Source organism: Xenopus laevis, chromosome 1L (assembly GCF_017654675.1).
Source record: "Xenopus laevis strain J_2021 chromosome 1L, Xenopus_laevis_v10.1, whole genome shotgun sequence".
In the NCBI taxonomy this organism is placed as follows: Eukaryota; Metazoa; Chordata; class Amphibia; order Anura; family Pipidae; genus Xenopus; species Xenopus laevis.
The window spans coordinates 182,292,925-182,437,103 of record NC_054371.1 but is presented as its reverse complement, the minus strand read 5'-3'; the positions used below and the strand labels follow the sequence as shown (position 1 = coordinate 182,437,103).

The window sequence follows — 144,179 nt, the reverse complement described above, 5'->3', positions numbered from 1 at the left end:
GCTTGCTGAGTGGGGTGCACCGCATGTTCTGATGAATTACTAACAATGTATACTCCCGCTAAACATTTATCCAAGATGCAATACTTTGTAGCAAACAATTACAGAGAAGTATATTGAGCACACTCTTAATATTCCGAGGGTGGGGATGCCTATGGACATTGCTTACAGCTGATAATTAGGAATAAATTGAGGGAACAGTAAAGCAAAGGGACACATGTATGGTTAGATACTTATGGATGTTATCCAACCACTGTAGCACTTTGATCAAATATCACATAAAATCACCTGCGCAGCAATCAAATATATTTCATGAGCAGTTGTATGTGGACTGAATGAATTTCACCATTTCTAAGATTCTAAGAAATTGTTTTGTAAGGAAACAACTAAAAGCAGCTCTGGAGAATGTTAAAGGTGTCCACATGGAATTTCAAAGGGAATGTCATAGACTTCAAAATGTGCTCTTCGTACTGAAAGAACTGTGATAATTCTCCAGCCATAAGGAATATAGAAACATAGTAAGCACAAACTTCCCTGAACCTAGCTATTGTAAGTAGAAGCTACAACTGAAAATATATGGTCAACATAAAAGTTTTAGCCGTAAAAGAACATGGAAAGCCCAGGGACCATCTGCAACTATTGAAACGTTAGATTTGGCTTGTTCCAAAATGCTTACTCTTCTTATAATGTCATTGCAAAACTGCTGCTCTTTTTACCTTTGCTGTGGTATTTTGTTTCTGCTGTTGTCATCTACACCAATGTCAGACTATGTTTTATTGGCACCCAAGGCACAGTGCCCCCCCACTGCCAGGCTACCCCCCCCACCTAAAAGCTTGATCAGTAGCCCACTACCCTTGCTGGAAGTCATCCCTGCCCCCACATTGCTGCACCCAAAGCACAATCCTCTGTTGCCTTCCAGTCTTGACAGACGCATGCATGTAGGTGCTGTTGCATCTACCTCAGGCAGTGTCATTTTTATAATTATCAGCATGCACTCACTCACTTGTTCTATGCATCGTTCTGTGCATGCGCTGCCCACAAATCTCAAGAGTCTACAGTGTAAGGAAGTGACGTCCTCCATCTGTTAGGTTTCAAAAGCTTTAACTGATGCAGTCCAAGCATACTTCAATTTAAAATGCAGGGTTTCCAATTTCTTTAAGCAGTTATTAACCTGGATGTATCATGCTTTAAACAGTTATTTTTAGTACAAGTGTAGATTTCAGTGCATCTCTGTTCGCTTATCGAGGCCTTGATCCCTTCAGGCGGCAGCATCCAACACCATTTCTACCTTGTCAGATTGCATTACAACTTGATCAATAAAAAGCCAGAATAGCTGCCTCTTTTTCCTTTGCAAGGTCATATTCAGCTTGTATCTAGAAAACATCAACATCATCTCCTCATCCGATCTATTCCTAAATCTATTCCTAAAGGGTAGGTGAAAAGTTCGTAGTATCGATATGCCATACTCTTTGTCTCCAGTTGTGTTGGGGTGTAAGAGGGGCTATTGCTTGTGCATTTCCAGGGTCTGTTATGTTGACTTATGGTTTACCAGAGTTTTCAGTGGGTACTTGAACAGATGGTTCCATAATTACAGTGTTTTTTCATCCTGGGAAATCAGTATCATGTTGACATGTGCATATTGTCTATAATTTGAGATGTCCTTGAGTGAAATAATAGTTTCCTCTAAAGATCAATTCCCTTTTCCTTTGTTTAAATAAATCAGCTTTCAATTAGTCTGCACAATTTTGTATCTTGTTCAAACTTTTAGGTTTCTTAAAAAGTTTCTTTATTAATTTGTCTGGGTTGATACGTCCATCAAACAGGTCATCTACATCATAAATATTTACGACTAAAAACTTTACCACAACCTCTATTATTACAAAATACATGCAGGGTATGGGATTACAGCAAAGCAAGAGATTTTACTACCACCGGGCTCATTTGGTCCTGTGCAGTAATCCATATCAACAAGTGATTTACTTTCTTAGTTTTATGAGTAGTAAACTGGTATAGCTGATTACTGTGTCTTACTGCACTGGACCCAATGTGCCCAGTGTTCATAAAAAAGAGCTTTATTATACCAAACCCTACAAATATAGAAACCAAAAATGAAACAGAAATACAGAGTAGATAAAAAATTTAATTGTTATTATGATTACTACTATACCCCACAATCACAATTCATTCTAAAATTTGTGTTTTATTAAATTAATCAAAATTTAACAATATGTTGAAAAACGCAGCCATCATTATTATGCTCCACTTGCCTTCTACATCAACAAACGGAATTGGAGGCTGATTTGAAGAATTTCTGCTTGAGCAACTGGGAGCAAGGAAGAATGGATATCTAGCTGTTATGATATTGATGGCAAATTCATTGCCAAGAAATCGGCAAGGAGTCTTTTTTTTTTTCTATGACAAATAGTTTACACATAGTGGAAAGGAGCTTCTTTAAGTCAACTTCAGTGGTCTAATGCTTGTGTCCAGGGCATATGTAACTGAGGCCCATAATGTTTTATTAAAAGTATTTTAGCCACCTGTTCTAAATGTACATATTTCAAATTTAAATTTGCAAGTGCTAGAACCTTTAAGTTTGAACCTATCATTCTCAATCAAATCAGCAACTAGTTTAGTAAATCACAATCATGTTCTTCATACTGAAGTTGTGTGAGAATGGCAGAATTTTAACCACACTGTGCTAATCTAGGCTCGAAGATTAAGGGAAGGTCTTCCTATGTATTTTTTTCAGAAATTTTGCCTGTGCCGCGTGCAAGTTTAGGAAGACAGCAGAAGCTCAGGGAGTTAAATCTGTGGCTAAAGTCTTGGTGTAGGAAAAAAGGGTTTGGGTTCCTAGAGCACTGGGCTGAATTTTCCTTGGTGTACAATATATATAGTGGTGACGGATTGTACCTCAATGGAAAGGCGTCCACTGTGCTAGGGGAAGGAATGGCTAAGAGCGTGGAGAAGTGTTTAAATTAGGCAAGGGGGGTGGGTGAGCTAAAGTATTATGGGGAAGCTAGGGTACACTGGGCAGTGGGATAAGTAAGGGGTCATGGGGGAGGAGTGAGGAGGACATACAGTTTACCAGCTAGGGAGCTGTTATAAACAGATTAATAGTTACTTTAAATATAATTCTCCATTAAATAATATAAATACCAGAGGCAAAAGTCGTTTTCTTAGGTAAAGTGGGAGAGTTTGAGTTAATTGTATGCGCTAACTATGATATCATTGGTATCACTGAGCCCTGATGGGATAAAACCTGTGACTGGGCTGTCAATTTAAATGGCTACATCCTTTTTAGGAGGGACAAAGGGATTTTATGTAAAATTTAATTAAAGATGTGCTCTAAATAAATAACCATGGATGGCACTGGGGAGGGTGTGGAATCCCCTTGGGTTGAGATTTTGAATGGGCTAAAAAGCTACAAAGAAAATTATCATTGGTGTATTCTACAAACCACCTTTAATAAATGACGAGATTGAAGCCAAATTACTACTACAAATGGAGGCTGCTTCACAACTAGATCAAGTTATTACTATGGGTGACTTCAATTATCCAGACATTGACTGGGGTAATGGGGTTGCCAAGTCAGAAAAAGCTAATGGGTTTGTAAATAGGCTGAATGACAACTTTTCATGGGTGAGCATTTAGGGAATAGTGATCATAACAACTCTATAAGGGAGAAACTAAAACACTAAACTTTATATGTGCAAACTTTACTAGTATAAGGGCATCTCTGCAACATATTAACTGGTAAAGGCTTTTCACAGGGTTAAACAAAAATTAAAAATGTGAAGTCTTTAAAATGCTGCTTAATAAATATACCTCATGTCGCAAAGCAAAACCTTTATGGTTTGCCAGAATGTTGGTTTCAAAGTTGGTAAGAAAAGTGCTTTTAAAATATGTAAGAAAAAAAAGGAAACAAATGAAGCAGGATGAGGTGGACCATTGTTGTCAATTGATTAATGAGAACAGAGATAAAGTAGAGATTCTGAACTGTCTAAGTAATATAGTATATATAGTTTCAGTGGGTATGTGTAGGTATATGTGCTTGGATTCATTAGGAGGGGTTGAACTTGACGGACTGTTGTCTTTTTTCAACCCAACTTAACGATGAAAAAAAACATGCCATTCACTAGATGCAAGCCAGTTGCGTGTGCAGCAATAACAGGCTGAAAAATCATAATATTATGAACATGGGCATTGTGCCTAGCATGTGAGGGTGTCAGGGAGCCGGGAAGCTCCCTCCAGGGAGGTAGTCAGGATCAAGGAGGAAGCCCTCTTGAGGGAACAAGGTCGCGGTGTCCAAAGGGTTTAAACGAAGAATAGTCAGGATCCAGGCAAGAGTTCACAGGCAGGCAGAATACAACAAAGTCCAAAGTCCAGGCAAAGGGTCAGGATACAAATCAGGAACAAGAATTAGCAGAAAAGCTCACAGGAAACCCAGGATATGCTTAAGAAAAGTTATCCTATACTTGGGCGCCATTCTGGCGTCTTGGTAAGGTTTTTATATTTGAATTTGGCGCCATTCTGATGTCATCGGCGTCCTTGCGCCGACGTCGACGCGCTGATGTCATCGCGCCGGCGCCGCTACCCACGTGGCGGCCATGGGCGCCGCCATTTTGGAAGCGACGCCGGCAGGGAAGGACGCGCCGCCCGGAGCTCCTGGACCTGCTCCGGGGGGCGATCGTGACAGTACCCCCCCCTCACGGGGGGCCTCCGGACCACCAGGACTTGGCTTCTGGGGAAATTTGGAGTGGAACTCCCTCACCAGACGAGGAGCATGGACATCAGAGCGTCCTTCCCAGGAGCATTCTTCAGGTCCAAAGCCTTTCCACTTGATGAGGTACTGAAGAGAGCCCCTGGAGATTCTGGAGTCAAGGATCTTCTCCACCTCATATTCTTGTTGACCATCCACAGAGATAGTAGGAGGGGGTGGCTGGACAACGGAAAAGCGGTTGGAGGTAGCGGGTTTCACCAAGGAGACATGAAACACGTTGGGAATACGCATCTCAGGGGGAAGCTGAAGTCTGACAGCCACAGGGTTGATCACCTCCGAGATGGAGAATGGACCTACGAACCTCGGACCCAATTTAGGAGATGGTACCTTCAACCGAATGTTCCTGGAAGACAACCAAACTTTATCACCAACCTTGTAGGGAGGAGAGGGTCTACGTCTACGATCAGCAAACGTCTTATGAACCAGAGCACTCTTCTCCAGGTTTGACTTGGTTGCAGCCCAAACAGCAGACATGTGGGCTGCATGGTCATCAGCGGCCGGAACATCAGACAACACAAAGTCTTGTGGGAAGGCTTGAGGATGTTGACCATACACCGACATAAATGGGGACCTTCCAGTGGAAGTGTGGCAGGCATTGTTATGAGCAAATTCCGCCCACGGGAGGAGATCAGACCAATCATCTTGACAAAGGGAAACGTGGTTTCTCAAGAACTGTTCCAAGGCTTGGTTCACTCGCTCAGCCGCTCCATTCGTCTGGGGATGATAAGCTGAGGAGAACTGAAGACTAATACCCAGATCTTTGCACAGGGAACGCCAGAACTTTGCGGTGAATTGAGACCCTCTGTCAGAAACGATCTCGGCCGGGAAGCCATGCAGGCGAAAAATGAACTGGATGAACAACTGTGACAACTCCACTGCAGACGGAAGCTTCCGTAGAGGGATGAAGTGGGCCATCTTACTGAAGCGGTCAATGACAACCCAGATCACAGTGTTCCCACTGGAGGGAGGAAGTTCAACAATGAAGTCCATAGCCAAGTGCGTCCAAGGACGAGAGGGAACCGGCAACGGTTGTAGTAACCCACTGGGGCGAGAATGACTGGACTTGGAAGTGGCACAAACGGTACAGGCAGAAACAAAGTCTTTGACATCTTTACGGATTGTCGGCCACCAAACTAGACGACGTAAAAGTTCAAGAGTTTTAACAGGACCAGGATGTCCAGCTTGTTTGGAACTATGAGTCTGTTGCAGGATAGGTAGCCGAACTTCAGGAGGTACAAAAGCTATTCCAATTGGGGTATCGGGGGGGGCAGAAGATTGACCAGCCAGGATTTGATCAGCGAACTGAGGATACAATGAAGCGATGATCTTGACAGGAGGAATAATAGGCTCTAGTCTTTCAGGAGTACGATCCACCGGAGTGAAACTTCGAGACAGAGCATCGGCTTTCTGATTCTTGGAGCCGGGGCGAAAAGTCAAGACAAAGTTAAATCGAGAGAAGAAGAGAGACCACCTTGCTTGTCTGGGATTCAGCCTCTTGAGAGATTGAATGAACTCAAGATTTTTATGATCCGTGTAGATCGTGACTGGAATCAAGGAACCTTCAAGGAGGAGACGCCACTCTTCTAAGGCAAGCTTAACAGCCAGGAGTTCTCGATTTCCAACATCATAATTCTGTTCTGCAGGAGAGAACTTCTTAGAGAAATACGCACATGGGTGCAGCTTCCCATCAGAGGGATGTCTTTGGGACAGGATAGCTCCAGCTCCAACTTCAGAAGCATCCACCTCGATGAAGAAGGGTAACTCCGGATCAGGATGGCGGAGAACTGATGCAGAAGTGAAGGCATCCTTCAAGGATTGAAAAGCTTCTATAGCAGGTGGGGGCCATGAGCTGTGTTTACCCCCTTTTCGGATGAGGGCCAGGATAGGAGCAATACAAGAAGAGAACCCCTTAATGAATTGCCGGTAGTAATTGGCAAAACCAATGAATCTCTGGATCGCCTTGGTGCTCAACGGGAGGGGCCACTCTTGGATTGCGGACACTTTAACGGGATCCATCTCGAAACCCTCTGGGGAGATGATATAGCCCAGAAAAGGAATCTTGGACACTTCAAATACACATTTCTCCAACTTGGCAAAGAGAGAGTTATTCCTCAAACGAGAGAGTACTTCCTTCACCAGGGAGCGATGGCTTGCAAGGTCCTTGGAGAAAATCAGGATGTCGTCTAGGTATACGACCACAAACTTTCCCAAGAGATCCCGGAAAATGTCGTTCACGAATTCCTGAAAGACAGCGGGGGCATTGCAGAGACCAAAGGGCATTACGAGGTACTCATAGTGCCCATCCCGAGTGTTGAATGCTGTCTTCCATTCGTCACCTTCCCGGATGCGGATAAGGTTATATGCCCCACGGAGATCCAACTTAGTGAAGATCTTAGCCCCCTTCAGTTGGTCAAAGAGTTCGGCAATCAGAGGCAAGGGATACCGGTTCTTAACGGTAATTTTATTAAGACCCCGGTAGTCAATACAAGGACGTAGGCCTCCATCCTTCTTTTCCACGAAGAAGAATCCAGCCCCGGCGGGAGAAGTAGAAGGGCGAATAAACCCCCGCTGGAGATTTTCTTGGATATACTGCTTCATGGCAGAGGTCTCTGCTGGAGAGAGAGGATAAGTGCGACCTCTAGGGGGCATGGTTCCAGGCAGGAGATCAACTGGACAATCGTAGGGACGATGAGGAGGGAGAAATTCTGCAGATCTTTTACAGAAGACATCAGCGAATTCCTTGTAGAAGGAGGGAAGCGTCTTCAAATCAGACGAAGAAATATTCACCCTCTGGATGGGTTCAGCAGGAAGGCAGTGCTGTAGGCAGTATGGACTCCAACGAGAAATCTGCCCCGAGGACCAATCAATAATAGGGTTGTGCAGGCGTAACCAAGGAAGCCCCAAGACGACTGGAACAGAAGGACAGGAAATAATCAGGAACGATAACTTTTCTTTGTGTAAAGTCCCAACCTGTACAGGCAATTCCCCAGTCGTCATAGAGATAAACTCGGATTCAAGGGGTCGATCATCAATGGCGGTTACACTAAGTGGAGGAGTCAATGGAAACAGAGGAACATTCATATGCTTGGCAAAGAGAGCGTCCATGAAATTACCGGCAGCTCCAGAGTCAATAAAAGCTGAGCCAACAATGGTCTTAGAGGGCAGACGAATCTGTAAAGGCAGAAGAAACCTATGAGAGTTTTCTTGTGACTTGGGAGTAACACCCCCTACATGAGTCTTTGCAAGGTTACCTTGAAGAGGGGAACTCTGAGGCTTCACAGGACAGGAGTTGGCAAAGTGAGATTGACCCCCACAGTAGAGACAAAGTCCAGCCGTACGTCTCCGGAGTTTCTCCTGTTCAGAGAGACGAGCTCTTCCGATTTGCATAGGTTCCTCCGGAGGAATAACAGAAGGCTGCTGGGAGGTAGGCGGTAACAGAGGTCTTTGAAAGCGAGGAGCCAACATGGGTTGAAATTTCTTGACTCTGTCTCTATCAGCTTGATGTTCTCTCTGACGAGTGTCCACCTTGACCGACAAAGCAATGAGGTCTTCAACCTGTGTGGGTAATTCACGGGAGACCAGGTCATCCTTGAGGCGGATAGAGAGTCCATTGTAGAAGGCAGCATGATAGGCATCATTGTTCCAGCAAGTCTCTGCAGCGAGGGTACGGAACTCAATGGCATATTCCGCTACACTGCGATTTCCTTGGCGGATTTGGAACAGACGAGAAGCAGCGGTCGCCACCCGACCGGGAGCATCGAACACCGTCCGGAATTCATGAAGGAAGGCTTTGGAATCGACAATTAAGGGAGACTCCTTCTCCCAGTGCAGAGATGCCCACTCGAGTGCTTTCCCTGCCAGACGAGTAATTACGAAACCAACCTTTGCTCGTTCAGAGTTAAATTCCGCAGGTTGCAGGGCGAACCGAATCTGGCACTGGTTCACAAAACCACGACAGGCTTGAGGGTCGCCACTGTAGAGAGGCGGTGCAGGAATTCGCGGACCAGAAGTGGAGGATTGTGTAGCCATATCGGCAGCAGCTAGCGTGGGCGTTGTCGGCGTTGGAGTAGTCGGCGTGAGCATGGATAACTTTTCCAAGATCGACTCCAGTGTGCGTCCAACGTAATTTTGCCGAGCTTCGTACGCCTCCATGCGGGTATGCAGACCTCGAAAGACCCTGCCGAAATCTGGCTGAGCTTCCTCAGTGGGATCCATGGCCCAAGTATAATGTCAGGGAGCCGGGAAGCTCCCTCCAGGGAGGTAGTCAGGATCAAGGAGGAAGCCCTCTTGAGGCAACAAGGTCGCGGTGTCCAAAGGGTTTAAACGAAGAATAGTCAGGATCCAGGCAAGAGTTCACAGGCAGGCAGAATACAACAAAGTCCAAAGTCCAGGCAAAGGGTCAGGATACAAATCAGGAACAAGAATTAGCAGAAAAGCTCACAGGAAACCCAGGATATGCTTAAGGAAAGTTATCCTATACTTGGGCGCCATTCTGGCGTCTTGTTAAGGTTTTTATATTTGAATTTGGCGCCATTCTGACGTCATCGGCGTCCTTGCGCCGACGTCGACGCGCTGACGTCATCGCGCCGGCGCCGCTACCCACGTGGCGGCCATGGGCGCCGCCATTTTGGAAGCGACGCCGGCAGGGAAGGACGCGCCGCCCGGAGCTCCTGGACCTGCTCCGGGCGGCGATCGTGACAGAGGGAACCTGAGTATGCAAATAAATACTGAAAAAAAGCTAAACTGTGATTACCTTTGTAAGCAAAGTCAGAACTGGTCTTTCCTTCTGGGTTAAGGAAACTCTCTTTATCATGAAAAATCTGGAAGATCTGCAGCAGTCAGAGCAAGTAAACAAAGGGAAAATTTCACTGCATACGGTCAGGTTTCTGATAAAAACAGTACACATTTTTTAATTAAAGTATATTGGTTTCTTTTTAATTAAAGAAAGTAAAAATGGGATTGTATTTTTTTGGCTTTACATCCCCTTTAAGGTATGAAGATCCAAATTATGGAAAGATCTGTTATCTGGAAAACCCGAGCAATCTGGATAACAGGCCCCATACTTGTACGTGCTTCAAGATTAGCCGAAATGCACAGCAAAGTAACTTTTCAATACCACAATGTTGTCAGATAGGAAAAAAGACCTGTACCCAGCCCTGTTTGGTTAGAGCCCATAACCAAACTCAGCATCCTTGAAAACCCTTTGCCATAGTGCACTGCTGAGCAGCTCTCCAATACTATGCAATGGAAATGCTGACGATGCACCACCGGTCAGTTCATGGTGAACTGGCAGATGAGGAAGAAAAGAGGAACCCACAGCTCCTCTTCACTTGTTACTGTTCTGCAGAATAATGGCATCTGTATTGCGTGTGGCCTCTAGTACACCTGCCATTTGTTCAGCCGATTCTCAGATTCCTATTATCAGTGGTGGAGAAAATACATCCTGATAAAGATCCTACCTTTTGAACACATCTGTTTTATGTGGGTATATCATATGGCCATGTTGTCCCATAACCATCACTTCCATATTAAGTCCTAGCAACAACAAGCCAAATTCACGATGTTTTAAACACGTATGTATTGATTAAAGAGTTCACTTTATGAAAACTGTGCCCACTGACTGCAGTTTTTATACATGCGCAATAATACATTAGCCTTTTTTACACAGCCCAATAATTTGTACATCTTTCCCCTCATAACCCATGTTTGAAAATGAGATATTTTCTCCTCGTCTCAGTGTTTCTACATGAAGGCAGTAGAAGAGATGAAACATTTGCCATTTTTCTGCTTCGAGCAGTATTAAACTTAGTACAAAATTGTGAGCGCTGTTGCAGGACTAGGCTTTTAATGATTCAAAACCTGCTGCTTTGTTAGGACAGACCAAGAGACGGCAGAATGTTAGAGTACAAAAGCACGCCGCTTATTAAAGATAAAGGAGTCGATTCAAGTATATTTGGGGGATTGGCACATGGAGAGAGGAGGCTTAGAAATGGCTGACGACAACAACAACCTTGAAATGAAGGTGAATTAGTGTCAAATCTGGATCAAGGCAAAGTGCCAGCTCTGCAGAACCTGGACACACAATGATCCTTTCATGGGTATTCATGGTCCAAGTGTTATTATACTGACAATATTCTATTTATAGCATATACCTGGAGTTTCTTTTACAACTCATAATGGTGTCAGTTTGGGCTTGGTACATTGCACCACGGCATACATCACCAGAATTGTAGTCTTTGGAATGAGAATATATGCAAACAGCATAATTATTTTATCCAATGCTTTGTATTGCATATTTTCTAAGGATAAAGAGCAACTTGTAGACTTAATATTTTTTAATCCTCTGGTGAATCAAAAGCTTCTTGGCTTTGCAGATGGAGAGGCTGGTTCTGATCTCTGCTGCCCTGTGTCTTGTGCCATAAGGGCACCATTTAGAAGGGGCAACGGGCAGACTGAGGAACTGTAGCTTTGCAATTGGGCAAATTCTTTATTTGTATGCGAGTATCAAACATGGAAGTAGGGTGTAGCAGTAATAGCTGTCACATTGGAGCTTGTAAAGCCAGTGCAATATGGGGTTCCAAAAGGGAGCACCTCCCAGAAATCTAATTGGCACTGATATACCCAAATCCGGATCAGATCTGACTAGTCCTGCTTGTGCACTTCTGTTTCATGCCCCTGAATGTAATAGGCACATGTGAATGTTCATTCTTATCACTATTGGTTTAGGGCTGGCAAAATTTTTGTAAGCGTTAACGGTGTTGTTCACCTTTAAATTAACTTTAAGTACGATGTAGAGAGTGCTATTCTGAGACTATTTGTAGTTTGGTTTCCAATTTTTATGGTTTTTGAGTTATTTAGCTTTTTATTTGGTAGCTGTACAGTTTGCAGTTTAAGCATTCTAGTTGCTATGGTCCAAATTACCCTAGCAACCATGCATGACTTAACTTTGAAAAGGAGAGGGTCTGAATAGAATGTTGAGTAATAAAAAGTAGCACTAACAATACATCTGTAGCCTTACAAAGCATTTGTTTTTTAGATGAGGTCAGTGACCTTGAAAGTTGGAAAAAGTGAGAAGAAAAAAGAAATAATAAAGGCCAATTGAAAAGTTGCTCAGAATTAGCCATTCTATAACATACTAAAACTTAACATAAAGGTGAACCACCCCTATAAATTCAATGCTGAAAACCACCCGAGGGGCCTAACTAAACGTGTTGTAATGGGAAGGAGACAATTTAAGAGAAGGCACACTCGCACTGTCATTTCTCACAGAAAATATTCTCTTCTAATTTGGCTTGGGGATTAGGACAGAACACTAGTCTGAGTGCTTAGTTGATTAACACTGCCTTTCTGGACATATCTTCTGAACTGACCAGATAATGTAGATGAGATGTAAATGAAAACATTCTAAATGTAATTTAATGCACATCTTAAACATCCAATTAACCCAGGGTTTCACCCGCAACACTGCAAAATTGGATTTGTAGGATTTTTTTTACAGTAACAATCAATCATTGCATGAGTCTGGATGAGGTTCACCTTGCATTTATTATACACTAAATATTAGCATATACACTATATTTAGAGAATTAAAACCCCACAAGTAGCATCACACAATGGAGTTGTCTCACTTTATGCAGTTTTTTCAAGCAAAACCAACAAAACATTAACCCCCACTACTTGTGTGTCTTGATACTGCCAGTGTGGTACAGATACTGGGTCCTATTCAGTGCCCTGGTTTTCAGGTGAATCCAAAAACAGGACAGGGGGGGACACACAAACCTTTCCTAAATCTGGCATACTGTTGAAGTTCCCTTCTTCTTCTGCCCTGGAACAGAGGGGAAGCAGAGAAGGCAACTAACTTGTCAGGCAGAGTTTCTTACATATGTTCCGCTATGGATTGATTGGGCTTGGGTCAGAAGATAGAATAAGAAGTTTAAAGGATACATTATATGTAAAAAACAAGAATGTACCAGGGCATTTTCATCTTTTACAGTAGATATAGAAGGAATGTGCTTGAAAAAAATTTTTATTGAAAATTTCTGCAAAATCTCTGCCTTTCTGTTCCACTTCCTGCTGCCTCCTTTTCCAGGCTGTGCAGGGTTGCCACAGCACTGCGCAAACCGCGCTGCAGGACAGAAACCTATCAAAAGCTAGACTGACCTGATAGGGAACTGAAGCCTGTCTTTGCATTTGTAACTGTGGGGCTGTGATTGGCTGCTCCCCTTCTACTGTGCTTCTGGCACGGACTGTTAGTACATGCCCACCCTTCATTTTAAACAGGGACCAATAAACGTCTATAAAAAGCTTAAAAAGGGGCCATTTTTAAAGATAACATATAATGCATGGCTAAAAATATTGCTTTATGATACTGTTTTTGGGGGTAACACCAGTGTCATTATGGTAGGTCATATTTCATATAAATTGATATGCACTGCCAAATAAGAGGGATGTGCCTGGGATTATATCCATGGGTGTGCAATATGTCGGCCAAGCTGACATGGTGCAATATAGACAAAGGCAGTGATTGGCAAACTGTGGGGTAAGTTTTCACTTGGGGTGCCCAGCCTAAAGACCAATAAGAATAAGGTTAGGAAAGAATCAGTATAGATGCTGAATACGGCTGAATATCCAAATTGCCTGTATGACTATGTTTTAAACTCATTATGGGCCCCCTTTATCAAGGGCTAATACTACAAATGTCACTTGCCTAAGATATTATTTTTAATCTGTTTACAGAAAATAGCAGAAAATCGGGGGCAACCCTCAGTCCTGTATACAATGCACCTGCTTTTCTCTACTCTACATATGAAGCAATATCAAGGTTCTCTTCTCTTTGCAGTGTGCATACAGTATTTAATAATCCACCCAGGTGTATTTGATTCTTTATATAGGAATATGTTGTTCTGCACATCCACTAGGGAAAGGGTCCCCAACATTTTTTACCCGTGAGCCACATTCAAATTTAAAAAAGAGTTGGGGAGCAACACAAGCATGAAAAAGTCCCTTGGGGTGCCAAATAAGGGTTGTGATTGGCTATTTGGTAGCCCCTTTGTGGACTGGCAGCCTACAGGAGGCTCTGCTTGGCACTATACTTAGTTTTTATACAATTGGAATTCAAAAATTAGCACCTGGTTCAAGGAGATGGAGAGCAACATCCAAGGGGTTGAAGAGCGACATGTTGCTCACGAGCTACTGGTTGGGGATCACTGCACTAGGGTAATACAGCTGATATTCACAAAGACACTAAAGCCAGCAAAACTCAGTGGAATTCCCTGGGGAATTAAGTACGAAGGAAAAGGATGACAGATGCAGAGGTACATTGTATGCACTGCTTTTTATCACTCAAATATCACAGCAGCTGTCTGGGACACTTATAAGAGTGAGAATTGTAGTTTGTATATGATCTGAAACACAACACAGAGCAGGAGAGTGTTGTGTACAGCTGGGAGTACCTCTGCATTCTTCTTATTCTGTATGATTCACTTACAGGTATGAAATATCTAATGCCACCAATACTCAAACTACAGCAGTTGATGGTCAACTACAGGACTGTGGGCTGCCAGGCAGCCTCCATATCAATAGGTTCACAGCAGCTGAAGGGTCTGGTTACATTTAAGAAGCTTGAGACTTTCACAATACTTTCCAGCTGTTACAGTTCCAGTGTCCTTAGCCAGCCTAGAGACAATGCTTCCTATTGTCAACCCCAGTGTATTCAGCCTAAAACTAGATTGTCACAGTGATCCACCTGCTTTAATACTGAACAGTCACTTCATGCCAGTGTCTTACAACAGATGTGCATGTGTCACAAAAAAACAAATATGTTATACAACAGAAAGGGATATTCAACTGGCAGCCCAACAGCTGCTAATGAACTACAACTCCCACACTCCCTGACAACCTTCATAAGCGATAGTGGGCTGGGAATTGTAGTGCGATATTCGAGGGAGGGACACATGTTGTAGAGCCTTCTCAGGAGACACCATAATGTTGGGCTTATGCTTCAGAATTAGACAACTTTTAGGGGGTTATTTATAAAAGGTCAAGTTTGTGAGGATGAGGGTATTGAACATTCAAATTGATTGAGTTATTGGTGAAAAAAACCCCGTAAATACATCAAATTGATTGAGTTTTCGAGCGCTAACCACCTAAAAAAACAAAAAACAAATCATGAAGGCTAAAAACATCTTTAAATGGTTCAAGGGACCTCGCCCATTGACTTCTACATGACCTCGACAGGTTTAAGCTGGAGTATTTTCAGATTCAGAGCATAATAAATCTCAAAGAACTCAACTACCCTAGAAAAACATGAATTTGTTTGGAAAAATACAAACCCCCCATAAATGTTCAATATAACACTGATAACAGGATTAGGTTATGTTGAAATAACATTATATGGATATCGACTGATGGTTAAGTACTGGAATACCATGCACATGAAAGGGACACATACAAACATGAGCTGGTCCCAAAGCTGCCAGGTCTCTACATATATCCTGGATGGTACATTTGGCCTGGAAGTGGTCTGGGAAGTGAATGCACTCTAGAGAAACAAATAGGCGGTGTGCTGCAGGAAAAAATTACTGTTGGAACCAATTATTAACCCACTGGCCAACGAGGCACTAGATGGAGTGCCCAAGTACAATGGGACATGATAGTGCCTCAGATCATGCACTATTACGCCATGATGGGCAATACTGGGCCAGTTTAATTGTTTGGCCCTCAAGTCAACTGATCGGATCACAACTACAGGAATGCAGGTTGCTGGGATGAGGACTGCATCAGCAAGTTGATTATAAAGTGATTTTCAGTCAGATATCGATCAGGCAGGCCCACTGGAGGGCCTCATTCACAGGCCAATAAGCTTCTGACTCTGTGCAAAAGGGCAGATTTTATTGGCCCATGTATGGCAAGCAGATAATGACTGTGTGGCTGTTGGTCAAGCACTTGGCCCAGCAGGGCATTTAACTACAAGACTCCTGAGGGTTCATAGGTTTATATTACATAAGCAGAAGCCCAGAAGTATAGGTAATAGTAATATTATGCTATAGAAGGTGGGGACGTGTCCTCTGATTTCAACCTACAATATGCAGCTAATAAGACTCTCTGTTCACTTGCTGTATCACCAGCCCCCACTGCACATGTTTAGGGAAACGATTATTAAACAGAAAAGCTACCATTCCTGTGTAATCACCTACCCCCTCCCTGCAGGTTTTTCCACCTGAATGCTACGCACATGGCAATGCGGCTCTGTGCAGCTACAATTACACTACATCATCTACTGATAGGAACAAAGCCAATTATAGTGCTAACATGGAGCTAAACAGTCCCTTGTGTTGGATAGTTATACGCAGAGTCCGTGCTGCTCACATAACCATACTAAATACACAGCGCTTATAACTTCACCCACCAGGGTTATCAAGTCTAAATTTCAACACCAGCCAAAATCAGTTTCAAAACCAGCCCAAAACTAGCCAAGAGGCACATCAAATGTAGCCCAAAAATAGCCCAATATGTGCAGTGGAAAAAAAAGTCTATAAAAAATGAATATATGTGAAAATACACCTTTTTCACATTTTCACTGGTTTGCAAATTTTTCCATGAAGTAAAATGAGGCAGATTCTCCCATCACCAGGGGCATAACTACAGGGGGGTATAGGGACTCCATAAGGCCCTAATACATATACAATTTCAATTTATATTGGTAAACCAGGTCAACCTCTAGACATTTTGGTGGCCAGCAGATTTTTAACCACAAAATTGTCTGAAATTGAGTCACCAGAAAACACGAGAATGCTTAAGAAGGATGGGAGACTGGGGTACAGAGCCCAAAATCTAGTACCCCCTGACTTCTGCACAACTCACACATGCACAACCCAGTGCATGCTGGGTATTGTAGTTTTACATTAAACTTGGTCAGCAAACACTATTCAACACTATTCAACATGCATTGGGAGACACAGGCTTGGCACATAAGGGCAAGAAAAAACTTTGGCTGGTTTCCAAAGTACAAACAAGCCAAAGACCCAAAAGTAGCCCAAATCTGTACCTTGGCTAGTTTGTACTTTTAAAGCCTGCCTGGGCTTTAAATTAGTAGCCCAATTTAGCTGGAAACCGCCAACCTGGCAACCCTGTCACCCACCCTGTTTCCCAGTTGCCACTGCGCCAACGCCAAGTGTATCAGAAGTCATGTTCAGGCCACTTCCTTTTGTTCCTATAATCATTGCCAGTCTGACCTCTAGTGTCAAAAGGAGCACAGTACAATTTACAGCCACCAAAACAAATATCGTTCATTCTTTCTTGTTGCAACTGGTTTACCTAAGGGAATTATTCAAAATATATTTGCAAATAAATACCTGCAAATAAAGGCATTTTTGAAAGAAAGAATTACAAAATGGCAGACTGTTAATAATGAGCACATTTCACCACTATGAGAAGCCCTGGCATTGGTATACAATGTGACTGTAACATCCCTGGAGTGGTCCCTAGTGATCCAATGGGAATGGCTCATTATTGCTCCCACCCACAAGGAGCCCTAGTGATCCAGAAGCTAGGAAGTATTAGTAAGGGCCCAACAATAGTCCACAGCTGCAACAGTGTATTTGATGTGCAATTACTCCTGCATGTATTTCCCTTTGTACATTACTGCAGTAACAACAGCTTCAAAGTCACCCTCTGGTGTTTGTGTGGTCCTCAATAACGTCCATTTCCTCTCCTGAATAGGGGATAAAGGTCAGTAAAGAATCTGATGCAGCACAGATTCCTGGCATAGTCTCTTGGGATCATTCAGACATGCTGCTAAATCCTTTGCTGTTACATTTAAAATATTATCCTCTAATATCATAGCCTTTATATATCAGTCTCTGCCATAGACTTCACCCATACAAAGATTAAAGGGCTTGTTCACCTTTGATTTAACTTTTAGTATGATGTAGAGAGTGATTTCCTAAGAAAATTTGCAATTGTTCTTCATTTTTTATGTTTTTTGAGGTTTTTTTTCATATTCAGCTGCTATACAAGCATAGTGCTCCCTCATACAATTGTGCAGCAAAATGTAAATGAAAGTAAAAAGCAATTGTTGTGATGGACAACCAAATAACTCCTAACATTCCACCACCAGTCAAAGGCTGTCAGGGGTGGTGGGAATTGTAGTTTAGCAACATTTTAATGCCAAACCTGCACTGACAGGAAACTATTACACAAACTGTATATCTCTCAATAATGTACATCGTGCTGATCACTTAATCATTCCTTATTATGACAGCAAATTAAAAGGCAAATTATTGATTAGTTTGTATTTGTCAGCTTAGTAAAAGAATCAATTTACAACAAGCAGTTCCTTAATTAAACATGCCTACCGGTATATTGTAATTATGTTTAATAAGAAATTAGCTCAAGTCATTATGGAGTAGGATTTAAAAACAAACACAACATTAATTATTCATCGGAAGAGCATTTTGCTTATTGCAGCAATAACAATACAATACAAACGCGTGTATTAGCTGGAATAGCTTGGCAGCAACATAGTCGGAGATACTGTCTGATACCAACTGCTTATTCTCATCCTTCTGCCGTGCCATGTTCATTTGCCTATAATTAGGATTGTTCCAAATCCAGGTTTTGGTTAGGGTTTTGGACAAATCCAAGCCATTTTTTTTTTTTTTGCAAAATTCGGATTCAGACCTTAGTGCTTAGTCAAATTTAATCAGAACCCTTAAAGTCATATCAACAACATTTTTTTTTAACACTGCATAATATATTTGTCCATCTTGTAAAATTTGAACATGCAAATAAGGGTTGACATTCAGACTTGAGGCAGAAAACCTTTTTAATAAAAGTCTCTTGGGGTCATTTACAATGTGCACATCAGGATGCAAAGTTCTTAAAAACAGACTCACAGGTCCCACAGGTCTCTGCATTCCAAAATGGACAGCAGAGACCTGTCCACCCCCCCCACCCCAGCAATTACCTAACATGCATGAGTGGTAGGTAGGTATGGGTGGACCTGCGTGTTGAAGGGAAAATACTGGTGCTGCAGAATAAGATTCTTCCAGTCCTGCAGTACATGGCCGAGGCATGGCCTCCTCTGGCTACTGTCTGCAGGGCAATCACACAGACAGTGTTTCACTTCATCTGGGGCTCCAAGATGGACAGACTAAAGTGGTCAGTTATGTACAAGGAGCCCTGCAAAGGTGGGAAGGGCATTCCCGATATCCCCACCCTGCTGAGGAGTTTCTTCATCTGTAACTGTATCCACCAGATATTACATGCAAAGATAAGGACTCTGTTGGCAACTCCATGTCCGTGTTTTTCCTGTTGCCACTCTGGCGCTAGTTAGGGTGGGACAAATGGGACAGCTCCTACCCTTACAACTGGTACACCCATTGGTTTTACTTGGATGTTACAAAGTTTGTAACGCCAACTGGAGGGAGTCAAGTCCGACTTGTGGAAACCAAAGACAATCCGCAAAAAGAGCAAAAGACGAGATGGAGTCTATTCCAGGGCTCCCTGCTGACAACGTAAAGACTGTCTGGAAGAATGTCTCTTCAGATAGTCTGACCAACAAGTATAAGGACATTGCATGGATGACTATTCAGGGGGGTCTGCCTTTCAGGACCTTCATGCATGCCTGTAACCTGTGTAGATACCGCCACTGCCCATGGTGCATCCACTCATCCCCTCCCTGTAAGCTTTATTGTTGTACAGAATTGTACATTGACAAAGACTTTATGTACAGTTTGCTTTTCATATATTTATATTATATATTTTTCAATAAAAATGGGTGGACCTGGGTGAAGGATGCACACTGCATTGCATTTTGTTGACCTCCGGACATGCACACTGAAGCATTTTCCCTGCACTACTATCTACAATATAACTTATTGTGGCTCTGTTTGGCCCCAAGGGTGTGTGGGTCTGTTCTGGGACAGTTCTGCTAGCCCATCTAAAGATTTTTTTTTTGTTGGGAGGGGCCTGGTATGCTCTTGTTACGCTTCTGGACGGGACTGCCTTGTGCCTGCTGGCACAGAGCTCTGCACTGAATTTTCTTTCTGGCACTAGGTGCAGAGCACACCAGAAACAAGTGCTTTTCAGGGCCAGAACAAGGGGTAGGCAGAAGAGACAGGTGCGCAACAGTGGGGTGGTACCACCTCTGAATGACTACCCCCAGTTCATAGCTACTGGAGGATCGTGACACTGCTCACTCAAATGCATGCCATTCTCCCGCTCCCCACACTGTTTTGACTCTAAAGGTGGCCATACACGGCAGATAAAGCTGCCGATATCGATCTTTCAGACCAATTAGGCAGTTTATCTGCCCGTCTATGGGTGTTTCCTATGGGTCTTTCAGATCTATATCTGGCCACGAAATTGATCGGGAAGGTTTAATTTTTCCAGTGACCGACCCGTCGGAGCCCATTGCTCCTCGTTGTAATCCGATCGTTTGGCCCTAAGGCCGAATGTTCTGATTACCCCGATATAGCCCTGCCGTTGGTGGGCATATCGGGGAAAGATCCACTTGTTTGGCGATGTCGCCAGATGAGTGGATCTCTTCGTGTATGGCCAGCTTTAAACTTGCACATAATTTTCCTTGAAATCATAGTCCCTTGACTACTTTATCATTGCTTGTTTTTTTTTTGTAGTCGGTGTTAGCTCCAGGGCACTGTCTATTTGCAAACTTACAATTCTTATCAAGTTATATAGCTGAATGCTTTACAGAACTTGAGTGGGTGCTGAGATATGAAATGGTTTGGACTGACACCTGCTGGTGAGACAATTATTACTTCTATGTCACTGACATGCTTCCCAAGTGAGAAACTCTGGCATATTGGTATACAGAATACAGTATATGTGTATGGTGCCATCTGATCATATTTTTAGGGAATAGTGGTGAAGCACCATCTTAATAGATAAGCCATGTTACTTGGCTATGTGCAAAAAAAAAAAAAAGATGGTCACATAAGCAAGGTCACAAATGAGGATAAAAGTTAAATATTTTGGGGTTAATAAACTCAGTGTCAGACAGAGAATACTGATGTTCTTAGCATTCAGTAAATAAGTTCAGGCATCTGGCTGCTTTTTAAACACAGGTCTTAATATAATATAATAATGATATATATAAGTAATATAAAGTAAAATAAAATAACATTACACTGATAGTCTACACCTTGGAAAGGGAATGAGGCAAGGACCTGTGTCATATCTTTAAGGATATTGGCAACCATGGCATTGAAATCACTTTTGAATTCGTTTCTCGATGTGATGAGATTTTTTTTTCTTTTACTTAAACACATGATGGCCTTTACTGATTATGTGACAGATACACAGATTCATGTTGCAATACATGGACAACAGAGGGAGCTGTTCAGTCAAAAACATTAACTCAAGGCTTAAATATGTGTGTGTGAAATTGATTTGCTTCTAGTCTGTTATTACAGTACAGAGTGGAGCTTTACACAAGTATACTGTCTATAGCTTTCAATTCATTATTCGTTCTATGGTTGCTTTAATTGTTACAGAAAGAGAAATCTACAGCGCTGCACAATATGTTGGTGCTCTAGAAATATATGTTAATAATAAATTTGAATTAGTTGGTTAGTAGAAGGTATAACGATAAACATATGCAGTGATATAACTAGATGGTATCCAACAATGTATATGCAGATCAGCGCCTACGGCAACAGAAAAAGAAACAGAAAAAAATAGAGCAATATGTTTCAATATCACACCAACACCCAGGGGCAGATTTATCAAGGGTCGAATTTCGAAGTGGAAAATACTTCGAAATTCGACCATCGAATTGAATACTATGAAATTCGAAGTCAAATTTGTAGGATTTTTTGCATGGTACGATCGTATTCCGATCATACGATCGTACTCCAAACGTACTTCGAAATGTATGATTCGAACGATTTTATCGTATGATTCGAACGATTTGATCGTACGATCGTACGATTTTCCTACTAATACAAAAAACTTAGAAATATGATCTAGAAGGTCCCCATAGGCTAACATAGCACTTCGGCAGGTTTAAGTTGGCGAAGAGGAAGTTTAAGTTTTTTTAAAGAGACAGTACTTCTATTATCGAATGGTCGAATAGTCGAACGACTTTACTTCGAATCGACGGTCGAAGTCGAAGTAGCCTATTCGATGGTCGAAGTATCCAAAAATTACTTTGAATTTCAAATTTTTTTACTTCGAAAATTCCCTCGATTTCACTTTGACCCTTGATAAATCTACTTACCTACTTACATAATATAATATATGGCTCCCTCCTTCTCCTGTCAGCTCCTCATGTTCCCATAGAGAGATATAAAGCCTGGATAGTGTAACATCGTTTATTAAAAAGTATAAAAAAGTATAAAACAATTTAGTGTGAAGAATGAGCGCACATAGGAAAAAATATTTGCACAGGTTGCACTCTCGATCTTGGGGCCCTGCCGGCGTGTGTATTCCCCTCGTGGCTCTTCCTGTGTTCCCTGTGTGACGTCACTTCCTGCCTGACGCGTTTCACCAATAAGCTGGCTTCCCAGGCATCTATAACTAGATGGTACTGGTCCTCACAGCAAAATCAATGTAGGCCCCCCAAACATGTTTGAATAGACATTTTTTACAACATACAGTATATTTAAGCTGGTTAGCAGTAAATGCATCTATACCTTATAATCCCTATAGCAGTTGTAGGTGCTTCCTCTATAGTTATGACCCTGAATATGACTAATTTATTATGGTGTATCTGTGAAGCCTTGTGCATTCGACAGGCTAAGACTGACACTGACCAATAACCACAATTTACAGATGTTACATTTATATGCATAGAACCTTAGTTGTAAATGTAAAAGTTCACAGTTAGACACCTTAGTTCATACTCTGTCATACTCTATAAGCCTTTCCTACTGTTCCTCCACCCACCTTTAGCTACTAGTATCTTTTCTCAGTGGACTCACGCCCCCTTGTACAGTGCAGAACCCAACATTACCAACCTTGCTGATAACACTCTTCCCCTTACAAACACACCAGGGTCCTTCTCTTACCCTAAACTACACACTTGGGCCACAATTGGAATGGTAACCACCAGGCCACTATCCACATCTCAGTCCTATGTGGGACCATACCTGCCCTCGGTAGCTATTCTATCTGCCTCTTACCACTATGCTGAGCTATGGCAAGGACTACCCCTATTCTGGCTAAGGCTAACTGTTCCTTCACCTGTTGTGTGTCTCCGGTCTTCTTCTGAGTCTGGGCTCTCAGGCTGCTGTCTAGATCTTCTGTTCTGGTCTCAACTGCTCCTGCCTTCCTTATATACTGTCTGGAAACCTCCCTCTTTCTAGAATTTTCTTGGCGAGTTACAATTTCTGTGTAAAAATGCACACGCCTTATCGCCCCCTCCTCACTCCTCTTTGTAGGGTGAATTATAGATATTGCTAGGGCAAGAAATGTCTGGAAGACATCTGGCATAGCTTATGCATCTCCAGGAAATATGTAAACGTTGGTGTGGATTGCTATGAACAATGATAAGGTAGCATGAGAGCTAGTTCCTATGTTTATCTCACTAAATGGGTGGGTCAACCTAGGGGGCGCATTTACTAAAGGGCGAATTGTGGATGTTTAGAGAAAATTCGCCAAAAAGACAATTCCCTTTCCATGCTACTTTTTACTATGGTGAAAATTCTCTAGTTAAAATTCATCAGAGAAATTTCTCTAAAGAATTTTCCCTACTACTATATGGGGAAATATACTAGTGAATTTTCGCAGAGAATTTTCGCCAGGAGAAAAAGGTGGACTTAAGATTTTTAGTAAATATGGAGATGTGTTTTGAAAATACACCTGGCTAAGTGAGGCAAATTGTGTAAATGTGCCCTTAGGACAGCAGAAAGATTACTAACCGAGGCATGCTGTGCTAGAGTAGAGGCCTGGGCTTTGGGTAGAGAGAAGTCCCATGGAGAAGCAATATGAGGGCCTTTAGGGCTGAACCACACGATGCATCTTCTTGAGATCCAACGCCCTGAGAGCAGGGCCGGATTTACATAGATGGTGTCCCTAGGCCCACTGCCGTTCATCGCCCCTCCCCTTTATTTGTGCAAATTTTCATTATTGGGACAGGAGCAATGGGGAAATTTAAAAAATGGTCGTATCTCCTGCGCATCCCAGTGTTTTTGAACCAATGTGGGTGTGGTTGGGCCGCATGCCGCGCCTTAAAATCCTGCCGCCCTAGGCCCGGGCCTTGGTGGCCTTTCCACAAATCCGGGCCTGGCTGAGAGAAAGCACATGCGAGGAGACGGATGCAGTGAATATAATGTATGTAATATGAATGTCAGACCTTGTCGCTGCGTGCATCCAACACAAACGACTGTCGGATGCGAACGCTGCACATTGCGTCTTCATCTAACAGTTGTGATGTGTCGGATGCACGCAGCTACAAGGGCCGACATTTCTATTACTTACCTTATATTCGCTGCATTCGTCTCCTCGCATGTGCTTCCTCTCATCACGTCGGATCTGATGAAGACGCACCGTGGAGTTCAGCCCTTACAGTGGGGTTCAGACACCTAAGTGAGTAAAACCACTTTCTGTAATTACTGCCCTGACTGTGTCTGTAACATTTATTGCAACTATTCTTTTTACCATCTGTGAATAAGGTCATTGCAATACATTTAAATTTATTTTAGGATCTCCTGGCACTCAGGTCTCTGACATAGTGTGCGTGTGTAAGAATCAGCATGTATCAACAACATGTAAACCTGAGCCCACCTGAGAGAGAACCCCATATAACACATACTCTACATGGCATGAAAAAGCAATAGCATTCATTAAAATCAGTGCAGTGAACACCCTATGCACATTCTATTCTGGTTCCCCAGTCAATAGCATCAGTTACACCTGATCACAAATTTGTAAACGCATATCATTTTCAGTTAGCACAGCTGCCCAGTTGCAAAATTTAATTTAAATGCAATCAGTATGCAATCAATACTGTCTTGTCTCATTGCATATTCTATGTGATCTGACTGTAACCAAAGCCTGGCCCTTGAAGATAATTTATCTATATTGGAATTAAAGCGATATTAATTAAGTTAATATTCTTCCAATAATTTTAAGACTCCATTTCTGTTCAGTACACAGGAATATGGCAGTAATACTGTATCACCTCCTATTAATCATATGGATTACAGAGGTCACTGAGTAGATCTATGGCCATAGGAAACATGAGGTAGCAGGATGAATTATGCATAAGGTGACTTTTCATTTCTACTGTCATTTTCAGCAACTTCTTATAATTCATAAGTATTTTCCCAACAAAGTAAAGTGTCTATTCGTCAGAAGAGCAGAGTAAATTTTTTTTTCTGCACCCCTGTACCAGCCACACAAGCCCACAATGACACCCTTCCCCCCAACCTGATCCTAATGACATCCGCTCCTAACAGAAGCACTGGAGGTGAGGGCAGGAGATTCTGACAGCTTTTTGAATCTCCCACCCAGTTCCCAGTGCAGATACACCCCTACAGCCGTGACCCCTTGGTCTGGGCCGTTGTTCCCTAGCCACAAATTTGATCCTGAATAGAGTTTGTGTTTCACATGAGTTAACATATTAATCAATGGTTCATACAGGCCAAGGGATTCTATAGTGAATTCTTACATCTGGGATGTTTTGTCTATACTGCCCCAGCTGTTACTGGCAGAGGATGCTGGGATTTGTAGTGCTGTGGCTTATAAAGACTGCAGGTTGCACAGCACAAATGCCTTAAAATGATTAAATCAGTTCCTGTACAAAAATGCACCTGTGATGTCTGCCATATAAAATTATTTACTCTTCCTCCATTTATTATACAAAATAACATGTTCTTTTAAGCACTTGCATTATTACAGTATGGAGGAAACTGTATGTGCATTAGTGAATTACAAACAAATAATAATTGCTTTGCTGCTGCAGCCAGACAGAAACAACTAAATGCAGTGAGTGAAAGTGCAGTCTATTTAGGAAATGAGGTTTCCTTTAGGAAATGTGCTGGTTCTGCATTCAATTATCTGTCACAGAGGGAAGAATGCACAGTGGGCTCTTCTGCTTTCGCTTATAGGTTCCCTGTGTAGCTCCAGGCAATGGTATTATTTTTTTCTATGTAAACCCCTTGGCTAAGTGGAATTGTAATGGGAATGAACCTTTTAAATAGCTGTCATGTTAATAAGTGACTGTGAGTGTGAGATGATCTCCTGCCCCAGCTGAAGATGTGTCCAATGTGGAGAGTGGTTAATGTAGGGAGCAATGACTTGATCTGACAATGTAATAAGGACTGCAAATTGCATCAATAAGTACTGCTGGGTTTTCCCTTGCAGGATTTACTGCTTTGATGCTGAGCAATAGTAGGATATTGAAGTACCACCTTTCTAGGAAATTTCCCAATATACCGTAAGTGATCGATCAATTTCTACAGTATTGCAGTGTTGCTTTTTGTCATTTACTGAATTGAATCAATCGTTGTAATCCCAGTTCTGATATAGAAGTAGAAGAACTACAATGAAGCGCACATTAGGTAAAAACGATATAGTGTTGTCTATTTGTGTATAATACACAAAAGCCATGAATATCTTGTAAATTATATAGTGAATAAAGTACCCCCTGTTGTAAAATATAAGGATATTATAAGTTACCGAGGAGTTTCATGACCATATAAGAACACGAGGCCGAAGGCCCAGTGTGTTTATACAGGTCATGGAACTCTGAGGTAACTTCTAATATCCTCATATTTTGCAACTGGGGGTACTTTATTTATTATAATACACAAGTTTCAGTGAGTCATGTGACCGAAATGACATCAGAACTCACCGTTTATAACTGATGACATCAGAACTCACCGTTTATAAGGATATAATTTACAGGATATTCATGGCTTTTGTGTATTATATCCTTATAAAGTATATGTCATCAGTTATACAAACGGTGAGTAGTGATGTCATTTTTTTCACATGAATCACTAAAACTTGGTATTTTAATAAATAAAGTACCCCCTGTTGTAAAATATGAGGATATTAAAAGTCACCTCAGAGTTCCATGACTTGTATAATAATATGGTCACGGAACTCCTCAGCGGCTTTTAACATCCTCATATTTTACAATAGGGGGAACTTTATTCATTATATATCGCACACCCAGTGAGTCAGCCTACTCACCAGATCCAGACCAGTATTAAGCAGAATGGAAAGGAATAAAGGTGCATATGGTCCTGCAGCAGATTTTTATATGCCCTAGTGGTGAAAAAATGTTCCAATGCTCCACAGGTTGGGCATAAAACACAGAAGCCAGTATATAGTATATAGTATAGTATAGTAGCACATAGAAAAACAGATGAGTACGATTCAGTCCAACAGTCCTCAGGGACCTGATTCATAAACACATCATTTTTCCCTACAACCCTTTTTAAAGGTACTTCCTTATCGCCTATGGTGACACCCCCGAGTCTTGTACATCTTGTGATGTCACAAATATATGCATCTGACGCGCTCAGCGCATATGCACATTGACACCATCCAAATCACCATATTGGAACATGTTTACTAGGGGGTAGGTGCTCTCAAAAGAAACTTGCTGATGCCCAGTAAAAGGAGATATCACACAAGAGCACAAATCACTGCAAGTGGATTTTATTGGTCATTTTTTAATATACACAATTTGTCTTTACTTACTCCACTATATAGTTTTATCTAATGTGCTCTTCCTTGTAGTTCTAATACATCTATATCAGATTTGGGACTCCTGCACAGAGGGTATGATGCAGGGAGCTGCAATTTACTAATTGGATATAAGATCACGTTTTAGTGCTGAACTTTTTTTTCACTGGTTTAATTGTAAATCAAGTGAATGCTGTGGGTTTGGATTATTCTGTAGAAATGATCCCACCCATGCGATGAAACCTACATAAGATCATACATTGACTCCTAGTGAGGTTGCATGTGGTTTCTGAGAATATGATTGCTTTTTGCTCCACTTTTTTGCTCAACTTTGTGGCCATTTTGGCGAGATGGTGCAAATGAAAACAGAAGTCAATAGATGTGATCTCTGGGTGCCCTTGTGAGATTCCATTTTCTATGGTAGCAACTATTTTAACCCCACTCACCACAGCTTGGAGTGTTTACTTGTATAAGGTGACATATACATAGAAAATAGGTATTACGGCTCAACGCGTGAAGTCTTATTTATCTGTTTATTAAAAACCTGAAAATGCACAGATCTGTATTTATCTGCAAAGTTTTCATGTACAGGTATGGGACTGGTTATCCAGAATGCTCAGGACCTGGGGTTTTCTGGATAAGGGAATATTTTTGTAATTTGGATCTTCATACTTAAGTCTACTAGAAAATCATTGAAACATTAAATAAACCCAAGAGGCTGGTTTTGCTTCCAATAAGGATTAATTATATCTTAGTTGGGATCAAGTACAATCTATTATTACAGAGAAAAAGTAAATCATTTTCAAAGAATTTGGATTATTTGGATAAAATGGAGTCTATGAGTCATCTCATAATTCAGAGCTTTCTGGATAACAGAGCTTTTGCGGATAATGAATTCAATACCTGTAGTATTTATATACTTTTAATATTACTAGTTCTATATTAGAACATTACCCTTGATAAATCTAGTGCATGTCCCCAGGGGTCACACTCATGCATAGTTTGATTCACTGGGGCAAATTATTATATACTATGGGGCAGATTCACTAAGGGTCGAATTTCGAAGTTAAAAATACTTCGAAATTCGACCCTCGAATTGAAATCCTTCGACTTCGAATATCGAAGTCGAAGGATTTAGCGCTAAACGTTCGTTCGATCGATCGAAGGATTTTTCGTTCGATCGAACGATTAAAGGAAAATCCTTCGATCAAAAAAAGGTAAGCAAACCTATGGGGACCTTCCCCATAGGCTAACATTGACTTCGGTAGGTTTTATCTGCCGAAGTAGGGGGTCGAAGTTTTTTTTAAAGGGAAAGTACTTCGACTATCGAATGGTTCGATTCGTTCGATTTCGTTCGTATTCGAACGAATTTAACCAATTCGATGGTCGAAGTACCCAAAAAATACTTCGAAATTCGAATTTTTTTCATTCGAATCCTTCACTCGAGCTTAGTGAATCGGCCCCTATGTGTCAGATGTTATTTTGCATTGAATACACGTATTTATCAAAATGCAAAGTTTTGTCTCGGCAAATGAATGCTGGTGTACTTTCGCCAGTGAAAAGTTGTCAGCTCGAATGTTTCTAAGTGAATTTTCTCTAGCGTTAACTTTCTTCCTAGTGAAACTTCGTTAACATACTTACACTTATGTCAGTTTAAATATGGCGGGTACATATAGGTCATATATGTATGTCTTTATTAGTGATTGTTGGTAAAATTTTTATTATTAAAAATGTCCAAGGAAGCAAAATAAATACAAAAGAGATCCTCTATTGTCCTAGACATGAGCTTACCCTAAAACAAATGTGGCATGAACTTCAAATGGTTAAAAAAAAGTGTAAATAATATATATTTTGCAGTTACAACTTGTAAACATAATCCCTCATTCAAATATGAAAAAATGCCAGTGTTTATGACTTTTCTGGCATACAGAATATGATGTCACTGACATAATAGTGTTGAGGCTGTAGCTTCATCGTATCAATTCTCCAGGTATAACCTGGCGAACAGACTCTGGCAAAAAGGATGACAAATACGAATATTCATACTTTGATAAATTTGTTATGATTGTTCGCCTAAGTGAAAACTCGCCCGGTGAAACAGCACAAAACTTCTTTAGCACTGAGCTTTTTCGAGAAATGTCATTTTGGCGAATTTTCGCCCACTTCACCCATTATTAAATCTGCCCCACAGTGTTATACTAAAAGAAAAGAGTGTATTTTCTCTCTTTTTGGTACACCTAATCAGTGATGAATGCGGAGCACCATTGTTTAATTGCTTTGTCAAAGAATGCATATAAATGCAATGTATGCTTTTTTGTTTGCTCTCTGCATGCATTTGTTAACACATAAAAATGCAATAAGAATCCAGTTATAATTTCTTGCTTAAATAGCAAATTAGAGATTTCGGGATCATGACTTTCTGGATAGTAGGTGCCATACCTGTTCAGTATTGATCCAGAAAAAGGTTTGAGTAACATTGTGGTTTTAGGAAGCAAATTTTCTTCCCCTTGAGTCACACTAATGGAGTTTATTTACCTTTCTCACAATAACCCTATAGGCTAGGTAGGTATTATTGTAGCAAATGGTTGAATTAGATGGAATTAAGTTACCTGTATGTTTTAGCATCAGTTCAATTGGTGTGTGTATGTGTCTGTACTGCCATATACTATATTATTAAAAGCTCCTTAATCAAAAGCCATCTATCAACCCCCTTTTCTAATTAGAAGAAAACAATTATATTCTCCTTTCAGTTATGATGTCCCAGCGTTCTCTGTGGCTGTGTAGATTGGCAGCAAAGGAGAGCAGATACTGGAGCCTACAAAAACAAACCACTGGCTATAATGTGCTGAAATCCAAGCACAAAGGACGTTTCAGTGTACATGGAATGTGGCCCCAGGTGCTGAAACAAGCTGGTGTGCTAGAAATCATATTCAGAGGAGATAAGAGTTGTTTTGTGAATAGAAGGCTGTGAATGGAAACAGTGACCTAAAAAGTAATAACAGTGTAAGTAATGTAAAGCACTCTTTATCAAACTTTAAAGGGAAAATGACATGTAACTAAGAAGACTTGGTTCATAAACCACAGTAAACAATGTAATATACTGTATGTTTATACTTCTGACTAATTATAGTGCCTTTTATTCCCATGCAGTGTCCTGATTACATTAAAACAGCTCTGTCATAGAAAGAAGCCTTTGGAGCTCTTCAGCATTCCAGAGCAAAATTCAGACTTGGTTTCTGTTGACTAGAATGTCATCTCTTTTGCTTAATAATTTTAATGTGGGACAGACTTGTTGATAAACTGGTATAAACTTGCATTTACTCATCTACACACAGCAATATAAAACTGCTGATAAATAGTATAATAACCCTACTGCCTATCCCTAGGAGACTTTTATTCTTGTCTTCTTGCATTAGTGTGCAATAGCGTCTGCAGTAGGGAAATCCCATTAACTCCCAACACCCTGGTCTAGCAGAGAGCATCATGTGATACTATTCCACTCTCTTTCCAGAATAAGACCTTAAATGTCTGACACACTCAGCTTTCACTAAATAAATTACTTTTAGTGGCTATAGGCTCTTACTGAGTAATATGTTTATTTTAGGTTCCCACTGCCAGGCAAAACAGATTATGTAACCATTGAAATACAGCTGTATAGGGCATGTTCATGAATAGGAATAGCACACGTTTGCAGCATTGATTCATCCGTACACTTTCTCTGTATGGTACATTTCATTAGAAATAATATCCGAGATCTTACAAGTCAGGCACCACCCAGGCCAACCTCCCTTCTTACTAGAGCTGGTTCATTACTGAGCACCTACAATACCTACTGGAAATCCTGGCACTTGAGCAAATACCACACAGTTCTTGGGCATACTTTTGTTGCGATACTGTCCATAAGCACTACAGCATTTCCTATATCACTAGTTATACCAGGACTGAGCCACTACCTGTCTTTATAGTATATATAGAATAAGAGTGTAAATTGATAATGTAAACTCTGGACTCACTACAAGGTCTACTTCATTTCTCTGTTTTTCGGGATACACTACAGGCTTCCTATCCTCTCATAGAGGTGAATAAAGGCTAATACTGTATATCACAAATCTACAGCTAATATATAGTGAATAAAGTACCCCCTTTTGTAAAATATAAGGATATTATAAGTTACCGAGGAGTTTCATGACCATATAAAAACACGAGGCCGAAGGCCGAGTGTTTTTATACAGGTCAGGAAACTCCGAGGTAACTTCTAATATCCTCATATTTTACAACTGGGGGTACTTTATTTATTATAATACACAAGTTTCGGTGAGTCATGTGACAGAAATGACATCAGAACTCACCGTTTATAACTGATGACATCAGAACTCACCGTTTATAAGGATATAATTTACAGGATATTCATGGCTTTTGTGTATTATAACATCATATAGTCTAAATTACTCCCTGAAATTAAAAAAAAAAAAAATCTTTCTTTCCTTCAAACATATTTCCCATGTACAGTATGGCTTTCTTGGCAAGTAAAATACTGATTTGATATATTTATTTAACATTTGAGTACTACAGTATATTATATATTCTTTATATTTATTTAACACCCTTAATTTTAAGTTCAAAATGTACGCTTTCGTAAGGACTCTACAAATTCTAAGACAAATTTTGTCAGAGAAACAAGCTTTCTGAAAGGAAACTCTATGTATCAAATACACATTTGGAAAGTGCTATAAAGGAAACCAAAAAAAAAAAAAAGGATCAGAACTTCTGCGGCAAGTCTTGACCCTATGTTATTGTTCAGGGTGAAAGTGACAAGAAGTCCCCAGCAGGCTGCCTGGGAATGATGCCTGCAAGTCCCTCCCCCTCTGGGTGCTTCGGTGCTTCTGAATGGGGCTGAGATGAGGAATGACAACAGGCACTGAAGCTGAGACCAAAACACACTGCTCCATAGAGGCTGAGCTCTGGATGAAGCACTAGTACCGGAGAGCAGCTCATTGCCCGCAGCAGGGAACATTCCATCTGCACAAGGGACAATTAAAAACAGTTCTCCTCTTTATCCTCTGCATCTGCAACGTGTTACACTGGAGGGCGAATGAATATTGCACCATCAAGTTCAACAGTGGGACATTCCTGATCCAGCGGAGAGAGAATCTCTAGTGCAAGGTAAGGGACCTGAAGTATCTTTAAATCCTTTATTTGCATCAAGATCAACTTATACTGACCTGAGAAACCTGCATGCTGCCCACCAGCATTCCTGCACTTACAGACAGAGTTTAGTGAGATGGGTTTGTACATTGATATACAGTAATAGGCATTAAGAAAGTAGAGATTGTGTTAAAGCAGTAGGTTGAAGTAACTGTCAACTTTCTTCAATTGCTGAAACTTTTGTTGGCCTTTGCTATATGGGGTTATATTAGCCCCTATACTTGCTTTGAGTGGTTATTATAGTTGCCTATATTTTAAGATTCATATCTAATATTAATAAGGACAGTTATAGAAGAGTCTCGTTTATACAGGAGACACTAGCTGCAGAGAAGTTGCTTTGTGTTGCACTTCTTATTCTCACTTAAGTTGACTGGGGAAGGGGGAGACATTAAAAAAGTAAAAATTAGATTTTTGTTTTAAATTCCATAAAAGGAATTAATAAGTGTTACTGGTCATTGCTGTGTGGAGGGGTATATGTGTGTATTACTGTGTGTGTGTGTATGTGTGTGTTTGTTGGAAGGAGAGGGAGAGGGTGTGCAGCATATTGTTTCGGAGGATTCTGTGGCCACCAAGTGCAAAATCTCACTACGCCATAGCTACCCACAGATAGTTCACCAGTTACATCTCTTAAGAACAGAAACTTTTTCAGAAGAGCAGCTTCCATAGTGTTCTTTATGTCATTCTGCTTACAGCTATCATAGCACAGACCCCTGTTACAACATTTGCTGCTATACCAACACAAAGTTACTTTTTCCGTTCATTAAGGGGCACATTTACTAAGTTCGAATGAAGGATTAGAATAAAAAATACTTCGAATTTCAAAGTTTTTTTTTGGCTACTTCGACCATCGAATTGGCTACTTCGACCTTCGACTACGACTTCGAATCTAATGATTCGAACTATATACAATACTATACTATACAGTACTTCGACGATAGTACTGTCTCTTTAAAAAAAACTTCGACCACCTACTTCGCCACCTAAAACCTACCGAGCACCAATGTTAACCTATGGGGAAGGTCCCCATAGGCTTTCTAGGCAATTTGGGATCGAAGGAAAATCGTTCGATCGATGGATTAAAATCCTTTGAAACGTTCGAATGATTTTTCCTACGTTTTTCCTATGAATTGTGGTAAATCCTTTGACTTCGATATTCGAAGTCGAAGGATTTTACTTCGACGGCCAAATATCAAGGGTTAATTAACCCTCGATATTCGACCAATAGTAAATGTGCACCTAAGTAACAAAAAAAACACTTTTATAATGAATATATAATGCAAAAATAGCTTGAATGCTAGGTAGGACTGTATAGCTGTTTTAACCCATTCCTGGAAACCCTTGGAGAGCAACGAACATGGCTTTTATTTCACACTAATCTTTTCTCCAGAACCTGCATGTTGCTGAGCTGGCAAATTTCTGCAGTGAAACCTTTTCTGATGATAATAAACAAATTATGCCCAATTCACCTAGAAAAGCAAGCAGACACTAGTCCATGTGAAAGTGCTCACTGGCTGTGCTTGTGTATGTTTACACCTGCTGGCAAACAGCTGCACATTACATCAGTAACACACACCGCTCCGGCAGTTGCAGCCTACATGCTCCATGATACCGAAACTCTTTTGCTGGCAAAACTGTGAGATGTCTTGCACAAGATGTGGAAAATGAATTAAAGACACCCACTGTGTGCAAGCAGGTGTAAAATGCATTAAAATGTCTTCACATCACTAGTTAGTACCATGAAGATGACTGTTATGTGCACAGGAAAAAATAAGACATTCTCTGCCTCAGAAATATAAACAAATGTCTGCACCAGAGGGAAGGAAGCATGAAGGAAAATGATCTTTTGACATTTAAAACCAGTTTTCAGAGGTGTTCTGTCCAAAATCTGACATTTAAATCAGCAGGCATGCCCAGTGGGAAAATAAACTTGGAATATAATCTTCATTCTCCTTTCCTATTGACTTTATAGTCTTGGATTTTCCGCTTGTACAAATGTTATGATGACAGGCTGGTCATGCCCCACACCTCCTTTTGGATTTAGGCATGTTGTATTCTGTGTCTATGGAGGGCATTGTGCAAGCTTTTACTTTGAAACTGGAATTCTGGGGTAGATTTATAAAATAAGCAGAAGTCTGGTAGAGTTGTTGTAGTATATTGCTATTGCCTTAGGAGGATGAAAGAATTTGCCAAGAAACTTTTTAAAAGAAACAAAAGTACAACATGAAGATGGCTTCATTATTTTAATAATGTTTTGTTTACAGTGTCGGACTGGCCCACTGGGATACCAGGAAAACTCCCGGTGGGCCCAGATGTCAGGGGGCCCTTGTGCTGCTAAACATTTGGTCTATTTCAGGGCCATTTCCTATTTCTTTGAGAACAAAGAGGCTAAATAGATGGAATAATAGATTATAGTATGTAAAGAATAGAGACTAGGAGAATAGAGGTTGAGTGAGGGGAGGAAGAATAATAGTATAGAGTGGGCCCTGGTCTATGGTTCTTTGGTGGGCCCCTGGTCTAAGGATTTTGGGTGGGCCCCTGGTGTCCCAGTCCGACACTGTTTATTTATAAAGTGTATCATTTTAAGTATGCAACGTATTTAATTGCAGTAGGGGGTATTCCACAGCGAAATGCCACAAGCAACAACAAATTTGGATATTGTGTTGCCTGTGATACACAGGAATGAGTATCTTATACACTACCATGGGAAATGGAGTTCTGAGCCCAAGTAAATGAGCGAAATTAACAAAAAGAGGGTCGATTTACAAAGGGCTAGGCACAACTGCAAGAGCTCTATACTGCAGGAGGCATGTACACTGTTTGCCTTTTTACTAAACAGCTCTTAGGGTAGGACTACATGGACGTTTTACGCACGATCTGACGCGCTGCAACAAAACACTTGCGAGCAATCACATGCGTCGGAAATAAGGTAAGTGAATGCATTGTTGGATAAAGTTGCAGCGTTGATCCGACGCTACACAACTGCCGGAGGCAGCGTGCAGCATCTGCATCCGACAGTCGTGTCGCGTCGGATCAATGCTGTGACTTCATCCGTCAATGCATTCACTTACCTTATTTCCGTCGTATGTGACTTGTCACTTGGCATTTTGTCGAAGTGCGTAGGATCATGCCGAAAACATCTGTGTAGTCCTACTCTTAGTAAATAATGTTAATGCTTTCAAGATTACGTAGGTTTCCTTGGCACCTGGCTATATTAAAATTGAGACGTTCAGCTTAATATTGAAGACTGGCTCAATGATTTAAATTTAAAATTAACATCTACCAAAAGTCAAAATACCACCAGTCTACATATGATATGACTGATCTGAACTACGAGCCTATGTTTTCTTTTGGTATGGATTCCAAAGCTGATTTTACATTGTATGTTGTGAGGTTCAGGCCGCAGAGTGTGAATATATTTCTTTGCTTGTATGTGCTTTATAAATCATCATTATTAGAATTATCAGTATATGACTGAAATAATTATGTTATCAATTATATTATTTAATCTATAAACACATACATAAAAGTGTTTTGTTTCCCCAAGTAAAACACTTTTAATGTAGTATGAACAGTCTTCAAAAGTAATGGGGTCATTCCTCAATGAGGTTATATGATAGAAACGTCTACAAAGGACAAAGACAAATTAGGGCAATCAATACTCCTTTACAATAAATCTGGATTGTAAATTCCCTTTCACTGTGCTGTCAGTCTTTTTACCAATAAGACACCAGATGGCAAAAGATTTCCAATAGCAGATTTTGGGGGATAAAAAGAGTTGCACTGCAAAAATGAACTACTACTCTAATACATGGATTTTCTACTATCAAAGCTGAATGATTGTTTTGCAGATCAGCAAACATCAAAGATTGGGAAAGATTTGATTTCTTTTTAATAATTATCATATGCCAGTTGTTATATAGTTGTTGAAGTGCTTGCAAAACATGGTGCTATATAAATAAAATCGAATATACTGTAGAACCCTGATTTTATGTCACCCATAAAAAAGATTATTTGTGGTCCTGTGCACTGATTTAGAGAAGAAACCCCTAACAATTGTGTGCAAATCTGTGACAAAACCTTACCTTCTTTTGTATTAACTGTCTAGGTTGAAAGCTGTTAGGAGCAGGGCACTTTGATCACATCTTTGTCTGTTTTTGTTAATTTGTCCCGTTACTTGTGCAAACCGCTGTTTGTATCCATCCCCAATGCACTAAACAGTACTGAGTGATGTGTTTATCCTTAATAAAAATAATGATCATTTGATTATTAAACTTTGACCCCATTATTAGTTGTGAAGGTATGAGAGTGTTTGAGTGTGTGGCGAAATGATGCCGATTTTAGATGATTTGCTGAAATTGCAGTCTTTTTTGTCCCATATTATATACTTGGCAGATGCAATATAGTACAAACATTAAGCTATGCAGCAAGTAGAAAATCTGAAGTCAGGACTGATTTAAAGTCAGGATTTAGCTGAAGGAGATGAATAGAGGATAGGCATTGGATGAATCTGTGTGCATATATAATTGTGATCACAACAACTGTCAACAGGCATGTATAATGACACAGCTGAGCATGGCAGTTTTATACAATGTCTGGTCATTCTCTGTACCCACTGATGATATGAACTTCAGTCTCATCATGTCTATCATTTCAATGAGTGGGGGGAAATACCCATTGCTTTTAGAGATGGGGTGTATGTGTATGTGTTGAAAGCAATTTGCTATGGTCATTTTCTTTGCCATGAGTTTTAGGAATAAGCCACTGGAAAACCATATATATATATATATATATATATATATATATATATATATATATATATATATATATATATATATATATATATATATATATATATATATATACAGTATTTATGAATAACTTTGTAGTTAGCAGTGTGTGTGTGGGGTGAGGTATGCTGCTACAAGGCATTATCACTAGCAGTTAACCACACATAGAGGGTTAGGGGGTAGCATGGAAATAGCCACAGCCTATTCACTTGAGTTACTTAGGATGTAACTGTTAATTGTAATGAATTTCTTTTTTATTTTTGAAAAGAAATGGAATTTCATAATTGAAAAGTATATAGCGCTTTCCACATACCCATACAAATGCATTTATCATAATTTGGAAGTGGTCAGTCACTACTATGCTGATGTAAAACCACAAAAGCATGACATTTAGATGCAGTGATGCATGATAGGCCCATTAAAAGGAGCTTAAAGTTGCTTTGTCAGAGGGCACTTTGAAACAGATACATCTTCAATCAGCCTCTCTGATCAAATGAAAACTCAGCAAAATAAGAACATTGGCTGATGTAAAACATAGCTATTCCTATTTTATAAAGTTAGTTTTAATATTAGTTTTTGATTGGCGCTAATGTTGTCATGTAACAGCCAAGGAAATTCAACAATTGTAGGCAAATTCTTCATTATAAAATGTTATTGAGAGCCATGGGCTGAATGTTCTGTGTGTAACGTAGAGGAGTGACAAAACAACTTCTGCAAGAGTCTCGAAGGAATGTTTCACCCCTCGTGAACACTGTCTGATAACAATGGCAGGCCAATACCATGCATGTGACAACCTGACAAAAGAAATCTTTATGTCTGATTGGATATGGGACCTACCCCAGTCAGCAGTGCAAATTAGCATGATAGCTCCCAGGAGGCTCTGAAAGAGACACAGAGTGATAAATACATACCAAATTATTTTATGAGTTAATGGAAGATGTGTTATTAATTCCCCACCCCTTTTTTCCAATACTGTATTAAATACCAGTATCCCTAATATTCTTGGGCTTTGAGGTGAAATAAATATATTAGATAAATATTGTCAACCACTGAAATACCTTCTTGTGGTCAACAGGGCTGCGACACACAATGGCTACTCATAGATTACAACAAGTTTACAGATGTCTGAAAATATCATGATATCAGTCATTCAGCCTTAGATCCAAGACTATCTAGGAAAGCAATTAAGCCCGCACCCTAATTAATCAAGATTTTAGGTGCATCTACAATAGCAAATAGGCATTATACCCACTCTTCCACTAATTGGCATTCAAGCTGAGCCCTCCTTGCTACTTTTCTTAGACCCCAATGGGAACCACTTTCTTACAGTGCTAAGGTCCTATATATGATACAGAGCAGGGCAGCATCTGCATGGAGTCTGTATGTTCTTTTCCTCCTGGTGCTTATGTTTCAACACAAACTTAAAAGCATACTGGCAGGTTAATTGGTTCGTAATGAAACTGACTTGAGTGTGTTTGTGCGCCTGATGTGTGGAAATTAAACTGTATGCTCCACAGGAACAGGGACTGAGATCATTTCTATATACTGCATGATATGTTGGTATGATATAAGAAAGGATAATCATAATAAAAGCCAAAAACAAACAAAAAACTACTATGACATGGTATTATTAGTAAAAAAAACATAACGATTGATTGATGATGAGACTCTAGGGTGTTGTCACTCACAGGGCAGGCAGTGGTAATGTTGGTGCAACAATAATGCTGGGCATGCATTCAAAAACAACAAAAGAAATAAATATTCATACAGAGGCCTCACATATTTTATGGGATTATGTAACAGAAAGTGCACAGTTTGCTACAGGTATTGTCTCCTATAATAAATGGGTAGCATTTAATGAACACCTCTTTAAATGCAAACATCTCATTGGTTGCTATGGGTTACTACACATCAGCCAACCTTTGTGGCTTTTATTACATATGGAGGTGTGGCTTCTTTACTTACTCTATGTAAAATGAAAGAAGAGGCAAAATATACAATTTGCCATATTTTTTTTACCCACAATGAATGGATAGTGACCACCGCAGAATAAACTCCCACCTGCTCCAAATCCAATAGAACTAAGGGACACAAAAGCACGACCCTTAGTGCTTATTCACATTTGATTAGTGGCTGGGCAGTGTTGAGATCTGCACCTCATACTGGATTGTAGACCTGGCGTGAGGTGTAGAGAACATGCACAGGTCAGCCCTGTTCAAACAAACTGCACCCGCAGCTGCTCACAGTGTCGGACTGGGATGTGTGGGGCCCTGTACTGTACTGCAAGCCCTGCACCACCCCCCTTCACTGTGTGTGTGTGTGCGCCTGCTTATGCCCCATACCTTTTCCCTTCTCTTTTTGGCCACAATCATGGGTGGTGGGGAGAGTGAAGCACCCACAGTTCCCAGCTGGGGACAGGCCTAGGTTTTTCCCTTGTGTCCCAGTGGCCCGTCCAACCTAAGATGCTGAATAACCTATGCCTACATGCAACATCAGACTGGCACCGGGGCTTTCAGCACAGGGGCCCCCACCCTCTTCCAGGCCTCCCAGCTTCTGCTGCAACTAGGGTTCCCACCTTGCCATTATTTTACCAGCCTGACCGGTAGAATTTATACTTCACACCAATGTTATTAATAGGGAAAAAATCTAAATATATAGGTATTTTTTTTCCTAAAAGTTGTCAACCCTAGCCGCATCCATCCATGTCTTGTAGTCGCGGCAGTGATCTGGGCTGGAGGGGGACAAGATCAGAGGGCAGTGCGGGCCATTGACATTCCTTCTTGGCTATCAATCTTTTAAAGAGTAAGAGGAGAGCACTCAAAACGCAGAATTAACTGCTTATAATTATTTATTTGAAACTGTGAGACACAACATATTTCGGGCCTTTGACGCCCTTTCTCAAGTGTTTCTTGGCTTGTAAAAGAATTCTTTTGTGCACACATTTTAAACCTTTGTGTGCAGTTTTTAAAAACTGTGTGCTCAGGTCAGAATTAATACAACATTTTGCATTTTCACACAAAATTCTTTGTGCACACCACAATTTGTTTTGTGCGCTGGCCCTTAAAATTTGTGTGTGCGCACTTGAGTTCACACCTTAGAGGGAGCATTGCCTGGGGCCACTGGGTTTTTATCCGTGTCCTGCTGGCCCAGTATGACCCTGCCTACATGCCTGCCCCTGCCCACCCCTCATGGATACAGCACTAATGAACACAGGCAGTGCTGTATTCATGGGGGCTGCTGCAGGTATCTTTGCTCCATTTTGGAACCCAAAGACTAGTGGCAATTTATTTAGAATGCAGGGCAAAGTAAAAAAAACACACTTGCCCTTTCTTTGCATCCTGCCTTCAATGTCATACATGACCCCTTATGCATCAAAATAGGTGCAACTGGCAAATCACTACACAAAGCAAGTATAAATCATAAGTACTATACAGGACGGAAATTGGATTGGTGCAAGCTTTGAACATTCAAGTATCTAGGGCTTTGCTTACCAAACATAAATGAACCCTTATATTTCCATGTAAAAAAACTGAATAAAGACTGAGGCAAAACGTTGTTTTTGTAATCAAGGATAACAGATAGCAAGTAGGAAGCATTCTGCCAGGGCTAGTGTCAGACTTGCTCAATCTTCATTCATATGAATCTTCTGTTTGATACATTTTTGATACACTTACTAGCTCTTGAAGACCTCTGCATTTATAGCAACAGCTTTAACTCATCCTTCAGCATTAGCATTTTAAAGGGCAATCGATTCACATACATTAACCTATTTAGCATGCATGCCAGTTTCATGTAATCATACTGTCTTTCATCATTCATTTTGACTTCTTTTTTTTGTGCAAGGATCATTTGCTAAAAATTTTTTCACAAGTCCCTTAATGTGTAGGTATATGCTGTCAGTTCTGATACCCCTTAGTGCGTTTACTACTATGGGTAAAGTGCCCAAGATGTCCTTATGTTTTAAGGAGCAAGTCCTCAATTTAGACCAACTATTGTTATCCATTTCTTGCAAACGGCTTGTTAGGGAGCGGTGCCAGAGTGCGGTAGGAGACAGTTCCCTCTATTCATGTCATGGTGCAAATGATTCTTGGGAAATCTCCACAGGAGATGAATGATCATTGGGCCTCTGAGTACAATTATTGCTGCAGTGGATTTTAATTATCCGTAAAATTATATTCTTGTGTCTGCCCCAAACCTCTTGTGAAAAACTGGTTTCTGAACCAGCAGCTACTTTTAAGATTCCTACTTCTGAGCATGAAATGCATCTCATTTGCTCTCAAGGAAATGTCTTAAAAGACCCCGCTCTCTTAGATTAGAATGGGATCTGCATGCAGTCATTTGCATATTAGTTTATTTGGGGACCAGTTTATAGAGAGTTTAAGTGGAAGTATCTAAGAGCAGGTGTTCAAGGATGGAAGAAAGTTTTGAATATTATTATGCTGGTTTTCCTACAGGCTTGTTTATCATTTAGTAAAATTAACGCTGCTAAAAGGGCATGTCAATCATGTAAATCTCCTCTTCTTCGGGCGATTAATCTCCCCGAACTGCCTTCCCGCCGGCTAGAATCTTGGGGGGATTCTATCAGTTCGGGGAGATTAGCCATCTGAAGAAGAGGCGAATCTCCCCGAATCTTCTTGTCTGTCTCTGCCCTTATAGTCCTGACTTTGCTCAGGGGCTCTACAGACTTCACAATATCACATCATCACTTATAATTGAATCTGGCCCTCCAACATACTTTATGACATATTACTGGCCCACTACATGTAATAAGTTGGACAAGACTGATTTAAACAATGGTCTGCAGTATAACACCCTGAATGAAGAATCAAGGGTAAAAGTACTGGTGATATGGAGGTCTGTAAAAGAGCAGTTTTAAGGGAAAAGTGGTGCTAATAATATGCTATTTCAATTGAAATACAATTTTACCAGTAGACCTACATTATTTATTACATAAAGGATAAAGTGACTCCAACTGTGACTCCAAATTGTTGCATTCATTGTTCTCCCTGTAGCTGGCTGGAAAAAAACCCAATCACTGATTGGTTGCTATGGGTTACTGCCCATGGGCAAATTTGCCCAGAGCTGATTAATGAGCCCCTGTTTGTTATATAATATCAGCAGTCTCATAGGAGTAAATGGGTGGGAGTGATCACCCCTTGGGAATGGGAGGGAACACTGAATACTTGCTTTGGAAAGATAGAGCAGGCATAGGATCACAGGACTGTATTACAGTATTGGTGGGAGGGTGGAGCTAGGTGGAGTGAGTGAAAATTTCTCAGAGTCAAAAGCTGTTAACCAGAGTGTTACTGCTGTGAGAAGCCTCATCATTACGTTATTCTGTTTACTTTCTCAGAAACGTATGGAAAAATGCAAAATATGTGTAATATACAATTATATAATCTTACATAACAAGGATTCTTCATCCTGGGACCATTCACATAAGGATTAAGGCCACATCTCAGCACCTTGTACTGTTCTTTGCATCATCTAGCAGATCATTATAATCACATTTCAGAATCTAGACCAAGAGTATTAAGGATTAATGCTCCAACAACATTGTGAAACCAAATATTTCATATCTGCATGGCCTTTTATTTGAAATCTGGCTAAAAGAATTCAAGCATGTGATTTTCTTTTTTAAACCTGCTACAATGTCAGGTGGTAGAAGTGACCAGTATCACCATGTATGCAAAATTATTAATGAGCCCCAGGCACAATAGGCCTTTGCTGCTAATTTAATCCGCACCATATGCAGATGACCGACGGAAAGGCTTTCAGAAAACAGAAAGGTTGTTGTGTTCAATGGGAACAGTTGCTTAGATCCAGCTGTTAACACGGCTTGTTAGGAAACACACGGAAACTTGATCATTTAATCTCAGTGTTTTTCTTTCAGTTTGGACGGCAACTGTACTTTACAACTAACTGACAAATACTGCTGCTAATATATATTATATATATTATATATTGGCGTAAGCTATTATGTTTCTTTTCCTTACTTTTATTTCCCAGTATGTCAACATCAATATGCCCACGAATACACAAACATGGTGGGCAAAAAGGGAATCTTAGCTTTTCCCTTGTACCTAATGTAAAAAATGTTTTCTCATGTGTCATATAATAGCTCCTAATCACAAGAAGGCCGTCTCTCCTAAACTCCATTTTATCCAAATAATCCAATTTTTTAAATATTATTTTCTTTTTCACTTTCATAATAAAACAATGCCTTATACTAAGATATAATTAATCCATATCTGACGAAAAAACAGCCTATTGGGTTTATTTAACGTTTAAATGATTTTCTAGTAGAATTATGTTATGAAATATCCAATTATAGATCACTTATCCGGAAAACCACAAGTCCCGAGCATTCTGGGTAACAAGTCCCATACCTGTATCTCAGTTAATCACAGCTGCTTGCTCTCCAGTCTGTCTGTGAGACACACATTTGTCTTAAAATCCAGAAAGCCCACAGACCCCAATGACTGGATCTTTCACATAAAAAATATTGATCCTTTTGGTGTCAGACATAACAGGGTGCTGCAAGTGACACTCAGGGTGCCTTAGGAATGAAGCAAGATGACTACCTCACCTCACATGTGGCCTGAATATAGCTAGAAAAGATATATATTTGTTCTTAATGACCTTGTGTTACTTCAAAACCTGAACTTTTCAGTATGACATAGACAGTGATATTCTGCCGTAGGTCTTCATTTTTAATATTTTTTTCTTGTGGTTTTTAGAATTATTTCATTTTTTTCAGCACCTCTCCAGTTCTAACAATTATCTAGTTGCTATGGCCCATTTCACCCTAGCAAACAGGCAGTAGTTTGAATAAGGGGCTAGGATGAGAGGTCTGAGCAGAATGATAAGTAATGCAGTGTAATAATAATAAAATGGCAGCCTTACTGAAGAATTTTTGGCTGCCTGGTCAATGACCCCATTTAGAAAGCTGGAAAAAAGTAGAAGGCAAATGCTTTAAAAACTCTTTAAATAAATAAAACATGAAGACCAACTGATGAGAATAGGGCATCCCCCCTTAAATTGTGGCTTCTCCCATTTTCGGAGTGTGTGAGTATTTTTGCTTTGTTATGGACAGATCAGAAAATGGCAAGACATGAGTTCATTTCTTATGCTTCTGATCTTCCATGGCCATAAAGTATTCTACATCTGTTCTGTTTTGTACTGTGTGAAATGTGCTCTGCATGTTTATTGAAGGTTTGTAGGCTTTAATTTCCATTTACAAAGATTAAAGCTGGCAGCTTCAGTATGAACTCATTTCAGACTCATTTTCCCAAACAATTTTCCATGAGCTAACTTATTCATTATCATGTTTCAAAAAGTTTCCTTAGATAAGTGAAATAAGTTGCCATGTGTTGGTAAGGACCTAAACTTGAAATAGTAGTTTTGTGGCCCATTTGTAGTTGGCATTGCTCGCAGTATTTCATGTTGCTTATATCAGCAGATATTCTGTACAAAATGGAGTTCCCAAGCCTATGTTCAATTGATAGGGACCCAGAAAACAGTAGAGAAATTACTAGAGAAAGAGAAAGTAGAGAAAAGTTAGACAAATGCACAAACAAGAGTTATTTTGTTTTTTGTATGGAGTTATTACTGGAGGTTTGACTTATAGGATCATTGATTATGTTTCAGCCTTATTCACTCCCGTAAGGGGTTTATATCACACACATATTGACAGCCAGGCCTTGTAAGTGATATGAAGGAATAAAATCTGAAAGCTCTAAAACTATTTCATATAAGTACTGCCTATTGATGGAATTCTCTGCTATATCTCCTAAAATTCTATAAAATTGTATCGGGATGGTGTTAGGTGGTCAGCCAACATGTCTCTTTAGTTCTGAATAATAAGACATTAGGGCTGATTTGAATATAGCTCTAGCTCCAGGGTCCCACAGTGGAATGCTTCAAAATGCAGAGCACGCTTGGGGCCTAAAGAATCCCATGCAGAAATCATTTTGACACTGAGCAATAGAAGCAACATCTTGACACCAACACCATTGCGTACTGAATGCAATTGCGCCACGTGTAATAACCCTCAGCAGATGCAATTTTCACCTGAAATTGCATCTTGCACACTGCACTTGTAATATTAAATCAGCGTATTGCTGGTTAATATTCAAAATAAATGTTAAAGGAGTGTTAATAAGTTGATTCTAGACAAAAAGTTGGTATATATATATATATATATATATATATATATATATATATATATACTTTTTTATGTATTTTGTTCTATAGTAAATCAACTGTTCCTGGTTAAGAACTGGAAATCTATGGATTTATTGCAGTTCTGCAGGATTTTAGCTTGTGATGGGTCTCAAATAAATAGATCACAGGACTGGCAGGAGGCTCTCTTTAAGAATATCTTTCAATGGGGCCTGTTACCCTAAGAAATAACTCAAAATTATTTTACATTGTGTTAACTTTACTTACACAAGATAAATCTCATTTCTTCATTCTTTTGGAATCCACAATTAAAGCACATAGCCAATTGCCATTTTTGTGAACACTGTTGTGTTATGGATGTGTTCAAAAAGAATTTGGGTTTCATGAAGCTAGATAACCATTTGTGCAGAATATGGCATTAAATCTAACATTGTGCTTTACACTATCTACAGTTTGCACATACACTTGGAAATAGTGATGCCATTTTTGAGGTCCATCATACAAACCACAAATTACCCTTGACAATGACAGCTCCACCATAGGATCCAGGACAATATCCTGAAACTGAAAGCAATTTCTCATGGAAATTAAAATAGTTGTTCACTTGTAAAATGTGAAATGCCCTTTGCATAGTAATAGCTTTACCATATGAGCTTTCTTTCCACGTAGCCAAGCAAAACAAATCCCAACCAGATCCAATTATCTTTCTAGGTACTGCCTTTCAGTACAGTGAAGGCCAAGTGGCTATACTTTTCATCAAGTGAGTAGAGTATGTTTGCACAATTGATGCACTGTTCCACTTTCTTTTAAATTGGGCTACAAATATCACAATGGATTGAAGATGCTAAACTCTAAACAGAATCAATTTTCATGAAATGCTTGTTTAGCAAAACAGCGGCCAACTACAAGTGATTGCACATAATGATTTGACGCAGTTCAGAACACTCCAGTATATTAATGCCTTTACACTGAACAGACTAACATTGCCTCATCACCATCGTCAATGCTCTACTCTGCCCTATAACCCCAACCTGCCCTATGTATTCACTGCAATTTTCTCATATATGAACATACAAATATGGGGTTGTATTCAGTTTAGTACAGGTATGGGACCTGTTATCCAGAATGCTCAGGACCTGGGGTTTTCAGATCTTTCAGTAATTTGGAGCTTCATACCTTAAGTCTACTGTAATATCATGTAAACATTAAATAAACCTGATAAGCTGATTTTGTTTCCAATAAGGATTAATTAGATCTTAGTTGGGATCAAGTACAAGGTACTGTTTTATTATTACAGATAAAAAGGAAATAATTTGTTAACATTTGGGTTATTTGATTATAATGGAGTATATGGCCTTTCTGCAATTCGGATGTTTCTTGATAATGGGTTTCCGGATAACGGACCCCATACCTGTATTGGGAAAAAGATTGAGCCAAATACTAAAGCACATCCAATGCTTAATTTGAGTTTGGCATCGAGTTGAATAAAAAAACATAGTTTTGGTATATATGCAATAATAATAGCAATGCCCAGGACTAAATGCTGAACAACCCTTTGCACCAAATGAAAACCGGCTCCCATGAGAGCACTTGTCCCATCAGTCAAAGTTCAGTTGATAAAGAGAATGTTTGTTATGGCTGAGCCAGACATCCTCTCCCATCAATCACAGCTAACCGTCAAAATGCAGGTGCTGAATTCATATCAGATGAAGATCCTTTCTCATAATTTGACTACTAAGTGCTCCTTCACTTTCTCCCTCTAAGTGATTTTTACAAGCTGAATGTGCAATAAAGAGTGTATCAAACCAGTTTTCTTTATAATGAGATATATTTGTTTAGTGTCTGATTCAGTTTTTAAGAAAGTCACACTCAATCAGATCCATCTGGGGCACAGGTTGCCTCCCATAATTAGGGAACAGCACTCTTAAATACAAATACAATCAATATATTAATTTTATTTAGTGTGTGTGACTGTCAACCTTGAGCTTTATACCTTAGATATGCATTAATGGTGGCTGTTACACAGGTATGGGATCTGTTCCCAGAAGGCTCTGAAAATACATTAGGGGGAATGTAATTAAAAATTGCAAGCAATGTTTTATATGCTGTTTTTGCAAATGTTTTGTGCAGCTCGCAATTTAAAATAATTTGCTGGTGAATATTACATTGCTAAGCAAAGGTTAGCGTTAACACCTGCATCTTCTCTGTATTAATTAGCCATAATAATGGTTAAAGGAGAAGGAAAGGCTAAAATTAAGTAAGCTTCATCAGAAAGGTCTATATATATAAATACACCAGTAAACTCTCAAAGTATTGCTGCTCTGAGTCCTCTGTCAAAATAAACAGCATTTCTTTCCTTCTATTGTTGCACATGGGCTTCTGTATCAGACTTCATGTTTTCAGCGTAAACCTCCAGGGCTAGGGCTTGAGCATGCTTAGTTTGCTCCTCTCCCCCTCCCTTCTCCCATCCCTGCTGTAATCTGAGCTCAGAGCTGTAAGTGAGCAGGGAGAGTCTCAGGCAGGAAGTGATGTCACACCAAGGTAATATGGCAGCTTCTATCCTAAACAAACAGAGACAGTGTCTAGAGCTGTTTACTCAGGTATGGTAAAGCATTCTGCAGAATGAATATAGCGTTCTAGCTTGCACTATTGTGGCTAATCGTTTGGCAATAAACTGTCTTGGAGCTTTCCTTCTCCTTTAATAAAGGTTCTTCTTAAAGGGATACTGTCATGGGAAAAAAAATGTTTCCCAAAATGAATCAGTTAATAGTGCTGCTCCAGCAGAATTCTGCACTGAAATCCATTTCTCAAAAGAGCAAACAGATTTTTATATATTCAATTTTGAAATCTGACATGGGGCTAGACATATTGTCAATTTCCCAGCTGCCCCAAGTCATGTGACTTGTGCTCTGATAAATTGCATTCACCCTTTACTGCTGTACTGCAAGTTGGAGTGATATCACCCCCCCCAGCAGCCAAACAAAAGAACAATGGGAAGGTAACCAGATAGCAGCTCCCTAACACAAGATAACAGCTGCCTGGTAGATCTAAGAACAACACTCAATAGTAAAATCCCATGTCTCACTGAGACACATTCAGTTACATTGAGAAGGAAAAACAGCAGCCTGCCAGAAAGCATTTCTCTCCTAAAGTGCAGGAGTTCAAATGGCTTGAGGTTTTGAACTGGTTACCAAGCAAATTTTGTAATCCAGGGATCTATTTCCTAACCAATCATGTTGATTAAAGAACCTTGTCAATACTGCAAATCAGGGAGCTTTCACTTAGTCACAATTCATAGATGGGCTCCTCTTTTACAGTCAGTTTCCCAATGTTTTTTTTATTTTGTAGAAGCCGCAGTTTTAATTAATTTGTTCTCCACACCCATCCATGTAGGGCTGTAGAAGTACAGAGAGACATCTGGCTGCTTGATATATCAGACTGTTTGATTTATGTAGTTATGTTCTTGTGTTGTTCAGGGGCAGAGAAGGAAGGGCTGGTTTATGCCTCCAACCTCAGAAACAAAGTGTGGGTTTGTAGCACTTTTGGAACAAAAAGTATCCTCCTTATAGCATTTTGGTGTTGGTGGGGTACAGGCATTTGTAGCTCAATAACAGCTGGAGACCTGCATCCTTGATGAAAATTGAATTTATTAAATAAAGGACGCATCTAGATCTAGGGGTCCAGCATGGCAAATAACCTCTCTGACCTCCCTTAAAGCTAGATTTTTTCTTGGGATGGGGAACACTGAAACTTACCACCAAACTAGCTACAATAACAAATCAGGTTTGGATGGCATCTGGGATAATAGGCATTACAAAAAGATTATTTAGCCAGCCATGTATAGTAGCGCTAGTGACGTCAAGAAAAATTTGTGATTTTTTTTTTTTTTAATAAGATCGGACTTTTAAAAAATCACAAATTTTCTGGCATATCAGAGCTGTTGAGGTTGCATATAAGTCAATAGGAGAAATCCCAATGATTTTTTGATATGCGCTGGGTTTCGTGCAATACCCCACAGTTTTTCGGGTGAAAAATCTGAAAAAATCTTGAAAATCAAATGAAAAATTATAAGTGCATTACATACTTGTAAGCAAATAAAAGGTTTTACACTATGGGCAATGTGCCTCTCTCCTCCTAATTTCATTATCAGATTGCCATGAGAGGGAAGTTTGTAAAGGCACTGGTAGGAAGTCTGTGAGTAGGCACTCCTGCCGTACAAATTGTTAATTGTGGAGACAAAATTTTAACTAATACATATACACCAATGTTCGTGGTCTGTGTGTTTAAAGGGAAACTAAACACAAAAGTTTGGTGACACACTTCACTTTACATACCACAAGTGGTGATTAAAGGAGGACTAATCCCCCCAATAAGAAAAGCCCCAACCTACTACCCTAGATAGTCGCCCTCCCTGCTTCCCCTCCAAATAGTTCATTACCCCTGAAAGTGACCCGAATACATTGCTCATGTATCAGTGCAGAGTAAGTGCAGCGCAGGTCATGGGCGCCATTTTCCAGATCTTCAGTGTTCATCTGTAAGGGAGCGCTGTATTGGTGAATGTGCTGTTGGAGCAGTCTTCCAGTTCATAGCAAATGCACATGCACCAAAAGTGCCATGAATTGGCAAAGGGAAGGAAGAGGACCCGAAGATCTGGAAGATGGCGCCCATGAGCTTCGCTAAGCTTACTCTGAAGGGGGAAGCTGGGTGGGGGACTATCCAGGGTAGTAGGTAGGGACTTTTCTTATTGGGGGGGGGTTTAGTTTAAACATATATACTACGCTATATATTATTTTCTATTATTTCCCTTTCCTTTGTTGTACTCCTTCGCCAGCCTTAGGGTGCTGATGATTATTGGATAATCTGGGCCTCAAGCTTGCTTTGTTGACATCCCATGGAGTTACTAATGCTAAAATCTACAACATCGATTATGTTTTTTTTTGTCTCTATTTGTATATGTTGGTTTTTAAAGAAATATATAAAACTAAAGTAGAACATATTGTATTTTTTAGGAGTTTCATTTGGAAAAGATGGGTCATTCATTCAGATGCTCTGGGATCTTCCCACTGATTCTATTCCAATGGCTTGGAACTACATTATCACTGAATCTTGAGGATCCCAATGTGTGTAGCCACTGGGAAAGGTAAGATGTCCTCCAGGTTTTTGTGCCTGGAAACTGGCTTACACCTCCATTATTAATATGCCTGCCAGTAAGATCAGCATTGTGCAAATTAAGCATCCCCGTCTTTTTATGAATTTATATAATTATTACAAAAGTTAAGTATCTTTAAGCCACCATATCTTGTTTCCAATCATACCCATAATACTTGTGTATACAAAGATATCAGGGAAGAATATATGCAGACTCATCTGTATTTTGTGCAACCCCTTTCGTGCATTCTACTGAAGATGAGACCTTAGAAAAGGCTGCAGACATTAGAAAAGACACACATTATATCTTACTCTCTAATTCTATTCTGTGGTTCACACATGCAGTTATTTTGCTGAATTTTCACTTCGAAAAGCTCTTGCTAGATATATACCCAGACGTCAAGACATACCATGACTTCTCTTGTTGGTTTCCATCTGTTTCTCTTTTTCCCACGAGTTAATTTGTATGAAAACGTTTGTAAATAAAAGCATGTGTCTCAATATGGTTCACACATAATTTGCTTTTGCTCATTGCTTCCAAGTAGTTACGCCTCCATTTCTACTGTTTTCCTGCTATTATTAGTGTTCTGAAAACAGTCAATATGGCAGGGAACAAGGCATTACAAAATCTTTCTCTACTTAATTTTTTTATAACAAAGAGTGTAAATGGACTGCCTTCTTGTGCTATAGTCGTACTTGCATTTCCTTACAATCCCAGCCTATACACAGTTAAATTATCCTGTATTAAAAGGGTTAGAAATTCACAGGAATAATTAATTCCACCCATTTGGAACATGCAATTCAGTTCTGGTCTCCAATATACAAAGAGGACACCATATATCAAGTGTGTAAATCGACAATCAACATTCTACTATTAACTAAAAGGCAATGCAGGATTTTGGAAATGGGCTGGCCAAGTTTTGTTTGTTTACAATGGAGAAGATGCACAGGTGGTCAGAATAAATGGGGTAAGCCTCAATGGAGCTGAGGCATTTAAAGATGAAGTTACTCGTACACTGACGTTTAGTCAATCTTCATAAACTTAGAAATTAACCTGTCATTATTTTGCAAATAAAAAAGCTATCTTGTTATTAGGGTCAGGGACACCAGCTTCAAAAAAGTATTGACTATGTGGCTTCACTTTAATTTTTAATCTAATTTTTTATGGCTTGTCTTGAAATGAGATCTCTTTAATGAGTTCTCTTTAAAGATGTTACCATGAAAAAACAGTACTGGAAGCCTTTAACAGGTATAAGGGGTCATAAGGTTTCAGCAATATCCACAAGTACAGATATGGGATCCATTATCCAGAAACCCATTACCCAGAAAGTTCTGAATGATGGGAAGGCCATCTTCCATAGACTCCATTTTAATCAAATACTTCACATTTCAAAAAATGATTTCATTTTTCTCTGTAATAATAAAACAGTACCTCATACTTGATCCAAACTAAGATATAATTAATCTTTATTGGTGGCAAAACAATCCTATTGGGTTTATTTAACATTTAAATATTTTTCTGGTATGTAGATACAAATTACAGAAAGACCCTTATCTGGGAAACTCCAGGTCCCAAACATTCTGGATAACAGGCACCATACCTGTATTAGTACATATGAAAGAATTTCTTATAGAAGTGAGGAGAGCATACCAAGTGCAGATTGGTGCTCAGACTACATACAGTACTGTGTATGTAGTCTGAAATAAAGCACCTTGCAGCAGCAATCTGCATTTGTTATGCTCTCCTCAATTCTATAAGAAAGTGTATATACCACTGACCAGCGGAGGTCATAGAGGATAGAAGCACCAAAGAACAGTGGCTTAGGCAGTGCGCTGGAATACCCATAGCTACATATGAAAGAAATATAAGAAGATGTGTTAAAGTCCACAACCCTAGTTTTTCTCATGGAATTCACATATTTACATTGTACCATCAGAGTATAAATACACGACTGTACTCACTGATATATTTCTGCAGTGTTTTCTTATTCACTGAAGGTTTGTTTTATTTTTCAGCTATTCTGTTACAGTTCAGGAATCGTATGCACATCCATATGACCAGGTTTATTACACCAGTTGCACAGACATATTGAACTGGTTCAAGTGCACACGGCATAGGTATGTCTTCATTACTAAAATAATCCTACATATATATATCTATATATATATATATATATATATATATATATATATATATATATATATATATATATCTATATATATATATATATATATCTATATATATATATATATATATATATATATAGATATAGATATATAGATATATAGATATATATATAGATAATACACAAAAGCCATGAATATTATTATTATATCCTTATAAACGGTGAGTTCTGATGTCATCAGTTATAAACGGTAAATTCTGATGTCATTTCTGTCACATGACTCACTGAAATATGAGGATATTAGAAGTTACCTCGGAGTTCCATGACCTGTATAAAAACACTCGTACTTTGGCCTCGTGTTTTTATATGGTCATGAAACTCCTCGGTAACTTATAACATCCTTATATTTTACAAGAGGGGGTTCTTTATTCACTATATATACTGAGCCTCTTTATGTTTATAAGGTACATCATTTTATTGAAAGATAGAAATCATAAAAGAGTTTATATACAATGTAAAGTGTTGTAGCTTATTTTAAGGGTATAATTTATATTTACTACATATATTGATTGAACAGACACAATAAAAGCCATGCCATAAGGGTATAATTTATATTTATTACATTACCAGTGTTGGGGTTGTTATACACAGTTGAACAGACACAATGAAAGCCATGCCATGCTTTTACCCAACAGAATAAGTTATCGCACTGCATATAGACGAGGAGAGAAAACAATGTACAGGCGCAAGTCTCAGTGCTGTCCTGGATTTTATGAAAGTCAGGAGATGTGTATTCGTAAGTAATCTGCTTCTTCCTTACCTTATGCAATGCTGTTATTGTCCATATGATATAACTATGCTTTTTATTACTGAAAACCTTATGTTATTCTGAGTAAAATAATTCAGTGATGTACATTTTCTTTTTGAAACAAAATGTCTGCTGATTGTTGAGCGAGCAACCTTGGTACCTTTGCACTCCCAAATAAGCAATGTATATAAGTGCTTATACCACTTTAATGGCTTGGGGATTATTTAGCAAAGGTCGAATTTCAGAGCTATGTGAACTTTTTTTTGAATGGTTTCTAATTTGAATCAGCAAGTTCGGGGTTAACAACCAAATTGATCAAGTTCTCTGTGAGAAAAAAAAAACTTGAATCGCTCAAATTGATGGAGTTTTTGAGCAAAACCCTCTGAAAAAAGCTGAAACATCATGAAGGCTATTAACATCTTCAAATGGATCAAGGGACCTCTGTCATTGACTTCTACATGACTTTGACAGGTTTTAGATGGTGTATTTTCAGATTTGAGCTATTTCCAGGGTCGGGTTATAATAAATCTTGAAAAAATTGAAAATGTATTTTTAACCTCAAAAATCTATTTTTGACCAAAACTTGATTTTTTTGTGTGGAAAACACAACTCAGCCTTTGATAAATAACCCTCTAAGTGTAATTTTGGTATTCTAGTGTGCTCCTTCCTATTTCTTCCATTGCGGATTACTGCTGGTGCCTGCAAATATGGGGGCCCCAATTTTGGACACCTTAGTCTATAAGGAACAGCTAAGACAGCTATTACGTTATTTTACTTTCATGTATTACTCAGATGTCCTGGTTATAAGGAGGAAGTTGGTTTCAGTGACTATATGTACTGGCAAATTCATTAGGGCATGGTCTGTGCAAACCTGCTCTAAGACGAAGGGTTGTTTGTTAGGGAATTGAAGGAAACCAGTTATGCAGAAAGCTCTGAATTACAGAAAAGCCATCTCCCATAGACTCCATTTTAATCAAATAATTCAGAACTTTAAAACTGATTTTCTTTTTTTCTGTAATAATAAAACAGTACCTTGTACTTGATCCCAACTAAGCTATAATGAATCTTCATTAGAGACAAAAGAATCCTGTTGGGTTTATTTCATGTTTAAAATAATTCTGAGTAGACGCAATGTATGGAGATCCAGATTACAGAAAGATCCCTTATCCGGAAAACCCCAGGTCCCAAGCATTCTGGAAAATAGGTCCCATACCTGTATTGTGGTGGTGTTACTTGTATCTGTTTTATACTACAGTAGTAATTAGCACTGGAATTATTATGAGCCATGCAGAGAATCCTTGTTAAATGTGATTTAGCTTAGTCTTTTTCTTTTATTATCCATGTGCCCTGGGTGTTTGGGTCATTTTGTTTTCCTCTGCATGGAAAAATGCTTGCTCTGGGATAAACAATGAAATATTCTATATCATATCAGTCAATGATAGCATTCTTCTGTTTTAGTATAATAGAATGTCATTCAACTTTCTTTACTTCATTTTCAAGCACAATATACCGTATACGTTTGTTTTGTATAGGATCACAGTCCCTGATAACTCAGCAGCCAATCATTTTAATTTGGGACAGTCTGGGGCTGCAGTCCAGTGGTTTGGCATTGCTCATATTCTGTAATCCTTTATATCCACTTGTGGTTATTAGTTATTCTGGTCATCTTTTGGTGTGTGGCTTTACAGCAGGCATTAAAGAGGGTTTATACAGATGAAGAACCATTAAGTTCCTCATTTGTATTACAACTAGAAGTATTTCAGCAATGATCCATTTGACGTATCAGTAGTATCAAAAATAGTAGTAGTATCAAAAATAACAAGAATTTCTACCTATATTAATGGCACTTGAGTTTTATAACAACAATCCACATAGCACATAAACCCAGGCTCTTTAATTATACATGTACATTTTAATAATAGCGTACATATCGCCAATAAGAAGATAAATCTTAAAATAATATTCAGATTTTTAAATTGCAAAAGTTTTTTGTGATCCTACTTAAAAAATGAATTATCCAAAGATGGTAGTAGAATGTGGCCATTTTGGGGGATTTTGCCTCCTCCACATAAAACTGCAAAGGCTGCAAGTCCCAGAGGGACCAAAGAGTGAAGAGATGATTGGCAAAAGCAGATGTCTGGTGACTGTAATCCAGGGATGTCAGACATGTGGCCCTCCAGCTGTTCAGAACTACAATTGCCAGCACCTAACAGCTGGCTGAGAATCCTGGGAGCTGTCACTCACAGCAGCTGAAGAGCTATGTTTTTGAGATCTTGGCTATAATCTCTATGCGAGCTCATGCAAAGCTCCACAGAACAGTGGTCCTATTTATGAAGCCTTTTTCTGGTCAAGTTTTTTTAGGGGGAAAACTTAATTTTTGAGAGAAGATACAGTATCGCATGCAATAAATGTTCAGTATTACTGTATTGAAATCTATACCACTTGTTGGCTCCTTAATGCCCTGAAATTCTCAAGGGCATGTTTTGAATACACATTGTTTGCTTTTGTGGGTATATTTACAGCAGCTCTCTGCATAGCTTGTGCTGTCCAGCATTTTCTAAGTGGCGTATTCTTCACTGGCTGCCACATCCTTTTCACTTGCATGAAATACATGTATGAATGGCACACAACAGCAGTGTTTTTTTGGTGCTTCTCTGCCACCACAAAAGTTGAGAAGATGCCCTATGTATCATGGCCCTTAAAGGAAAACATTATTTAAGTAGACTTTCTTTTGCATCTGATTGCTGGGCCCACCATTTGGTGCAATGCGGGAGAATAATTTTCTGTTACCATAGCAATTTTATTGTTTTTCTTTTTACATAAATATAAATCAGCAAAGTCCCTGCGGACGGTAACGCTGGTGAATTGTCGCCAGCATTAGTCACGTCGCACTTTAGTAAATCTGCCCCATGGAGATCCAAATTTTGAAAAGATCCTATATCCATAAAACCCCAGGTCCTGAGCATTCTAGATAACAGGTCCCATACCTGTATGATGTCTGAAGCAAAGAAAAACAACCGACTAGCCAAAACACATAATGCTCCAACTGACTAAACCATTGAAATACCTGACTTGATTCATTTGTGTAGTGCATGTTTTTGTGAGTTTGGGCAAATAATAATGGCTGCATCACATATGGTGCTACAAATTGTGGACATGATCAAAACGTTACTAGCCCAGGATGGATTTCTGTTCATTCTAACAGAAAACGATTCAGGTCTCCTGGCAGCCGCTGTTGTGCTTTTGAACATTAATTCAGGGTGGCGACTCCAGTGCATGTGAAGTAATCCTGGGTGGGTAGAGGTGTTTTCAATGCTATCACAATTACCATGGGGCAAATTCACTAAAGAGCGAATTGTTACGCTAATTCAGCAAAATGAAGTTGCTTCTCGGCAGCCAAATGCTGGCGATGTTTCTCTAGCGTTAATTTGTCAGCGCGAACATTCCATAGCAAATTTTCGCTAAGGTTCATTTATGCCTAGCGGAACTTCGTTAGTACTCTTACGCTTAGGTCAATTTGAAAATACTTTGTTAGTACTCTTACGCTTAGGTCAATTTGAAAATACTTTGTTAGTACTCTTACGCTTAGGTCAATTTGAATAGGGCGGATAGATATAGGTCGTATAGACGTTTCTATTACAGATGGTGTAAATGCTTGAAGTGGCCACTTATTATTACAAATGTTCACGGAATCAAAATAAAGACAAAAAGATACCCAAAACATGAGCCCACCCTAAAACAAATGTGGCATGACCCTCAAATTGGTAAAAAATTTTTTTTTTACCACAAATAGTTACAACTTTTAAACACAATTCCAATTAAAAATATTAAAAAATGACAGCGTTTTGTTATGACTTTCAGTGATGTCACTGCCATAAGATTAAGGAGAATGTAGCTTCATTTTATCAGTTCGCCAGGTCTAAGGTGGCGAAGGAAACTCTGGCGAATGAAGTTACGTTCTGTAAAATTCGCACTTTAGTGAATTTGTGGAAATACACCTGGCAATAGGGAGCGAAACTATGTTAGTGACGGTCTCTTTCGCTAGCGAATTGTTGTCTATGCTTTTTAGTAAATTGACGACGTGCCTGCAGATGGTATTTCTGGTGAATTTTCGCTAGCGACGGCCACTTAGCCCTTTAGTAAATCTGCCCCATGTATGCCATAACCCTTTAATATAGACGTTATCTGCCCTGTTTGTTTTTACCTGTCCTGAACCTCCCCCTCCCTCAACTTATCTTCTTATATCACACAGTTATGTAAAATGAAACGGCTGTTGGTGTTTTATCCTCATCAGTGGCACAGCATCGCTGCCCTGCACTTCTGGATTTGATTCTAACTAGGGATGCACCAAATCCACTATTTTGGATTCAGCCGAACCCCCGAATCTTTGTGAAAGATTCGGCCAAATACTGAACGGAATCCGAGCCCTAATTTGCATATGTAAATTAGGGGTGGGAATGGGAAAACATTTTACCTCCTTGTTTTGTGACGAAAAATCACGCGATTTCCTTCACCACCCCTAATTTGCATATGCAAATTAGGATTCAGATTCAGTGGCGGGCCAAGCTGACCGGGCACCCTAGGCAACCCGGGCGGAAACCGCGATCCCCTCCGTGCTCCCCTTCGCAATCTCATGGATGTGCGTGCTCCTTAACACATTGTGCGCACACATGTGCAGAAAGCCGGAGGGGAGGGAGTTAGAGCGCTGGAGGGGATGGACGCAGGGAGGCAGAGGTAAGCGACGGAGGGGAGGGAGGCGGGGAAAGTGACTGAGGAGAGACGGGGTAAAGTGCTTGAGGGGAGGGAGGCGGGAAGGAGTGCCAGAGGAGTGGGAGGAGCAGTGAACATGGACATGGGGTAGGCAAAAGTCAGGTACCTGCCCAGCGCCCCCCTTTATTTGCGCCCTAGGCAGGTGCCTCTTCTGCCTACCCCTAGTTCTGGCCCTGTTCGGATTCGTTTCGGCTGGGCAGAAGAATTCGGTTGAATTTGAATCCTGCTGAAAAAGGCCAAATCCTGGCCGAATCCCAAACCGAATCCTGGATTGGGTGCATCCCTAATTCTAACCAGGGCACTGCCTGCATACAGTTTGTATGTTTTCCCCATAGCTACATTGGTTTCCTCCTGTAGGCCAAAAAAAACATACAGGCAGGTTAACCGACTTTTATTCAAATTGATACTTGTGTGGCTTTGATAAAGTAGCTTCACTGGGAGAGAAAATAAAAAGTAATTGATAAAAATACATGTAATACACCAGTGCTATATAAATAAAGCATACAAACTGGATACATTTCGACAACCCCTTTTGAAAGATGCCAACAGGCACTGGCACCTATGGAAGGCGCGCCATTCATTTCAGACTGCTTCTTTGTTCATATCATCAGACATTGTGTAAATAGTAAATGACAGGTTCAGGATTAACCCATGAGTGGGAGATGAGACAAATGGCTCTCCATTTAATAAGTTTAGCACAATTTTCAGATCCAGTTTCAGAGCGAATTCTCAGTAAACAGCTCTGCAATTTGACTCTGGCATTGTTAATATTACTGTACAAGCAGCTGTTTCAACAAAATACTTCATGGTTTATTAGGTGGCTAAGGGGCCACTAGGGTTTACGTAGAAGAGTATTTCTACTGTAGGAAAGAATCTGTAATTAAGATTCACACTTGTGTAGAAAAGGAGGAGGAGTCAATTATTTGACACACATTATCCCTATGTCCTTGCTACTCTGTTTTACATAATAAGCCTATTTCCATGTCATTTTTTCTCCCATGTTTTAGTAGTAAATCAACCAGTCATACATTTAAATATTACATTTTAAAGCTGAGTAAAACAAATAGAATCCTGTGACTAAAAAGATTTTTATAAAGACATTGCTTATATTATGCAGTGCTTCATCAATAGAAGTACAGGTACAGGACCTGTTATCCATAATGCTAGGTACCTGGGGCTTTCCGGATAATGAATCGTTCTATAATTTAGATCTTTATACCTTAAAGGGGACCTGTCACCCAGACATAAAAAGCTGTATAATAAAAGTCCTTTTCCAATTAAACATGAAATCCAAATTCTTTTTTTTTATTAAAGCATTCATAGCTGTTGTAAGCTCATTTAAAAAATCTCAGCTGTCAATCAAATATTGGCTGCCCCTCCTCTATGCCAGAGGTGGGGCAAGCAATTACTTTCACTTTCCATTCAGAACTTACTAGATATCACTTCTCTTCCCACATTCCCCCTCTCTCTTTACCATTTAACTGTGTAATTAGAGCATGGGGATGGACATCAGGTCCTCCATTCTGGTGCACAAACAAGATTCTGAGATGATGCAAGGCTTGTCTTAATAACAGTGTCCACAAAATGGCTCCTGCCTGCTTGCTATAATTATGAGTTCCCAGACCGAAGGAAAAAAGATTCAAATAATTTATATTGTGGAATTAAAGTTCATTTTGCTTGACTAATGCAATAAAATAAGATTTGGAATAATTTTTTGGGTGACAGGTCCCCTTTAAGTCTAGCAGAAAATCAAGTAAACACTAAATAAACCAAATAGGTTGGTTCTGCTTTCAGTAACGATTAAATAGATCTTAGTTTGGATCATGTACAAAGGTACTGTTTTATTATTACAGAGAAAAAGGAAATAATTTTTAAAAATTTGGATTATTTGGATAAAGTGGAGTCTATGGGAGATTGCTTTTCCATAATTCTGAGCTTTCTGGATAACGAGTTTCCAGATAACAGATCCCATACCTGTACTATTATACCATTAGATGGCTATTATGGAAAAATCTTTTGGAAATATTAATTGATATGCTACATGTGACTTAATGTGCACTATAATGTATGCTGTACTGACTGAGGGATTAAACATCATCACACGCTTTGAAATCAGATACCATTTACAATACATACAGATATGATGTACCGTCTTCTACATAAGCCTGACTAATTGCTGCTGTAAGCTTATTATGGACTTCCTCTATGTGTTTAATGCTGCTCATGGTGTATAAATGCTTCTCTTTGTAGTGGTTTATGGTTCCAGTTCTTGGCACTTCCAAGTCTGAAAATCTGCTTGGTGTTAGAGCCTGCTGAGTAATCAGTATTTGGGGTGGGGGTGAAAAATCCTTACGGAAATCCTTCACAGTGGGATCCAGTTGGTGGTATGGATTGGTTTCTGGGGATTTTCTAAGATTATAAAAATCTTTTCTGTTTGCTTGTTTGTTTGAGATATAACCTATCCGATTATACTGGAAGTGCTGAAATTTTCACAAGTGAAGAAAGACTCTCAAACAAAAATGGCTTTTGTGTTTTATTTGTATTTTAATGGTGCCATAGCTTAGAATTGTAAAATGTTATTTATTATTAAAGCCATAGTTACTATAATAAATTGTACAGTGTACAACAGAAGTGGCAACAGAAGCCTGGGCAAAGCTCAGTGATTAAAATATTTGTTAGTCTGATGAATATACAGAATATAATACACTAGAGCTTTGAATATCCTGTAAATTATATAGTTAATAAAGTACCCCCTCTTGTAAATTATAAGGCTATTATAAGGCTATTATAAGTTACCGAGGAGTTTCATGACCATATAAAAACAAGAAGCAGAAGGAGGTAACTTCTAATATCCTCATATTTTGCAACTGGGGGTACTTTATTTATTGTAATACACAAGTTTCAGTGAGTCATGTGACAGAAATGACATCAGAACTCACCATTTCTAACTGATGACATCAGAACTCACCGTTTATAAGGATATAATTTACAAGATATTCATAGCTTTTGTGTATTATATCCTTATAAATGGTGCTTAGTGATGTCATTTGTTAAAAGACTCATTGAAACATGTGTATTACAATAAATAAGGATTATTAGAAGTCACCTCGGAGTTCCATGACCTATAGAAAAACATTTGGCCTTCGGCCTGGTGCTTTTATATGGTCATGGAACGCCTCGGCAACTTATAATATCTTTATATTTTACAATTGGGGGTACTTTATTCACTATATGATTCAGTATCAGACCTGGGTGACAGGGGCCCACCTGGGAACTATAGGGTCCACTTATCATTGTCCTCTTCTGTCTCCAATTCCAACTAGGGGCTGATTTATTAATGCTCAAACCTCCTGTATAATGAAACCATGTGTGAGTTCCTGAACTCACACATGGTTTCTGGATTCGATTATCCAAGCTTGCTCCCATTGTTTTTTTCCAAAGTGAACTTATAAAAAAATAAAAAGCTTGGCAGGTTTTAGGAGTCACACTCTTTTTACATTTTTGAAAAACCCACTTGGGGGGGGGGCTCACCAAAGGTTTGACCCTCAAGGGGGCATGAAACAAAAACGCCCAACATTATAGGGGTTATTTACTAAACTCGATTTGTTTCTGGTTGAGGTTTTTTGGGCAAAAACTTAAATTTTTAGAGGAATAAAAATCCAAAACATTTGTACGATTCTGGTTTTCACTTGATTTTATCAAGTTTTTTTCCAACCAGACTTTTTTGGGTTATTTCATTGTTAAATAAGATAAAATTGTGGCTGGTAGTTAGGTTGAGCTTGGTTTAATAAAAATATGAGATAAATTTGAGTTTTAGTAAATAACCCCCTAACTATTGTAAATACTTTTGTGCTCTGACAATGGTGGTTTGTTTCAACACCAACTACATGCAGCTTTTCAGCAGGGGGTAAGCACAGCTCAACAGAACTGTCAAACTAAGAACCAGGCACTGACACACTTCGTGGTTTGAATACAACTTATGTTCCCTCATTCACTGAATAGATGGGCAATATTTATTGCTGATCCTTACAGTTGTTTGGAAACAGTTAAATATCGACAATTTTGCACTTGTGCAGAAATCCTTGGTAACCAATGACATTTTAAGTGCTGCTATTCTTCCTGCAGCTAGCAGAACCATGCCAATCACTTGTTTGTTGCTGTAGGTTACTGCCCAGGTGCAAATGTTGACACTGTTAGTAAATGAGACGACTTTATAGAGTAAGTATTATATATTGGAAGAAATACTGGCCCAGAGTGCAGGCTTCTGTATCAGTATGTATCTGTTTGGTTCTTCATCCTCTTTTCAAAACCTGCACTTTATATCCCCTTTTTGGCTTCTGTAGTAACAGAAATACAGAACTGGAAATTTACTGTATCTCATGCATAATATGCTAATCAGATATAATCCAGCGTTTGAATCTACTGATTAGTATCATAAATGGAAAGTTGTTGAACCAACATATAAACACTTTGTTTGTAAACACAGCCAAGCTTTTATGGTGTCTTGTGCTGAGTGGAAGTGTGACTAAACCAGTAGGACAGCTGTGCCCCGCTCAGTTTTATTTACTGCTGTTTCTGATCTCTTTCTCTGACAGCTCACTGTGCTGATAAATGTGTCCATGGTCGCTGCATTGCTCCCAACACCTGTCAGTGTGAGCCGGGCTGGGGAGGACCCAACTGCTCCAGTGGTAAGTCTCCAGCTGTTATTGCCTGTCTCCAAATGTTTCTGCTTGTTTGTCCCCTCTGTCTGGGAATGAGTTGAACACTGTGTTCGGACTTTGGCATTTCGACTTTAGCAACGAAACTTGTTCCGCAAGTGCTCTGTAACTGCCTGAGAAATCTATGGTTTGGAACAAAATGGAGAACTTTTTGTGGGCTAAAGCAGTGTCCTCTAGATACTTATGCATACTGCATACTTAATGCATACCTGCTATCATGAATGCATACCTACTATCATCAGTGTATACCTACTATCATCAGTATATACCTACTATCATCAGTGTATACCTGCTATCATCAGTGTATACCTGCTATCATCAATGCATGCCTACTATCATCAATGTATACCTACTATCATCAATGTATACCTGCTATCATCAGTATTTACTACTATCATCAATGTATACCTGTTATCATTCAGGCACATACTGAAAGGCACAACACAGGGCAGTGAAATACAAAATCTTCTGCTCACACGTCTATTTAAGAATATATTAGGTGGAAAATATTGTTGGTTAATGTAAAAAAAGGATTTATTTCCTGGTAAGTAAATATGCATTCTAATAAGTTATACAATAATTTGTTCACTGGGCAGAGGTAGATTAAGACAAAATGGGATCCTAGGCATGAGAGTGATTTTGGGCCTCATTTGTTACAATGTCAATATATTGTGTCTCCAGTAACACATAGAACTAAAAGGATGGGACCAAAAGGAGTGACTGCCCTGTGCCCTACATGACAGCTGTTATTTATAAGAATGGAGAGAAAGCAGAAATAGTAGCAGCGGAATGCAATTGTAATGCTTTGTATAAGTGTTGCCCGACCTGTGCTCTTTACTTGTTTTACTGTACACTTCCCAGCACCAGCTCTTTTGCCCCAACTCTGTCTGCCATTGGTAGAAATAGCTGAAAACTCCCTTAGAGGTTATCACACATGCTCCAGTTTACAATTTATTTGGAAAACTAGGGTCACACAGATAACTAAGTGACCTTGTCTGATCTTGGCTCGCTCTGCTAAGGAGGTTTTGAGGAAGGAAGTTACTGTGATGTTTTCTTGGGCAGGTACCTGCATGTGAATTACAAAGTCCACAAACTATTTCTTGTCTGGTCAAACTTTAGAGCTAACTTATCGTTCGATTCGTAGGATTTAATCGTTCGATCGAACGATTATTCCTATGATCGTTCGAACGAATTGCAGTAAATCCTTCGACTTCGATAGTCGAAGGATTTTACTTCGACGGTCGAATATGGAGGGTTAATTAACCCTCCATATTCGACCAATAGTAAATGTGCCCCAAAGAGTTTCAAAGGCAACATGGTGTATGTAGGATCTCTTAATTCTCTTTTTGCTGGAAAATTGTTATTGCTTGACCTAAGGCTTCACTGGAAAACATTTTAAGGAGCTTTTACACAGCTATAGTGACTGTTACAGAGAGACATTAGCCCTAATGGACCCTTCTCAGTAAATTATTGTTTTTACTGCTGTAGTTCTTTACTCTTTCCTTTACCTTTGCTTAATAATTGAGAATACAACCTTATAATAATCATAATATTTGCTTCCAATTGGGTGGTGTTTTATCCAGCAATATATGTTTTATCCAGTATATCTATCTATATATATATATATATATATATATATATATATATATATATATATATTATATATATATACAGTATATATATATATATATATATATACACAGCCTTGTTTTTATTGTGATGTTCTTTAGCACCTTTTTAAATGTATAGGGACTATCTACTCTAGATGTAACATTTCAGCAGGCTCTAGAGGTATCACTACTGACATTTTGGCAGTTATATTGTGACTGGTGCATATAATAAGCTTCTCTTATGATACCTGTGAAATTCCTAAAAGTGGTATTTTGACTTTTTGTAAAATTCTCTATAAGCTGTACCAAAAAAAACACTACAAAAATGCAGTATTTTTAATCAGATGGGGTATATGAGGCTCCATTATAAAACATTTCCCTTGCTGATATTCATATTGTTTAAATAAATTAATAAAGATTTATTGACCAAACACAATAGGGCAGTCAGTGTAGTCTGAGTGGAGCTGCAATGAAATCATCCCTTGAAGCTACTCTATCAGCTCACCCATCAAACACTATCAGCATCACATATGCTATTTGCAGAGGGTGAAAAGAAGATGTATTTACTATTCTTTTTTGTTTGTGCTGTTAGGGGCAGTAGTTTGCAGAAATCCTCTATGGATAAATCTTCATGGCCTTTCTAATGTGTACATTTCACCAAGGCATATATATTATTCTTTGTGTTGATGCTTCCATGCAAAAAACATATAGAAGATGAAAAAGCATAGAGAAAAGCTACAGCTAACATATCTAAATGCCTACTAGGCAATGACTAGCATGCATTTCTTAATAGACTATTAAGAGAAATCTTTTAATATATTTAGCATGGCTTTACAGAGAATAAACATATTCCCTGCCTCACAGGAGCTTACAATCTAAGCCCCTATTACATGCACAACAGTACATTTTTAAGGAACCAATGAACCCGCCTGTATGTTTTTGGGGTATGCAGGAATTGGGCAGTGCTAAACATTACACCACAGTGTTTCCCATAAAAAGTAAGTATCTCTTGTATATAAGCTGTTTTCTTATTTCATGCTTAGATAGAGGGAGTACATTTTATTCCCTGGCAAAGGCAAAACAGTCAAATTTCAGCAACGAAAACAAATACAGCCCTGTCTTACTATAGCAATACGGCACATAGATGTATAAAAAAAAGTTTCTCCTCCAGCAGCTGCTTCCTATTCTGTCCCAATGGCAACATGGTGCCTAATGGTCCAACACTGTACCTTTCACCTTGAAAAGGCCACAACAACCAAAGCCCCGGTTATGGCGTGTGTGTTAATGGAGAGATTCCTAAAATACACTTTAGAGCACAAGTCTCACAAGACACACAGCAGAATCATTTATCTTTTATCTAGATGGTTTGTTAAAATTTGCAACAATGTTGGCTTCAGATTTTACATTTTTACATATATAAATATATACAGTGTATATAATCATATACATAACATATACATAACATTAGTGGTAAATTCTATTCTATTCTAGCGCCAAGCACCAATCCAAGAATAAATAAATTGGTTGAGCTATTGACATCTGTTATTTGTTGTTGTCAGGCCCTCGGCAAAAGAGGGGAACAGACTGCCCAAAAAATGAATAATGCCCTCTGGAAATATTGTTTTGAGTTTTAAATTAAACTGCCTTGTTATAATTGGACCACACCTGGAATTCTGTGACTTCTGCCAAAAACTGGTCCAGGAAATGAGCCTACCCACTAAGCTTTTTCTTGGATAAATTGCAGCGCCAGTTTGTTCCCCGTAGCAACATTATAAGACTCCAGGAACAGACAACCAAGCCAGGACAATAAACTGCACCCTTGATTTTAATTTATATCTGTACATATATGTAGAGAGTGATATTTTGAGACAATTTGCAATGTGTTTTCATTTTTTATTATTGAAGGTTTTTGAGTTATGTAGCTTTTTATTCAGCAGCTCTTCAATTTGCATCTTAAGCAATCTGGTAACTAGGATGGGCAGTATCTACCTAACCATGGAAGTACACTTAAAGCTCAGCTATAACAAGCAGGAACACCACAGATTTCTAGAAGCCCTAGCTGCATTTAAGATTTAGAGGCCTACTTATCAATATTCAGATTTGTGAAATTTTAGAGGTTTTTTTCTAGTTCAAATAGACTTACATTTTAAATACATTTTAAATAGGCACGGATGTTACCTTAAAAAAACTCTAAGGGGGGTATTAACTAAGACTTAAATTTATCCCATTTATATATTAAAACAAACTTGACATAACTCCTATCCACAAATTTACCTAATTTATCAAAAAATCTGATTGAAAAAGCCGGTGAGTGAAAAAGTTGCAACAAAATTATGCGTCGTGCAACTTTTTTGTTTTGACGCTCGTATCAAGCACATTTTTCGATTTGACATCCGAAAAACTATTTTAACTTTTAGGGGCAGATTTATCAAGGGTCAAAGTGAATTCAAGGGGATTTTCAAAGTAAAAAAATTCAAAGTCATTTTTTTGGATACTTCGACCATCGAATAGGATACTACGACTTCCACTTCAAATTCGATTCGAAGTAAAATAGTTTGAATATTCAACTATTCGATAATCGAAGTACTGTCTCTTTACAAAAACTTCGACTTCAATACTTCGCCAAATTAAACCTGCCGAAGTGCTATGTTAACCTATCGGGACCTTTATAGAGCATTTTTCGAAGTTATTTGAAGTCGAAGAAAAATCGTTCGATCGATGTATGAAATACTTCGAATCGTTCGAACTAACGATTTTTCTTCAACCTCAAATGGCCAAATTCGATGAAAAAAAAACTTTGACTTCGATATTCGAAGTCGAAGTATTCCAATCCAATTCGATGGTCGAATTTCAAAGCTTTTTCTACTTCGAAACTCGACCCTTGATAAATCTGCCCCTTAGTATGTTAATAGAATGGACAGTTCTAAACAACTCTGCTTCGGTCTTTATTATTTATAGTTTTTGAATTATTTGGCTTTTTCTTCTGACTCTTTCCAGCTTTCAAATGGGGGTCACTGACCCCATATAAAAACAAGTGATCTGTAATGCTACAAATGTATTGTTATTACACTTCTTTCTATTCAGGCCTCCCTATTCATATTCTAATTTTGTATTCAAATCAGTGCATGGTTGTTAGGGTAATTTGGACCCTAGCAAATAGATGTCTGAAATTGCAAACTGGAGAGCTGCTGAATAAAAAGTTAATAACTCAAAAACCACAAATAATAAAAAATGAAAACCAACTGCAAATAGTCTTCGAATATCACTCTCTCCATCATACTAAAAGTTATCTTGAAGGTGAACAACCTCTTTAAAGCCTTTTAAGATCATGAAGCCAAGAAACATATTCAAATAGTAAGAAGGACCTCTGCCATTGACTTTTACATGACCTTAACAGGTTTTAGCTGGAGTATTTGTCACAGTTTTGTCTCATAATAAATCGGTTGCACTTTTTTTTCTGCAACTTCTTCGAAATTTTGGCATTAAAAAGCCAGGCCCAAAAAAGTTGAGGTTTAATAAAGTGGCCCCTAAAAATTTGAGATTTATTAAGTGTAAAAACCACAAAACTGTAGCCAACGTTCTAAAGTCAATAGGAGCTGCACTGATCCTATTGGATCTTTTTTAAGCCATTCAGACTTTTTTCCGCTAGTAATTGTAAGAAAAAATTAAAGTTTTAAAGTTTTTTGTATCTTTTAGTGCATTGTACAGTGTTTTTTCCCCATTATATTCAGATTTTTTTTTAAATTACATGGCATGTGCGGTTTCAGAGAAGATGTATTTAATCGTGGCTTCATAAAGCTGTAATACCAATAAAATGTTACCTTTAATAAATTGGCCTCACAAACTTGAATACCTGAAATTCGAGTTTAGCTGCTGAACCCCCCCCCCCAGAAAAACTGTAATTGAATAGTTTAAATTCTGCCTTTTACATGCCAAAGATTTACATTCAAGTTTTTCTAGCCTAAAAACTATTGAAAATGTTTTTTTAAACCATTAATTACATTCATGATTTTTAGTGCAAAAAAAATTGTGAACATTGATATATAAACCTCATGGTGTAATCATTGCTGTAATCAGACAAAACTGTCCACAGAGGGATTTCCAAGGAGATAGAACACCCTCCCCTCTGTCGCAGAGGAATATGATAATTCTCTTTTTTAATAAATATACATATTTTCCTGCTCTCTCTTTTTAATAAATATAATTTTTTTTCACTATTTTATAAATATAAGCAGTCAATTTAATTCCTGCATTATTTTATACTTTGGGACACTTTAAAATGTCATAATATGCTGATAATTTTGTGTTCATAGGAAGGAATTTTGCCCATGCCAATGTTAAGCTTGGTGTGTACTAAGGAGCAAGTCACAGAAAGAAAATAATATTGTTCCCCATGTAGCAGAACATACATAACATGCAAAATTGCAAATGCCACCTTCTTCTATTGTTTCCTGTATGTGTCTCAGTGTTCCATGGGGTACAAGGCTTCCTGGTTTACTAATATATTCTGTCCAAACATAGAGCAAATGCAAAGCAATCATGGGACCAAATAAGTCTTGTATTTAAAATTGTTTAATAAAACCAGTGATACAATAGTATTGTAACTGCTTCCTAGTAGTTCCAAAATGTTGTAATTTTCTAGCAAATATATAATGCCCACCGGGCAGGCTATAACTACCAATATTTGATTCCTTAGCGCTAGTAAAATGTGTGTGCATCAGAAAATAAATTGCGCCTCTGGAAATGGGTGATTATTGACATTAAAAGGATTTGGAGAGCACGCTAAAGGAAAATAACGCAAGATCTTCAAAGAATAAAAAAAGCTACATGTATCTATTGTATGTGCTCTTCATGGCTCAAAAAGCTTTAACAATATAACTGAATAGCCTAGTTTCTTGAATACAGGCTTTTTCTACTATGCAGGACATTGTGCTTGAGTGAACACTTGCCATAGGGTCAGGAAAGCACAAGGAAGAGTAAATGAATCTCAGAGAGACAAAGGTTTCAAAATTAAGATCCACTTCTTTATTAAAGAACCGCATTGCTAATCAGGAGCTACTTTTATGCCATGTACATGCTTTCCTCATTTGAGTAAGGGCACATATTATACAGTTAAAAACACTTGCCATGGAGGCATGGTAATGGCCAAAACCCCTACCCTGAACCCTAAATAGAAGAAAAGGAAAAGCAGGTTACCATGGGTAAAAGTATTTTATTTTAAAAACTATTGGTATTTTACAAATAGCTTTAAAACCAATGGAAATTTGTAATTAATGTATATTGGAAAGTTGCTTAGAATGATTGAGAACAGGGAAAAGTCTCAGAAGTTGCAAAAACCATGACTTTTTCGACTTGTCGCATGATAACTGCAAAATCAAAATCAAAGAATGATCTTCCAGCTGTAAAAGGGGCATCTGCCATTGACTTCTACATGATTTGGCATGTTTTAGCTGGAGTATTTTCTGATTCAGAATTGTTGCAATTTTGATGCATAATAAATTGCGCTTTTTCCCCCACTACTTTTCCAGGTTTTTGGCAACAAAAAGCCTGACCCAAAAAAAAGGTTAGTAAATCGGCCCCATAATAAATCTCCAATTTTTAGAGAAATAAAAAAAGCATACATTTTTAGAGAACAAATACAATTCTTAAAAAAAAAGGAAATCTATTACCCAGCTCTGGTAACACTATAACTTCCAGCCTAAGGGCAAATTGCAAGATGTGAATCCCCCTCCCTAGCAATTTTAAAGTGCTCAATAAAGCCAACATATTGATACTAACTTGCCAGACTCCGTGAATGCTTTGAACAGCGCTCTGTAACGGTAACAGAAGCGTGAAGTGGAAGCCGGCTAGAAGGAGCCGATCTATCGCGAGAGCTGCGGCTTAGCAGGAGCTGGCATGCAAGGGAAGCGCTCCACCATCAGCCACATCGCATTCTTTCGTTTGTAAGGGCAAATTGCACCTTCTGCTGTGCTTTTGTTTTGGCACCTGCAGTGTGTGTTGGGATATCTCATACTTCTGCTAAGTCAGACAGTTTTTGCATTCATTCGGTTTCAGTATCTTGTCAAATGGAAGGAATGGTTACATATCATTTAATTTCAAGTGTGGGTGTAAATGCGGCAAAAAAAAGTAAGAATCTGTAATGTATGTGCAGCTTCTGTCTGTGTTTGAGAGTTAAAAGATGAACAATGATATTAATCATCTTGAGGGAAGAGTAAGTCTCCAAATAGATAAAGTAGATAACCATAATGTGGCTTTTAGCTTTTAAATAATGTTAAAAGTGATAAAGGGGCAATGTAATTTAAAGGAAAACTATACCCCCCAAAATGAACACTTAAGCAACAGATAGTTCATATCATATTAAGTGGCATATTAAAGAATCTTACCAAACTGGAATATATATTTAAGTAAATATTGCCCTTGCCTTGAGTCACCATTTTGTGATGGTCTGTGTGCTGTCTTAGAGATCACCTGACCAGAAATACTTCAACTCTAACTGTAACAGGAAGAAGTGTGGAAGCAAAAGGCACAACTCTGTCTGTTAATTGGCTCATGTGACCTAACATGTATAGTTTGTTGGTATGTTTGCGAGTACAGTGAATCCTACGATCCCAGGGGGCGGCCCTTATTTTTTAAAATGGCAATTTTCTATTTATGATTACCCAATGGCACATACTACTAGAAAAGTATATTATTATGAAAATGGTTTATTTACATGAAGCAGGGTTTTACATATGAGCTGTTTTATGTAATATCTTTTTATAGAGACCTACATTGTTTGGGGGGTATAGTTTTCCTTTAAAGTGCCACCTTGAACCTAATGAACAGACCTTCTATTCCCAAATCAGATTACGTTGCATCCCATCTGACAATGTGTAACCCAAATAAAGGTTTGAATTCAGTTGGGAAGCAGCTGTTGTTATTGCAACCTTTTAAAACTTTCCATACCAAAAAAAAAATTGAACTTTTGTCCCTTTAAAAGTCAATGGACAATGTGACTATATAGAAAATAGGGATGCACAGAATCCAGGATTCAGTTCGGTATTCGGACAGGATTTGGCCTTTTTCAGTAGGTTTTGGGTTTGGCAAAATCTACGTGCATGTTTTGATGCACAGCTTTGTACACACAAGCATTAAAATAATTACAATAAAAAGTATAAATATACAGAGATTAAGTGCCATGTTTTAAGAGACACAATAGGAAGGGGTCCCTGGCTCTCTTGTGTTTACATGTAGGCCAAACAGTGTTACAGCCTGAGGAACCAAAAGGGTGTGTTTTTGTTAATATCCACCATTGGCAGCTAATCATATTTTAGTCACTAAAAAGCAATCCTTGGGCATGTTTTCCATAAAAGGCACAATCATTGTCCTTGCCAGAGCCCTAAATAAGCTTGAGGTTTAATTTCTACATTTCTGACATACTTGTATTTGTGGTTGGTTTTTGCAACTATAACTGTCAGAAGTTATTCAGCTAAATGTGGCTATACTGTATCCCATGGAGCAAGAAAGGGGCCTAGAGATTTAGGAAGTATAAAGGTTTAATGCCAGTAAAAACCACACCCACGCTGGCAGCGCCCCATCTCAATTGCACAGCCATGAGTGAATCATCTCCTGCCCACGGACGGGTGGTTTGGATAATTTATTTGGAACAGCTGAAGCAGCTATCCTGTCTGGCGGTCAGTTTCAATTCCTCAGACTAGGCTGCTCAGAAAGATATTTCCTGTGTCTTAATGTCTGTCACCGGGGTTTTGCTCTAAGTCAAATGCTTACTTCAGGAGACTGTAAAATAAAGTAATAAGAAGGTGTAAAGCGCTGATTTATCCAAGTCCCAGAGGAATGTGTAAGTGCTGCAGGATTCCAACGGCACACAAGTGCAATCACTAGACTGGGTTTCAAAGCTGATTTAGCATGAAGATTATATTAACTCCTCTGTCTAGTCGATATCATAATGATCCCCTTTACCAGTAGGAAGAATTCTTTCTGGATGTCTACCAAAATATTTCTTATGAACAATTAATTTGAAATGAATGAATTACAAAATACCATTCAGTTGTTGCTTCAATTAAAATAGTCATAGTACATGTTATTAACCAAATACTTTAACAGTCCACTGCACCTCTGAACTGAATGTGGACAAACAGCAATATGGCCACTTTGCTGGGGATAATTGTCCCCTGAACATAGGGATTACGTTAAGAAGTCTTAGAAAGCCCACCCAAGCGCCACTTTACCATTTTAACAATAGAATACTTCAAAAAGCCAACACATATGTGTGATAATCACAGTTACTTCAATAACAACATCTTATTTTGAATTTAGGATATCTTCTAAACTAAATGGAAAATTAAATACATTCACCATAAATGCACCTATATCGTTTATTTAAGTGGTTTTCTCCCTGTTATCAAATCAACACATTTTACCTTGTTTAACCCTCTATGTGCAACCTACCATAGAATCTACAGCAGTAGCATAAAAGTACAGGTACAGTATAGGATCCCTTATTCAGAAACCCATTATCCAGAAAGCACTGTAGACTCCATTTTAATCAAATCATTAATTTTTTTAAAAAATGATTTCCTTTTACTTTGTAATAAAAAAACTTGTACTTGATATACAAACTAAGATATAATTAAACACTATTGGAAGCAAACCCAACCTTTTAGGTTTATTTAATGTTTACATGATTTTCCAGTAGACTTGAGGTATGAAGATACAAATTACAGAAAGATCGATTTTCCAGAAACCCCAGGTTCCTAGCATTCTGGAGAACAGGTCCCATACCTGTGACGTTATGGAGATCTAAATTACAGAATGACCCCTTATTTGGAACACCCCAGGACCCAGCATTCTGGATAACATGTACTGTACCTGTACTATTGACTTCAAGTTTCAGCTTTATCTTTAAAATCTATTTTCTATTTTAAGAAATTAAACATTGTCCATGTATGGGGATGTATGGGGATGTATGGGGATTTTGTTTCCAGTTTTAAAGGGCTGAGGTTACCCTCTAGTTTCATTTGACCCATTAATATAGTGTCTTGAAAGCAAATTCCCTTGGATACGGCTATTAGGCTTCTAGTACACAGTAGGTTTCATGCAGTACCCTTGCTGCCACAAGTATGTTCCATTTAAAAGATATTGCTGCTGCCCCTTCCAGAAGCAAAGACCCCATTTAGCATACCCCTCAATTAAACCCCAGCCGGTACAATAACCCCCTTACCCGTTGGCTAGGCAATTTATAACAATTGTTTCTGCATTCCACATTTAATCATTATATATTGATTGGCTAGGCAATTTATAACAATTGTTTTTGCATTCCACATTTAATCATTTGTTTCTACTAGGGATGCACCGAATTCAGGATTCGGTTTAGGATTCGGGATTTTTCAGCAGGATTCGGATTCGGCTGAATCCTTGTGCCTGGCCGAACTGATTTTGAATCTTAATTTGCATATGCAAATTAGGGGCAGGGAGGGAAATCACATGATTTTTCATCACAAAACAAGGAAGTAAAAAAAATGTTTTCCACTTTTTCCTTTCCTGGCCCTAATTTGCATATGTAAATTAGGATTCAGTATTCGGCAGAATCTTTCACGACGGATTCGGCCGGATCCTAAATAGTGGATTCGGTGCATCCCTAGTTTCTACGTTTTACATTTAACCAGTGCTTGCAATGTTCCAGTATGTGTCCATGCTTTTATGTTATGTTTTGGAACATAACCTGATGTATAAAGTGTCTTTTTAATTGATTGGAATATTTTCCTCATTTGAGTAATGTATGTTGCCTGGGTGAGAAGCTCTGGAGTTAGCACCAGAATACTTATGATGTGTGCCTGGGCAAAAGTTAAAGTATTCTGTAATCTGAAAAGAAACAAGAAAAAAAGGATGAAGAAAGAAAAGAAACATGTTCATACCACTATTTCTAAAAGAAAGTATTAGTTGGCTATTTGTGTACATTCATTATTTCCACTACACTCCAATGCCAGATGGCAAGTCATTTTTCCAAATCACGTGTAAGCTAATGAATAGCTTTGGAATGCCATATAATGTGTGGCTGACATCATTTGCCATGAAATGAGGTGCTAAATGAAGTGTGATTTGCTAGTACAAAGGAAAAATAAAGTCCATATTTAATGATGTACAGATGAGCATTGGTCCCTGGGCAGATGTCCCCTTTTTCCCCTGATTCTGCCTATTCATCAGTGTGTTCACCTTTTAATAACTGTTGTTCCTCTCATTGGTGGTTAAAATGCCCTAAAAGCTTATTTCAGTTGTGCAAGTCTGTCACTGCCAGTGTCTGCCATTAGCATTGTGTTTCCCATGCTTTGCTATGGGAAGTGTTCACAGACAAATTTTGTATTTTATCAGTACAGTTTTATAGTTAGAGCCAGTGTTGGTCTGGGGGGCTAAGGGCCCACCAGGGTTGCTACTTCAGGGGCCCCCACCCCAGCCGCAAAGCCCCCTTTGAACCTCCACCCCAGCTGTAACCCCCCAACTATAAAAAAAAAAAATATCTAGGATCAAATAATTTTGCTATATAAAAAGAAAATGTGAAGTTTCAGAGTCCATCAAGTTTATCTGCATCTTTTTAGCTAGGCACCAAAAAAGCAAACTGGCATCTACTAATGCGCTTGCACCTATATACACATTTCAGTGCGTAATGCCTACACTGACACCAGTGCAACTTTGTATTGGATCTATGAAACAGGCATATGCATTGAGTGCAAAATTTGCATGACCCACTACTATGGTGAAATGATAGATACAAAGGTTGTATCATGGGTAAAGAACAAGGCAAATTATACCAATTATTTTGCACAAGGTTTCTAAACGAGCCCTATAATTTCTTATTTGTTTGATGCTGGCAGCCAGATCTTTTTAATGATGGGAAAGAACAGCACAAACCAAACCATCAACTAAACAAAAAGCAGCTGTCTTGTGGCTACTTTGCTTCTCTGAAAACAAGCCGAAATACAGCATTTTAATCACATTGTATTGTAGGGAGTGCAAACCTGCTTTACAGTAAAGCATTCAAGCATACACGTTTATCCCTTGATGAACAGCTTACGATAGCTTATATAAGGCTGATGCCATTAAAGCATTTTTGTAGACATGATGCTCATTAGATGCTCACTCGGTTTTCCATTTATCAACAGCTTGTGATGTTGACCATTGGGGGCCACATTGCAGCAGCCGTTGTCAGTGTAAAAATGGCGCCTTGTGCAACCCCATTACTGGAGCCTGCCACTGTGCTTCTGGCTATAAGGGCTGGCGATGTGAGGAACGCTGTGACCAAGGGACTTATGGGAATGATTGCCAACAAAAGTGCCAGTGCCAAAATGGAGCAACCTGCGATCACGTAACTGGTGAATGTCGATGTCCTCCCGGTTACACTGGGGCTTTGTAAGTATTTGAAAATTCAATTAACATATGTAAAAAGTTGAATGCATTGCTGAAATGAAAACTAACAACTCTAGTTATAGAATGTGGGCTAATGATCAGATCAAACGGAGCTGGAAGTAGTGTCCCATCTTTCAAAACAATAAATCCCTGTACCTGTAATCTCTAACTTTTGCTTTGGGACTAGCTATCTGAATTATAAAATTGTGTTTATCCAAAACACAGGGATAAACAAGTACATATGCTCAGTATGTATTTAATTGTTTCATATCCTAAGCAAACCCCATGCAAGCTATTATTACTGTAATGATCTACTATATAATACAATATAAGTTTGCAAATTTTTACCAGGTCTAGTAACACATAGCAACTAACCAGATGTTTCATATCCTACTTATAGATCTCTGTGGATTTTTAGATCTTGTTTAAGCTTTAAAACACACTATTAGGGTAATGTCATAAAAGATGCAACGACTGCTAAGGGCCTAGATACTCATAGAAACCAGTGAGCAGATAACATTCACTGGTCACCTGTTTGAAAGCAAAGTCTGCTTGGCTGCTAAAAATGTTTCAAAATATTTCAATATTTTCCTGGGTTTACTTAAGCTTTGATCAACTGAATTTATGAATATTGCAAGCTTGAGAACTAAAAAAACTGTACTGTATGATATAGCATGTCATATTATCTTGACGTTTTTGCCCTTCCAGCTGTGAGGACCTTTGTCCTCCTGGCAAGCATGGCTCTCAGTGTGAAGAAAGATGTCCATGCCAGAATGGGGGTGTGTGCCATCATGTAACTGGAGAATGCTCCTGTCCTGCCGGCTGGATGGTAAGTCACATGGTCTAATTAAGTTAGTTTTTGCCTAACTTGGCATCTACAAGGTGATCAATAAAAAATAATTAACTTATTTAGTCAATAACCCTTTTTCAATCATGCTGAATGACCTTTTGCAAACTAATTAATTAGGTGACACAATATAACAGAGTGCTTTCCTAATCCCCACATTCCCTCCAGGGTTTGCACTATATTTACAATTAGGCTGGTCAAGTTATATTTCCATTCACAAAGTAATTTCTAAATTGCAGATGTTTTCATTTTTCAGATTTTATTTCAGAGCAAATTGTATTTAATGCTGAGCTTCATGTGACTGTATTTTCGTTGTTATTGCCCATATATTATAAATGAAACATCCAGCACATACGTAATTTTCAGGGTGAAGGGAATTCTGGGTGACATCAGAAAGGAAGGATAGCACTGACAAATCAGCAGATAAATCAAAAAACCTTGTGGGAATCAGTTGATCCGAAACACTTTTCAGATAAATCCAAACAATCAGCTAATCGGTCAATCAGTGCTGAGGGAGGTGCAAAAAGTTTCAAATCTTTCCCTAATAAAGCATATTTTATATTATAATACTGATAAAGGAATAAACCTCAGATGAGTTTGTTATGTTATATTGGGCTATATATTCATACTAAACAATTAGGGGGCTCACTGATGCTCTCTCTAAACTTTCTGCTATTCTCCCCTTTTTTGTGGAGTGCCAGGCAGTTTAACCTGCATTTTGGGCAGCACTGGGTTGGCAGTGAGACTAGCCAAGCTTACATTTGTACATTAGCTGTGGGCAAAATGCCTCATAACTTATCAAGTCAAGTGCAAATTATAATTAGATGCAGTCACAGTTCTCAGGTTTCCACATATACTGTTAATTCAATTTAGGGCACAGTCTGTGGCCAGCCATGCCCTGAGGGCCGCTATGGGAGAAACTGTACGCGGGAGTGCCAATGCCACAATGGAGGAACATGTGACTCTACTACAGGGAAATGTTACTGCAGTCCCGGATACAATGGAGAGCGGTGAGGAAAACCCCATCTGTGCCTTCTTGTGTTATGTGCTGAGCTGGGGCCAGGGTCACTTTGAAATATATCTTATGATATTTCCCAAAATATGTCCTTGAACTTGGTACAAGGACATACATATTCTCGGCTGTATTTGTATATTTGTTGGAAGAAAAGCACTGAACCTGCCACTGCTGCCTGACGTTTTCCTGAATAGGAAATGTGTGGCAGCAGTGGTAATGGGGACTTAAAATGCTCATTACAGCTATTTTGGGCTACCAGTGCCAGTACTTTTAGCAATTTAAAGGAAAACTATACCCCCAAAATGAATACTTGAACAACAGATATCTTATATAAAATTAAGTGACATATTAAAGCATCTTATCAGACTGAAATATAAATTTAAGTAAATCTTGCCCTTTTACATCTCTTGCCTTGAACCACCATTTTGTGATGGTCTGTGTGCTGCCTCAGAGATCACCTGACCAGAAATACTACAACTCTAACTGTAACAGGAAGAAGTGTGGAAGCAAAAGACAGAACTCTGGCTCATGTGACATAACAAGTATAGTTTGTTTGGTATGTTTGTGTGCACCCTGAATCGTACGATCCCAGGGGGTGGCCCTTATTTTTTAAAATGACAGTTTTCTATTTAGGATTAACCAATGGCACATACTGCTAAAAAAGTATATTATTATGAAAATGATTTATTTACATAAAGCAGGGTTTTACATATGAGCTGTTGTATGCAATATCTTTTTATAGAGACCTACATTGTTTGAGGGGTATAGTTTTCCTTTAAATATGGAATTGCACCAGTAAGTAGATAGAGTGCTGACTCAATGGAAGCTATAAACTACAGGCGTCCTTGCTTGCACAGCGTGCATCATTCACATCAGTAGGCATAATATGTGCAAGATATGACAAGCAGCAACCATTTTGCATGGTATTTTAGCACGTGCACATATATTTGTGTCGTTGTTTGCAGGTGCCAGGAAGAGTGTCCGGTCGGCTCATATGGAGTCAATTGTGCCCAAACGTGTCAGTGTTTAAATGGTGGCAAATGTTACCACATCAGTGGTGCATGTCTCTGTGAACCTGGTTATACAGGGGAGCGATGTGAGACAAGACTGTGCTCTGACGGGATTTATGGGATGAAATGTGACAAGAAGTGCCCTTGCCATTTCCAGTATACACAGAGGTAAGAGATGAATGATGTATATTGCTGCACGGGTAATGGTATGTAGCCTGATTGCCAAGAGATTACCACCACTGAAACTTGATGAGCTCCGTCCTCATTAATTAAGCCTGGCTTTAATTGCAGTTTACGTTGTGGTATGATAAACATTCTCACATTCACATTCTTACATTTAGCCCTGCATAGCTTCACTGCAGATTTTAAGACTGAAGGGACTCTATCGGAAATTAATTCAGAATATAGTAACAAAACTGTCATCAATGTGATGTATGGTACTGTAGAGTACCGGAGCAATCAATTTCAATTCCTGTTGGCTAGGGGGCTGCACACCACCCACCCATTTTGTATTGATGCATTTTGTCCCAGACAGATATTAAAAAATATATAATACAGTGAAACCTCAATTTTACATAACCTAATTTTAAGTTTTCCTGTATATTGTTTGGTCCCACCAATTTATAATGCATTTCTGCTGGTGCTTTCCACTGGGACCCATGAGGCCCTAATTAATGAGCAATTTCAACATATATTGGTAAAAAAAAATCTCTGGATATGTTGGGGGCCCTAAAATTAATTTGCTGTGGGCCTAGTAACATCTAGTTAAGCCACTGGTCACGAGTCAACCTTTTTTTCTGTTTTGGCAGAATCATACTGTTTGACTGGACGAAATGCTTATTTGGTTGCTGGACAGGCAGTCGGTTATTGAAACTTATTAACCACATGGCCAAACTGACAACCAACCAAAGTATAGAAAGAGGTTGGCTATTTATAAAAAAAAGTTGGCAAGCCCTTTGTAACCATCTTAAAAAATGAATAGGGGGTAAGAATTGAGATACTGTACCTACCGTGCCCTTTCCTAATCATGATTTCAAGGAGGTTATTAGTTTGTGTAAATAGCAAGCAAAAGGAATAATCCTCAGATGTGAAAACCCTCACAGTTATTGACTTTAGCTGCAGTGATAAATCATTTGCCAGTCCAATAGTTAATGCTCTGCTGGCTAATTTCACTGTTAACTGACTGACCACTAATTCCAGAATCCTACCCTCAAGCATTTCTGGAAGTGGGCAAAGCTGTGAGTTTCCACATTATGCCTGACTAGAGAGAGAGAAACGGCCTATAGTTCTTTATAATAATTCCTGTCATATCATTCTGACCATTCAGAAATATTCCTGGAGTCGATTACTCATGTTGATTGAGAACTCCACCGATCATTCTGACGGTCATTTATTATTTAACACTTGGATATGTCAATTGCTGAGTGTAAAATGAGGTACATAAATGAATTATGTATATATCAGGCGTTAGATTATACACATAAATGATAGTCCATGTATAGCACATATGACTTTTCTCAAAAGACATTCAGGTATTTACCTTTTTCCCAACCCCCCCCCCTTTTGATTGATAATAAAGCATTATCTGACAAGTTATTTCTAGATGTATGTTCTTTCAGTCAGTTACTGTAAAATTGCCTTCCCAGTTGCCTCCTATTATCCTTTAGCTCTGGTAAAATAGAAAAATAGCAATTCACCCTTGGGATTTCCCCATAAATACCATGAAATATATAGGCTTGCTATCTACAGAGCTACATGCCAGCACTTGCAAGCCTAGATCCCTAGCAGTTGTCTCATGGAACTGCAGATATTTGAAGAGGTGGATTTTGTATGGAAAAAAAAACTATTTCCACAGATACCATTGTCCAAGTGTGAGATTTTGGGCATGTTTAAGTATGTAAGGACCATTCCCTTAATTTTAAAAACACGAATTTAGGACTCACTTGTACCTTTTGGTCTTGATAGGGTTACCAGATCATCCCTTTGCAAATTGGATGCATGGATGAAGGATTTGTGTGCAGTCATGTATCCAACTTGCAGTGAGTGTATTCAATAAGTGTCCTTTTTTAAAGGGGTGAGATGGTAACCCTATGTGCTGAGGACAAATAAGTATGTTATTTTCTGTTCATAACTAATTTCAGAGTTTGCAGGGAAAGAGTTTATGGAGCTTTAGTGAAGATAAGGACTGCAACCCTGTAACAGCTTGGTTTTATATAGAGCTCAGCTCCTTCTGCTCTTATGGACCCTGCTCTTCAATCTGTCTGACTTGGGTGGCCCTAACAGGAGCATAAACTCACACTGGCATAGCTATATGGGCCATAATCAGGCAAACCTTGGGGAGGGTGGCTACATTACAAATTTAGAGCTCAAAAGAGCAATTAACTTTCGGTATTCTGTATATATGAGTATAAATACAAGTGCTTAGAGAGTCAGGCAGGTGACAAACTGGGATTACCAAAACTTCAGATCTCTAGGTAAAAGGCTTATCTGATAAATCGGGGGCAACCCTAATTTATAAATGTGTTGATGGTCAGGCTTGTGGGATTGCCAGTAAAGCCAGGGAGGAGCTTTGTGGTTTGCAGACTAAGATATGTACAGGCGACAATAATGTCGATGATGTTAAATGCCTACTAGCGAGTCACAAATATGATTATTGTATTATGTAAGAGTAACAATTGCAGGATATTTATAATGCACTGTATTACAGGGTTTTGCATACAGTATCTGATATATTATTCAGTATGAAATATTAACTAGTACAGGTATGGAACCTGTTATCCAGAATGCTTGGGACCTGGGGTTTTCCAGATAAGAGATTTTTCTGTAATTTAGATCTGCATACATATGGGGGATTATTTATTAAACTTCAATTTTTTATCTGGTCGATTTTTGGGACGAAAACGTGAATGTTTTGAAATTTATTATACCCCAAAGAAACTGCAAAAAGTCAGAATCCGAAAATCTGCCATCGCGGTCATGTAAAAGCCAATGGCAGATGTCCCTTTTACAATTTCGAGATATTGTGATCTGCGCTGTGTTTTGTCCGATAATCCAAAAATTTTGGGGTATTCGGATGACAAAATCATGTGATTCAGGCAGGGCCGGAACTAGGGATCGGCAGAAGAGGAACCTGCCTAGGGCGCAATGACAGGGGGGCGCTGGGCAGGTACCTCCTAAACTATCTTCTGCCTACCCATAGTCTGTTATCACAGCTCTCCGGAGGCCGGCCGGCCGGGCCGAGCCCTGGATTCAAATCCGAAAGATTCATACAATTCAAGTTTTTGCTTGATTTTATTGAGTCTTTTCCAGACCCGATCTTTTTTAGTTATTTTTTTGATGGGCGTTTGGTTGATCTTGGTTTAATAAAAAGATGAGATAAATTCGAGTTTTAGTAAATAACCCCCTAAGTCTCCTTAAAAATAAACCCAATAGGATTGTTTTGCAATCTTAGTTGGGATCAAGTACAAGGAAAATGTTTTATTATTACTGAGAAAAATAAATTCAATTTTAAAAATCTGATTTGATTAAAATGGAGTCTATGGGAGAATGCCTTTCCATAATTTGGAGCTTTCTGGATAACAGATTTTAAACCTATAGTAAAAAAACTGTCTCTAATCATTGAGGCAGTTCCAGTTTCCTTGGTATACCTCCCATACAGAATGTTAATTCCAAGGACGCCTAGAGGAGACTTTACTGCTGTGTCTGACAGAATATACTCATAAAACAGCCTTCCCATTGACAGTACATTTGATTTGGTTCTTAAAACCTGCCTTGTAGTGCAAAGGGAGGATTCTGCCAGGGAAAGTGGGACAAAGTATCCTATTGTGTTGGCCTCCTCCTTAGCATGTTTCTTTTAGCACAGCTGACCATGTCAGTTTGTTATGTAGCAGCAGCTGTCCTGATTGCAGATTCAATGGGGCTGCTGTTTCAGGTAGGGACAGATGGTCTCATAACCAGGTACGGGATGTAGGCTTCTGGCCTTTATTGCAAAGGTCAGTACATTAACAAAAGTAATGTTCTTTCCCATGTGTCTAACTGTACAGAAGGTGAAATCATTAGCTGGCACAGAGATTTTCCCTCTATCTGCTTCCCAGTTAGGGTTATCTTTTGTACTCAGCTCGGCCAGTACTAACAACATGCCATGACAACGTAATGACTTTTTAAAAATGTGTTTTAAAAGATGTTAAAATTAAACTTAAAATGTTTTTAATACTAGTTAACAAAGGGTTTCTGCTATGGATTTTGATTACTTCTTATTACTTAGGGCATCTCCCTTAACATAACTGTTCTACAGGCATCAAAGTGTAAACTTGGTACCTATGTAATCTCGGCCACAAATATTTGGCCATATTCTAGCTGTATAAAATCAACAGATACAGTACTTTAATATTCCCCTCTCCAGTAATATTCTCCCTCCTGCACTAACACAGCTGTAAAATAAATAGAAAGAATAGAATAGAAAGATCAATATTAATTTAATAAAATAATGAAATGTTTTCAAAATTATGTTTCTTAAATAATAAAACAGTACCTTGTACTTGATCCCAGGAGGCAGCAAAAAGTGGAACAGATGGACGGGGCTAGTAGAGTTTTTGCAGAAATTTTCAATAAAGTAACCAGAAACAACTTTTTAAAGCACATTCCTTTTATATCTAAAACAGTTTAATGCACTGGTACATTCTTGTTTTTTTTACATAATATGTCTCCTTTAAGGAAACACCCTATATCTGGAAAACCCCTGGTCCAGAGCATTCTGGATAACAGATCCCATACCTGTATAACAGTTTTGATTTTTAACAGTGTCTGAAGCCTTCTTTTGATAACCCTTTGCTCATTATTTGCATTCCCAGGCCTGGACCTTTGTGACTTTCTACATTGTCTAATTTACTAGTGATTTAGTGCAAACACATGAGGGCTCATTTGCTGAATAAAGACCTCTCTGATCTCTAATGTTAGTAGTCATGTTATAGTGCCACTGGCCGTTTGGTAGTAAATACACTGTCAGATTTTGGCTGCAGACTACCATTGGCCTTGAATGCAATCTATTTCTGATGGGTTTGCTTAGCCCCCTCCACATTTAGTTGAATTAAGTAACACAGTGACTATAAGCAAAAGCAAGTGAACAGTTTTAGCATTTGCCTTTTCTGTTCTGATGCCCCAAAGCTTCCACTGCATGAATTACTGCAGAACAAAGTAAAGATAATGTTATTTGCATTAAATTCAATATGTGATATGTGATGTTATTTAACTCAAAGAACCAAAGCCACTGAACGTCTGTTTATAATAGAAATGAATCCAAAGTGGACTAGCACCTCCTTTTCACTGTAAAACAATCTAAGCCAAGCAGTGCTTTAGCCCTAAACACTGAGTATTGCCACTGATATCATATTTACACTTTGAATCATTTGTTCCTTTGTCTCTTTCATCCTCTCTTTTCAGCTGTCACCCTATGTCTGGAGAATGCGCCTGTAAGCCTGGAAGGTCTGGTCTGTACTGCAACGAGACTTGCTCTCTGGGCTACTATGGAGAGTCCTGTCAGCAGATCTGCAGCTGCCAGAATGGGGCAGACTGTGATAGCGTGACAGGCAAATGCATCTGTGCTCCAGGTTTTATGGTAAATAAGCTCTTCAGTTTCCTCCTCTTGTGTTTTTTGCTACAGCAGGAAAGTCTGTATTTTAAGAGCTTGTATAACTCTAAACAGTAACAGATTACTATGTGAAAATGGAGGCTTGTCATCTTACAGGCCTGGTTTACATCAGTGCCGTTATATAAAAGGTTATATAAAGTAAGAATTTCCCTCCTATTCACATCTCTTTGTGCTATACTTAGTCTGATACGTAGACAATAAAACACAGAATATACAAAATAAAAAAGGCAAAGAAATGGTATAGTCAGCATTGAAGCATATAGCAAATCTTTCCATTTCAGAGGGAAGCATTAGTGTCAACAGCAACCTAGAAATGTTCAAAGTAGGACCTTATTTCCAGTTAATGTAAATAAGACCAAGAAGCTGGCCATACACATAGGAGGTTATTTACTAGGCCCTGTTTTTTTCTGGTCAGGCTTTTTTGGGCAAAAACTGAAATTTTTAGAGGGAAAAAAAACGTCGGTTTTTTCAAGATTTATTATACCTGAAGTTGCAAAAAGTCAGAATCTAAAAAATCCGCCATCTCAAACCGGCCGAGGTCATATAGAAGTCATTGGGAGATGTCCCTTTTACATTTTGAAGATATCGTGGTTTGTACTGGGTTTCGTTCAAAAAATTCTGGGTTTTCAGACGATAACCTGAGAAAAATTAAATGATTCGGGCGTCAAATTTCTCTCGATTTTATCGATTTTTTCCTGACCCAACTTTTTTGCATTGTTTTATTAATAAAAACAATACAGTCATGACTGGGGGTTTGGTAAAAATATGAGATAAATTAGAATTTTAGTAAATAACCCACATAGAGTTTCACTTGTTTAGCAAGGCTAGTTACTATACATCTTTGCCTTTGAATGTATTTCTTCAGCAGACACATACCTTAAAGAGAGTTGTTCACCTTTAAGTTAACTATTAGTATGCTATAGAGTGGCCAATTCTAAGCAAATTTTCAATTGGTCTTCATTATTTTATTTTTTTTATAGTTTTTTAATGATTTGAGGCCTTCTTCTTAATATTTCTAGTTTTCAACTGGGAGTCACTGACCCCATCTAAAAAACAAATGCTCTGTAAGGCTACACATTTATTAGTGGTGCTTGCGAAGCAAAGCATCACTACTGTTATCTTGCAAACTTATTTTTATTCTTCTTCCGTATGAAAGTTTGGCGCGTAACTAGTCCCGCACCGTTTGTCCTAGACCCATGAATGAGGTGTCAAATCGTGCGGCTTAATCGGGAATGGGGTGGTATGACTTTTCTAAGGGGTGGGTGGTTAATTGCCCCTTGCGGGGGCAATTAACCACCCCGAAAAGTCCCATAGATTAACATTGAGGCCAACTTTTGACGGATTCTAGCGCAGAGAGGAAATCTTGTAGAAACGTTAAATTTACCACATTTGAAGAGGTTTGCGACCTGTGTCAGATGATACCCCACACGAGGGTATAAGTTTTATCCCCGGGGCAGGAGAGGTCCCCAAATTTGCCCCATTGACTTATAATGGGGAATTTATCGAATAATTAGTTTGTCGCAGACCCATGAATGAGGTGTCAAACCGTTCAGCTTATTCGGGAATGGGGTGTTGTGACTTTTCTGTCCTATTTTGGGGACCCAAAAAAGTGAGCGGAGCCGCAAACAACCAATCAGATTTTCCCTATTGACTTCAATGAGAAAATGTAAACAGCTGTAATTCTCACAGTAATAAAGCCAGAGCTCCCAAACTTGGCACCGTGGGTCACTGGGTGACTGCAGCCAAAATTTACAAAAAGTGGGCGGAGTCTATAACAGCCAATCAAATTTCAGCCATTCAATTAAATAGGAAAATTTTAAACTGCTGCCGCTCTTAGACGGTTAATGGCAGCCTCCTCAAAGTTGGCACAGTTGGTCACTGGGGGACTGGGATTAAAATTAAGAAAAGTGGGTGGAGCCAAAACCAACCAATCAGATTTCTTTGATTGGTTTTAATGGGAAAAATTAAGAAGGCTGCCATTCTCTCAGTATTGATGTCAGGGACCTTGAATATCACAAATGTGGTCGCTGGGGGTTTCCACTTCAAGTTTAGAAAAAGTGGGCGGAGCCACCAACAACCAATCAAATTTCATTCATTGATTTTCAATAGAAAAAAATAGAAATGCTGCCATTTTTACACATTAAATGACAGCATTCCCAAACTTTGGTATGTTAGTCACTGAGTGACTGTGGTTCACAATTAAGAAAAAAAGGGGCGGGGCAACAACAGCCAATCAGATTTGGGCCTGAGTTTTGCCACGGCAAGCACCACTCACATTTTCTTCAGGAAATGTACCTCTCTAGTTGTTATTGCTACTTTTCATTACTCATCTTTAGTGATGGTCGAATTTGTGCCGTTTCGCTTCGCCGAAAAATTTGCGAATTTCGAAATTAACGGCGCCGGCGTCTCGTTTTTGACGTCGGCGCCAGTTTCTGGCGCCGGCGTCCGTTTTTTCGGAAAATTTTTTTTGACGCCGGCGAATTTTTGCCGCGAATTTACGCGGCCATTTTGCGAATTTATTCGCTGGCGGCGAAACGCGCAAATTCGCCGCAAATTCGCGCCTGCCGAATAAATTCGCCCATCACTACTCATCTTTCTATTCAGACCCACTCCTATTCATATTAAAGTCTCTTATTCCAATCAATGCATGGTATGCTAGGCTAATTTGAACCCTAGCAACCAGAATACAGAAGTAATTGTATCCCCATTCCTTCTCAAAGAAAAATCTCATACAAATCATTTTTTAAACTGCTTTTATAATTTACAAAACAAATCAGCATACAAATAAATATTCATGCAACCAATACTATTTATAATGATTAAAAAGGGGTTAACCCTTCCAAAAGCTTCTAGGAGTAAATAGAGAGAAAGGAAAACAAATCAATAAAGTTGATAAGGATCATTTCTTCCTTCTACCTGGATCAGTTGGCACCTATTGTTTAACATTGTCTATATCTGAACTTTATTTTCAGGGTGTGGACTGTTCTACAGCTTGTCCCTCTGGTACCTATGGAGCTAACTGTTCTTCTCGGTGCAACTGTAAGAATAATGCAATTTGCTCACCAGTGGATGGCTCTTGTACATGTAAAGCAGGTATGGTACATTCTTTTTCTAGTTTTCAGCCTCACAATCTTCCTTTCCTTACAGTAATGCTGGCCTAGATTTGGGATGAATATCTGGGCATATATGACATCTTAAGGGGCCAGGTTTTAACATACAATCCTGAAATCCTTGTATCATATTTGAACAGAACATTTTATTTGCCAGTGCAGTTGAATGGCAGATGACAAATTAAAAGGAGTTTTCTCTTTCTCATTTTCTGTCAGACCAGGTCCAGCCTTAATAAATAGAACATGCCATTAGAACAACCATCCATGTGATTGGGCGAATCATACTGTATATCTGAAAATTCAGTCCATGTGCTAATCATTGGAGTTTACAGCCAATCAGAGATTAGATCTCTAACATATAAGCTATATACTAACATAGGTCAGGAACATAACATATGCTATTTTGGTTCACAAAATACATCTAATTTAAAGAAGTAACATAGATATTTACGTACGTTATTGTACACATTCATAGGGTGGCATGGGGTAGATTGTTCCATCAACTGCCCTAGAGGATCTTGGGGTCTTGGATGCAACCTTACCTGTCAGTGCCTGAATGGAGGGGCCTGTAACCCGTTGGATGGAACATGTACCTGTGCTCCAGGCTGGAGAGGGCTCAAATGTGAGCTGCCATGCCAGGTAAAGATAGACATTTTCTTACAATGTATAATTAATTTAAATGGAATGTCAACCCATAAAAAATGATTCCCCCTAATAAAAGAAAACATAATTCTACGTATCTTTGCAATATACATTTATTACATATTTTCTATAGTTTTTAAGTTATTTGTATATATATTACTATCGATAGCAGTGGTTGATTTACCCTCTCTATTCTCTGTCCTGATGGCTCAGGTTGTAGATACAATCGGATAACAGATCTGTCTTTACCTTTTCTAACCACTTTATGCACTTTGTGTTAATTGTGTAGGTGTCTTTTTAACTGTATATCACTGGGATGATTTAATGTTTAGAAGTATGACCATCACGCCTGCATATACAGCCACATATATAGTCAGAACACGCCCTACCTCCATTGTATGCAGAATAACAGGAATTCTGGGAAAGATCTGATTAGAACCAAGCTTGGTTGTGCCTAAAAGTGCAACATTTGTCCAAGTGCAGTATCCCAAACCAAAAAGTTACATTAACTTTCATTATTCTAGTCATTGTTTTCTGCTTTGGGGTCCGGAGACCCCCATCGTTCAGGAATTACAGTAGAACCCCCATTTAACGTTTTCAGGGGACCAGAAAAAAAATGATGTAAAGTCCAGGAAAATGTAATATCAGGGAAATGCATTATACATAATATATAGGTGAGACCACAAAACAACTTTGTAGAATGAGGGGAAACTTGAAATCAGGGGATGTAAAATTGAGGTTTCACTGTATTGCTATAAGTGTATAAAGTAATTCACACTTGTTAACCTCTCGAATTTTGTTAAATAGTATGAAAAGATATTTAACACTGGTCACAAAAACGTGAGGCCAGTTTACATCAACAATATCTAGGAGATTTACCCATACATATATCTGATGCAGGTTATTTGTGTTTTGTCCCTGTTAAGGACGGCACCTATGGAATGAATTGCATTGAACGCTGCGACTGTAGCCATGCAGATGGCTGTCACCCTGCTACTGGATTTTGTCGCTGTCTGGCAGGGTGGGCAGGTGAGCATTACAGATTGTAAATGTAAAATTCACTTTCAGTATTATTATAATTAGCATGTATTTATGAAACACCAACATAATCTGCAGCTTTGTACAGTAAATAAGTGTACCGGTATGAGATCCATTATCTGGAAACTCGTTATCCAGAAAGCTCCTGATTAAGGAATGGCTGTTTCCCTTAGACTCTATTTCATCCAAATAATCAAAATTTTCAAAAATGATTTCCTTTTTCTCAGTGATAATAAAACAGGACCTTGTACGTGATACAAATTAAGATATAATTCATCCTTATTGGGCTTATTTAATGTCTACATGATTTTCCAGTAGACTTAAGGTATGAAGATCCAAATTACAAAAAGATTCATTATCCAGAAACCCCAGGTCCCAAGCATTCTGGAGAACAGGTCCTGTACATGTATACAGTAAACATATAGGAAAACAAAACTACCAATAACAAAAACAAGAGATACCCTGTCCAAATGAGCTATCAAGTATCAAATTTAAACAAATATCTGGTTGCAAGGTTAACTGGCCTTAGTAACTACAAGTAAACTTGACAGTGAGTTTCGTTATCATTATTGCTTTAAAATTAAACTGACTGTTCAGACTATGTTCTTCTACTCATGGATTTTGGCAACCAAACTGCAATTTTCATCACAAATGTAACTTCATCATAAAAGTATCTACAACTGTTTATATTTTAGGCAGGGGTTGTGAAGTAAGGATAATGAAACGTAAAGCTATAGCCATACAATTTCCACTTTTTTTGAGCTGAGGTTTGAGCCCGACTAACGAATACAGTTGCAATTAAAGGGACACTAACTCCAGCAAGTGATAATACCTTATTACCGGTGCAGGGTAAAAGTAGATTTTATTTAGAAGGATACAAAACCCTTTCAGTTGCTGGTAGAACTGGCCCTTTAATGACATGAGGATTTCTTCTGAGCTGTTTAGCAGAGTTTTATCATGAGCCTTCAGTAATTGCCTAGCAACTTGTGCAGCTCATAAAGAGCTCTTTGTCCTCGGACCTGGCAAAACATTCCTTCACAAATCTCCTTATCGACATCAGAACAGACCAAAATCAGCCTGGAATCTTTTCCTTCTGAAGGGCTTCAACTTGACAAGGAACTCAGGAGAGATCTTCAAAACATTCACCTAGTGCGTGCGAGCTACATGGATCATTATTTTGTATTTGTGGGAAATAATCAGGGTACACAAACATGGGAACGTTTTGGCAAGCTTCTGTAATGTACAAAAGTTGAAGTTCCGTCAACTTTGGTTTTTGTGTTGTTCATACAAAGAAACAAATGATCTATTCAGCTGTCAGGCAGCTTTGATTGTTAATGCAGAACAGACACAATACGATGCGGGATCTTGCTGTTATTCCCTGGGTATTCTGTTAGGTAACTGTTAGTAGCACAATACTCCTCCTACAGATTTCTATTTCATTCATCTCTCCCCTATTGTACTAAAAGTAACATTCCTCAACAGTCCATAACAGACTTCATGTTATACATTCAGGACCACCATCAGAAATCGCAGGGCCCCATACGACAAAATTTCCTGGGCCCCCTGGGCTACACCCACCGCAAGCCCCACCTACAGGTCCGCCCTCCCCACCCCACAGGTCCGCCCCCCACCACACAGTAAAAAAAACAAAAAAAATATTGGTGGCTAGGGTTCCCACTTGTTAATAAAAATAAAAGATATTGGTGGTCAGGGCCGCCCATAAAAAAACATTTGTGGGCAGGGCCCCCCCATTTAAAAATATTGGTGGCTAGGACCACACATGAGAAAAAAAAATTGGTGGCCAGGCCCCCCCCCACATTATGAGAAAATTGGTAGCCAGGGCCCCTTAAACGTCCATGCCTTCCTGAAGTCAGCAGCTCTCAGAAAGATGGGGGGCCTGGCTAATCAAGTAAGTGTGGCATGGCCGGGCCCCCCTTACCCTCGGGGCCCCCTACAACGCTCCTACCTGTCCCCCCCTGATGGCTGCCCTGTATACAGTGGTTTGCTCCTGCTAAAGATTGCTGGCTCTGGTTTCCGAGTGGTTTCTGAACATAGGTTTTAATTAAACAAATGCATAAGAATTTCAGTAAATTGCACAATAATATCCATATCGCCTGCTTTTGGAATCTGCAAGTTTGTTATAATCATAATAGTAATCAGCTCGCAAATTAACCCCCTAACAAGCAGCTATACAGGCCTTGTCACATGTACTAATTAATTCCTCTATTTTATTCTAATGTTAATGGCATCTGTTCAACAGGAATGCACTGTGACAGTGTGTGTCCTGGAGGACACTGGGGACCAAACTGTTCTCTAGCTTGCAACTGTAAAAATGGTGCCTCATGCTCACCGGATGATGGCATCTGTGAATGTGCTCCTGGATACCGAGGAACGACGTGTCAGAGAAGTAAGGCTATTTAGTATAAACAAATCCATCCCCTATGGTTTACAGTTCAATTATCTACCTGTATATCTAATTACCTCTAAAATGTCTTTAAAACAATCCAGATTATAAAACTGTAATAGTAAAGTAAATATGTAATCAGTAAGGAAAGTTATTATGAATAACATTTCTCTCAGTTGTAAGCCCCTGTGAGTTGTATCCTTTGGGGTATATTTATCAAAGAGTGAAGTCAGAGGTCACCACAGTGAAATTCCTCCACTCTCCATTCATTTCTATGGGATATGTAAAAGAGTATTTATCAATGGGTGAATGTGAAAGTTCATCCTTTGATAAATATGCCTTTCAAAATCCTATAGAAATGAATGGAGAGTGGCGGAACTTCACTCTAGAGGACTGTGGCGATCTCTAACTTCACTCTGTGATAAATATACCCCTTTGAGTCTTGACACACAGGGTCTCCTATAGCCCCTATTACTAATGTAACTAAACAGTTTTGGAAGGAAAATTTCTCCCAGGCAGGTGCTGTGACTTACTGAATAGGGTGCAAATTACAGTTGATTAGTGTTTTATGTGGGTGCAATTTTCTGCCGGCAGAGATAACACCAAACGTGACATAGACCTAAGGCATTTTACAAATACCTTAAAATAATTAGATTTCTTTCAGTAGGAACCACACTCACCCAGGCCCTGACTGGCAATCTGTGGGGACTGGCAATCTGTGGGTTCTGGCAAATGCCAGAGGGGCTGCTATAAGGTCCCATAGAAATCAGTATTTAGTGGGCTGGTGGGGGAAGTTTGGGCCCTATGTGGGCTGATTGGGCTTCTGTGTACCTGAAATGCCAGAGCCTATTTTAATTCTCAGTCCGGACCTGCCCTCACCTCCACAGACAAGATCAGCCAGGGCATTTGTTGTAGCTGTGGGGATCCTGGCCATGTTTATATCAAGGGGAAGCAAAATTGCAAGATAGTATGTAAGGAAAAAACTGCCTTGGATTCTGTTATAATTAAATGAAGGAAGTAGTAGAACATTAAAAATGATGCACATTTATAGCTTAAAGAGCACCTGTTGGGTAAAAATGTTATCCCCAACCAAAGGTGCGGGCTAATAGAGCATGCATTCCGGTTGGGAATAACAGTATCCCCACCAGTGCTATGCTACCCGCACCAGGAGGGAGCTCCCTCCAGTCACTCGCATGCGCATAACGAGCACTTCGGGGCAGCGTTTTATTATGCTCATGCGAGTGACCGGACCTTTGGTTGGGTATAACATTTTTACCCAACAGGTGCCCTTTAAGCAAACTAGGTATCATAATAAAACTTACAATAATTCAGAGATGTTTCTGCAGAATTTGGATAGCCTTTTTATCCAGTTACATTTCTCTTGCAGTTTGTTCTCCAGGGTTTTATGGGCATCGGTGCAGTCAAGCTTGTCCTCAGTGTGTCCATAACAATGGTCCTTGCCATCATGTAACTGGCCAGTGTGACTGTTTAGCAGGATTCATGGGGTCTCTCTGCAATGAAGGTAAGAATGGCCAAGTGAATGTTGGAAGGGCTTGGGTGGAAGAATGAAACTTTATAAAAGTCTGATGTCCTCTCCATTATATGTTTATACATACTGTATATATTGATTCCTTCATGTAAAGCAACTGTTCCCTAATGCAAATTTTCTTTTCCTAATTAGTTTGTCCCAGTGGCCGTTATGGGAAGAATTGCGCTGGAGTTTGCACATGTACTAACAATGGCACATGCAACCCAATAGATGGAACTTGTCAGTGCTACCCTGGCTGGATAGGGAATGACTGCTCCCAGCGTAAGATTCACTCTGCTGGTCTGCTATATGGAGGGGGGGGGGGCGTATATTTTTAGCACAGACTCTAACTATTCATCTGCCACTGATTTCTCAGCAGATTTACAACAAAGTCAGAGCCAGCACACTTGGGGGGTGGCATATATAGCATGTTTGTAAATGGTGCAAAGCATAATACGTATCCGGTTTTACTCGGATACATACATACGATACAGTTTTTTATACATTTACATTTATTGTACATCACCTCTGTACTTGTCCCTTTTCTGTCAGTGGGTGGAAAGTGCAGAAAAAGTTGAGCTGTAATAGAATAGGCTGAGAGGGAGATATTACCCCCCTCCCCCTGCCCCATTTGGTACTTGTAGTGGCTTTAAATCCCAGTATTATAATAAAGACTTTTGGCACTGCATATAAAATGATCTCATTCATGCAGAAAATAAAAGCCCTTTCAGATTCCATATGATTTGCCTTGACCTCACATACTCTCAAACAGAAGATCAGGCCCTATCATTTTATACTGGCACCCTGAATTTCCTACTGTGGGGAGGCAAATGCAAATGTGAAATATTAATAGAGACAAAATATATAAATGTTATTTTTATAAATATATTAGCAAAGGCCACATCAGCTTTGGCTAGGTTTTGTACTCACTATGTCAACAAAATGTACATTTACTTTTTATACTAAAACACACATGAAATGTACTGTATGTCTGTAATACAATTAAATTGTTTTTTTAAATAGAATTTTTTTTAAAATATAAATAACTAATTGAGCATACAGATCATTCATTCTTTAATGCCTGCACGCATTCTACATGTTTGCAAAGATCTGCAGCTGTGTCATGAATACAGTGCTGCTTGCATTTGGCTGCTTGCGGTATATAAGAAGGCTGGAAAAGCATGTTGATGCCATATGCACTTACCGCCTGTATTAAATGCTATTGGAGGTGGAAAGAACATGGCTCGCCTGTACACACCAGTACAAGGTGCAGAGTGCAGCTAGATTTCAAAGCTGCTAATTTAAATATTTTCAGTGCCAATATCCAATCATAAGAGTTTTATTATATTTTAGCTTGTCCTCCTGGTCATTGGGGTCCAAACTGTATCCACACCTGTAACTGCCATAATGGAGCCTATTGCAGTGCATATGATGGAGAGTGCAAATGTTCTCCTGGCTGGACCGGGCTGTACTGTACTCAGAGTAAGTATCACTGTAATCTTAACAAATTTTAGTTATTTACCTTAACAAAGATATGCTGCTTGTTCATTCACAAGAGAAAACTCTTGATTTTCCCCTAACCAATTTCTATTCACAGATAACGACTTTATTTTTATTCGATTTCAGTATTAAAGTTACAGTTCTGATTTGGTTAAATATTTATTCAAATGTTTCTGTGGCGTATTAGGAAATAAAATGTTTCTTAACTTGATCAACCACAGCTCCTATGCTCAGAATAATAACATAAAACAGAGCCATGTGTCTGTTTATTTTGGATGTGCCATCTACACCAAATATTCTGCTGGCTGCAGTTAAATCTTCCACGGTACTGCTAATTTGTGGATCAGCGGGGAAATCTGCTAGTGGTGGGCTTGTGACTTTCCAAATGGTTATTTTGTTGTCATGTGGGACCACACTAGGAGTGCATGTGAGCCTTAATCTCTAATCTTCTTTTGGGAACAGAAACCAAATTAGAAAGATGCTTGCTATAATGAGCGCTTTCACATTCCCATACCCAGCGTATAGAAAAGACTTATGCTGTGATATGTGAGAAGCAATTAACGAAACACAAACAAGTTATAATTTTTTTTTAAGAAGTAGGATGTTTATATTTTTTGTTACTATTTCAATAGTGAAATACCTCTCAAGAATTATTCATGGAATCTTTTTACGTTAATTACTTATTTTAAACAGGAATTATATATGCTAAGTCCATCATATCAGGGTAAACCCATGTGATGTCCCTACTTATTTACTGGTGCCGCAGGCTTAGCAAAGTCAAAGGTCATAAGGAAAGTGTTTTTATTAACTTCACACCCAATTAGTTGGCAACGTGGTGGGGTTTAGGGAACAATTCTTGGATGCCAGCAGTAAAATGACATTATACTACGCTGCTATAAGACTCATTTAGGAATGCAAAGTGTAAATGACAGGCTAACTTGCATGTGCTGAAACACAATTTACTAGGGTACTTATACATGCAATGTGTACCAAGCAGCTATCCAATATGTTTACTTATTTTTCCTGCAAAGTGTAAAATCCTTTCTTCTACTGTATATTCTCTGTCAGTGTGATACTTGCTTTACTTGGTTTTAACTCGTGCCCACACTTCTGTCTACACAGGGTGTCCTCTAGGGTATTATGGAAAGGAGTGCACATTGGTATGCCAGTGTCAGAATGGAGCAGATTGTGATCATATAACTGGTCAATGCACCTGTCGCACAGGATTTATGGGAAAATTCTGTCAGCAAAGTAAGTATCTGAAGAAGCAGCCTTATACCTGTTACGATTGTTCTCTAAATAGGAGGGGTGGTAGTAGTACACACAGAACTCAGAACTATTTAGGAATCATCCACTGATGCACAGAACGAGGGATCCTTACAAATAGAAAATATTAGATACTGGAAATGGCATGCAGATATTCTGTATTCTGTAGAGTCAGTTAAATATAACAGAGTAGGCCCAATGTCCATGTAAGTATTGTCAAAAATCACAAGCTCTGATGTTCTCCTTAGAATTAACTTTTAGCACAATATATATATGGATTTTATGGGAGAATCTGCCCATGATTATGATTTTAACAGTTTTGATACTTAAACTGTTTTATATGCCTACAACCTAATTTATATTTATACCACCCCTAGAATGTCCGTCAGCATCCTATGGATATGGTTGTCGGCAGGTTTGTGACTGCCTCAATAATTCCACATGTGACCACATCACAGGAACATGTTATTGTAGCCCAGGTTGGAAAGGAGCCAGATGTGACCAAGGTAAAGATGTCCATATATTACAATGACCCAAGCGTATTTTTTTCCCTGTATTTGTCTAATGGAATTTATAATCTGCTTTTCCTTTCTTCCTTGAAGATTTAAGGACTATTTTACATGGGACAATTACAAGTGCTTTGGCACCTCCATTCTTGAATGGCAGTACCAAAATCCCCTCAAACAGCCCCTATTGGCTGCATTGGGTGCAAAAGATTATTGTCAATCAACTCGTATGGTTTCCACTACCACCTCTATGCTGACGATACTCAGATCTATCTCTCATCTCCTGATCTCAACCCAGAACTCATAACTCGCATTTCCTCCAGCCTGTCCGCTATCTCTACCTGGATGTCGCATCGCTACCTTAAATTAAACCTCTCTAAAACTGAAATGGTTCTCTTTCCTCCAACTAACACCAGTAACATCCCGGAAGTATCCATCATAGTTAACAATTCCACTATCACCCCCTCTCCCGAGGCCCGGTGCCTTGTGGTTATCCTAGATTCTGCCCTGTCATTCACTCCTCATATCCAGTCACTTATTAAATCATGTCACTTCCACCTAAGGAACATATCCAAAATACGATCATTTATCACCCAAGATGCTACCAGAATTCCTATTCACTCTCTCATCATATCATGTCTAGACTACTGTAACTCTCTTTTAATTGGCCTCCCCCTCCAGAGACTATCACCTCTCCAGTCCATAATGAACACTGCTGCGAGGCTAATACACCTCAGCAACCGCTCCTCCTCTGCCTCGCCATTCTGTCAATCCCTGCACTGGCTAAATAGTTGCTTAGAGACTTTCTTTCTAGCGACAATCGACTAGTTCTCTTGTACATATATAATCTATATAATGATAGTCACATGTAATGGTTAAAAGCAGTATTCTAGACCTGTTATAGTTCTCATCACTGTGTGCAATTCTTCTTTCTGTGTCCCTGCAGCTGTAATGATCGTAGCAGGAAACCTAAACAGCTTGAGCCGGACAAGCACTGCCATCCCTGCTGATTCCTACCAGATTGGAGCCATTGCTGGAATCATTATACTTGTGTTGGTTGTCCTTTTCCTTTTAGCTCTTTTCGTCATCTATAGACAAAAGCAAAAGGGCAAAGATACAGCGATGCCTGCTGTAACCTACACACCTACTGTACGAGTCCTGAGCACAGACTACACCATTGCAGGTAAACACTTAGAATTGCTCTCAGTCTGGGTCAATGAATCCAACTGGGTCTTTATTTGTACAGGTATGGGATCCGTGATCTGGAAAACGGTTATCCAGAAAGCTCACACTCCATTATTGTCAAATAATCCAAATTTTTAAAAATGATTTCCTTTTTCTCTGTAATAATAAAACAGTACATTGTACTTGATCCAAACTTAGATATAATTAATCCTTATTGGAAGCAAAACCAGCCAATTGGGTGTATTTAATGTTCAAAAGGAAAAGGCCACCAGCACACCCTGGCCTCTTGAAGGATATTAGTCCTGTGCTCAGTAAAAAGGGTTTGGCACCCTCAATTTCACTTGGGTAAGGAAGAAAATTACCGGCACTCAGGACTTAATGCAAGCGGGCCAAGCCTTGTGTGTTTATTACGGAGTAACGTTTCGGGGGCACGCCCCTTCGTCAGACTGGCGAAGGGGCGTGCCCCCGAAACGTTACTCCGTAATAAACACGCAGGGCTTGGCCCGCTTGCATTAAGTCCTGAGTGCCGGTAATTTTCTTCCTTACCCAAGTGTATTTAATGTTTATATCACTTTTTAGTAGACACGAGGATCCAAATTATGGAAAAAACCCTTATTTATACTGATTTATTCGATTATCTCCTAATAATACACAAAAGCCAAGAATATCTTGTAAATGATGTCCTTATAAACGGTGAGTTCTGATGTCATTTCTGTCACATGACTCACTGTAATTTGTGTATTATAATAAATAAAGTACCCCCAGTTGATATTAGAAGTTACCTCGGAGTTCCATGACCTTTATAAAAACACTTGGCCTTCGGCCTCGTGTTTTTATATGGTCATGAAACTCCTCGGTAACTTGCAATATCCTTATATTTTACAAGAGGGGGTACTTTATTCACTAAATATTTAACAGCCAGGCTGTCACAACACAACATGGATGAAAGGTTTTAGTAATAAGTTTGTGTGCAACATTATTAACGGTTACATAAGTTGACTGGCAGGGTGCAAGTTATTTAAATTCTGTTCTTGGTGCATGTATTAAAAGACATGCTGAAACATTTTCTGTCCTTTAATAGACACCCTTCCACACAACAACGGAGTCAATGCAAATAGTCAGTATTTTTCAAATCCGAGCTACCACACTCTGAGTCAGTGCACCACTGGGCCGCAGGTCAACAGCATGGACAGAATGATGGTTTCCAGGGTAAGGATGAACTACTTAGTTGCTTTCAGTTTGTCATTATTAATTTTACTCTGGTTTTTGTCTACATTGATGCTTGTCATTTTTCTCTTTAGTCAAAAAGCAGCCAGTTTTTTGTGAACCTAAAGAACCTAGATCCAGGGAAGAGATCACACACTATTGATTATACTGGAACCCTACCAGCAGACTGGAAGCAAGGAGGATACCTGGATGAAAATGGTAATATAGGGATTAAACTAATACAATTCATATTTCATATTGCACATAAAATGTTCATTATACATTAAAATGAGCTTCTAAATGTAATGGTAATTCATATCAATAAGTATTACAGGTGTGAGATCCGTTATCAGGAAACCCGTTATCCTGAAAGCTCCTTATTAGGCCATCTCCCATAGACTCCATTATAATCAAATAACTCAAATTATTAAAAATTATTTCCTTTTTTTCTGTAATAATAAAACAGTACCTTGTACTTGATCCCAAATAAGATATTATTGATCCTTACTGGAGGCATAAAAATCATATTAGCTTTATTTAATATTTAAAATATTTTTAAGTAGACTTAAGGTATGGATTTCCTAATTATGGAAAGATCCTTTATCTAGGAAAACCTCAGACCCCAAGCATTCTGTATAACTGGTTCCCTACCTGTATATTAAAAACAAGAGAGGATTTACAGTTACTCTGCCTATCCTTCTTCTTCATGCAGAATGGCCTGGAATAAATTAATTCTGCAAGGCTTCATGGAAATGACTGTATCTCTGCAATATATACAGAAACCCTGCATCCCTGAACTGTTAAGTAAATCTATAAGGAAACAGTACATATGTATAACTGAAACACATTGGTCTTGCTTTCAGGTCTACTGAAAAATTCTGCTTATAGCATAAGTACCTGTTCCTTGAGTAGCACTGAAAATCCTTATGCTACTATCAAAGATCCACCGGTTCTTCTGCCAAAAAACACTGAGTGTGGGTACGTGGAGATGAAGTCACCAGTGCGAAGGGACTCTGCGTATGCTGAGATCAGCAATGGAAGCCTAGCCAATAAGAATGTTTATGAAGTTGGTAGGTATCGATTTAATAAATGAGTTAATTAGATGTTGGTACCAGTATGGGATCCATTATCTGGAAATCCGTTATCCAGAAAGCTCTTTACTATCTCCCATAGACCCCATTTTCTCTGTATTGATAAAACAGTTTATTGCACTTGATCCTAACTAAGATATAATTCGTATTGCCGGCAAAACAATCCTATTGGGTTTCATGATTTTTTTAGTAGACCTAAAGTATGGAGATCCAAACTACAGCACGATCCCTTATCCAAAAAACCCAGGTCCCAAGCATTCTGGATAAAAGGTCCCATAACTTTAATAATACTAGTGATAGCTGATCTATGTCAAGTGGAGATAGGGTACATTCATTTTAATGCAAGTTTAAGTTGATGAAGATGCTTTCGCAAGGGAAAAAGGTATAGAAAATGACATATCAGTGATATTTGCATATTTCAACCCACATTTATTTATAAGGTACCAGCTAAAATCCTGTATAATCCTGTATAATCGACTATTTTATTCTCATCTACCTTTTATCTTCCTATCTATTTATATCTATGTTATTGTATTATTTTTGTAAAATCTGTTTAAAAAAAAAAATTAAAATCCTGTATTTTTGGTTGTAATGTTAAACCCTGCACCTTAAGGCAAACCAGACACTACCATACACAAAATGTAGTGGTGATAGGTTGGTTGCTCAATCTAACTATAAAAAAAATAATAAAAAAAAACAAAGCCCAACCTTTATAAAAACACACTTATAAGAGATAGCTGCCTATTTTCGGCAGAGCTTGCAAAGCTACATATATTGAATATTATTGTGTTTTCAATAATGTGTATGGAATAGTGACCACTGTTCTATTCTTTGCATTGTTTTTTTAATAATGTGTAATAGTATTATAAGCAATAAGGAGGTGGTGGTTTTGTCATGTTTTGTCTCAAAGCCACTAAGCATCATTTAAGTGTTTTCCTTTAGAGCATGGGCTTTGTTTTTCTCTTTTTATAGTTACAATTCTGTATTCTCTTGAGTGGTATGGTTTTGTTGCTCAAAAACTGTGGTGGGCAAACAACAAAGTGTGTTTTATACATTGTAAATGTACTCATACAATTCAGTGATACAGAACGGCCAAGAATGAGTGGACTGGTTATCTTTAGTTGCACATGCCTAGGTAGACAAAGAGTAGACAGAGGGTCAAGCCCAGGAACCACACAAATGCCATTCGAGAAAGTTAAATTGATTAAGATTGGCAGGGATGGGAAAAACAACAAAAGTAACATGCTGTACAAGTGAAGAAGAAGTTCCAATTCAATGTCTCCCAAGCTGGCAACAGAGACGGCCTCTCTTTATAGCACTGATTTTTTTCCATGTGGTTAAGCAAGTTACTGGCAGCTATGTAAATGAATTTCCTTAGTCATACTCTGTATTGGTTTTTTATTTCAGCTTCTTATTTTGCAAAGTCTTTCCCTGAAAGGGTAAGGTAATTTTGATCATTTTTAGTGTTTGCCAGGGTTGCTTTTCCTTGCAAGTGTTTCTGCAATTGTTTTGCTGTATATGAAAACAAGCTAATGAATGTGGTGAATATTCTCTTGGTATTATTGCTACAAATCCTTTTTTTACTGCATTGGTGTGGCAGATGATATACTTATCAGATTTACGTTTGATCAAACCACTGTGCTGCATGCATACTCAGTGCCAGTCTCTGTAGAAATACATGGTGAACTATGCACAAAGGTTGCACTTGTAAAGTGATGAGACCTGTAAGGGTATATTTACAATTCATTAATTGGTCCCTGCCCAAATATTTTATGTGCAGTGAGAATATCTATTTGTATTGTGTGTAGCCATACTTATTAGGTATCCTTATTTTTATTTAGGCCATTTAATATGACCTGAACTAAATAGCGAGCAATGTGCAAATCATTTTATTATAGCAATTGCAGGGAAAACATACAGTATATACATGCCTTGCACACCTGTACTTTTGTGTATATGATTTTGGAAGTGTTTACATGTTCAAGTACAGTGTATTAAAGAGACAGCTGTCCATGATGAGCCTTAAACCCTACAGTTGGCTATAAATATAATGTGATTTCTAGAATTTCTGGTAGATTCAGATTTTCACTAGCTTGCTTGTGGTATGTAGTTCTTGGGTCTTGTTGCTTTAGTACTAAAGGGAATATTTGTACAAAAGCACGTTGCTTAAAGGAGAATTCAACCGTTTTTAAAAAAAAACCTACCCCCCACCCCACGTAGACCCCCCTCCCCCTCAACATAGCTGCCCCTAACTTTATACTTACCCCTCAGGCATCGGAGTTCCATACAGCCATCTTCCGGGTCTTCATGTCTTCATCTGGCGCTTCGGCAATTTCCGTCCATTTCGCCGCATGCGCAGTTGACGCAAACCAGCATATTGCCCCAACTGCGGATGTGCCGATTCGCCGGTCTCAGTCTCAGATTACTGAAGACCTGGAAGATAGCTGCGTGGAACTCCCATGCCTGGGGGATAGGGTTTTTTTAAAAAATTTTGAATTCTCCTTTAAATTCTGATTTTTTTAAACTAATTATTAGGCAGTTGACTAGGAAGCAACAGACAAAAGCTCTGCTCACTTTCCAAGGAATTTACCCTAGAGAACAGTGAGCCTGAAGAAGGGACCTTAGAATGCTGAAAACTTTCTTTGTGAATATTTAGATATACAGTAGTTAGCTATAAAGGGGTATAATGTATAAGCCACTCCTGTTTTCCCCATCTGAGCACAAAAGTCACAATATATGTCACACAACAGTATAAAACTTAAAGGGATTCTGTCATGGGAAAACATGGTTTTTCAAAACACATCATTTAATAGTACTGCTCCAACAGTTTTCTGCACTACAGTCAGTTTTTCAAAAGAGCAAACAGATTTTTGCATATTTAATTTTGAAATCTGACTTGGGGCTCAACATGTTGTTTACCAAGTGCCCCCAGGCATGTAACTTGTGCTCTGTTAAACTTCAGTCACTCTTTAGTGCTGCACTGCAAGCTGATCAACAGAACAATGGGAAGATAAACAGATGACAAAGATAACATCTCTCTGGTAGATATGAGAATAACAAGTAATGCTCAGTAGTAAAAATCCAAGTCCCACTGCGACTTCTTCGGTTACATTGAGTTGGAGAAACAATAGCTTATCTGAAAGTAGTTCCATTGTGAAGTGCTGTCTCTTTTTGAAAGCACAGGATCAGGCACAATGACCAGAGATGGCTGCCTACACACGAATATTAAAGCCAATAAACAATAGTTCAGGAATAAAATTTTATGTGGTAGAGTGAATTATTTGCAATGTAAACAGTGTAATTTAGATATAAAACTACACAATAAAAATCATGATAGAATTTCTTTAATGTCTGACTGTAGCCCTGAAACCTAACCTTTGCTTAGCTGTTAGCATTGTATTTCACTTGATTTCAAGCTTCCTGATTGCTTGTAGAGAATGTTTAGGAACAATGGCCAATGCAATGACCAGTAACTTGAAAATGAGCTTGCATGTGTATGAGCTTGCTGTTAATATATACAAATATATTAAAACACTTACATTTTCTATGAAGTTACTGAAAAATGATGTAATATGCTATGCGCCTCTGCTTGCTGGAAAGGAAAGCCTTTGGGATATTAATGTGCACACAGTATAATATTTCATCCATTCCTAATGAATGAAAACTCATCTGGGAAACCACTGATGAAGCAATCCGAAGCACAGACAGACATCTGAATATGTAAATATTGATTTAAATGACCTATATAATTGTATAACCCTTTCTTTTTTTTCTGTCTTAGAACCCACTGTAAGTGTTGTCCAAGGAGCTTTTTGTAATAATGGAAAAATCAGTCAAGATCTCTACGACCTTCCAAAGAACAGCCACATTCCATGTCACTATGACTTACTACCAGTTCGAGAGAGCTCATCATCCAATAAGAATGAAAGTACCAGCGAATGACATGAGCGATCTAAAATGTAGCAGTTCTCTGCAGCAGAACTATGTGCTGAAATTCTTGAGACTGATGCCCAATGCAGACACTGCTTCCTTTCAAACAAATGTATTTACCGCAGTGCATGTGGGCTGAATGTTTACCTTGACAAAGGCCATTGATGGACTAGTGATCTGAAGATATGGGTAACGTTATGTTCCCCAAACAATCTGAGAGTTAGAAGCAGCACAAGAAACTATTATTTGTATGCTCTATCTCAGCAAGCTTAACTTTATTCAGTAGGTCATAATGATTTGCAGGTACAATTCTGTATTATATTTTGTAGGTGCTTATGTTCTTTCATTTCTCTGTTTACAAGAGAAAAAAAAGATGATGTTAAATGTCCATATATATTTTTGCACTGACCTGATGGTGTCCTGTGGTTAATCAGAAGCCAGCGACCTTTGTTCAGAACTGAAGTAATGCAATGATACTGAAAATGTGACTGATGTGTCGCTGTGCTCTATGCAACGTACAGCTGAATACAAAACCAGGAAAGCAATCTCAAGTCCATTTTCATGTTGATGATTTGTGGGATGAGATTTTATTTGGAAAAGGCTTTCATAAGCTAGCAAATGACTGTTCTAGTTTATTATGTACTCAGAGCATGTTTTGTAAGAATTTCATCCCCTGATCCATTTGACCACCAGATAATAATGGTACTGTGATGATTTTATAAGTGTTACTGATTTCATACTACAGAAGAAATACTTAGCACCCACTACAAGTGAAACAATATAACAAGGTGCCATACTGACTAATAATGCCATACAAGAGGCTCTTCAATGCACTACACAATAATCGTATTTTCTTTTTTAAAACCGCTATGTACCATTCTCATTATACAAGAAAAAGAAACAAAATGGGATACCATAGGCTACTGAACTTTGGAAAACCTTTGAATAGGATCCCAAAATGTTTAAAAAAAGCCACATTTCAGCAAGTAATTGAGTACACAGGTGCATATCAGCAATTCTTTTCTGTAGTCAAAATTTAGTAATTTAGTCTTTATTTCTCGAGTGGGTGTGTAACTAAGCGGATATTGTGGTGAGTGTTTTACATAAGCAGCGTTGAATTGAGTTTGGTAGGCAAGTGGTAATATGTGTTGTAATATATAAAATAAATAGTGACGTGTAGAATATTTTCAGAGTTAAGACAACTGATGCATCTCTGTGCATACTTGCTGAGAAAGGCACCTTTTTTTCATTTTTGAAATAGTCTTTAGAGGCTACATGCTAAAGCGGGACTTTTGCATAGTGCTAATGATGTTATTATCTATACCACTATTTTTTTAGTACAATGAACCTTCATTTAAAGATTTTGTACTGGTTTCATTTCATCAGTTTGTGTGTAAATAGGCCTTCATGCATTTAACTAAAAGTGGAAACACAACAACCCATACATGTGTGGAAGTACGATCACAACCCTGTTATTTTAATCTATATGCGATTTTATGAGCTTTTTGCCAAAATATTATTGATTTTTTTTTTCTTTCCAGTTATAAACCAATTTAGTTGTTCTGTTGGAAAGAATTATTTTTGTAAATATGCCCTTTTTCAACAAAATCATTCAATTCATTTAGAAAGAGTAGACAAGCTTAGTGAACAATCTTATTTTGCAAAAAAAAAAAAACTGCTCACTGAAACACATGGAACTACTGAAATTATTGGCACAAATATTGAAAATCTGCTCTTTTTAATGTTGTACCAGTCTTTTCTGTGCTTGGCACATATATGGGCCCAGTTACTGAGCAACTACAATAGAATGGGAGAGAGGGCTATAACTCTAATCTACTAAGCCTTAACAATTTGCAGCTTTGTCTATACAACTGTATAAAGCCATACCTATGTTCCTGTTGTACAGTAAATGTGGAAATAAAATGTTATTCCAAGACCATGTTTTTTTTCTCTGTATACAAAGCTTAGCTCACCTTGTTGATAAACAATATATTCTAGTGAAAACATGGACAACCATTATAATCTTGTCAAAAAAAAAAAAAGAAACTGTTGAAATTCTACAATTTTTGTACTTATTAAATACAATAAAACGTTTACTACTGAAGTCTGGGGGGTGCAATGTGTGTGAAATTCTAGATAAACAAGCAAGGTATGACTTGTGGGAAATCCTGCCCCTTGGCTCTTTATGACAGCACAATGACTAGAAAGTTTTTTTCCCACAGAAAAAAATAATTGTAGGCCTTGGGCTCACAAAGCCACATTACAAACATTCCACAAGGCCACCATATTATGCCCTGCATTTTTTAAAAGTCATAATAAATATCTACACAACGTTGTAATACACAGCACCGCAACTGGTAAAGGGGTGGTTCAACTTTAAGTTAACTCTAAGGGGCCTATTAACTAATTATTTTATTAAAACAAAGTCGACCTAATTTCACCTCCTTTTATCCAGGAATTTAACTAATTTATCAATAATTTTCGGACACAAACCAGAGCAAATGACGATGTAAAGAAACATCTTCAGGGACATCTGTCATTGACTTCTACATGACCTTGACAGGTTTGAAATGGAGTATTTTAGGATTTGGATGTTTAGCAGCTTTTCGGTACAATAAATCACTAAAAATGCAAGTTTTTTTTCCCCGCTAAAAATTCAAGTTTTTTTTCCCCGCTAAAAATTCAAGTTTTCCCCTTTTGAAACCTGACCAGAAAAATTTGAGGTTTAATAAATGGGTCTCTTAGGGGCTGATTCACTAAATTCGAGTGAAGGATTCGAAGTAAAAAAACTTCGAATTTCGAAGGTTTTTTTGGGCTACTTCGACCATCGAATGGGCTACTTCGACCTTCGACTACGACTTCGAATCGAAGGATTCGAAGTAAAAATCGTTCGACTATTCGACCATTCGATAGTCGAAGTACTGTCTCTTTAAAAAAAACTTCGACCCCCTAGTTCGGCAGATAAAAGCTACCGAAGTCAATGTTAGCCTATGGGGAAGGTCCCCATAGGCTTGCCTAAGTTTTTTTGATCGAAGGATATTCCTTCGATCGTTGGATTAAAATCTTTCGAATCGTTCGATTCGAAGGATTTAATCGTTCGATCGAAGGAATAATCCTTCGATCGTTCGATCGAATTTTCTGCGCTAAATCCTTCGACTTCGATATTCGAAGTCGAAGGATTTCAATTCCTAGTCGAATATCGAGGGTTAATTAACCCTCGATATTCGACCCATAGTGAATCAGCCCCTTAGTGTGTTATAGAATGGCAATTTCTTTTTTTTTTGTAACTTATATTTTTATTAAGGAATTTTCAGAAGAAAATAAACAGAAATAAAGTATCCACAAGAAGAAATATAAAAGCAAAGAGCAGTGAGAAAACAAAGAAAAGGAAGCACCCACATAATGTCATCTTAAAGAAAAGATGGTTAATTGAAATCAGTTATAAATCAATGTTCAAAATAGATTGCCTATACATTAGAGATTCATATGTAGCCAGTATTAGATTTTTAAGACAATGAAGGACCGAAAACGAAACTGCAGTATACAACCAATTTACATGAGAGATAACCTGCTTAATATCTAACAGCAAGACCGGGTCCTGCTTACGGAATGATTATCATAGTTAGTTTACCGTGTATACAGGCAGCAGAGCTGAACATGTGTATAAAAGTACCATTAAGCTAATAGATAGATAAGTTCTGAGTCTCCTTTTTGCGTTATGAAGTTAGCCCCATAATCAGGGAAGTGGTGTGCGGGACAAACCCCCGTAGTTCCCAGATAGACCAAGTGTTTAGATGCTGGGGGGTAGTGTTACGTAAGTAAGCTATGTCCGCTTCAAAAATTCTACTACCATTGATTATCTCTTGAATGGTTGGACAATTAAGGGTTTTCCATTTGGCCGCTATTGCTATCCGCGTGGCTGTTAATATATAGTTGGCTAGTTTTTGGCCAAGTTTTGGTATGTCAGTACATGGCTTACCTAAAAGGAAGGTGGATATCTCTACGGGTACCTGGGTTGGTAGAACCTCATCTTTCTATTCAGACTCTCTCCTATTCATATTCCAGTCTCTTATTCATATCAATGCATGATTGCTAGGGTATTTTGGAGCCTAGCAACCACATTGCTGAAACTGCAAACTGGAGAGCTGTTGAATAAAAAGCGAAATAACTCAAAATCCACAAATAACAAAAAAACTAAAACCAAGTGCAAATTGTTTCAGAATATCACTCTCTACATCATACTAAGGGGCAGATTTATCAAGGGTCGAATTTCGAATTTGAAAAAACTTTGAAATTCGAATTCAACCAAAATTAACCAACCGAAATTAAATCAAAGATTTTTTCACTCCATTTTAGATCTAATAGGTCCATTTTCGATCGAATTGGAATTGTACGAATCAAAGTAATAGCGCATTTGATTGAATTTGATTAGAAGTTTTTCCAAAAAAAAACCTTCAATTTTTCAAAGTCCACCAATTAGGTTCTAGGAGGTCCCCCATAGGCTAAAACAGCTATTCGGCAGGTTTTAGATGGCGAATGGTCGAAGTCGAATTTTTAAAGAGACATTACATGATAAATTTTCAAATTCAAATTGACTATTTCCTAGTCAAAGTACACAAAAATTAGCTCTAAATTCGAATTTTTTTAATTCGAATTTTCCCTTCAACCTTTGATAAACCTGCCCCTAAATGTTAGCAAAGGTGAACAACCTCTGTACAGCAATTGGGTTAAATTTTTTCTTTGAATGTTCTATCTGCATATAAAAAAAAAATCTAATCACTGTTTGGTTCCTATACGTTACTGCCCAGTTTGGTAAATGAGACCCTAAGGGGCTGATTTATCAAAATTTAAGATTAGAGCTCATCCTAAAAAAACTTTCCCTCTTTCTATTCATTCCTATTTTTAGAAGCGTACTTATCAAATTGTGAACCCTAACTTCCACCAATTGATAAATACATTTGGAATGATGGAATTTTGGAATTGTGATAAATCTGCCTCAAGTATCACTGCGGATGACAAATCTCCAGAAAATGCCATCCCCTTTGCTAACATTTGAATCGCCACAAGTGAATTACATTAGTCGCAACAATGCAGTTAAATCACAGGGAAATTGCATTTTTCCACAATTAAGCCAATCTCCATGAGTTATGTAATTTACCGAATCAAATGTTAGGGAACGGGGGGGATTTTCAGGAGATTTGTAGCCTATGGTAGCACAGATTTAACCGTGGGTGTAACTTAATAGTAAGCAAAAAAAAAAAAAAGCAAAAAGTGAAGACACAGCCCTCAACTGAATGGTGTGGAAGAGCAAAGTGAAGAAAATAGTCACAACCCTCCAGATACAAGTACCACAATCTTCTCACTGGAATTGTTATCCAGCTTGAGATATGGCAATGCCCCTGCTGCAAGTTGAATTAGCACTTCTGCGCCCTTTAGTTGCGGCAGGTGCAGTAATAAATGAGCCCTGATATATTTATAAAGGGAGGTTGATCATAAAGTATATGGCTCTTCAATGTGACAAATTTCAAATAGTTTTCCACTTGTAGCACAGAATTTAAAGAGTCCATGCCCAGTAAATCAATATGTTCTTGCCTACAACATTGTAAATAGGCTATTTACATAGCCCATGCTTCTCAATGTCCGAATACCAAAACATCGCCTTTAGAGTCGGATATTCATCAAGGAGCAAATAATGTACATTTTTCTCCAATGTATAGTCATGTCTGGATTTCTGGTTAGAAAGGCTGACATTTTCCATGAGTTAAACAGCCTCATTAACAAGTGATAACTGAGCTATGCAACTGCAAGCCATGTTAATTCACTTTAGCACTGAAATCTGAGAGCAGAATATGTTTATCAGTCTTTCTTTGCATCTGCTGATAGACATACAATAGCAAATGTTTGGTGCCTTGCATGGTACAGTTGTCTAATAACATATAGAATGTCACCAACGCACCATAAAAATGGCACAGATCCCAGTGAGGCAAAGATAAAATAATTTTGTATGAAAACAATCTGATAGAGGCTCCTTAAAATTTACCATTGTTACGGAATCATCAGTCATTATTTATTTATGGCTCCGTAAATGTCCCCTTTGTGTTTATAATTCCTCTGGGTAATTTCCCTCTTTCCCTTTTTGTTTTAATGCAATTTATTTGTGGCATAAGTATCTAAAGGGTAGTTCACCTTTAGTTTAATTTTTAGTATGTTGTAGATAATCAAATTATGAAAACATTTTCAGTTGGTTTACATTTTTATAGTTTTTCAGTCATTCTTTATGTTCAGGAGCTCTCCAGTTTGGTATGGTATTTCAGCAGTTATCTGGTTGCTAGGGTCTAATTTTCCCAGCAATCAGGTAGTGGTTTGAGTGAGAGTCTCAAATAAGTATAGGAGAGAAACAGGAAAGCTTTTCGAAGGGTTAATAAAGGATAAGATACTGGACTTCATAGCAAATAATAGGGGCAGATTTACATATGGTCGAATATCAAAGGTTAATTAACCCTCGATATTCGACTGCCGAATGTAAATCCTTCGACTTCGATTTACAGCAAACAGTTCGATCGAACGAAAAATCATTCGATCGAATGATTAAATCCTTCCTTTTTAATCCATCGATCGAACGATTTTTCTTCGACCAAAAAATTGTTAGAAAGCCTATGGGGACCTTCCCCATAGGCTAACATTGCACCTCGGTAGGTTTTAGGTGACAAAGTAGGGGGTTGAAGTTTTTTTTAAAGAGACAGTACTTTGACTATCAAATGGTCGAATATTCGAACGATTTTTAGTTTGAATCGTTCGATTCAAAGTTGAAGTCGTAGTCGAAGGTCGAAGTAGTCAATTCGATGGTCGAAGTAGCCAAAAAAAAAACATTTGAAATTCAAAGTTTTTTTTATTCTATTCCTTCACTCGAGCAAAGTAAATGGGCCCCTATGAGTTTGTGCCAGCATGGTTTTAAGCGTAACAGATCTTTCCAGACTAACTTAATTTCTTTTTATGAGAAGGTAAGCAGGGACCTCGATTCTGGGATGGCAGTGGATGTGATTTACTTAGACTTTGCTAAAGCATTTGATACAGTGCCACACAAAAGGTTACTGGTTAAATTAAGGAATGTTGGCCTGGAACATAGTATTTGTACCTGGATAGAGAACTGGCTAAAAGATAGATTACAATAAGTGGTGGTAAATGGAACATTTTCTAAGTGGACCAGTGTTGTTAGAGGAGTACTGCCGTGCTATGTACTACGTCCCTTGATTTTCAAATTGTTTATTAATGACCTGGAGGTGGGCATTGAAAGTACTGTTTCTATTTTTGCAGATGATACTAAATTGTGCAGAACTATAGGTTCCATGCAGGATGCTGTCACTTTGCAGAGTGATTTGTCTAAGTTGGGAAACTGGGCAGCAAACTGGAAAATGAGGTTCAATGTTGATAAATGCAAGGTTATGCAAAAATAATATAGATGCATGTTATACACATAAATGTTAGTGTGTTGGGAGTTTCCATAAATGAGAAGGATCTAGGGTTTTTTTGTAGATAACAAGTTGTCTAATTCTGGGCAGTGTCATTCTGTGGCTACTAAAGCAAATAAAGTTCTGTCTTGCATAAAAAAGGGCATTAACTCAAGGGATGAAAACGTAATTATGCCTCTTTATAGGTCCCTGGTAAGGCCTCATCTTGAGTATGCAGTGCAGTTTTGGACTCCAGTCCTTAAGAGGGATATAAATGAGCTGGAGAGAGTGCAGAGACTAAGTGCAACTAAACTGGTTAGAGGGATGGAAGACAAATTATGAGGGGAGACTGTCAAGGTTGGGGTTGTTCTCTCTGGAAAAAAGGCACTTGCGAGGGGACATGATTACACTTTACTAGTACATTAGAGGACATTATAGACAAACTAGACATTAAGCCCGTTAAATTAACGGGCGCTAGAACATATGTAGCCAGAGACGGTCCGTGGGGCACATGCGCAGTAGCGCAATCCCACGGACACAGGGACTGGACGCAGAGACACTTCAACTTTATTATATAGGATAGCAGGGGACCTTTTTACCCATAAAGAAGATCACCGTACCAGAGGCCACTCCTTCAGAAAAGAGCTTTCATTTGAAGCAACGTAGGTGGTTCTTCACAGTCAGGACAGTGAGGTTGTGGAATGCACTGCCGGGTGATGTTGTGATGCTGATTCAGTTAATGCCTTTAAGAATGGCTTGGATGATTTCTTGGACAGACATAATATCAAAGGCTATTGTGATACTTAACTCTATAGTTAGTATAGATATGGGTATATATAATTTATGTGAAAGTATGGAGGGGTGTGTGTATGGATACTGGGTTTTCATTTGGAGGGGTTGAACTTGATGGACTTTGTTTTTTTTCAACCCAATTTAACTATGTAACTAATTATGTAGAATAGAAATATAATTAGTAAAAAGTAACAATAACAATTAAATTGTAGCCTCACAGACCAATTGTATTTCATTTGCTGGGGTCAGATACCCCCATTTGAAAGTTGGAGGAAAGTTGGAGGAAGGCAAATAGCTCAAAACAACAAAGAAGAAATAATATAGTAAGTACCCCCTTTTGTAAAATATAAGGATATTATAAGTTACCGAGGAGTTTCATGACCATATACAGGTCAGGAAACTCCGAGGTAACTTCTAATATCCTCATATTTTACAACTGGGGGTACTTTATTTATTATAATACACAAGTTTCGGTGAGTCATGTGACAGAAATGACATCAGAACTCACCGTTTATAACTGATGACATCAGAACTCACTGTTTCATCAGTGAAACAGTGAGTTCTAGGAATAGGGCATTCTATAAATCTTTAATTTTTACCATTTTTGGCATTAAAACAAAGTTGACCTAATTACCATCCACAAATGTAACTCATTTATCAAAAAAAAGCTGGAAAAAGTCAGTGAGGGAAAAGCCGATAAAATTGTGCGACAGTTCGAATTTCACGCAGATATCGTCAGCTTTTTTAAAGTTGTCTCCAAAAACCCCCAACTTTTTTGGATTATCGTATGAAAACCATTACAGATCAAAATGTCAAGAAACATCTTCAAATTGTAAAAGGGACACCTGCCATTGACTTCTACATTTGTGTATCCCTAATTCCAGTTCTCCTGGTGTGGTATCTAGGGGGGCCCTTCCAAATTGAGTTTCCTTTGCGAAAATCAGTTAATCAAGTCAGTCAAATTTTTTAGATATTCTATTTTTTTTTTATCAAATAACCCCCCAATCGAATTTCGAATACATTAGAATTTAATAGTTTTAATAATAAAACTGACAGGCATTGGAAATTCGACCTTTAATAAATGTGCCTCCCCATGTAATGTAATGTGGGGTACTTTATTGTATTTAGCGTTTTTGCAGCAGAAACATCTGAAACTGCTCGTGCTGCATACCATTGACTTTAATGGAAATATTTAGAGCTAAACATTACAAATGAACACTGAAATAATCACATGCATTCACAAAATATTAAATATTATTTAAATTACATGTTTTGTATTACAAGCCCTACTCTAATTTGCAATGCAGAAAACAGTTTAGTCTTAATTTTTTAGAAAACCCCACTTTCCTTATCTAAGGGGCAGATTTATTAAGGATCAAATTGAAAATTTTAATTTTTGATTTTGTTATGGTCAAAACTGACTAGGGAGTTATCCGAACCCGATGAGTTTTTTTTTTTAAAATTCGAATTTGATTTTCGAGATTTAGCATACTCTGGCCCTTTAAGAGTTTGACTATTTGCCACCTAAAACATGTCAAATTGCTGTTTAAGTCAATGGCAGAGGTCCAGGGATCAATTTGGAGATGTTTGTAGCCTTACTGACATTCAAATTTTTTCCGGAGAAAAAACTCGAATCCAGTTTGATTGAATTCGATTCTAAATCGAATCAACTTTTCGGGTCTTTCAATTCATCCAAGTTGGAAAATTAAGGAAATTCGACCCTTGATAAATGTGCCTCCCCATGCACCTTTTTCATTGCATGTCAAATCATTGTACCCACCTGTAAAGGAAAGGAGAGTAGACACATTTTGATGAAGGGCAAGACGAACATTTAACCCCCTACCAGTTGATCTTTCGCTTCCGCTCTGGCTGCGGGAACTAAACATCCAGGAAAATTCAAGATAGCACCTTCAGATCCCTATGCCAGAACATACAGAAAAAGCTTCCAAAAATTCTTCATAACATTTAAACTTTATTAGTACATTTAAAAACACACACTTGATAGAAGCAGGCAGGCAGGGGAGAGCACGGCTTAATGCGTTTCGTGACTACACTTTACACTTCATCAGAAGTTTTCTGTATATCCTGGTATAGGGATCTGAAGGTGCTACCTTGAATTTTCATGGGCCTTGTACCCACCCAAGTTGCTATATAAAATATTGTATTACTAGCCATATTTGTTTTAAGGTTTTTAAAACGTGGGTGCTTAAAATTGTGGTTTATCCCTGTTATCAACAATTTTAAGCGGTGTTGTAGCGAATGAACAAGACCTGACAAAAAGTAACATTGTGTACATAATAAACACGTTGAATAAGGGTTCGAAATATCACAAATATGTATACCATGCACTTTTGAAAAAGATATTAAAAATCAATTATCAACTAAGGAGATTATTTATCAACAGTCATAATTTTTTTATGAATTTTATTTGCTCTAAAAATCATTAATATTAATAATGATTTTTAAAAAACACCCATTTACGTTATTTAGTAAGCATAAAAATGCTATAAACCTCTAATATAAAATGCTTTCAAGGTCATGTTGAAGACAATGGAAGCTGTCCTAGGCAAAATGTAAACTATTCAGCTGAAGTTTTCCAAGCAGGGATTGGCACACTTGCATTATATACTAAAAGGAATAGATAAAGAAAAAAAAGAATTAGCAATTATGTATTACCGAAGGTGACTTGTCACGGAACTGAAAAGCTAGCAAGAAGCTGTGAATTGTAACTGTATTTTGACAACAACACAATAAATCCCATTAAACATTGTCTTATGTCTTGTTGGCTAGTATCCCTGGCCAGCATTTTAGAATATTTTTCATCTACTCCTCAGTTCACATAGTATAAAAATATATATCAGTGGCAGTAATAACTTAGGAATGTTCTGAAATTTCATCGACAACTTTAGATATCTCCTATCAGCAAACAGACTTCTTGCTGGAACGCATCACAATTCATTTTCTACATGAGCCAATATGTATAGAATTAAGGTTTTCAAGAAAACAGGTGTCTGCATCGGAGTCAGGGGAGTTAGGCTGAAATTCTTGCAGTAGTCGATGAAACATTTAATCTTATATCTATACTTTGTATGAATAGAATTTCTTGATAGATTGAATTCTAAAAGGTTAATTTTGGTAGAATTATCCATGACCTCATAACTTCCAATTGAAAGTTTTAGGGGGGAACTGTGGGGCTTTCTACAAGATTTCTTTATTTGAAATGATCATTTGCAGTATGCCTTATAATCAACACGGTACTTGTATAATGTAACCTTTATTGCACAGAGGTTTAGGCTACATTTATGAAAAGTTAAATCTAGGATATATGCACGCCCATAGCATTAAATTGCCAGTCTAAATGATGACGCACATAATTCATGACATGATGGATTAAAGATGGCACTTCTCTCTTGGAAAACACAGATCAAAATTTAACAAGGATGGGGAGAATCTTTGTTTTCAAGCTAAAAGATGTTTATTTCACATGCACACAGTTAAGGGCAGATTTATCAAGGGTCGAATTTCAAAGTGAAAAAACTTCGAAATTCGACCATCGAATTGAAAAATTCATCAAAGTTTTTTTTTGTTTAAATGTAACTGTTTTCCATCGAATTAAAATCGTTCGATTGATCGTAGAAATTGTTCGAATTTAACGATTTTCAAAAAAAAACAAAAAACTTTGACATCTAAAAACTTAGCCAAATGTTGGCTATAAGTTCTAGGAGGTCTCCATAGGCTAACATAGCAATTCAGAAGGTTTAAAGTGGCGAAGTGTTGAAGTCGAAGTTTTTTTAAAGAGACAGTACTTCGATTTTCGAATGGTCGAATATTCAAAGTATTTCAATTTGAATCGAAGTCGAAGTCGAATTTGGCCTATTCGATGGTTGGAGTACCCAAAAATTACTTCGAAATTCGAAGTTTTTTAATTCGAAAATTCACTTCGACCGTTGATAAATCTGCCCCTATATGAGTTTTTTGTCATATTGGCTTAATGTTATAGGCCCACTTTAAATATGATTATTTATAGAAAATATTAATGTGCTGATGCACGTACACGTAAACCTGCATCTCCAACCCAACAGGTTTATAACTTAAGGATGTTAATATTTGAAACTTGCTCTACACACCAAGGACCCTGAGAATTGCCAGATATAAATAAATGCAGTTTGAGGAGGTAGTTACCAAGAAGTTGAATGCTGCAATTCACAATATCCTGTTCAGCAGAGGGTGTAACAAGCTCTTCTTATGAGGGCACGCTTTTGTGTCACTTAGTGCTCTTGCGCTTCAGCTTCACAGTATTTCACAATTCTGTGAAATTTTGAATCAAAAAACTGCATGAAGCTCTGGCCAGTTATGTGCCAGTGTCTCTGAATACTTAATACAGAAATGAAATATGTTTGCACAGAGCTCCCTCTACAGATCTGAAAGTAAACCAGTAACTGTCACCTTTTCAGCAATTTCCAAAATTTCACTTTTTGGTTGAGTGTAGGAACTGGCCACACCAGAGATGACTTTGACATAGTTGGCCAGCTTAAATATATTGCAATATATGTACAAACAATCCCTGTTTAAAGGGGAAGGCATTTTTAGTAGCTTAAGGCACAAATTGTCTCAATGTCCTAAATATATTGATTATGGATTGAGTGCAGAAGAACTTTTGTCTTTGTCTGTATGAATTTTGTGGTCACAGCCTCATTGCACCCTGTCTAATGGTTTAAAATGTAGTGGTGTTTGCATTTGATTCCTTCTCTAAGTCGTTTGCTTCATGAGCTTGAAGGTGGCCATACACACACCAATATTTATTGTACAAAAGATCTTTCGTATGATAATCTGTGCATGTGTGGTAGGAGACCGATCGGTAAAAAGACTTGGATATTGGTCGTGTTGTCGAAGTGTTTATGTATTTTTGAGGTAATTCTCTACTCTTGTAGTGCAAGTGAGGTAAAACAAACCATGCAGGTATGTTGGCCTGTACATATTTTACAAAGACTCAAATTCCTGCCAAACAGTTTACCAAAGGCTATTATAAAGGAAATATTTTGCATTTAAATTAATAATTTTATTTGTGGTCAACTCCACAAATGTAAATACAGTATTGTGCTCAAAAGCCTAGAGAGGATAAACTGGATTGTTATTTTTAATAATAGTTTCAGAACATTGTGTAGAAGTGAAATAGCAATGAAGAAACCCTCAGCTGCAGCTAGCTGATGAAATTGTAAAAGAAATGAAAAAAATTCCACAATTTAGTTGCCTTTCACATGGTACAGAGATTTAAAAAGATTTGACAGCAGGCATTCTTACTGTAAGAAAAATCAAATAATACTGAAACAAATTTTGAAAATGAAAACAAGTATGGTATCTAAATGCTTCGGAACAGGGGTTTTCTAGATAAAGGGGACTTTCTGAAATTTATGACAAAATGTCTACTAAAAAACATTTTAGCTTTAAAATTTTGTTCTAAATAAACAAAATAGGACACCAGTATGGATTTATGATTGCTTAGTTAGATACTAGGCTATGGCCAGAAGGGCAGAAATCAGCCTGACGAAATAGACCACTAGCAGATTCTTCTTGTCTGCTTATGTCCAGAAACCTTATGTCGGCTCCAGCGCATCGGACTCGGCTGATTTCAGCAAAGAAACGTGAGACTTTGCATTTCGAGCCGGAATCTGCCGAGTTTATTCACGCCAGAGCCGACATAAGGTTTCCAGACACAAGCAGACAGGAATATTCGGCCCTGTCTGGCCATAGCCTAAGCATCATCTCTGTTTATGAGTGTGCCTGTATACAAGTGACAGCTAAGGGAAGCAAATTGTTCTAAGCCATAGGGAACAATCATTTTAATTGTAAGGTTTCGATGTTACAAGGTGAAAAGTCTAAATATATTATACTAGGGTAGTTTATACCATTTACCATAACATCTATAACAGATTATTAATATATATTTTACTTTTTTGCAGTATATCGCTCTCTCTAGTGTTACACATGATTCTGTTATATGTTAATTCCTCCTCTGGGAGGGTGGAAAGCTTTCCCATCTCCTTTCATTTTAATTCATAATGCATTATTGTATTGCAAATGCTAAATTACTATATCCAATCATGCTGTAAAACTGAGCTCTAAGTGATGGGGTAACTGAATTATATCACTGTTGCTGCTCATATTATCAACAAAGCAGACAGAAATGAAAAAGTGCAATAAATATGTAGGCAAACCGGTAATGGAACACTGGTTCATTTTAAGGAATTGTTTGCTTTAGATATGTGCTTGAATATTAACAGTCTTCACAAAATGGCACCTGTCAGCTTGCTGTGATTGTGTAATTCCAAACAAGTTTTAAATAATTCATATAGTGCAAGTAAAATGTATTTTGGTTGACTGACTCAATAGAAAAAGGATGTGTGACATAAAAGGACATTACTGATCCCCTCTGCCCAGTGACCTATTCCCCACACCTTCATGGAGATGCTTGTACATTAGTGACAACTTGGTTGCCTTTTGGTTGGCTGTACCAGTCCGGACGGTGAAAATTACAAGTGACATCAGCATACTCAAGAGGGAATATAGGATAGTTTATATTTTTTTCCAATAAAGGGCGTTAAACTCAGTCACATTACACCCCCAACTGGGGAACTCTACTGTTATGGGCCCACAGCAGTCACTTCATGGGTTGCCCTCTCCATTTGTTCCCTTTTTTTCCTGAGATACTATTACTTGCCTAATATCTTGCACCTAACAGAAGAGAATTACGAAAGACCCCAATGCTATAATATTATTCACATTAACTGCCTACAATGCCACCACCAGACTACCAATATATCGGGTTGGCACCTTTTCTGGAATAAAACACATTTCAGTATATATATATATATATATATATATATATATATATATATATATATATATATATATATATATATAATACACAAAAGCCATGAATATCCTGTAAATTATATCCTTATAAACGGTGAGTTCTGATGTCATCAGTTATAAACGGTGAGTTCTGATGTCATTTCTGTCACATGACTCACCAAAACTTGTGTATTATAATAAATAAAGTACCCCCAGTTGTAAAATATGAGGATATTAGAAGTTACCTCGGAGTTTCCTGACCTGTATAAAAACACTCGGCCTTCGGCCTCGTGTTTTTATATGGTCATGAAACTCCTCGGTAACTTATAATATCCTTATATTTTACAAAAGGGGGTACTTTATTCACTATATATATATATATATATATATATATATATATATATATATATATATATATATATATATATATATATATATATATATATATATAACATACACAAGAGCCACGAATATCCTGTAAATTACAGTATATCCTTATAAATGGTGCTTAGTGATGTCATAGGTTATAATCGGAGATTAGTGATGTCATTTCTGTCACATGACTCACTGAGGCTTGGGTATAATAATAAATAAAGAACCCCCTGTTGCAAAATACGAGGATATAAGTCACCTCGTAATTCCATGACCTGTAAAAACGGCCTTCAGCCTCGTGTTGTCATGGAAAGCCTCAGTAACTTATATTCTACAAGAGGGAGCAGTGGTGTAACTAGAAGTTACCCTAACCCGTAGGGGTTACAGTCTACACTAAATAACACTATAACACTGACATCATTTCTATCGGCAAGGTGTTACCCCATTGTTATACAGGGGTCGGTAGGCTTTAATGCTAGCCCCTTTCTACACAGCTGTGCCTAAAACAGAATTCAGTCTTCATGTATTAGATACAGCAAAACAATAAGAACCTGCAGATTTTAGTTACGGTTGAAAAGACAACTACACCTTGAACAGAACACTATGATTTACACAATAGCGCCATCACCCCGGCCCTCACTAAATCCCTAATGAGAACATTATCACATTTCAAGTTATTTTTTGCGTGGCAGTGGTTTCCCTTCAGACTAAATCCCATACAAAAGCCTTGAGGGCTCGTAATGGCCGCACGTCTCCTAGTAACCATAGCATCCAGCTAGCACTGAAGCCACGCCCTACCTCGGCCACACTCACTCCCCATACGTTCCTCCGTCAGTCAGTCGTAAGGCCACGCCCCGGTCCGGTTTACGTGGCAGCGCTGCAGTCAACAGTAGAAGAGCGGACATATTCCATGCCGGGTTATACCATTGGAACTAGCAGGGGCGGGAGTGATTAGTATCGGTAGCTGGTGGTGGCCTGTACTTTTCGGCGTGTTGGGAATATCGGCTATTTGCTGAAGACGTCTTCTACATACTATTGCCCGGCTTCCCTTGTCTCGGGTAAGAGATGCGAGCGGTAGAGAGAGAACGAGGTCTCATTATGTTGCCGTCACTTTAGTCCTTCATTGAAGACTCGGAGGGAGTCGAGGATTTTCTAGCTGCTCCTAATTAAACCTAGCGATGCGCTGGCTTCTGTGGAAAGGTTGCAGGGCAGTATAATCAGTGTGTGTTCTCCCAAAGGAGGAGTGCACATAAATCTGTTGTACCTTGTTATTTCTCATTGGCTGCTACTGTACCCCTGCACTGTACGGGTCGGGGCAGCAGCCAAAAACCTTCCAGATCTGTGGGGAGTGTTCATTTATCCACCTGAAGGCTTTTAACATTTATGTTTTAATCTTGCATGCTTCTGCTGTCAGTGGGTGGAGACTTTGACGTGGCAGTCTTTGCATTGCATTGTGGGAAATGTAGTCCATCTTTCCTTTTACACAAGTGTAGTGCCTGTTCTTCAAGCAGCAAACTGGTTTCAAACTATACTAGTAACATTTGCTATTCTATCCCATTGCCCCACACACATTAGGCTAAGTAGAATATCTGCCTTTGTATGTTTTTGGATTGTAAGCCAACCCATATAGTTCCACTCAGTAGTGCCCTGGCCAGGATCAAAATCATAACCTTAGCACAGCAGTGCCAGCAGCCCGCCCACATTTTGTTACAAACAAACTAGATTTGATCAGCTTTCAATATGTTTTTCTTCTGCTTGTTCGTATGTTAATGAGACTTTAGGACCATTAATAATAGGGGTCGCAAATTGCACTGGTACTGTTGCCCCTAGCAACTGGCCTGCTCAAAAGTGATGCTGTGGATTATGGCACTGGGGAAGTTTAGCACTTGTAGAAATCGGCATCTTTGTCTATATTAACTCATCGAACATCGGTATCGTTAGCGAGAAATCGTAAGTAACATAGACTGCATACCTGACCAAGCGAAAGCACATTTATGCTGCAAATAGCCTCAAAGTAGTCTTAATATTTTGGCTGTTTTCCCCTTTTCTATATGAATCATATGCTGCCCTGTTTGCATAATTAGAAAATTTGTTGTATGAAAGGCCTATAGCACATGGGTGTTTGAGCACCGTAGCAGAGAACAGTCAGATGGCAGTGGTGAATATATACCCCTTGTGCCGTGGCCCTAGCATCATTGTTATTCTGCCTTTCATTTAATTACATGGGAGGACACTTGTGCCAGTTGAAATAATGTAACTTCTTATTTGCAGTTTCCGTTTGCAGAAAATGATGGAAGAGAGTGGTATTGAAACAACACCTCCAAGCACCCCTCCTCCCAGCACCATCGGAACATCAGTAGCCGCAGCTACATCAGCCATCTTCACCCCTGTTCCACCAGGTAGTCTTCATATTTGGTATATTTCAAAGAGCATTTTGTTAAGTGGCTCAATTAGCATTAGATGGCATCATGATTTAACTTGCTTATGATCTCTGTGATGTGTACAGACTTTCTAATCTATATAGATTTACTGTAGTGGCTAAATTCCTCTTCAGTATTTATCAAATATTGGTACGGGTTAGTTTGATTAGCTTATAGTCAGAAAAGCAGAAGCTATGGCCATGGGGCAGAACTAAAATAAAATGAGCAAAGTGAGAGATAAGAAATTAGAATTTCACAGATGTGTCTGTCCATGAAAGATATAACAGATGGGTCGGTACATAAAATATATAATTGCTTATAGACAGAGGACATGGTTTTACAATGAGGATTAAAAGTAAATATGATGAAATAGGACTACGAAGGAGAACCAAACTGTAAGCCAGTTACATGTTTTAGAAAGATGTGCATTATGTATTTTTTTGTTGATTTAACTCCATGCACATAGTAGTGGCATGGTATGAGAATAAAATGTGTTCTTTTCTTGACAGTTTTGTCCAGCCCTCTGGCTGCACCAGCATTCTCCCCACTGCCATCTTTTGCACAGTCAAGTTTTTCTACCCCGGTGCCTTCCTCGGTTCCTCCACTGAGAACATCGGTCCCTCTCACATATGCTTCTCCCCTTCCTGTCACTTCGGTCTACTCTCCTCCTGCCAACACCTCTGTATCTGCTGCTTTTAGCAGCCCATTACCAGCATTTTCTTCTCCACCATCTTTCCCCCCTCCTCCTCTGAACACAACTCCAGGTCCAGTTCTCACAGCACCACCCATGAATCCACCTGTAGGAGGATTCTCTATGTCTTCCACCTACGATATCACTAAAGGTCATGCTGGACGAGCACCTCAGACCCCTCTGATGCCAACATACTCTGCTGCCCCTGTCACAGGTTGTACTCTGTTTAACCTTGATCAGTTTTATGCTGTTGAAATGTACAATGCTTTGCTGTCTAAATTTCCTTTTTTATTTTACCAAAATGCTGTATTAATTGTCCTTTTCTTCTGTATGTGACCATATATATTTGAGTTGGGGTTAGGTTACTTGCTTGTTTGCTCTTTTTGATTCAGTGAGTTACACTGCCTGTACTAAGGAACACTTTCTCTAGGTGGAATTGACTGTTTGACTTCCAGATTTTTCCCAGTATTCTAGCTGTATGCTGCATGTTTATACACAGTGGTATTGAGTCTTCTTAAACCTTGCATTCATTGGCCATCACTACAAGAATAACACAGCTTTCTGAAATGTAATATTGTTCATTAGAATTCTTATACCGCATGTTATTGCTCATTGAGTATTTTTAAGGTTTGTTTTTTAAGGTGGCATGTTTGTGTGTTTGGGGGAGGGGGGTTATTTTTTACTGGTAATTTTTCTATCAAGGGCATTTATTACCTTCCCTTCCCATTGGAGTCAACTCCCAGATGCAAAGAAAAGAGTAGAAAAAAGATTTATAAACTAGTCTTAGGATTTTTTTAGGACAAGATGGCACTCGGGAAGATTTGTTGCCCACATAAGAAATATGATGCATTTTTCTGCAATAAAGCCGGATTGACACATGTAATATGTTTTACATGCGGCTATCCGAGTGAAAGGAAAGATTGTTTGACCGTGGTTAACGCAGATTTCTCCTGTGCAACAAATCTTCTTGTGTGTGTCTTCTCTGATGAAGTGCCCAAAGGTGCGAAACACGTAAGGAGGATGTAGCATGGGAACCATGTGGCACTGGGATGCACCTGATATGTCGTTTGATATGGTATGCACAATTTGTATCCACTTGGTTGAACTTTGCAACATTTTGTATGTGACACCACTTTGTTTGTGTATTCAGTACTTCAGTCGTGAATTACACACAATTGATGCCTTTCTTTCTCTTTAAAATAGTTACTTGTGTGCCATTGCCCTTAAACTTTGTTCAGCTGTTTGCTAGGCAGCTGCTGCTGTGGTAGCTACAAACAGTAATCATGGCTTTGTGATATTTAGGAAAAAGGTGAGATTTACCGATTAAGATTCGCAATAATGCTGTGCGTTTTGGTGGTAGATTTAGAGTGCCTTTGACACCACAGTGTTTGCTACTGTGAGGTGCATAACATGTAATTATATTACTTGTGTACATCTCCCTAAAGGGGGAACAATTATCAATTATTGTAAACTGACTGGGTTTTTTTTTTTCTTCATCTTTTTTTAGTTCTGCCAAATCCTGTTGTACAAGCTCCTATAGCAGGGATTGGATCTTCCATTACATTCCCTGAGGAACCTGAAGACCCCAGGGTACATACAATGCACGATGAAGGCTCTGCTGGAGGCATCTGGGGATTCATTAAGGTAAGAGGTGTCTTTTTTATAGTCTGGTCTCCTGGGTATTGGGGTTTGTGGAGGCTGCAGCAAATTAATCTGTTTATCATATACTAAGCAAAGGCAAGTGGTTTTAATTCTATTACAAAAAAAGTCCATAAAGCTGAAGAGTGCCATATTGTTTGGCTGATGCTATTCACAGGTGTAAGTAAGTTTTGTCATACAAGTGCAATGCCCAAGCAATGAAATAGGTACATGCATCAATATACAGACTTTTATTCAAGTATAGGGGAGGACATGCAACCTGCAGTTTCACGTACACAGGTGTTTAGGGATAAAAATCTTCTGTAAATAGATCCAGTGGAGCTTCCTTTGTTATAGATGCCCTGTTCTGCATTAATACCCAGCACCCTGAGCATGAGCTTAGGCTATTCCTTCTGTGGTTTTGATCTGAGTTAAAGAGATACTGACATGTATGTAAGTGCACTTGCCCTTCCTTTCTGGATGTGCTCCACCTCAGATTCTCTGTTGTCATTGATGGCTCAGTGCTCATCACCTAAATATCTAGATGGATGGTGAGCCCCAAAACTTTGCAGAGTTGCTGCAGCGAGGGTAATGTATCGAGAGTCCTGTATCTGTACAAAAATATTGCAGAGGAAGAAATCGGAGTTTGAAAAGCAATTTTTTGCTGTGTGTAGCTCTTTTGTAAAATGTGTAGTGCAACCAATATGTTTAACTGGAAGTCAGTTGTTTTTGGAAATGGTTGATTGTTTGACAACTTGTACAACTTTTTAGGGCAGGGGCATACCCATGTTTAGTTGTATGCCATCCACTGACAAGTGAGGGTGTGATTGTTTTGCAGGTGGTTCCTTATTGGAAAGGCATTAGTTCGTATTTCCAAAATGACAATTGCCAGATAAGTGTAACACACATTTAAGCTATTGTCATATATTTAAAGGAGGGGGTGATTTTCAGGCACCTAAAAAGCAGTATGGGTGTTTGTAATTGCAGGGAGTAGCTGGAAATCCAATGGTGAAATCGGTGCTTGATAAAACTAAGCACTCAATGGAAACTGTGATTACCACTCTGGACCCTGGCATGGCATCATATATCCGTAAGTTGGCTGACTGCACTTTTGTGACATTCTGTGCTCATATCTATGCACATATAAACACATTTTTAATTAACGCAGATTGTGTGCATGCCTCCTGCATGAATAAAACTCCAAGAACAAAAAGGATTTTTTTAGTAATGTGGATATAAAGTGCTCAAACCCTGTAACCAAATCAATCATTTGCATTTTACATTCTAACAACACTAGTTTGTTGCTTTTCTCTGTCATTCAAGGTGAAATATACCTCCATTTTTGCATAATTCATTTGGGCTTGTGTAGAAAAGATGTATAAAGCTAAACTTCCACAGATTGAAATAAATCTGTTAATTGCCTTGGTCATTGGTAAGTAATTGATTCCGGGACTTACTTTGCAGAGAACCAGTGAACTACCCACTATGGAAAGTAGAGGGACTTCAAGTCCTAGATTCCATTCTTTACAATGGAACAAGGGTAGAGAGGGGTTGCATTACTTAAGGGGGGGGGGAGTGAGGAACCGGTGTAGTGAACTGAAATAGATTATCATGGGTTCCTTTCAACCTGTGGAATCCGTTATGGTTATGTAGACAAAAATTGCATTAAAGGAAAACTATACCCCCAAAATGAATACTTAACTAACAGTTTATATCAAATTGAATGACATATTAAAGAATCTTACCAAACTGGAATATATATTTACATAAATATTGCCCTTTTACATCTCTTGCCTTGAACCACCATTTCGTGACTCTATCTGTGCTGCCTCAGAGATCACCTGACCAGAAATACTACAACACTTTATGTGTGCACAGTGAATCTTACGATCTCAGGGGGCGGCCCTTATTTTTTAAAATGGCAATTTTCTATTTAAATTACCCAATGGCACATACTACTAAAAAAGTATATTATTATGATAATGGTTCATTTACATGAAGCAGGGTTTTACACATGAGCTGTTTTACTCAGTATCTTTTAATAGAGACCTACATTGTTTGGGGGTTATAGATTTCCTTTAATAGTAATTTCTGGATGTTCAGATAATGTTAATGCACCTTTTCTAACTAAGAGCCAATTAAATACTCTCATGTCAAAAGGGGTACAGTATTTGCATCTTGTACTTACTGAAACACAAAATAACCAACAAAGTCATTCTGTAGATATGCCAATAAGTGTATTTTACGCATAATATTTAGAATGGGGTTTTTATACAATATATAGAAACGTTGCTGGAAAAAGCTAAGATCAACAAAATTCCAATTCTGGCTCTGTGCAAATCCAGCATTTCAACTTAGGGTACCGGCAGATGAGGAGATATGTTGCCTGTGTTTAAATCTGTGCTACTGCGGGCGACCGATAGCTCCAAAATGTTTTCCTTACCGCCAATTTACTTTATATGTGGCACTTAGTTTTCCAAAGTTGCCTGAAGTTTCCTCACAAGGCAAGTTCGGAAAACAAAACATTGAATATGTTTTCCCATCTGCCATTTACTTTATTGTGATGAGAAATAAAAACTGCACCATAAAAATCATAACAGAATCCCTTTAAATAAACATCTTAACCTGCACTAAAAATCTGCACACTACCAACATTCCATCGAGCTGAATATAAAATACAGAAAATTACATCTACAGATACTTGTAACTGATACAGTTTGTGAGCTGTTGTTTGGCTGTTGAATATCTATGGAGTAGCTCGCATAACTACAATTTTAATATTTATACAGTCAGCCATGGGAAATCCCTATTTATTTTTATAATATGATTGTCTGATACAAAAAGTATTCACAATTAAATGCAACCGTAAATGTTTAGCCGCTTGATCCCGTAATAGCAGGTATTGTGGCAAAAAGAGAGAGAGAGAAAATATTCCATGGCAATTATCAGCACATTTTTATCTTCGTAAGAAACTGTACAAAATGATACAGAAATTCAACAAAGCACAAAATATTCTTATTTGTTAAAGTTTTCAGCATGCACTCAAAGAACTGGTTCATGGAGCATCATGCAAGTTGATTAGTTTAAACTACAAAGACACTTGGGTTAAACTTGGGATGTGCCTTTTTCTTCCTCTTTTTCCTTTTCTTTTTTTTTTTTTCTTCCCTTGTTCTCCTCCTCACTAACAACCCTCTTCTCCCTTCCCCAACGGCATACTTGGTTATTCATAGAGGAAACTGTATGTTACATGAAAATATGCTGTATACCTGATCTGCCTTACTCTTCTCTTTGGAAAATAATAAAGAATATTTGGAAATTAAACTACAAAGACAGGCATTGCTATAAATAAAAAAGCAAAATATTTTCTCCAAGTCATCAGTGGCAGAAATGAAACTGTATAATATTTTTTTCCCTAAACTTTTTGACACCCTTTCTTTTTAGGAACCGGTGGAGAATTGGACATTGTGGTCACATCGATTAAAGAAGTGAAGGTTTCCGCAGTGCGAGATGCTTTTCAGGAGGTGTTTGGCATGGCAGTGGTATCAGGGGAAGATGGTCAGTCTAACATTGCACCTCAACCTGTTGGATATGCGGCAGGATTAAAGGTACATTTAATTTGCCTCAAGAGGACATTATATTGATTGATGATAAAATTTGACTGTAGACTTTTGACCTTACTACAATGGCCTGTAGCCCCATAATTGTGATCCCATAGTTTAGCCCTAGGGTCATATGATTGGATTAGCCTGTCAATCGTCCATCTTGGGGAAAGAGCCATTCATTTGGCAGCGCAGTCTTAGGGGGAAACTTAACAAAGGTTGATTCGAATTTTCGAGGGTAGTTTGAGTGAAAACTCAAATTTTTCAGGTTAAAAAAAAAAAAAAAAAGTTGAATTTTTCGAGATTTATTATGTACCGAAGCTGCAAAAAGCTCCAGCTAAATACTCCAGCTAAAACCTGTCCAGGTCATGTATAAGTCAATGGCAGAGGTCAGATGAACCATTTGAAGGTGTATGTAACCTTTATGATGTTCGTTTTTTTTTTTTTTTCAGTGGTTTGTGCTCAAACTCTATAAATTCAATCAATTCAAGTTTTTTATGCCAAAAACTCTATAAATTTTGAGTATTCAGGTTTTTCCTCCCAAATGCACGGATTTGAGTTTTTTAATAAATCAGGAAACATTTGAGTTGTGAGTTTGAGGTATAAAAAAAACCTCACAAACTTGGCCTATGATAAATAACCACCTTAATGTAGTTCATAGGAGGAAATCTCCACTACTCTCTATTCACTTGTACAGGATATATATGGATGTATTTTAAGGTAAAAACAGAGTTTATCTCTCACAAACTGTGGTGAACTCTTTTTATTATGCACTGGTATGTCATCTTCATGAATCACATCTATAAATATTCTATTAAATTATCACACTGGCATTTTGCCTACTGGATGGCAATTCAAATTCCCCCTGTGCAATTAGCCTTAAGATATATCTATATCAGTACTTTAGCTTTAAAATATACAGTATCAGCAGGGCCTCCTTTTAAAAAAAGCAATTCACTTCTTTCAAACATTTACTGATTTTCGTTTTTCTAGGGCGCTCAAGAAAGGATTGACAGTTTGCGCCGAACTGGGATGATTCATGAGAAACAGCCTGCTGTATCGGTGGAAAATTTCATCGCAGAACTTCTCCCTGACAAGTGAGTGATGTGTACATTAAATACAAGATAAGGCAGGTTTTTTTTTTTAAGACTGTCAGCCTGATTATAGATATATCATGTATAGATTAACACTTATTTATTATTTATAGATGGTTTGACATTGGCTGTGTAATTATGGACGACCCTGTCCATGGCATACGTTTGGAAGCCTTCACACAAGCAACACCTGTGCCTTTGGAATATGTACAGCAGGTGAGTTGCTGGTACAGGATTCAATAGCTGTTGCATCTGTATTCCAAGCAGAGGCCATTGTGTACTCTGTGCTGGCCTAATATGTTGACTGCCTAGTAAATTAACTGTTAAAGGGTTTTGCTTTTTTAGATGTTAGAAAAGTTATTTGAGTTTTCTAATGTTTTTCCTAACCAGTCTTCTTGCTTTCTCATGACAACTTCCTCTAGTAAGTACTAGAGGAAGTTGTCATGAGAAAGCAAGAAGACATGGTCAGAAACTGACTAGCAGGTGGTGCTCTTGTAACAACATTAATTTACATTAAAAGTACACTTAAAGGAGAAGCAAACCCAAAAGTTGAAAAACCCTTACCCTACATAGACCCCCCCCAGTATAAGAGTTAACCCTGGCAAATGCCCCTAACTTTTTAGTTAACTCTCAGTGCAGAGTCAGGCATTTGAGTTCACAGGCGCCATCTTCAGCCGCTTCGGAAATCTTCGGAATGAGACCGGCGCTTCAGCAGTTTTTGTGAGTTTCGATGCATGTGCAGTTGTCGCGAGACAGAAAATTACTCCAACTGCTCATGCGCCGGTCTCATTCCGAAGAGAAGAAGATGGCGCCCATGAACTCAACTGGACAGAATCTGCACCGAGGGGTAAGTAAAGACTTGGGGGCATTTGCCTGGCATAAAACTTAGGCTGGGGGGAGAACGGAGGTGGTCTATGTAGGGTTTTTTTAACTTTTGGGTTTTCTTCTCCTTTAATATCTGTGAATAAAAAAAATAAAAAAAAGTAAAGAATGTAAATTGCATACGTGCTTAGAATAGCACTCTCATCAATTTTACATTCACAATGTTTACTTATTCTTTAATGTCAATATTTAAGGTTACATTTTAGGTTTTATATTCACTGAATAGAAATGCAGAGTGCAAGGATCTGAACTGGACCTTTAGAAGTGATCCGGGACAACTTTGTTCTTAATACTGAGTTTGTGTTATTGAAGTGGGTTGTAATGTGTTGTTTATTGTATATTCTTAAATGTAATACAGTGTTAAGTTTGGTGCAGAAACAAACTAACTTACTAACTCTAACTGTGTTTGTGCAGACTAGTTCTTGTCTAACAGAGCTGTGCCAATACTTGGGCTCAGATCATTTTAGCACTGTTGCATAAAACATGTTGCTTCTTTTCAGAGACATGGGGAGGTTATTAACTAACACACTATTTCCATAGTATTACTTTTCCTTGCAACCATTTAAATTACCCACACTTGAGTGACACTGTGTCCTTCCATTTATGGAATTATTGAAATGCTTTAAAGGGGGCCTGTCACCCTAAGAAATAATTTCAAATTCTTTTCTATCATGTTAGTTGAGCAAAATAAACTTTACTTACACTGTATTTATTATTTAAATTTTGTTTCCTTCTGCCTTGGAATTATACAATCACAGCAAGCAGGCAGCAGCCATTTTGTGGACACGGTCATGAAGGGAAATTGTGTATCGCCCCAAAATCTTGTGTATGCACCAGGATGGGGGACCTAATGTCCATGTGCAGTGCCCTACACAATTATAGAGCCTGAGGAGGGAAGGGGGAATGTGTGGAGAGCAGTGACATGTAGGAAGTGCTGAATGGAAAGTGAAAGTAATTGACTGCCCCTCCTCTATGCCACGGGCATAGAGGTGGGGCAGTTAATATTTGATTGACAGTTTAGATATTTAAACACCTTTATAACAGGTATGAATGTTTTAATGAAAATAAATTTTGGGGTTCCATATTTAATTTGCAAAGGACTTTCATTATGCCGCTTTTTATGTGTAGGTGACAGGTCCACTTTAAGAACAAACCTTGGGGCTGATTTTAAAGGAGAAGGAAAACCTTTTGCAAAAAACCCCAGACCCTCCTCCCCCAGGGGGAAATGCCCCATACTCCATACTTACCCCTCGGCGCAGATTCTTCCAGCGGAGTTCCATGCATCCATCTTCTGCGTCCTCTGTAAGCTGACTGGGAGATCGGTATTTCTGCACTTGCGCAGTTGGAGCAGCTTGCCAGTTTGCGACAACTGTGCATGCGCGGAATTACACGGAAATTACAGATCTCCCAGTCAGCTTACAGAAAACGCGGAAGATGGATGTGGAACCCTGCTGGAAGAATCTGTGCTGAGGGGTAAGTATGGAGTATGGGGCATTTCCCCGGGGGGGGTAGTTAGCCTGGAGGGTGGGGGGTACGGGGTTTTTTGCAAAAGGGTTTCCTTCTCCTTTAAGAATGTAAACACTAATTTGTCCCAGTGTGGTTACCATAACAACCTGTCATATATTTGCTTTCATTACTAAAAGCAAACTCAAAGGTGAACAACCCCTTTAAATTATTTCTTTTTTTTCTCTTTCTTTTTTAGGCCCAAAATCTCACACCCCAAGACTACAATCTCAGGTGGTCTGGGCTGTCTGTGACCGTGGGTGAAGTCTTGGAAAGAAGTTTAGCGCACGTCAGCCGGACTGACTGGCACGTGGCATTTACAGGCATGTCTCGCAGACAGATGATATACAGCGCCACCAAAGCCCTAGCTGGAATGTACAAGCAAAGACTTCCACCCAGAATCCTTTGAGAGCATTCGGACTGTTTCATAGTTTTGACAAGGAGACCAAAAGCTTGCAGCTGAATTGCTTCTGGGGAAGGAAATAGTCTAGGGAAGGCAATTAAATGTTTGCAAGAAAACCCCACGTTTAATGTACAATCAAGTGGTTCAAATGAAAAATCATGTGCATATAAAGCTTCCATAGAAGTCTTCTTTTTATTATTTTTTTTGTACAGTTTTAGCCATACAAAAATTGCTTACCAAAATTCCCTTGGTAGTTGCGCTAAAAGAAACGTTTTTTTTTCCCCAAAAGTATCTAGGCATGGATTAAATTTCCCATAGTTCTGCATTGTTATTGTAGTATCTGTATATTGTGTCCCATTCGTTGTATCACGTGACATAGAAGCATATTGCAATTGAAGCCCTTAGGGATTGCGTTTGTGCAACATATGCACATGATCTATGGGCTGGAGATCTACAACCCTGTTTGCACTACTGGAACTGGTACTCAATTGGTGAAAGGGGATAAAGTGCAAATACATTAGTAGAATTATTTTTGTCGAGGCATCTTTTAAATAAACTTTTAGTGCTAACGTTAATGCAAGAATTAAACAAAATGGACATCAACCCACTTACCGGTAATTCAAATGATGTAAATTCTTTCCAGCCCTTCACAATATCCGACTTTGAACACAGATAACCGTGAATAGGGTTGGGAATATTTTAAATAAGACACTTTTTTTCCCCTCAAATAATGTCCCTTTGAAATGGCAATGATTTGTGATGGAGTAAATTATTTAAATGATTTTCTATTCATGTATTACTTTTTACCTAGCAGACTATGTATGAAATTGGCCATGTTTTTAGCATTCGTAAGCAACGGTTACTACAGGCTATATTACTGTATGGAAGCCTAAGTAATGAACTGTAAAGGACGAGTGACGTGCAGTGACATGATTGGCTTGTGGAAGGTAAATGTCATGTTCTTTGCCTTTAAAACTAAATTGCTTTGCTGTCTCTAACTCCTCTATGCTTACAGATGTTTGAGACTTATTTTAGTACACTTTTTATACCCAAGTGAAGACATTTTGCTAATGCATTGACTGCTATGGACCAGTGACAGATTTAAATAAAACTTTTTATGCGATCTGCTGTATTTGATTATCACTCTTCTGAACATTCTTTTTTACCATACAACTGCCTTTTCACTTGCCACTGATGGCTTCATCTCTTCACTGATCTGAGCCAGGTTTCCAGTATACCGCCCTTCAGAACAGCCTACGTGAAATTTTGCATCTATGACAGACCTGGTTTTAAACGGAAATCTTTGTGGTTCTATTTTATGTAAACATTGAGTATCATGGGGAACTGAAAGTTTTAAACACTTATTGTTTTAACATTTGATGTTTTGACATATATAGTTATCCCAAGAGAAATTGTGGGTTTTTTTCTTTTTCAAATGTGAAGCACAAACAACTTTCACCAGGTTGTAGATTCGCCAGTACACTGCTAATTCACTAAAATCTGAAGTTGTGTCCAGGGCGCTGAACGCTGGCTAAGTTGCACTAGCATTACTGCGCCAAGCAAAGTAAAGTTGCGCTAGCGTTGCCTTATTTGCATATGGTGGGAAGTTAAAGTTCAATGGACATAGCAAATACATTACACTCCACTACACAAGCCCGGGAAACCTTAATAAAATAAAATAGAGTTGTTATATTGCCCTACACATGAGCCCAGTGTATAGTTTATGTGCCATATGTTAGGAAATGTAGGGGGGGAGCCGGTTACCCCAAAATAATTTGATGCTCTTTTGCAGCCTATCACCCTGAAAAAAGGAAAAGACGCTAGCATTCTTTGGGAATAATTTTCTACTATTTTTTTAGGAACTCCTATCTACTCTATTGCACTTCGCATGGTCTGAGGTGGCGAAGGCAAGTCTGGCGCAAGAGGTAACGTTCAGTAAAATCTGTATCTTAGTAAATTTGCTAAGTTACGTCCATTCGCCAGAGCGAAAATTCCCCAGGCATTAGGGAGCAATGTACCGCTAGAGTGTATCGCCTTCGCTAGCGAAGTTACGCCGGCGACCATTGGTAAATTGTCGAAGTTCTGAAATGACGTCACGCTGGCGAATTTTCACCAGCATTAATCACTTCGCCCCTTTAGTAAATTTGCCCCATAGAATTGTTTCAGTGGGTATGATTGCTTAGTTTAAGCATATGCCATGTTCAGGTTTTTGTTTAATTTTTTTGGTAGCATATTCTTATTTTTTAAATGGAATTTGCATCAAAAGAGACACAACCCTTATATCAAGATAAAGTCTTGGTGCGTTCAGATGCATGTTCACTTTTCAGACGCATTGCTCTACAGAGAACTATGGCTCTCCAGTTTTAAATATACAATTCTTAATACAGATTTTTAAACAGATATAATTAAACACATCTAGTAGAGAGATGGGACACAAGCAAATGAATTATCCAGCAAAAGCCTACAAGACAAACAGTTATGTGACATAAAATTAAAGTACAGTTTGAAGCTATGGCTAAATATGATTTTTTTTTTAATGCCAATACCCCTTAAACTAGAGATGAAAATTTCTCGTAGCAACTGCTTGCCATTTTGAAACATTGCAGAGATCAGATTGGTTGCGTTCCTCTAAGGTTAAAGGGGAATGAGTATGAGCTGTCCCTAAATGCATACAGGGCTTCATATCCTATAATATAAAAAGAGGAGGAACACAATACTCATGCTTGGTGTCACTGTCTGGGTTTAGTTGGAAACCCCTTTCAAATATTAATGGTTTTGTCTGGAAATAAAATCCCTAGCAGATTTAACTATTAAGTCAACCCACTCATCTGAGATACAGCAAACTTGATAAAAGTCTCTAGAAGCAAATGTCTGGCTGCAATTTGCGAATGGAAGTGAAATAACATTGAATAATAAACCTAGGAAAGTTAAAGGTTCTTCTAGAACAGGTAAAATTGGCCAAGTTCTTCCCTCTCCAGGATACAAAAGCCATTGAACAACAAATAAGGATAGAAGCTTGGGGTATAAAGATATAAAATAAAAATATCCAGAATGGTTAACCACATACAAGAATAACCTGAAAAGCTCCAGAGATATTGTAGCAAAGTCTACTATTGAGATGTAAATGCCACTCCAGATTTGACCCTTGGAAAGAGAAAAACAAATTTGTGGTGTTTCTCCTGCTTGGTATTTGGTTATCCTGGACTATACTATTATATATAGCTACAGACATTCTGAAAGAGCTATAATGATTTTTATTTATTCGAATCCCTCTTAAAGGTTGCTGTACATGGGGGGAAAACACACCTTAAAATATTACATCCCATCAGACCAGCATTAATAGATTCTGTACCAATGCCAGTGCATAAATGCACACCCAGACTAGTGAAGCACTCATTAAATATATAGTACACCCTTTCATTAAAATAGTATTATAGGAGTCCCCAGTGTTTGTTTTATTCTGTATCATGCCCCTTGTGCATAAAAAGGGGAAAAGGGTCGGTGCCACTAAGGTATTACGTGTAGCTCCTTTGGACAGGGTTTGCCATGGACACAAGTGCTCCTTGCACAGGCCCTAAAAAGTTCAATTTTGTACCCATGTCATTGGTAAATGAGCACCCAAATAGGTATTATATACGTAAGGTTGTTTCAGCAGCTGATTAGGAATAATCAATACCATTGTATTACATATACATATAATACAAATTGTGCAGGGTTGCAATTGTTACAGCTGCAAAACAAATGACCAATACACACTGATCCCAGTAGATGGCAGTAAATTGACAATCAATTTAGTTTGTACAATCATGTAAAAGTCGGGAGACTAAAAGAGAGAAGAAAAGAGGTTGTTTGGGCAGATACTACAGAGAGTAAAACTAATGTAAATCTACACACATTTGTTTCTATCAATTATAGGGGGTTGAGTAAATAAATAAAGTATGGGGGGCTGATTTTTTTATTGATTGTTGATTTAAAAGGATCAGTTTTGATTGATCTGTTATGATCAATTCAAAAGTCTTTATTAGCACTGCCATTGAGCTTTAGTGAATCGGGATTGATCTTCAGTTGATCTGCGTTCCAGGAAAGTAGAATTAGCTATACTCATTGAATAAACTCAATAAAAACATGCTCTCATGGACTGCTATGAGATTTATGTCTTAAGACTAAATTGTGTTTGATCGACTCAATCAAATTGGTTTATTGATTGAACAGAATGAATTGACTAATTTGATCTGTTTTAGTAGGTTGAGTTATTTTTACTGCCTTATTCACCTTTAAAGCGGAACTATCGCGAAAATGAAAATTTAATATTGATTCCTATTAAAGCGAACAATTCTTATTTTTTAACTTAGTACTTGATAATATGACTTTTTTAATGTTTAAAATATTTAAGTAGCCTTGCAGCATGGCACATAACAAAATACACCTTTTCCAGAAAACCCCAGGTACCAAGCATTCCAGATAACAGATCTCATACCAGTATTAATAGTAGGGATACACCAAATACATCTACCCATTTTTATGCTTTAGTAAGGTTCAGATTCGGTTTGGCCAGGCACTAGGATTCGAGCAAATCCCAATCCTGCCAAAAAAGGCTTGGACTTGGCCGAATCCCAACCAAATCCTAGATTCGGTGCACCCCTTATTAATATTGTCTTAAAATAAAGGCGCATCATATTATTGTGGGAGGTTGCACATTTTCTCAACCTAACTTACTATGTACTATGATATACTTAAAGGGATCCTGTCATCAGAAAACATGTTTTTTTCAAAATGCATCAGTTAATAGTGCTACTCCAGTGTTACTCCAGTGCTACTCCAGTGCTAATAGTGCTACTCCAGCAGAATTCTGCACTGAAATCCATTTCTCAAAAGAGCAAACAGATTTTTTTTATATTCAATTTTGAAATCTGACATGGGACTAGACATTTTGTCAATTTCCAAGCTGCCCCTGGTCATGTTACTTGTGCCTGTACTGTAGGAGAGAAATGCTTTCTGGCAGGCTGCTGCTCAGTGGGACATGGGTGTTAGGAAGCTGTTATCTTGTGTTAGGGAGCTGTTATCTGGTTACCTTCCCATTGTTCTTTTGTTTGGCTGCTGGGGGGGAAAGGGAGGGGGTGATATCACTCCAACTTGCCGTACAGCAGTAAAGAGTGACTGAACTTTATCAGAGCACAAGTCACATGACTTAGGGCAACTGGGAAATTGACAATATGTCTAGCTCCATGTCAGATTTCAAAATTGAATATAAAAAAATCTGTTTGCTCTTTTGAGAAATGGATTTCAGTGCAGAATTCTGCAGGAGCAGCACTATTAACTGATTCATTTTGAAATTTTTTTTTTCCCATGACAGTATCCCTTTAACTAGTCTAAATAATTATCATGCTTGCTGTACAGGAGTTCTTTAAATGACATGTAAACCCCCTCCACAAAAAAATAATCAGTTAACAGCCTCTTTGAATTGCAACTCTGGTTGAAAAAAAAAAGTTAACAGTAATTAAGTCTGCAGCATCCAAACAAGCACTACCTATTCTGGAACAAATCTACTATACTAGAGGATGCCCAGCTAAATTTGCCGCTGTGGACACTGTGGATACTACAAAACGAGTCATACTCAAATAGGAAACAGGACTCATCTCAACCCTTGCTTGATTGGCTAACTGGGTTGGATTAAAAATGGGCATTTGAAACACACGTCAGAGCATGAGACTGTGGCTCAAAGGACATGTAGCTAAAGGGAATCATCCAACATCTCTGGATATTGATATAGATATATTTGTATTAAGAATCTACTTTATCGTGATGTAATGAATGTATGCCTTCCGTGCCTTCTTCCTTTCTCTACTGTCTTCTCTATCTCCCTGTCTAGTGAATGTTTTCCCAGGGTTAAAAAGAAAAAATCACTAGAGCAATGAGTTCTGTATAATTGCCTTTATTATTGCATGATAAGTATATAACACTGTTCATGGAACCATGCACTAGCATTAAATAAAAATTAAATAAAACTTTAAAAAAAAAAGTCTGCAGCATCCTCCTAATCACTTAGAATTTTTCTCCTCCTCTAGCCCACTCTGCCCCTTCCTCAGGAATTTGCTTTGGCTGTTGGCTAATCAGCATGCTCAGTTCTTCTCAGCTCATATTACTAAACACACACTCCAATCTAACAGCCAATGAGGAGATAGCATTGCTGTTTCCCATAGAAATGCTGCTGTAGCTGTCTGATCATATTGTTTTCTCCTAACCACCTCTTCTGAGCTCAGTTTAACCATTACAGTGCTCAACCCCAGCACAACTTTTAATTAAAGTATGTTGTGCCTGTGTAAACCTGCATTCTGCATTGCATGAACGTTACAGCATACATGTCCTGTTTGCAGATGTCAGTGTTATTGATGATGTGTCAGAGTGAAAATGGCCGCCAGGGGAAAACTGCTATTTGTTTTAGGAAAATGTGATGGCGCTGGTAAATGGAGGGGGTGTATGCAGTGCAAATGATGTGGCTTGGGTGGGGAAGATATGCCCAACTTATATACATGGTAGGCTTTACATGTCCTTTAAATATCATGTGAGAGGTAGAGACGCTGCCTATAAATCAAAAGGTTGTCTTGTGCTAATGCAGCAAATATAGCTTATATAGATAATTTTATTGATAGTGAGTAATGATCTCAAGATTTTGGCTTGGAAGTACATGTAAACTTCTGTCCTAGTGATAAAGATATGTTCTTTTTTTTTTAATGTATGCATCGTTAAGGTTAAAGATAATTGTATTTGTTCACTGCTGGCCAATCACTGACTGATTAAAGTGATCTTAATGCCTCAAATATTCAACAAAAACATGCCTTCTTGGCAGTTCCATTTATAGCATCATTACACAGAAATACTGTATGGGACTATGGAACACAGGACCATCCTATATAATCCTATATATTATAAAGTTGAAGTGTCTCTGCGTCCAGTCCCTGTGTCCGTGGGATTGCGCTACTGCGCATGTGCCCCACGGACCTCTAGCGCCCGTTAATTTAACGGGCTTAATGTGTAGTTTCTTTATAATTTCATAAATACATCCCTTGAGTCTGGAACATGGAAGTTCCACTGCCATGTTTAATGAAAGCTAAAACAGAAGACTCTAGTGGCAATTACATTAAGATTTTCAGGGTCAGATCATTTGTAGATCTACGTATCTGGGTCGTAATATACAGCTGTTTAGTGATTTTAATACCAATAATTACTACATGGCAGTACAGAAATCAGTGCAATTAGCATCGGAATGTAATAATCAGCCTTGTAGCATCAGCTTATATCACAGACCAACCTCATTTTTTTTGATAATTTGCGGTGACCCCTAAGCTAAGCTTCTCAACAGCTGCTCAGAGTCCACTGAACATGTGAGTGTCACAGACACTTTCCAAGATGGTGACCTCCTGTGACAAGTTTGAAGTCCTGGATCATTGCTGCTATTGACAAGCTGAAACTTCAGGCTGGTGCAATAAGATCATTATATAAAATTTGGTATTTTTAGCCATATTAATTTTTAGGGTTTAGTTCTCCTTTAACTATGTAGGGGTATTAAGCATACAGCTGAAATATCTTGGGATCATATACACAAATCCAGTTGCACAGCATTCTTGGTCCTTCACGTTTACATTGTGTTACTGGTCTTTCTGTGGGGGGGGGGGGTAATAAAAAAAAGGCCATCTAGAGAATTAGAGTTCTAGGGAGCTTTTCCAGTACTTTATTGATCTTTGTTTTAAAGGGCTTGTTCACCTTTAAGTTACAATTTAAAATGTTATAGAATGGCTTATGCCAAGCAACTTTTCAATTGGCCTTCATTTTTTCTTTTTTTTTTTATATAGTTTTTAATTATTTGCCTTCTTCTTCTGGCTCTGTCCAGCTTTCAAATTATGGTCACTGACCCCATCTTAAAACCAAATGCTCCGTAAAGCTACAAATGTATTGTTATTGTTACTCTTTATTACCCATCTTTCTATTCAGACCCTCTCCAATTCATATTCCAATCTCTCATTCAAGTCAATGCATAGTTGCTAAGGTAATTTGGGTCCTAGCAACCAAAACTCAAAAACCACAAATAATTAAAATTAAAAAACATTTGCATATTGTCACAGAATATCATTTTCTACATCATACTAAAAGTTAATTTAAAGGTGAACAATGACTTTAAGATATTCTACACAAAGGACATCTCATTCACTCTTTCTAAGGGTGATATAAAATGTCATTTCTCCTGGCGGTCATAATTTATAGGGTGTATTTGTATCATAATCTGGTCCATTAATTACTGATGATAAAAGAAAATACATTAATTAAAATATATGCTATGTTGTTTTTAAAACAAACAAGTTAGATTTTGTATCCTGTCCCTATGCCACTAGGTTAGAGATAAAGTTATTTGTTTTATAATTAACTGCTATTTAATACAACAATCATTAAGTAGTACTTTGTATTTGTGCAAGCATGGCTAACTAATCATATATAGCAGAGATAAGACAATTCTGTTATTGGTTGGACCATGTCATTCACTAGGATAAATTCTTGTATTCACATTTAAGAAGACATTACTTTAGTATTAAATAAAATATGTGCAACACTGTCTTGGGCATAGTAAAAAAGGAGAATGGAAAATAAATGAGGGGAGCTTACTTTCACATCTATCTACATTATTCCCCCATTAAATATTATATACCCCTAAACAGACATTAGTAGATATGACCAGTTTTAAAAAGTAGTGCTCCTAGTGACCAAATATATGTAATTAAATCCAAAAATGTTTTTTAATTATTTTCTCTATAAATGAACCGGATCAGTACGGAGGAGCAATTAAGCCTTAAAGCAAGTTTTACCGGAATGAAGAAAAGAAAATGTCAGTAATTTCTGAGTACAGGTATAGGATCCCTTATGCGGAAACCCGATATCCAGAAAGCTCCGAATTACGGAATGGCCGTCTCCCATGGACTCCATTTTATCCAAATAATCCAAATTTTTAAAAATGATTTCCTTTTTCTCTATAATAATAAAACAGTAGCTTGTACTTGATCCCAACTAAGATATAATTAATCCTTATTGGAAGCAAAACCAACCTATTGGGTTTATTTAATGTTTAAATGAATTTCTAGTAGACTTAAGGCATGAAGACTCAAATTAAGGAAAGATCCATTATCCGGAAAACCCCAGGTCCCAAGCATTCTAGATAACAGGTCCCATACCTGTATAGGGTTATTGCTTGATTGTCTGTTCTCTCAGGCATGGTTCCAAATCAGGAGGGTGGTTTATGAAAATGAAACATTTGCCACGTGCTTCTGTCACTTAAACTACAATTAGATGTAGCCTTAAATATTGGGACTAAATTCTCAATTTTATATAAGACACGTTGAAAAAAATAACACTGTTTTATTCACTGAAAAATGGTGTGTGAGTCCATCTATCTTGCTGTATAACGAAAATTGACCAATGCACCCGAAGTAACTAAAAAGCTGGTAAGAGTGCATTCACACAACAGCCACTATAGATAGATAGATAGATAGATAGATAGATAGATAGATAGATAGATAGATAGATAGATAGATAGATAGATAGATAGATATAGTGTCTTGAAATTTATATATAATCTCTTAATGGATGGTTGAATTGGCAGGCCTGCATGGTTCTTACTTTATTTATATTGCAGCTTGCTGCAAGAAAAAAATGGAACTGCTGTACAGCCTCAAGAACAAAGAAAAACTGGTAACTTTCCAGAGTCCTTGGATCACAAGGACAATAAAATACTAAGCTATATAAAGCCAGCATGGTATATTCAAGGAAATCTGGCATTGTGTGCTCAGATGTGAAATTACTATTTGTGGAAATATAAAAATGCATAAAAAAAACTCTAATCCTGCACTAGCAGGTTACATTAGCCCTACAGCTGTTGGCTGACACAGTGTTCAGACAGAGACAGAATAGAAGGGAATTCCCAAACCATAATGAATTGAGAATAACTGGTAATACAGTATTTGGTCAGTCAAGTAATGCTGGAGCTCATGCATAATTAAAGCCCAATAAGTAGCAAAAACTAAAGAAAACAAGAGTGGAACTAAAGAAAACAGATTTAATTCATCAGAAGTTAAAGGGGTTGTTAGCCTTTAATAGACCTTAAGTATGATGAAGAGAGTGATATTCTGAAACTATTGTTTTCAGTTTTTTAATATTTGTGGTTTTTGAGTTATTTACTGTTTTATTCAGCAGCTTTCCAGTCTACAGTTTTGGAAATCTGGTTGCCAGGGTCCAAGTTACCCTAGCAACCATGCACCGATTTGAATAAGAGACTGAAATATGAACAGGAGAGGGCTTGTATAGAATTATGCGCAATAAAAAGTAACAATAACAGTACATTTGTAGCCTTACAGAGCATTGGCTTTTTTTAGATGGGTCAGTGACCATTTGAAAGCTGGAAAGAAAAAAAGGAAAATAATTAGAAAACTATAAAAAAGAAAAAACGAAGGTCAATTGAAAAGTTGCTTCGATTTAGCCACTCTATAACATTTTAAAAGTTAACTTAAAGGTTAACCACCCCTTTAATTAAGTTAGCATATTAAATCACATGATGAGACTAAACTTATCATTAGACTTGTTCAGCCACTGCAAAAATTTAAAGTTGCGAGAAGAAAATGATGGAGAAAAGCAAAGGAAACCAGGCTTGTGTGCCGGGGTATTCATATTTATAAGATGACCAGCCATCCTTTGGCCGTTCAGAGCACTGTAGCAGTCTGTGACATATGGTGGGTGATGAGAATTTACTTCAACCACAAATGACGGCTGCAGGTTGGGCAGCACTGATACTGAAGCCATGAGCAAATCAAGTACCAGTCCCACAGTATTCTTTTTTATTTTATTTTATTAAGTGTCTTCTTCTTAAACACAGAGCACTAACTGACCGAACATTGGGGCAAATTTACTAAAGGGCGAAGTGACTAATGCTGATGAAAATTTGGCGTAACGTCGCTAGCGAAGTAGATAGACTTTAGTGGTACTTCGCTCCCTAACGCCTGGCGAATTTTCGCTCTGGCGAATGGACGTAACTACGCAAATTCACTAAGATGCGGATTTTACTGAATGTTACCTCTTGTGACAGACTTGCCTTCGCCACCTCAGACCAGGCAAAGTGCAATAGAGTAGATAGGACTTCCTAAAAATTTAGTTGAAAAAAACACTGGCGTCTTTTCCTTTTTCTGGGTGATAGGCTGCAAAAGGGCGTAAATTTTTTTGGGGTAACCGGCTTCCCTCCTACATTTCCTAACATATGGCACATAAACTATACACTGGGCTCATGTGTAGGGCAATATAACAACTCTATTTTATTTTATTAAGGTTTCCTGGGCTTGTGTAGTGTAATGTATTTGCTGCAACATATACGTCCATTCAACTCTAACTTCCCGCCGTATGCAACTTAGGCAACGCTAGCGCAACTTTACTTTGCTTGGCGCAGTAACACTAGCGCAATTTCACCAGCGCTCGGGGCCCTGGACGCAACTTCGGATTTTAGTGAATTTGCGTTGTCCTGGCAAAGTTGTCCTACGCCTGGCCAAGTGTTGTGATGTGACAAAGCCGTCGCTGGAGGTTAGTAAATTTGCCCCATTGTGTTTTGTTTTTACTGAAAACTATGTGATTCAAAAGACTGCTTTCCCATATACGGCAGGTGCTACCGTGCCGTTTGCACATTTTGGACGTCTCATGTGCATTACAGAACTTTCCTGCACCAACGATTCTCCTGACCAACAATTGCTACTTTGCGTGGCGCTAATTTGTGTGGGACCCAGACAACTGACCCTGCTTAAACACTGAAAAGCAGCTCTGCTCTGCTCAATCCATTCATCATGTCAAATGCTGCTATTACAATTAACTGCTGGGGGAGCAATAATACATTCAATTAATGATCATGTTTACTTGCTGACTAAGCGCCATTCTCATTTACCAATGTCTGTTAATAGCATATCATTTAACTGTGGTGTAAGGAAATTTGTGTAATGAAGATACCATGAGGAGAGCCTTAAAGAAATTGTTCTTTAATATTAGCCCTATTAAAGAGGTTGTTCATGTTCCAAAAAGTTTTTTTTTCTGTTCAGTTGGTTTCAGATAGTTCACCAGAAATAAAGACTTTTTCCAATTATTTCTATTTTCTATTTTTGACTGTTTTCCTGATTGAAGTTTAAAAGTTAAATTTTTCACCTTTCTGTCTTTCTGAAGCAGCTAATGGGAGGGTGGTCACTGGTCACAATTTAGTATCTGTACTAAATGAATACATTAAGTTGATACTTTTCTTTTCTTTGGCCCTGCTGAGCAAAACCCCTGAATTTTAATGATGGGCGAATAAATTTGTG

General features: G+C 38.4%; 2 protein-coding genes across 3 annotated transcripts; both read left to right on the top strand.

Annotated features, from left to right (window-relative positions):
• Window positions 1-32,339: 32,339 nt before the first annotated feature.
• Window positions 32,340-106,221, top strand: megf10.L (multiple EGF like domains 10 L homeolog). Its single transcript, XM_041568165.1, has 24 exons — window positions 32,340-32,599; window positions 50,622-50,752; window positions 52,777-52,878; window positions 53,582-53,682; window positions 63,060-63,152; window positions 75,949-76,195; window positions 76,901-77,021; window positions 77,913-78,049; window positions 79,020-79,232; window positions 84,504-84,678; window positions 87,684-87,804; window positions 88,297-88,460; window positions 89,390-89,492; window positions 91,762-91,908; window positions 93,293-93,427; window positions 93,587-93,715; window positions 94,787-94,915; window positions 96,056-96,184; window positions 96,577-96,705; window positions 97,652-97,888; window positions 98,972-99,099; window positions 99,192-99,315; window positions 99,960-100,166; window positions 103,969-106,221. Exons 2-24 carry the CDS (start codon window positions 50,640-50,642, stop codon window positions 104,127-104,129), a joined length of 3,345 nt encoding a protein of 1,114 aa, XP_041424099.1. The 5' UTR covers window positions 32,340-32,599; window positions 50,622-50,639; the 3' UTR covers window positions 104,130-106,221.
• Window positions 106,222-120,421: 14,200 nt separating this feature from the next.
• On the top strand, window positions 120,422-132,935 carry prrc1.L (proline-rich coiled-coil 1 L homeolog). 2 transcript variants are annotated; one of them, NM_001127795.1, is given in 9 exon segments: window positions 120,488-120,639; window positions 121,853-121,980; window positions 122,511-122,906; window positions 124,200-124,336; window positions 125,318-125,420; window positions 127,772-127,935; window positions 128,923-129,026; window positions 129,137-129,239; window positions 131,608-132,935. In NM_001127795.1, coding segments are annotated over 8 exon segments (1,329 nt in total). In that variant the 5' UTR covers window positions 120,488-120,639; window positions 121,853-121,868; the 3' UTR covers window positions 131,818-132,935.
• The last annotated feature ends 11,244 nt before the right edge of the window (window positions 132,936-144,179 follow it).

Bases quoted from the DNA above. Each gene is read 5' to 3' on its own strand.
- megf10.L (XM_041568165.1), top strand. From the start codon at position 50,640: ATGGGTCATTCATTCAGATGCTCTGGGATCTTCCCACTGATTCTATTC. The intron at 87,805-88,296 runs GTATGGTACATT...ACACATTCATAG, and splicing joins CTCTTGTACATGTAAAGCAG to GGTGGCATGGGGTAGATTGT. The intron at 94,916-96,055 runs GTAAGTATCACT...CTGTCTACACAG, and splicing joins CGGGCTGTACTGTACTCAGA to GGTGTCCTCTAGGGTATTAT.
- prrc1.L (XM_018248417.2), top strand. From the start codon at position 121,869: ATGATGGAAGAGAGTGGTATTGAAACAACACCTCCAAGCACCCCTCCT. The intron at 121,981-124,199 runs GTAGTCTTCATA...ATCTTTTTTTAG, and splicing joins CTTCACCCCTGTTCCACCAG to TTCTGCCAAATCCTGTTGTA. The intron at 127,936-128,922 runs GTACATTTAATT...TCGTTTTTCTAG, and splicing joins GATATGCGGCAGGATTAAAG to GGCGCTCAAGAAAGGATTGA.